We start from the raw sequence: 144,179 nt of genomic DNA on the forward strand, positions 1-144,179 counted from the left end.
GCTTGTGAGCTGTTAAGCAGTCACTTCATGGTGTGCTTTTGTGTCAGGGATTTTATTTTTCAATTGATGGTCATGTGTGGAAAGCTCTAGTCAGCAATCAAAAAGTTTTGTATACTTTTTTCCACAGTAATATTCTTTTTGATTATACCAGTTTCTGTGCTGTGTGTCAACATGCAGATTGCTCAGATAGTATTGTTCATTTCATTTAAACATTGGGCTCCCTGTGTTTTGGAGATCCTGTGCTCTGTAAAAAGGCCCAGTGCTTGGGCTGAACAGCTGGTTTGTGGAGCAGCTGTGCAGTCACCAAGAGGAAGATAAGGTTGAGCAAGTCATGCTGTAGACATTTTGAGGAGATTGTCAAATTCAAGATGGGATATATTAGTAAATAAAAATAGTTTCAGTTAACCTTTATTAAATGTTTCTCTATGTGGGCATTCCATCATTGGCAATAATTGCGGCTAACGAGAATGCTAGGGAACTATTCAACCCTTTGCTGCAATCAGAAGATGGCAAGAAAATACAATGACATCCTTCTGAGAGAAGAAAAAATCCTAAATCACATGAGAGGTCTGCTAATTAAGTAAGCATCACGGTGACAGTTCTTGATTTAGGATCAGCAGTATTCTTTTGAGGGTATGACTCAAAGAGTTACTCTATGTACAGCAAGTGGTGATGTCAAACAACTTTTCCACCCTAGAGTCTGTAATATGGTGACCACAACATCCCCAGGAACCCAGCTTCCAAAGGAACAGAACAGAAAAGACTAGAAAATGAAGCAGATAAATTGAATAAAAAGAAGACAGAGAAGACTTCAGATGCGTGAAGAACTGCAGAGACTGAATTAGGGGAGAAGAAATTTAGGAAAAGTTAAGGAACAATTGAATATGGACTTGGGCTGATGGAACAAGAGGTAGATTCCATCTAATCGGGATTCCAGATGGAGAAGTATCCCGAAAAACATCTCAAAGGGAGGAAGAAAAGTCAAGGAAATGCAGAAGGTACATAAAATAAGAAAATGAAAGTGAAACACACCGATAAAGAGATATAAGGAATGTTAAAATTGGATGAGTCTGCCTATATGCTCCTTTGAGAACTCACAGAAATAATTGGATGTGACTGTCTAGTTTTTACGTGGTTAAAAAGTAAAGTGAATCAACCATGAAGGAAATAGAGAACATGGATGGAAGAGTTGTTAAAGGAGTAAATCGGTAAGGAAAGTAAACTTATAAAAGGTGCTATGTGGTGATGCCATGGATAAGGTACTAGATTGGGAGTCAGTATGAACTGAGTACAAATTCTGCCCCAGGAAATGATTAGTGATGTGACCATGATCGAGTCACTTAAATTTCCATAGTCTCAGTTTCCTCATTTGAAAAACCAGAACATTGCCTTCCACCTTCCATAGATTTTCAAAGGATCAACAGTTTTTATATATGTAAAGTGTGTGCAGATATTAATTCTCTAAATATATGCTAGATGTAGTAGCAGTAGTAGTAATAGTAATAGTAGTTGTAGTAGTAGTGGCAGTAGTAGTAGTACCAATAGTAGTAGTAGTAGTAGTAGTAGTAGTAGTAGTAGTAGTAGTAGTAGTAGTAGTAATAAAGGGGACATGCATGTAAAAGATATATACCCATAAAGGAAGCAAAAACGTAAATCTTATTAATGTAGCAAAGTAGTAATAAAATCAAAAAGCATAGAATCTTACTTTGGTAACAAGGAAGATCAAAACATATAAGAAGAAGAAGACAAGAAAGTCAAAACTTCTACATCCAAATGTTGCAAGAAAAATATGAATTTGTCACATGCCCTGGAAGTCGTGAAACAGGATTTTGAAAATCAAGTAACAGAAGAAGAGGAAAAATTGGGAAGAGAAATGAGAACGATGGAACAAAATCATGTAGAATGAGCCAACGGCTTGAGAGACTCACCCCCCAAAAAATACTGAAGAAAATTACACCTTAAAATACCCAAATGGAAAAAGAGGTCCAAAAAGCAAATGAAGAGAGGACTGCTTTAAAAATCAGAATTGAGGAAATGGAAAAGGAGGTCCAAAAGCTCTCTGATGAAAATAATTACTTAAAAATTAGAATAAAGCAGATAGAAGCTAACGACTTTATGAAACATAGAGAAACTATGAAACAAAACTAAAAGAATAAAAACAATAGAAAACAATGTGAAATATCTCACTGGAATAACAAACAACCTGTAAAATAGTTCCAAGAGAGACAATTTAAAAAATTTTGGGCTACCTAAAAGCCATGATCAGAAAAAAACAAAAACCTAGGCATCATCGTTCAAGAAATTATCAAGGGGGACTGCCCTGATATTCTAGAATCAGAGGGTACAATAGACATTGAAAGAATCTTCACATCACCTTCTTAAGGAGATTTCATAAGAAAAACTTCTAGGAATATTGTAGTCAATTTCCCGCATTCCCAGGTCAAGGAAAAAATATTGCAAGCAGTCAAAAAGAAACAATTGGAGTATTGCTGGGGTTGGAAGCTCAATTCCAGGTGGACAGTCTCGGGCGGGTAAAGGTGGGAACTTCTAAATCTTAGAGTTCTCACGAGACCCCCCAGGAAACGACTGGGAATCGAGGTGAACCGAGCTATCTCGTGTATTTCCCCCTCTTCCCGTGAGAAACGTGATGGGAGAGAGCTCTCCCTGCCCTCGAGATTGTCCCGGATCTGGGCACACTATTGTTATCTAACAGCACGCTATTCAGATGCAAACTATGCTGCTGAAGAGTTTAAGTAGGATCAGGAAAGCCTGAAAGTTCTCTTGGGCGGAGGGGCGCGAAGCGGACAGGACAACTAGGCTCCGCTTTTCCTCTCTCCTCTCTCCCCTCCCCCTCTCTCCCCGCTTATACTTCTACTTCCAATCTCTTATTGTAAGATCTTTGCCTCCTTGGGAGATTCTTCGCTCCCTCCTAAGGAAGAATTCCCCTGCACTTGTAACTAGACCCTGAAATAAAGCTCAACCCTTGTTCGACTCTGGAACGTCCTTTCTCTCATACGAGCATCCGGTTTGGCCAACCGAAGACCTCGGGAGGTGAGGTAAGAAGACTCGGGTAGCCCTCAGGCCTCTAGGCCTGGCAGAGTATTGTGGAAATACAAGCAGGATAACACAAGATCTATCAGAGAGACTATAATGTACAAGCTGCCATATTTGTGTTGTCCTGATTTTATTTCCACAGTACTGGAATAGTATATTCCAGAGGTCAGAGGAACTCTAGACGTCAAACCAAGTAATACCTGGGGGGAAAATGTACATTCAATAGAACAGAGGCCTTTCACATCTTCTTGATGAAAAAACCAGAGCTGAATAGAAAATTTGACTTTCAAATACAAAAATCTACAGAAGAATGAAAAGGTAGAGAGGAAAGAGAAATGCTAAGAGGCTTATGAAAGTTGAACTGTTTATATTCCTAAATGGAAAGTTACTTGTAACCCTTGAGAATTTTCTCAGTATTAGGATAGTTGGAGGGAATATTGTATGATATTATGTATATGAACATACACACATCTATGTATGTATGTGTGTGTGTGGTGTGTGTATGTCCATGTGTATACACACATACACAAGTGTACGTATGTACACATGTATGTGTATATAGCCATCAGATCAAAACAAAAACTGAGAGCATATTAGCCATTACAAGACCAATGGAGAACCTGTGCAACAATGTATCCAACAGTGTATCCAATGTATCCCCATACCAAGCAGAAAACGTGCCGAATTAGAAGACATCAGTTATTCTGGAACAACACAAGTGTGAGCTGCCCCTGCACATGGAACCCAGACCATACTTTCCCTACAAGTTTGCCCTTTAGGTGGGATCCTTACGCATCCCTCCTATGCCCACGCATTCTGTGTCTATATATGAGAGTATATGCCCTGGGTTTCTTGGGAGTGGGGGGATTATGATTTGTCTTTCCATGTGATTTAATTTAATAACTTTCCCTCGAAATACTCCTGTCTTCAGGGAAGTCACAGAACCTGAACATTGCAGTCCTGCACTACCAGACACACGGAGTTCCATTTCTCCTTCCTCCTCCTTCCCCTGCCCTTCCTCCCTGCCCCTTCTCTTTCTGCACACTTTTCCCCACCCTGCCTTCTTTCAGTCTCCTCTGAGTTCCATTGAAGTCAGTCACCAGTTTTCTCATTAGAGACCAAGGAGACAGCGGTGCCATTGGTGGCTCCAGAGTGTCCAGTACCTTGATTTTCAGACAGGTGACCCTGTGCTGTAAAGACAGGAGATGGAGTCTGGAGTGAACTGGGCCACGTCACCCCCAGGAGAGGCTGTACAGGCATTGGCTGGTGAAAAGAGTCTTGACTTAAGCTCACTTCTGCCCTTAGATAGCAGATTCACAGTTACTATCCTGCCTGGGGGCTCATCAGGGAGTCAGTGTCCTAAACAGATAACCCTTAAGTTATGAAACACAGAGGCATCTCTCATTTGCTTGGAGCAAGATTCACTTTTGTCTTTCTTCCTAGTAACCTGGAAGAATTAGGATCTGATTTTGCCAAAGGTTGACAAATGTGCTGATTTAGGGGAACTGAGATTTCAGCCGTGTGACAGATATAGAGCCGTCAATGGCATTTTCAAAGAAAAAAGACTGAAAGAAAAAGTCTACTGTGTAATTGTGGCTTCAGCTCAGAAAACCTCTGAAAGAACCAAACCGCTGTGCCTTATAAAACCAGGGTATATTCTCTCACAGAGACATACCATGAATTGGAAGAGGACCTATGGGTAGGGATCCCACCTAAAGGGCAACATGTGGGGAACAACAGAGATCATTGTTGAGGTCTTCAGCCCATGATGGTGTTGTGTTAAGAAATCCTGGTGTGACAGGACCACACATGAAAACAGACCCATAGGAAGCCATCCAGTTACAAGAAGATGGAGATCTATGCAACTTGAGAGTCTACAAGATTACCCAGGATAACAGATAGATCCACACAAAGACAATAAATACCTTGGAACCACCTATTGCCTATTGAGGACATAGCAGACTTCTTTGTGGACAGAATCAAAGAAGGGGTGGAGAGTGGAGCAAGACAGCCTTGAAGTTAAGAGAATCCCCCATCAGTTGCAAAGAAATGGTCAGGGCAAGGCGATGGTTCAGAAGAGAAAGTCTCACATGAAGATGCAAGTAGGTATTGCTGCCCATTACCCAGGGTAGATGGGATAAAGTTAAAGGAAGGCAGAAAAAAAGACAGAGCTGCCAAATTATTACTCTCTTTCTTTTTTCTCTGCTTGTAAAACCTTTGAAGAAGAAAGGACAGAATGAAAATTGCAAATCAGCAAATTAGTACAAATTAGATCATATATAATATATATTCATAAATTTCTACAAATTTATTTCATTAGCGAATTAAGTAAAGAAATCAAAGATATCCTTGATAAATTCAGATCACGGAGCCTAAGAAAATTACCTCCCTGGGAAGTGACAGAATTGCTAGGTGAGATTTCTGGACCACTCTTGGTGATATTTGTAAGACTGTTAAGCATAGGAAGGCCTTGAGAAGAATAACTACTGTCTTGATTGTTTTTACAAAAGGATAAAAAAGAATGGAAAAGATCGTGATTGACCTCAAATATTGTGCTAAATTTAATAAGATTAATTTCAAGGTTTGAGAAACAAACTTCTGAGGTAGTATGTCATTAGCAGTTTGCCTGGAAAAAGATCTGAGAGTATTAGTGAACTTGTAATGTCAAGAGTGGTAAAGCTTCTGGAATAAGGAGGTGATGGTCCCCTGGTGAAAGCCCAAACAGAGTCTAGTGTTCATTCCTGAACCCCACATTTTCAGAAAGGCATGAATTAGCAGGACGGTATCCAGACATGTGCGGTTTCTATAATAAATAGCTTGGGGCACATGCTGCCTTGGGATTGGTTGAAAAATTGGTTGAATTGTTTATCCTGGCAAGATAAGAGGAGTAACAGAATAACTCTCTTTAAATACTTGAAAGGCCCAACAAACGAAAGAGAAATTTGATTTGTTCTGTTTGACCCTCAATGGCAGAGCTGGGAGCAATGTATACATGAAGCCTAAATTTCAATTTGTTCTAAAGAAAAATGCACACGCAGTTAGAGCTATCCAAAAGTGGGATGACTGCCATTGTGAGCGGTGGAAGGTTTTATGGGAAGTCTTGAAGCAGAGGCTGACAGTTAAGTTGCAATGATCACCCTTTATCAAGTATGTAGCTTGAATAAAGTGCTCACTGAGTTTCTTTTCAACTCTGATAGTCACCACTTCTCCTTTGACAATCACTGCTCATGACAACGAGCCTCTCAACACAATATTTTGAAAAGTTCATTAAGGGAAAAAATGGTCAGGTTCAGGGGTCAACCTGCCTTTTTCAAGGAAACTTTGAGTCTGTTAGTATATGTCGTTAAAGCAAAATCACATTGACGGAGAAGTGAACTGGAGGAACTTAGAAGGTTAATTTAAGTGCTCAGGTGAGTAGTTTTTGATCTTGTGTAATTCCTGTAAATGAAGCATCACAAAATTGTATTCTTGGAATACTTGCTGGAGTGAGATGGAGAATGTGAGGGTTTTTATGGAGAATATTGAAGAATCTCTGCTTAGTTCATCATTTCTTCTGCGCATGAGGGAGAAGGTACTTCTGACTGTGTTACGTGTGAAAAGGCTGTTTCAGAAGTTGGTAGTCAAAGATGAGTGACTGGTTAGGAGATAAATTTATTGCTCCAAAGAGTTGCCATTTCATTATCAATGGATGCTCTCACATAATAGAGGTGAAACTCACTAGTTTACTTAAAATAGGAAAACAGTTGAATTGGCATTCAGGGCCTTTTCCCCACTTATTACCAGCAAATGCTAAATAGGTGCCTCTTTTGATAAGTCAGAGGGGACTGCAAAGAAATGACAAAAGAAACCATACACAAATTGGACACATTTCAAGCAAACTTTTGTGGGATGTAATTTGACGATTAGCCCTTGGTCTCCTACAAGATAGGAATGGGGCTCTCAAAGTACTTTCAATTCAGGGTATGTGGCTCTAGATCTGAGAGGGTGTCTGGCATTAGACACACTGCTGATCCCTAGTGGTAAAAGTGCTAATGGCACACAGGAAAATCCCTGAAGCTTGCAACAGTCTAATGGTGGAGCCTGGTTCTTTTCCTATATGTAGAAATAATAACAATCCTGATGACGATAATAATAACCCACATTTCTGTAGAATTAACTATGTACCAGGCACAATGCTAAGCACTTCATGAGCAATTTACTGTTACTTCATTTGATTCTCACAACTGTGGGAGGTAGATGATATTAGGAAAAATTACTTGTGCAGGGTCACCACATCAGACAAGGACAAAACAGGATGGCCTTGGAAATATGTTAATGTTAAGTAGGAATGGTGACATTTAATTTTATAAGTGGTCAATTCATGAATATATACTCAGGTTACAATTTTGGATTCCCTCAGTAACTTCCAGGGGAGGCAGTATAACAGACTGGTCTCTGGAGAAAGAAAATCTGAGTTCAGATTCTGCCAGGAAAATGCACTAGACAGTTAACATAACTTTTCAGGCCTCTGAGCAATATTGTACGACCATATGTTGCAAGATAATTACTGATCCCCCGAATGGTAGAAGTTTTCTCACTGGGCATTCCCTAAACAGCTACCATGAAACAAATCCAGACTCAAATGAAAGGCAGCGTCATAACTTTGAGAACTCCCATAATAAACAGTTAAATAATGAGTAGCGTATCTTTATTTTTATTCATTCATATACATAAACCTCATTCAAATCCAAAATTTTTCCGACTAAAATAATAGAACTAACAAGGCATTGAAATATATGTATGAGTACATACACATGTATGAAATTCATTGGTTCAGTACTTGGCAATGAATTTATTTTCCTCTAGCTAATTCTAGTAAATGTTTGCGAGTGTGTTTATGAGAAATCACCAATTTTATTCCCCCACACTTCGGATTAAGCACCACTGTGTGCTAGATACTGTGTTAATCACTTAACTAATATTTCCTTTGGTCCTCACAACTGTAGGAGATAGGTATTATTATTTTCATTTTCCTGTGTCTTGCCCAGGACACACCAGTAAAGTGCCAGAGGCCTGGATTGAACTTAGATAGTCTTGACTTCAGACCAGCTATCACCTGGTTGCCCTCATTTAATAGAAAAGTAGTTTTGACAGATAAGAAGGAAAGATCTCTGTTACAAAGCAAACTAAAAAAGCACAGTGATGTGGGTTGTTGTTTTCTTCCCGTTTGGCCAGAAATGGGTGGGGAGAACTATTTCGCTATTATATTCATCAATAAATTTGGCAAAAGGGAAAAAAAAAAGTATTTAATGAGGGAACCTCTTTAATTAAAGATGCATACACAGGAGCCCAAACACTGCTTTATATAAGTTAGGATGATAAAATTCTATGTTTTAATCAATATCCCTTCTTGGCTCTTACTGACAAGGGAACTCCGATTTTGAAATCAAAGCAATCTCCCCCTACACTATTTTAGAAGTTTTCTTAGGAAAGAGAAGGGATCATTGCTGATTATCTCTCCTGCCAGAAGGCCCCCTTACACCGACAGAGTGAGCTGAGTTTAGCAACGGAAAATTTATATGAATGAGAGAAAAGAAACAGAATATAACATATGCTTTTCACTACTGCTTTGAAAAAGGCTAGGTGGGCCTAGAGAGGGAAGGGTAGGGGACATTATGACCAAATATCTATTTGAAGAATAACACATTAACTAGGGAAACTTTTGTCATTATTTCAGAATCTCTTGTCTTGTCCTTGAATTGGGGTTGAGAATTTAAATCTATGCACAGAAAATACGCATATACACAAACATGTAGGAGACATGTATATTTGTGTATCTGTGTATGTTTATGTGTAGACAGAGATAGATACAGATATAGGTACAGATTAGATATGGATATGGACATTAATATAGATAAAGATTTCAGGCACAGATTTTCTAAGGATGGGGATATGAATATATGAATATATCAATACACATAGAGATATCATATAGACAGATAAAGATATAAATATAGGTACAAACATGTATACAGATGTGATATCGATACGGACATGAATATAGATATAGATAAAGATAGGTATAGCTACAGATGCAGATTGGAGATATACATGGAAATAAGAACATACAGAGATGAGAGAGATATGGATATAAATATGAATATGAATATAGATACACTGATACAGATATGTAAATACAGATTAGACAGAGGAATGGATATGAATATAGATATAGACAAATATACCTACAGATAAAGATTGATATCGAAATAGAAACATAAGCAGATCAGACAGGGATATAGCTATAGATGCAGATACAGATATGTATATATATATATATATGTATATACATATTTATATATATGTACACTGTATAGATATGGAGATAGATATAGATACAGATACAAATTAGATATAGATAGGGATATGAATATATATATATATATCCATATGTATATAGATAGATAGATATACACATAATCTAAGTATTAAAAGAGCTAGGTAATAGGGTAAATAGAGGAAAAAACATTAACACCTAAGCCTTTCAATGCCAATGTCCCAAGAGAAAACACCAAACCTCCTCTCAGCGTGTAGGTACTGAAGGTTATGTGTCTAGCCCCTTCCCAAGCCTCAGCTTCAGGAGAACATGGAGTGTTAGAAACTTGTTCTTCTGCTGACCACTAAAGGTGGCTCACCTTGCTGACTGGCTCACTTTTGTTGATCACCGCAGATACACGGAGGGATTGGGGCTTCCCTCACCACTACCCCCAACTAGGATGGCGGGGTGTTCTTGGATGGAAGGAAGGTGATACAAGCACGTCTCAAGCCAGGGGAATCAGGAATTGGCGACCTCTGGGAACTGAGTCAGTCCCGCAGCCTGGGTGTTATTCTCCTGGCCTCAGCAAGAGGGGAGGAGGATTCTCAAAGGCCATAAAATCCTAAACTCCAAGAGGCCTCTGCTGGGATGCCAAAGGCCATGCCATTGTCTTCCCCTGCTTTAACCTCCTCCTTCAAGAATTCCTAGCATCCTTGTAAACCTCCTTCTTGATCATCTTGGAGATGGAGCACATCAAGGAGAGGATTGTGAGTGCAGGTCAGGGGCCAGGTAACCCAGGTTCTTTCCCTATCCCATTATCCCGAAGGCTCTAAAGGCAGAGGGCATCTTTTGATTTTGGGAGCAACCAATTGGGACTTAGTTTTCAGAAGGAAGTGACTACATAGCAAGCTGCTTACAGCAATCTGGGGCAGAACTTTTGGGACCCCACAGAAACGCCTGTCTCTCTCAGGTCTGGGTGTGGATGGTGGTCTCTGACCCCTGTGCTGCTCTAAGTCTCCTCTTCACCACAGAAGGGAAGTGTGGAGCTGGGATCACAATGAAAAGGGATAACTGGGACTGTGTGACAGCAAGAGAGTGGAAGCCCCAAAACTCATGGAGGTCCTCAGCAGGGAAGTGATCTTGTCTGCTGCTCTGGGAGGAACCACTCTCCATGTTTGACAGAAACTGGCTGTGTGTTTGCATTTGCAGAGAATAAGTTGGGGCAACTTGGCCTTGGCAACCAGACTAATGCCATCCCCAGTCCTGCACAGATAGGTTACAATGGCCAGCCAAATACCAAAATGTGGAGCTGAATTCAGCATGATAATGGATTGTAAACGAAACCTCTACTCCTTTGGGTGCCCTGAATATGGTCAGCTGGGACACAATTCTGATTGGAAATTCATTACCCAGCCTCAGAGAACAGAATATGAGTGTAAGCTGGTCCCCTGCTACTTCCCATCTTCACTGAGAAGACAAAAGATGGACAGATTTTTCCAGTCGCCAGTGTCGTTGTCTGAAATGTTGCCTGTGGCACCAATCACACTCTGGTTCTCGACTCTTAGAAATGTGTTTTTTCTTGGGTGTTTGAAGGGGATGGCTGACTGGGCCACGCAGAGTAGAAGGATAATATGATCCCTAGTCTGGTGAAGCTGTTCAATTTCCTGGGCCAGGAGGCCAGGAAAATCTTCACTGGCTACCCCTGTCCCTTCGAAATCAATGAAGTTGGTGGCCTGTTTTTCTGAGTTGCTACCAACACTTCTCTGGAGTTCACCATGTATCTCAAAGCTGTTCAGGGCCTCTGTGACGGGACAACGACAAGCTTAGCTTTTGGGAAGTGTAGTATTATCATGGCTGCAGATGAGAGCACCATCAGCTGAGGCCTGTCTCCAATCTTTGGTGAATTGGGCTACTGCTATCACAAGCCCAAGTCTTCCACAGCTGCCCAAGAAGTGAAAACCCTAGATGGCATTTACACAGAGCAGGTTGCCATAGGCTACTTACACTTCTTGGTGAAGGAGGGGGACCAGAGCAAGAATGAGTAAGAAAAGTAACAATGACTCCCTGAGTATACTCCCCATACCTACTCCTGATGCTGAGCTTCCAGCAGGCTCCCCAGGCCCCTCCAGACAGTCCACCTTGACAATTTTCCTTGGTACACAAAGAAGGGAAATGAGAAGAGATTACTCAGTGAAAAGGTCGTCTGAAGCTTCTATTTGTTAGTCTTCCTGAGGTTCTGTTTTATAAACATATTCAATGTTAACTACCTTTTTACTGTATGATCCTCAAAGTTTATCGCTCCCTTTCTCTCTTCTCTCCCTTCCTCGACCCTAAATGTTCAATTAAAATATTTGCTCTTCGTTGACGACTTAGCATTCCTAAAAAAACAAACAAAAAAAAGAAACCTAAACAAATCACAAACCCTATCCTTCCAAGAGCATCCTTGTAAAATTTCCACTTCCAACAACGTCATTGTAAAAAACAGCTCCCTCTTTGCAAATGCATCCTCTTGCTCCAAAAGGAAACAGATTCCAGAGAGGCTCTTTGCTGCTAAATACAGGTATTCATGCAAGATACGCTTTCCTATTGACTCCAACAATGACATTTTGCATGGCTAGCTGTTGTGCTAATAGCCTAACAACTGAATTTTTATCTAATTTTGTAAGTAGTAAGTTTTATCTAGAATAGGGATTTAACCATAAAAATGATATTAGCCTTTTCTAAAGCTTTAAAACCAAGAACTGACTTACGCCAAAATACATGGCTGCCAGTGTCCTGTGACGTTGAACAGATGCTGAAAGATGGCTCAGATCAAAATCCATGCTCCTGTCGACCAGCTAAACAATTTCAATCTTTTATGTTTCGAGAGTCTCAGAATCAATATTGGATGAAACACCCAAAGTTCCTCCGAAATGATTCATATAACTCATCAACAAAGAGACTCTTCAAGAATTCTCCCAATCGGCCAGAAACGCAGGGAAGGGGGAGTCGCTAAGGTGTCCTGCTTCATCGGTGCTTGTACGGAACCCGCTGCCCGGAATTCCTGGCCAGAGCTGCCCTCAGCCACATGTTCACCTTCACCTCCACCTCCACTAAGCAACACTTCTTCCATCCTCCTGTTACCGCTGCAGGCACCTGCTCAGCCTCCCCAGGCCCGCGTCCTCCCTTCCCTCCGCCGCCACCCAAGCCTCAGCCCGAGTCTCACCCCCAGCCCCTGCACAGCCTTTGCGGCCGCCATGACAACATGCTCCCCCTCTCAGGTGCTGCAGACTTACCACGAGGACTCGGAGGCCGCCATCAAGGGCCAGATCCACCTGTACCTCAACGCCTCCTATGTTTACCTCTCCGTGTCTTACTGCTTTTACTGAGATGATGTACTGTTGAAGAACTTTGCCAAGTACCTTCTCCACTAGTCCCGCTAGGAGAGGGAGCACGCTGAGGAGCTGATGAAACTTCGGAACCAGCGTGGTGGCCGCATCTTCCTACAAGACATCAAGAAGTAACACCGAGATGACTGCGAGAGTGGGCTGAATGCAGTGGAGTGTGTTCTGCCCCTGGAAAAAAGTCAGTCAGTCGTTACTGAAATTGCACATCCTGGCAAATGACAGAAATGACGCCCATTTAAATGGTTTCATCAAAACAAACTACCTGGACCAACAGGTAAAGTCCATAAAACACCTGAGTGATCACGTAACCAATCTGGGCAAAATGGGAGCCCTGGTTTCTGACATAGAGGAATATCTTTTTGGCAAGCACACCTTTGGAGACAGTAACAATGAGAGCTAAGCCACACCTGGCTTCCCTCACACCTGGGAACTGTGGGCTTGACTCCTACTGTCTTTCAGTGCATGCATATTTGGGTTATCTGACCATAATCTGTATCCAAAAACCGGCACCATTTACATCTGATGAAAAAAAACCAAAACAAACGAAACAAACCAATGCCCCCAAGGAAGGCTCATCTCAATCTTTTGAAGATCACCACTATAGTGAAGATCCCCCATGAGGACCTGAGGAATCCCATTCCATTTTGGACAGCCCTCAATATTAGAAAGTCTTTTCTTTCCATGGAGCTGAAACTCTCTACAATTTATTCCCTAAGGTAAGTGGATTTTGATTCTGGAAGATTCTGTTCATATGTAAACATGTCTGGGGAAGGGGTGAATACATTAACACTTGGAGCTTAATTGAGTTTTTCTGGTTTCTGCTTGTCCCTTAGGGGAATAGAGAAGGCTGTGAATGGGACGTAGACTTGGGACGTGTCAATGGGACGTGACAAGGCTAGGTGAGAGTAAGGGAGAAGGGGAAGAAAAAGAGAGGAAAGAGGATAAATAACATCTGAGGATATTGTGAAAATCCAGTGTTGCTCTTTTGGAAAAGAAGGCATGGTGGCCCAGCAGGTAAGGGTGCTGAGCCTAGAATCAGGAAGACCTGAGTTCCAATCCTGCTGGGTTACACTGGAAAAATCACTTACCTTCACTTTCCTTGTATGTCAAATTAGGCAAGAGTTGCACCTATCTCACGGGATCTTGTGAACATCAAATGAGATCACTTGTACAGTGTGCTTTGCGTTCCTTTAAGCCCTATATAAATGATAACTTATTTTTTTTTCTGTAGAAAAAGTGAATTTTCCTGTGTTAAATCCTCTTTTCTCATTTGTTTATTTGTCTTATTAACATCATTCAGGAATTCTTTTTCCTTGCTTGCAGTTCATGAAGAATTCTAAATTAATATTTTTTTGAGCAAACACGAGTGCACTAGGGAAGCCACCTGTCTGAAGACACCCTGCATTAGAAAGGAGGGAATTCCCACTAAATGGCTGGTTTGATAAGTTCTAGTTTCTTTTAGAGTTTAAAGAATCTTTAGGGGGCTTTTGTTAGGAAATTGGTGACTGAACATTGAGTCACCCTGCTCTCCAATCTTTCGCTGATGTCAACAGAGACTGGTACCTGAAGGTCATCCCTACTAAGTAAACAACTGGTATCAGATGCAGCCAGTTGTGGAAGAGGCAGGTGAAGGAAGAATGGGGTCATGTTGTGTGGCTTTCATCCTGCTTTCATCACCGTGCTTAACCTGAGTCCTTTCTCTAGGGTTCCAAGCCTTGAAAGAAGGTAGAGAAGAAGGAATCAATGGGTTTTCTAATTAGCTCCAGGGTATCTGAACAGGGATAATGCTGGCCAATGTCCTGTTCAGGTGAGCTTCTTAATATAGAGCCCTGAGTATTCCAGTCTGGATTACTCTGTCCCCTCCCTCTAGTTTTGTTTTGGATTTTATAAACTGGTTCACAAATGAGCAGAGCCTGTTGGCTACAAGGCAGTCGCTTATACTGGAGATAAGGGGTTTGTATATCACTTAGTCCTACCTTTATTCGAAGCCATTATCATCCATCCAACTGGATGGGAATAAGACTATTCAGGCAAGCAATTTTTATTCATGTGCCATACTTGAGTGTGGGTGTGATGGATAGGGTTGGGGGGGCAGTTGAGTGCCACTGATGGGGAATGGGGACATCTCAGTAGAGAGATGGATACAACACTTGCTAAATTCTGGTTGCTTGTGGTAGTCTCTATGCTATAACTCATCTTTAATAAGGTGGGGGCGGCTCCAAAGAATTGTAAGTAACTTATTCCACAGTAACTTGAGCCAACAGAAGCCAAACAATTCACTCTTTTAAATCTATCCATGATGTCCAAATGGATGAAAGGTTCCTGCAGTGTGTCTCTCTAACTTTGCATCTATATTTGTGTATCTGGGAAGAAAGGAAGTGCATTAATTCAGACATTCATATTATAAGCCCTTTAGGTAGATAGAAACAACTCTAGTTTCTGAGACTTTTAAAGTTTGGCAAGTACCATTCTTCCAGCATACCTCTGAGATGGGTAACCTAAGTTGGCTGTTTCCCTTCTTGTAGATGATGAAACAAGATCAGAGAAGTTAAGTCACTTACTCAAGGAGATATAGTTTGAGAGTATTAAAGTCAAGATCTGATGTCAGCCATCACTGGACTCCAAAGTAAGCATTCTTTTTGTTATGTCATCCTACCTTTGTACATAATGGTCGAAAAAGTCAGGTAATAACATTTATGTAGCATTCCCAATAACCCTGTGAGGTAAATAGAGTAAAAATCATCATCCGCATTTTACATATGGGGACACTGAGGCTTTAATAATTGAAGTGTCTGGTCCATGGTCGCTCAGTTATTGAGTATCTGAATTAGGAATCAAACTGAGCTGTCTGGAGTCCTAGTCTTACCACTATTCCATGTTGCCTAGACTAATTTATGCCTGATTTTACAAAGACAAGCCTTGAAAATGATTGCATTGTGACTTTAATATCGTAATTGCTCAAATTAAATATTTGAAAGCTTCCCTAAGGGACCTGTACATTATGGTTTTCAAATCTGGATCTGCTCAGATCTACACTTCTTTTTTGTCTTTCTTTGCTTCCCTATTGCCCGTCTCCATCACATACCTCAGAAATAACTTTGACAGGAAAGGAAGCGGGTATGTGTAAGAGTGAGGAAGAAGGAAGCAATATTCATTTGCCTTGGTGATGGTAGGATGGTGTGGCACTTTCATAGCTTGGTTCAATGGTATGAGCCTCAAAACCTTTTAAATAGTTGTATTGGAAAGAAATCTTCATGTTCCTCACATCCTCCTGGGGTGACATAAGTCAACAGCACAGCCTGCCGTGGAAAACGGAATGATAAGTAAAAGCAGGGGAGAAGAGCAGCTCAGGCTAATCAGACAGATATGAATAAGCTCAATGGTGATATATGACATGTAGAAAACCCGGGACTGCCAGAATCAATTAAACACTGAAATAAGAAAAGAATTGCAGGCTGGCAGAGTGTAACGGAGTGTGGAAATGATGAATTGTTTAGAATCCACTCAGTCAATAACCATAAGGAATATACTAGGCATTGTGCTAAGTGCAAGCTAGATATAGAAGCAAAAATGTGATCTCTTCTTTCATGTATCTCCCATTTGGATGGGGGAAGCCAACATGCATCTATCTGTGTATATACAAAGGTATATACAGAGGAGAAGGAAGGTCATCTGAGAAGGCAGGAGAAAAAGGGGGGCAGAAGAATGAAAAGCCTAAGAAGGTGGAGTTTGGCATGAGTCTTGAATCTAAGAAGCAGAGATAAGAGCATTAGACACATGGAGCAGAGTCCGTGAAAAAGGCATGGGGTTCAGAGATTGTCTTGTCTAAGGAGCAGCAAACTGCCTGTAGCTGGATTTTAGACTCTGAAGGGGAATAACATTTAAAGAGACTGAAAATAACGAAGAGGCTAAGCTGAAAAGACCATTAAGTGCAAGAGAGGATTTTTATTTCATTCTTCAGGTGAGAGGGAGGCCCAGTCCTCCTAAGTTTTAGAAAATTTAATTTGGCAACTAAATGGAGAATGAATTAGGGCAGGGAGAGACTAGAGGAAGAGAGAACAGTTAGAAGACTACTGTCAAAGTCCAAGCAATGAAGGCCTGTACAGTGGCCAAGTTATGTAAGAGATATTGTGAAGGTAAAATGGCAAGATTTGACAATGTTTATGTGAGGTGAGTGAAAGTGAAGGGTTAAGGATGACACCAAAGTTTCAACCTAAGTGACTGGAAGGATTATTGTGCCTTTTCACATAATAGGAAATAGAGAAACAGAGTTTTGGTGGAATTAGTTGTGTTTTAGAGTTTAAGATGTCTACTTGTAGCTACACAAGAGATGGAGAAGTGGGATGGAAGCTTGAGAGGAAAATTTCGCTAAATATATAGATCTGAAAATTGTCTACATTGAGATTGTAGTTGAACCCATGGGAGCTGATGAGATCGCCAATTGAGTGTCAAGAGGGAGAAGAGAAGACTAGAGAAGAGAGCCAAAGACAAAGCACGAGGGAATGCCTAGGGATAGTGACCTGGATGAAAATCCATCAGATCAGACTAACAAGATGGAATAGATAGGAGAGAAACAGGAGAGAGTAGTGTCATGAAAATCAAGGGAGGAAAGAGAAATTAGTGATTAACGGTGTCAAAAGTTGCAGATACATCAAGAAGGATAAGAAATGAGAAAAGGCTATTAGATTTGCAAATTAAGAGATATCTGATGACTTTGGAATGAATAATTTTATTCACTATAATCCTGAACACCTTGTTAGTATAATATATATATATATGTACTATACTGAGACATTATATATAATAATATAAAATCCTATAGATATTATTATAAATGGAGGAGGAGAGAAGAGGGAAGACTCAATGGTCTCATTAACTTAATCGTAACAAGATGTGTAGAGGTATAGGAGCTAGCTAGGTGGTATAATGGTAGAACACTGGGCCTGGAGTCAAAGAAGAGTCATATTCCTGAGTTCAAATCTGGCCTCAGACACTTACTGGCTTTGTGATCCTAGGCAAGTCACTTAACCCTGTTTGGCTCAGTTCCTCATCTGTAAAATGAGCTGGAGAAGGAAACGGCCAAGAAAAGCCCAAATGGGGTCTTAAAGTGTCAGACACTACTGAAAAAATGATTGAACAACAGATGGCTCAGTGGATAGAGTGCTGAGCCAGGGATCAGAAGACTTGAATGCAAATTGGCCTCAGACAGTATTGGTTGTACCACCCTGGGCAAGTCACTTAATCTCCATTTGCTTTAATCCACTGGGGTTTGGAAATAGCAAACCACTCCAGCATCTTTGCCAAGAAAATCCCATGAATTGTATGGTCCACAAGACCACAATTAGACACAAGTGAACAATAACTAGAAGAAGTCTCTCAGAGCACCCAATGAGTTGAGAAGCAGTGAGCCTGGACTCAGGTCTGGGATCTTACACTTACTAGCTGTGTGACCTTTCTGGCTCTTACATCTGTACTATCCCAAACTGGCAGGCTGAATAAGAGACCTTAAGGACTCTTTCACATACTACAATTCTAAAGTTTATTATAACTGAACATTCTACGATTTAAGTTTGACTTGGCTGAATTTATATAACTGAGCAATTACATATTTCAGTTCGGGTATTGCCAATTCTCTTGGCTTTAATTAGGTCTAACAACGGTAGGTGTCCTGTTTTGTCTTTAATAGAATATTTCCCATGCCACCTGTGTCTGCAGATTCCTTTGATTCCCTTTACTTAAGCTCCCTAAAGGAGGAGAGCATTCTTAGGGCATTAAGAATCCTATGCTTTGACCCGCTGAACTCACAGTAGTTTCTCCTTGGTGATGACGTGCTCAAAGTCTTAAAAAGTTCTTTTCTTTTCAGCCTCAAAAGAGCCTGGAGCCATGTCGTTATCGGGTCTGAATCTCTGCTGAATACATGAAAATTTTGCCTCTGAAAGTTTATCCACATTTTATGGCTATTGAGGTATTCTTGGTACGTTGTATCAGAGCAAAATATTTCCTGGTTCCTGCAATGGTTGATTTTAAAAACAAAAAATACTAGAAGCTAGAAGAGACCTTGAGTGATAGAATATATTACACTAGAAAGCAATTTAACACCATAATGTGGTCGAATGAATCTTAGGGCTTATCCAAACCAACCATTCTTTGAAAAATGAAGAAATATGCTATGAAAAATCATAAATTTCAATAGCAAATTAAGATTTGCAAACTTCTTTCCTCCCAACAGCCAGGTTGAGCTACAAATGTCATTGTCTCCATGTTGCAAATTAAGAAAATTAAACCTGGGTGTCTGAGCCCAAATCCAAGTTGTGCAATCTAGCTCCTAGGGAAGGATGTCTCCAACCCCCACAGTAGAGAAATGCCTCTCAGTGTCACATGGTGCTTCAATAGCAGGGAGCCAGAATTCAAGCACAGGCTTCTGATATGCAATCAAGTGTTCTCTACAGTGACCTGCACAACCTTCCATTGACAAAAACCTCCTGGCTGCATTTACTTTGCATGATTAATATTTGTTGAATTGAATTAAATTGAATTGAGTTAAGCAAATATTCTTCAGCATGTCTTGCTTCATTCAACAGGCCTCTGATCCACTTCCATTATTTAGAAGAAAACCATGCAGGCATTTGTCCTGAGGAGTATGTTGATGTATGACCTTTGTAGATCTGAGCACTGTTAGTTGTGAGGGCTTATGGAAAATTACGTCAAAATTTGGTGGCCAAAAAATTCATCAATATTGTACATCAATTTCATGATGGCAAGTTTGGCCCAGTTCTGCACAATGGACAATGCCCAGTAAGTAATGCAGTGAAACAGGGCTATGTGCTTGCTCCGATGTTTATAGCATGTTATTTTTCTCCAAAAAGACAAATGCTTTCAGTAAGGATAAACATAACATCAAGGTCGACTACCACACTGATGGCAAGTTCTTCAATTTGAAAAGGCTACAAGCCAAGACAAAAGTGGAGCTAGTGTTGGTGCATGATTTTCTGTTTGCAGATGATTCTGCATTGCACTCAATGCAGCCTCTGAAGCTGAGATGCAACGAAGTATGGATCAATTCTCTGTTGCATGTGCTAATTTTGGACTAATAATTAACACCGAGAAAACACAGGTACTCCATCAGCCATCACCACACCATCAGTTACAACAAATGGAGAAGTTTTGAAAACTGTGGATAAGTTCACTTACCTTGGTAGTGTACTTTCCAGGGATGTACACATTGACAATGAGGTGGATGCACACATTGCCAGAGCTAGCTCAGTGTTCGGGAGGCTCTGAAGAAAAATTTGGGAGAGGAGAGGTATGAGACTAACTACCAGACTGAAGGTCTACAGAGCTGTTGCACTGACATTATTGTTGTATGCCTGTGAAACATGGACGATCTACCAGAGCCTTGCCAGGAAACTGAATCGCTTCCATTTGAACTGTCTTAGGAAGATTCTGAGGATCACCTGGCAGGATAAGGCAGCAGACACTGAGGTCCTTGCTTGAGCTGAGCTGCCTGATATTCAAACTATGCTTCAGAGAGCTCGACTCTGATGTGCTGGCTGCATTGTTCAAATGCAAAATATATGCCTGCCAAAAAGACAATTTTATGGAGAACTTCCATTGGGGCAGGTGATCACCTAGTGGCCAGATGAAACGATATAAGGACACTCTCAAGGTCTCTCTCAAGGACCTTGGGTTTGACTGTGCAACACGGGAGACACTGGCACATGACTGCTCAGTATGGCATGCCCACATCAGAAAGGGTGCTCTGCTCTTTCAGCAAAATAGAAATGAGACAGCACAAAGTAAACGCAGGATGCCCAAATTTGGAATATCTCCCCCAAATATTCACACGCACTATATATGCCTAACCTGTGGTAGAGCATTGTGAGTTCATATTGGTCTGATCATTCACAGTCAGACACATTGAAATTTCACTTTATCATGATGATGTTATTTTGGTCCTATTTGAAGACAAAGGATAACAACCAATCAGCCAACCAACGTTGATGTTGCCAATTGCTGGTAAGTGAATACCCTTTTTTCAAATCCAATGTGGACTGAGAAATATCTAACTGGCTTAAAAGATGTCCTGTTGAATGAGGCCTTAGTTTTACTGGAAGGATGGAGGGAAGGGGAAAACTTGTGAGAAAAAGGTGATACTTCCCTCTAAGTTCCAATGAAGAAAGAATTTTCATATATATTGAAAGTCCATGATGGGCATAAATGACTTGAGCATTTGTGGCCTGTCTACTTTCCTGAAGTTCCCCACCCTCAGATCAACAGAAAAATTATACTGAGACCTCCCTCTATTCATGCATTATAATAAGAGTTCACGATTACATCCTTGAACACTTAGAGTATCTGAACTCATGGGTATGGGTTCTCCTCTCCTTCATACTTTAGCAGATGGTTTCATGTGACAGTTTACTATGAAAAACAGAAAAAGAAAGAAAAACTATTCTGGTAGCCAACCAACATCCTTCTAATGAACCTCCCCAAACATGGTTGGGCTGGTCCTCAAATAACAGAAATGCATCCTACTCAGAACTCAAGATTTTCCATTTTAGAAAGATGCCTGCCAGTATAGCCACAGGCTTTGGGGCCTCAGTTTCCTTCTCTGTAACCCAGAGACAATAATACTTATCTTGTTCACCATCAAAGTTGTGGTGAGGATTAAATGAGAGGAATGTTGTGAAAGAAGTCAATATAATACCATGGAAAGAGTATTCTCTCTAAAGTCAGGAGCCCAAATCTTGCCTTTCACATTGACTTGGAGAAATAATTTTCCTGGGCTCCAGTTCCCTCACCTGTGTAATATGGGAATTGGGGGTGAGGATTGAGTTTACCAGTTGGATTCTGGTTTTCCTTAGAACTCTAGAGCTATAAAAGAGCTTTGGAAAATGTGACAAGTTCTACATATATAAGGTCTTGTTATGTATTGTACCACTAACTTACAGAGTTTTTAAATTAATTTTTAACTCTACAAATTATCCATCTTATTTATTCATTCATCAGTTTATTCAAACTATCTTTTGCTCATCTTTCTCTGACCATATGACCACAACTGAACTTTACAACTTCCTTCTCAATGTGCTCTTCTTGATGAAAAAATATATTAGATCCAAACCCCTCCAGTATTCAATGACATACTGGCCATGCCTTCACATAGTATACTCCTTCCCACTTCCCTGCCTTCACTTGGGTTTTTTCTCTGTGTGTAGAAAGCCCTCTCTCTGCCTCTCTGCTTGTCTTAGTTTAACAAGGATCCTTCAAGTCTCACCAGCTCTGAGATTCAGTTTCTCCAATTCAATACTTACTAGCATAAGTGCCTACTGTTGAAGTATGAGAACCAGGCTAAGAGTCAGCAAGAACTTGGTTCACTTTCCATTTCTGAAATACAATGGTTGTATAAGCAATTCATTTAATCTGTCAATAACAGGCAGCCCTCTAAGTCTGCAAACTATGGATGAGCTGCTATCTATATGACTAAAGGGTATCTCCTTACTTGGAGGTCCCTATGCCACAAGTAAAATTACAGGTCCAGATCTTGCAAAAATATTCAAGCAATTATTCTTGGTGCTGAGTATGCAAAAACAAAATAAACAGTGCTTTCCCTGCAGGAACTTATATTCCAATGAGGACTGGGCAGAGATAATACATGCCGATATAAAGCCTGGTCCAAATATTCCAGACTGTACTGATCTCTCTTTCTCTGAACTAGAATCAGAGAAATTTCATATTGAGAAGAGTTCTTTGAGGTTCAAAGAAAATCATTTAACCAGCAAGAGATCTGAATAGCTTCTAACTACAAACTCTCCAAAACCAGAACATCAAAAGAAAGGAATTATGTTCCAAATAATAGAGCCATTAGAGCTGACTTGGTAAAATAAGAAAGTAGAACTCCTCTGCATAAGGTAAAAATTCCATGAGGAGAAGTGAGGGTCTTACCCAGTACCCTTATACGTGTGTTCACGTGCAGGCACACATTCACACACACACACACACACACACACACACACACACATACACACACACCTCCAATAAACTCCACATGCCCATAGAAGTGGCTACAAAGGAGTTCACAAGCTTAGAAGTCAGTGTGTTTCTTTAAGGATACCACACAGCAGGTACTCTGCCTAAAACCCTCCCTGATTCAACAAGAATCAGAAGACAGAGAATTTACCCAGTCACATAGGAAAGAAAAATGATGTCCGGTGAAAGTCTTGGGGGAGGGTAAGAGACTTGGCACATCTGGTGCTCTGAGTTACAGTAGGATAACATTGCATTGAACGAGAAAGAGGAGACTAGAAACCAGCAGAGTTTGACAACCAATGGTCATCAAGATTAGGTATCTCACAACCTAGTCTAATGCCTTTGCTAGGTTGATGATTAATACAGGTATTTAAGTCCATGCAGGGAGATATTCTCACCTAACAAGGATAGTTATTTTAAGGGAACAAGGGGATTATTGGTTGATTGAATGGACTGATCTACATTTTAATTCCAAGTCCAGTGTCCTACCCACACTGTACCATGTTGTCGAAGCCGATCAGTTCAAAACTGTTTTCAATCCCATGACTTTTTGCCTGTAGGACTTTCTTCCTTTGTGTCCTGCCTTTCCCTACATCTGATTCTTCTAAGTGAACTAACTCATTCATAGGATCTGATTGCTTTTTAGAGCTGCAAGGGACTTGAGAGGTGACCTTATCCAATGCCCTCATGTTACAGATGAGAAGACTGAGGCCCATGGCAGCCAAGTGACTTTCCTAAGTTCAAGTAGTCAGTAAGGATCAGGGGATGAACGTGAATCCAGATTCCCTCACTCCAAAGTCAGTAGTGCTCTTTGCACTCTACTTTGAGGTTGTCGTCCAAGTTCTGATGGGATGGAAGCATTTATAACCTAGAGTGAGAACACGTGAGAATTGTTCTACTGAAAATAATCAACAATGACAATAAAAAAATAGCTCATTAACACCTATTGGTAAAAATATCAACTAGTATTCTGGAATACAATTTAATTATTAGTTGCATGAACAAAATAAAAATGCATTATCAAACAGGAGAAAATAATTTACAATTGCTTCTTCAGTGGGGAGCAGTCATTCTTACATCAGTAGCTCTTATGGTAATTAAACAGATTGTGAGCAATTAGGTTGCATTTGAAGGATGCCAATGCTATTACAGGGCTTTTTTGTTACTGACTAGCACCTTAGTAGGTTCTTTCCTTTCAGAATCACAATGAAAACCTACTTTTTACTGAAAGGTTTATACTTTTTTCATAACATGGTGAATGAGCACTCCATGACGCTTTTGGCCTACAGGTAGAATTTCCCTAACTCTAAACAGTTTTGTACTCACTGATCATTGTAGAAGACTCCTATACAGTTTCTCCCATTTCTCATTTCCCATTATCTCATCTCTCAACCATCCTTCACATGGCAGCCTAATTCATCATCTTAAGGCATAGCTCTAATCATGTCACTCCTACTGTTCATAATTCTTTCATGGATCTCTTTTGCCTACCAACTCTCCACATATGACACTGTTGATCACCCTCTTCTCCTGGATACCCGCTTCTCTCTGGGTTTTCATGACACTACTCTCTCCTAGTTTTCTATCTAGCAGTCTGATAACTTCTTCACTGAATTACCGTCCATATCACACCCAAAATCATTATTGGGCGTATCCCAAAATGCTGCCCTGGGTCCTCTTCTCTGCACTCTCAGTGAAAATATCACCTCTCATGGGTTTCAATACCATCTCTCTGCAGATGACTTTCCCACTTCATGTCCAATCCCCAAGGCTGACATGATCTACAATCCCACATCACTAAGTACCTATTAGTCATTTCAACCTGGATACTCAGAGACATCTCAAACTGAATATATCTAGGCTCTAAAGAGACAGGTACGTAGGACAAGATGGCTTGGGTGGCCACTGTTTTACTTCCTAATATTAGGACAGTCTTCCCATCCATGACGTACATACAGATGTGTTTCCACTGCATTTGTTCTCTTATCCCTTACCTTGCTTGACCATCCCTACAAAGTAGGGTGATTTTCATTAACATTTCAAAACCTTTCCTTCCAATCTCTTTGTCCTAACAGGCACAGAAAATGAGGACACACCTGACCTTCCATTGGAAAGGACTCAAGGAAGATCACCACATTGGTGATGTACATATTAAGGAAACCTGATTAACAACACGTTTCACCTCAAAACTCTGAAGTTTAAGTGATCCAATAGCCTGAGCCTCCCTAAGAGCTGTGTGACTGCAACAAACATTTAAGGAGGGGGAAATCAGTGGGAAATTATAATAGTTGGGAAAGATTTTACAGTGGTGTTGGGAATTGAATTGAGGCTTGAAAGATGGATAGAACTTGAAGAGACAGGAAAAAAAGTGGGTAAAGATAATTCAGAATGAGAGGGCAGATGAATAATAATGCAAAAAACATTGACCAATATGACTTTTTTTTAAAAAAGAATGTTCATTAAACAGAGAGATGGGTCTGAAGAAGTATGTTCCATGAATGGATGATGAAGGAGCAAAAAAGAAGGAATGATAAAAATGTAGGAGGGAAAGTTAGCTTAATTTGGCTGGAATATAGTATATATGAAAGAAAGTAGTATGAGACAAAGCTTCACACGTAAGTTGGAGACTGATGTGGAAGACCAAAAAGAGTTAAAAGTATATTCTTTACTCTATTGTCAATGAGGAAGCTCAGAAAGTTTTTGAGTAGAAGAATAATCTTCTTAGAGTGTCATATTAGAAATTTTACTTGAATATGGTCATGGAGAGCTAATAGACTGGAGAAAGGAAGACTGGTTAGGAGGCTATAAATTTAAGTGAGAGATATAAGAAATGGAACTACAGTGGCTGCAGTGGTGATGAAAAGGAGAATGCACATTTCCAAAGTATTGTGGAAGGAGAATTAGTAACTCTTTGAGATTCCACAGTTATGAACTTGGTATCATTAACAAAAATAGAGACTTTTGGTGGGCATGTTTAGGGGAAAATATGATGGGTTTCATTTTAGAAATGTTGCATTTGAGATACCAATAGGACATACATGTAGAGGTTATCTGTCTATGGAACTATGGAACCAAAGTTTTGGAAATAGGCTCGGGGTAAAGATGTAGATTCAGGAGCTACAATGAATATAAAAAATAAATATGATAAAGCTAATATTTGAAGCCAGAGGAATGGATAGCATCAATAAGAGAGAGATAGTATAGGGAAAGAAAGAGATTTCAGAAAAAAAGAGAGCACAGAAACTATGAGAACAAGCACATGTAAAAGATAGGAGGAGAAAAAGCCAAGAAAAGAACATAAAGGAGAGCTATAGGAATTCAATGTCAGGAAAGGCAGGGGAGGATGTGTTATCAAGGAGACAGTAGTCCATTGTGTCATATGCCAAAGGGATGCTAAGGAGGATATAAAAAAAATTGGTGATTAGAATGTCACCTGTGACTTTGGTCAGAATTGTAGAGTATTGAGAAGTCAGAAAAAGAGTTCAGAAACGAGTGGCTGGTAGAAGAGAGCAGACTGTGTGTACATACACACAGAAGTGACTCCTATTGGTTTTGATTATTAAAATCTTCATCACACATAAGGAGAAGGAATTGAAGGGGGAAGGAGTGGACCACCTAAGACATAAAGCAATAGTTACATATCAATAGGATTAGATCTTTTATGACTTCAAGTTATCTCTTATTAAAGATCTCTGATAAGTTACATATCTCTCATTTGAAATAAATTTGGTTAGAAAAAAATGCTAGAAGCAGCATGGTGTATGGGATAGAGAGCAGACCTTGAAACCAGGAAGTCCTGGTTTCAAGTTCTGCCTGTGACATACTGGTTGTGTGACCTTGGACAAGTTACTTACCCTCTAAGTGCTCTAGAGAATTATTTAAGGTGGTAAATTCAGAGAAAGTGCCAACCTGAATTGGTAGAGGGGGAGTTTCCTCACCTGGCAATTCCCTACACCAATGAAATTACAAGTACAGTCTCTGTTCCAATCCCCTGTTCAAAAGAACTTAAAGGAATTTTTATCCTATAAAGGGTAAGATGGCAATTTTCTTTTCCAGAATTCTGAAATGTAATTCTGCTAGCCATTATGATCACCGAAAGAAAATGATAAAGGAAGATTTTGTTTTAGGAGCTAGAAATGTGGAGTCACAGAATCTCGGATGTGATAGAAATTCCTTTGATATATGTGAAGGCAGAGGAGAAATCATTGTATTAGAAACTTTTTTTTAAGCTTCTAAAATGTGTGCAAAAGCACTCCTTGTACCAAGACCACGTAAAAATTGAGACTGGCAACATATTTACTCATTTCTCATGAAAAGTTTTTGTTTTCTTAATTTCAAATTTTTGGATACGTTTTATTGTTCTTGCTGCAACATTGTTATCCCCCAATATTTCCTGCAATACCAACTTGTCTCGACAAGGAAAAAAAATAAGAAAAACAAACCAATAAAGTAACTTTATTGGTTTGTTTCTCTTATTTGACAAAATAATCTACCTTCTTGTGATCAGAAAGAGTCAAGTGTGTGTATTATCATCATTTCTTTGGAACTAAGCATTAGGTACAGTGGATAATCTGATTTTTTATGGTTTTTATTATTTTTTATGTTGTTCTTATTTAGATTATTGTAGTTATTATAGATATTGTTCTCTCATTACTGCTTATTTCATTCTGGAACTTCATAAAAATTTCTATATTTTTCAGAATTCCTCATATTTGTTTATTCTCATGGCATAATATTTACTACATGTATTTGCCACAATTTGTTCAGTCATTCCTTAATTAATGAAGGCCTCATATATTTGCAGGTTATTGTTTCTGCTTTTGTTGCTTTTTCTACTACAGTGAGTACAGTGTTATGGCATACATGGTCCCTTTTTCACCGAAAGTTTTTAGGTTAGCTTATGTATATATATATAGCCAAAAAACACACCTACATTTTGTAGTAAAAGATAATGAGAAAATCGGATTTATTTTACAGCTTTTTAAAAAGAAGAAGAATAATAGTTCACATTTAGAGTGTTCACTTTAAGGATTGAAATATGTTTTACATATAATCTGTTCTAAGAATCAATTCTATGTATAGAAAGAATAGGAGGACAATGGGAAATGGCCTTGACTCTAGATTCAGAGGACCTGGCTTCATATCTCACCTCTAATACTACCTGTGTAACCTGAGGTATTTATGACTTCATTTAACCTCAGTAGGCTTCAGCTTCTTTACTACTAAATGTAAAAAAAAATAATTAAAACAACTCTCCCCCCTGAAACCCCCTACAAAAAAACCTGAGGTCTCTTTGAACTCTATATCTAGAACTTTCTGAATAACTCATCCCAACAAACTTAATCGAGATGATAAAAATGTGAAACGTTTTTATAGTTTTGAGTAAAATTGCTCACAACTGCAATATTATATTTTATCATTGTGTTTACAATGTATATAAATTCTGATTAAAAACAATATGACTTCAGACTCCAAAACAGCTATCCTCTCTATACCTGGTCACATCTTTCTGAATTTACTTTCAATTTTAATCCTCTCCTTTCTGTGATACAGAGTATATTTCTGCTATTTACCTGAAAGAGAAAAGGGAATAATTTGGTAACCTATCCAAAATAAATGGATCCCCCCCCAAAAAAAAAGACGACTTGGGATAGACTATATTCTACTTTGTTAGACCAGGTCCCTTCAAACACATGTAACATTGGAAGGCTTTTCGATAATTTTTGGTCTGATTCCCAGAGTCCTTTCTTATCTTCACTTAAGCAACTATTACATATGATGCCTCGAAATAAGAGCAAAGCAAGTAAAAACAAGTTTTGTTTTGGTATCACCACCGTCTCTTGTGTGTTAAAGCTGGGAAAGAATCCAAGGATGTAAAATATCTTTTTGAGAGTGTCTAGAACTGTTATTCTCTTTTGAAAAGGTATACACTAAAATTTATTACTAGAACAATATGTTAAATGTGAATGTGACATTGAGTATAAATTAGGAACATATAAGCTGGTTTGGAAATTATACTCCTTCTCTCCGATCTCTCACCACCATGAACCTTCACCCATTTGAAGGTCTGAAATATTTGGATACATTTTTTCCCTCACTCATTTTCATGTGCCTTTGTACTTGGCTATGTGAACCAAGACTGAAAGCAGACACACTTACTGAAGCTCTTGCGAAAAATCTTGTTCCCACAAGATTTCTAGCCAAATTTTGCAGACTCAAGATGTTTGGAGAATCTGGATAAGCATCACAATTTTTTGGATGCTTATCTGAAGCACACACAAATGCCAAACCTTGAGGGTCTTATTATTAGGATAAGTGTGATTCAGTATGAAGTATTTCTGTTCTGGGCTAGTTGACATGTGATAATTATAGTGTCTCTTAAATGAAATTTAATTGGCGATACAAAATAGTGATTGTCAGTTTATGAAACATCACTGACTGCTAAGCAATTTGCTCTAATCCACCAGCCAAGCAGTAAACCAATGAACACATCTTGTGAATTATTGAGAAATAATTAAAAAGAATAATTGTTCCAAACATTTTAAAAGTTTTTATATTGATTGAGCCAACCAAAACCTTGCTTCTTCACAGAATTATCAGTTTAGGTGACAAATGAGCACATGGTTTTTATAATTTTTAACTCTCATTAAAATGAAAGTACTGTAGTTGTTTCTGTTTTTAAACTCCAGTTCATTGTGATATTTTGTGTAACTACAATTTCTTGTCTTAGAAAGAAAAATACAAAAAAAAAATGATAATACTTCATTGTAGCTGAGTGCATGTTTATGGCTGAGAAGGGAAAAGAAAAATAAAAGATGAAATGGAGGTCAGTAACTCTGAGGGAGTCATTCAATGAATGAGTAGTAGCCCTGTATTAAAAATGAATTGCTCAGTTCTTGCCATTGGCTTTAGTACAGGTTATTAAGGACCTTGTGATCTAACTACTATATAATTTTGTTTAAAAGACTGGGTGTGTTCTTTTCTATTTGCTTGAGTTTTAAAATATCTTCCAAATCCCTAAACACTCCACCCTAGGTATATTCCTTTAAGGAAAAGATCTCTGGCAAGAATCAGGTTATACATTCTGCAATCTAAAGATTAGCAAAGAAAACCTCTTGGAATACTAAAACAAGCATTGGCAAAGAAGGTGGGGAGGTAGATGAATGAATTCGTAACATCAATGCCAAAAGAACTGTACTCATTGGGGAGTAGGGGAAAGGGATTTAATGCAGGTTATGGGGAAAATGCGCCCCAACATTTCCTTTTTTAAAATTAGCTTTTGCTGAGTGGGAAAAGACCACATCAGAAAGCATGAAGGGGGTAAATTGTGAAACATGAGAGAACTAAGTTTTCTTTTGAAAAGCTCAATTTAGCAGATTACTTCTACAGAGAAGGACCTGATAAGTAAAATAAGAGGTAACAAATTAGTCTTGATGCCTGAAGCACAGAGTTGATGACAGCCTTAAGTTTTCATGTTTGTCCCAAAGCTCTGAAATAGCATTACAACAATGCTACAACTACAACAGTTGGTTTCATCTGGAAAGCCAAGATTTAGCTTGAATTCAATTTATCTCCGTTATTTTTCTTGCTAGGATGATGAACCAGTAACTGATAACCACTGAAGTGTATTAAGGTGTTTATGTTTCTTTAAATCTAGTCATGGTTTATCACTCAAATGGATCTGAGATAATAGACATGTGGCTTTTTCCTCTAGTGGTGCAGTTTGAAATCTTTTTGTTTGACTATCCTTTATGACTTTTGTCTATATTCCTTCACATAGGTGGGCTTAGAGCATGAGTCTAGTGTGTCCAGTGGTACTGGTCACACCAGGCTTGCTGGCATACCATGCACTGTGTCTGCCTATGACTACCCATAAATTTTGGGTGCCACTCTTTAGTTTTCCCTGACATCCTGCATACACCAATAGAGCATACAGGCTATTGAATGATACTGTTTTTGAAACAGATACTAGCAATTAATCACTAACTTCCCATTTTAAAATATAGATTAAATCTGATTTATGGAGCACTAATTACATGCCAGGCACTGGGAATAGAAAGACAAAACAAAATCATCCTTTTTCTAGAAGACAGAACATTCTACCAATGGAGAACAACACGTACACAGAGAAGCAAATACAAATAGATACCAAATCAATACAAAGTAATTGCAAGGGCAGAGGAAAGCATGAACAAGTGGTGGTGAATCAGGAAACACCTGCTGTGAATGGTGGTGTGTGACTGATGGCTTGAGATCCCAAGAGGTGGAGGTGAAGTATTTCAGGAACAGTCAACATCCCATGTAAATGTCGTGTTTATGAGGAGCCCCAAGTCATCCACTTCTATGGAAATGTAAAGTATGTGAGCAGGAGTAATGTGAAATCATCAGTTACTCTTTTTGGGAAAGAGATTAAAAAAAATAAAAGCTTGATTGCATGAAAAACCCTCATTCTCATTTATTTGCTAAAATAATTTTTTATGGCCACATATAATGCACATGTCAATTTTTGTTTTTTAAATCATTGCTTTCCCCTCCCCATCATTTAACTTCTCTCTCCTACCCTGTCTTCTGAGGATTTCATTCCCATCAAGGAGTGTGAAGATTCTTGGATAGTGTTTGAAGAGGGACTTTTCAATCTCTGGTTGGGACAGTATGAATGTGCTCAGTCCACTGAATTACTAGGGCTGCAAAAAACTAAGTGTGGTGGAAAGCACACTAGGCAAAGAATCTGGAAATCTGGATTCTGGTCTTGATTCTGCAACCTTGGCTAGGTCCACTATTTGAGCTTCAATTTATAAAATGGAGATAGTATTATATAGATAATAAATATTATTTTTACACTTTTGAGATACCCTGTAGTTATATGAGTCTTTTGTTCAAAGGATGAAATATATTAAAGGCTGTTAAGGGGTCCCTCAAACTTGTCTTTCTGAGTTGCCATAGTTTCCAGAATCACTGGACCTAGGGAATGCAGGAGGCCCTGAATGTGTCACAGACAAAGTTCCCTGAGTCAACATGATTTGTTGTTGCATCCCAAACTGGACTCCCTGTTTGTCCTTGGGAGGCAAGACAGGCACCAGCCAATCTGGGCCAGACTGGGATAATACTTGTGCAAATGGTGTCCTTTGCAGATAAGCAGACCCTCCTATCTTCTTAGTCTAGCAGTTTCCAAGGAAGAAGAATGAGGTTTTTGCTATCACCTTGCTTCTCCAGATGAGAAGTGGCCTTGTCTTTTTCCCCACTTTTGCTGCACAGTTCCCTGTTCTGTGTCACACTCCTTCCCTCTATCCCCTCCTCTCTTTGAACTACTGTTATAAAAATGTAAACCTCTGTAAAGACTGAGAACCCTTTCGGTTCCACATGCATGCATGTTCTTTGCTCTTGCAATAAACTTGGTTTTCACATAAGTCTTGTAACATGATTATTGACAAGTGTTAGAAAGTAAATATTATTTAAGAGATATTAAAGTTAAAACTGCCCTAAGACTTTTGGGATAACCTGTTTGATGGATCCCAAGAGGTGGGGATGAAGTATTCCAATAATCAATAGTAATTCACTGATTTTGTATCTATCACCTGTGGGATTGGTGTGGACAGCTGGTGGTTCAGGTTCCCCAGAAATTGGGGACCTGGAATCAGGAAGATCTGAGTTCAAATTCAACCTCAGTAACTTACTAGCTGTGTAACCATGGGCAACTCACTTACCCTTTTTCTCTCTCACTTTCCTCATCTGTAAAATGGGGATAATAACAGTATCTAGGTCACATGGTTGTTTTGAAGATCAAATGAGATATGTTTACAAAAAAAGCACTTAGCACAGTGCCTAGAACTTAGTAGGTGCTATATAAACATCCCCTCCCTCCCTTCTCAAAAGTCTAAGAAAACATCTTATTTGTCAGTTTGTTAATTTAATTAATTTAATTTATTAAATTAATTAATTTAATTTAATAATTTAATAAATTAAATTTAATTAATTTAATTAATACACTGAGATAGGCCCTATAGAGGAAGAAATATCATGCTATGGTTCTTTTTCTCAAAAAGGTCTGATCTCTCTCTTCCTTTTACCAGTCTTCACTCTGTAGTTAACTAGTTCAGCTACGCACTATGCTAAAATCTCTTGCCTCCTTATCTTACCACAGATTATCCCTTTACAAATGTTAGTCCTGATTATCCCTACCAACTGCTTTCTCTACACTTACTGGTGTGCAACTGAACTATGCTGCCTGGATCATCTACAAATTTATGCTACATAATCTCAATTCATCCCTCACTTCATCCAAGTCCATTCTTTTCTCTGCTCTGACATTTTATTCCAATCCTCTATAGCAGCTATTCCAATATTTTCTTGAAGTCACTTATACTTCCTTCTTCTTGGAATAGGACCTTACTTCATATATGACTTAGAAAATAGAGGTTATTTACCACGAACTCCCTAATTCTACATTTCAATCCTCTTCATCATAATTCCCTACTCTTTTCTCCTTTGCACTAATATCTGATGAAGCAGTTAGGGCAAGCTAGGTGGTACAGAGGATAGAGTGTTGGGCCTGAGTCAGGAAGTCTTCTTTAGTTCAAAACTGACTTCAGATATGTACTAGCTGGTTAACCTTAGACAAGTCACTTAATCCTGTTTGCCTTAGTTCCTCATCTATAAAATGAGTTGGAGAAGGAAATGGTAAACCACTCCAGTATCTTTGCTAAGAAATACCCAAATTGGGTCAGGAAGCATTGGACATGGCTGAAAAATGACCGATCAAAAATCAGACTAGCTGATGGAGAGGTGCCCCTTCTCTACAAGGCCAACTCCTCTATATATTATGCCTTTGATCCCTTCTGATCTAGTAGCTGGCTCAGTAATTTCTCCCCCTCCCCCCACCTCTGTATTGGTATTGTTCAATTGTTACCTATATACTAGCTCTTTTTGTACCACATATAAATAGACTCATGATTCCAAACTTAAAAAAAAAAATCTTTTCAATGCACCCTATAATCCCTTCTAGCCATTGTACTATATCACTTCTGTCTTCACTGGCAAACTTTATATTGTTTGTATTCCTTGCCTCAACTTTGTGTAGAGCAAAGTTATTGTGTATAGCCCTTAAGGTGATAATGACCATGTGTCATTATGTCTAAGGTTAAAAATGTTCTACCTCTAACAGACTTTTTCTAAACCCAGGAGAGCTTGAAAATTTTTTTGCACTACTTCTTTAAATTTCATGAGTTTCATAATAAATTTACAATTTCCTGACTGCTTTTCACAATTTCTTCTGGTTTTTTTCCACCCTCCCTCCTAAGCAAAGTATATTTGGGACCTGACACTCCTTATGGACAGCTGAAGCTTGTGCTTTCTACAAGAACGCTCACCATGGGTTAGAATGAAGTCATCACAAGGACCTTAGATATAGTAACTAGAAAATTTAGTCCAAAGAATTCTCCAGATGAAACATGCCAAGCTCCTTTAATTCATCCTCATATGTCATGATGTTAAAGTGATATCCAAGTTGTCCTCCTCTGGACACTGTCTGAATTATTATGTTTTTCTCTAAAATGTGGTGCCCAAAACTGAATAGAGTACTCCAGATATTTTCTGACTGGGGCATGGGGGGAAGGAATTCCAGTGGAACCATTGCTTCTTTCATTCTAGACACTTAATTAAACCTTACTGCAGTTTAAGATCACGTTATCTGTTTTGGTTGTCATATGTGGTTTGATGACAATACCAGCTTTGATAACTTAGAATCTCAGAGAGCTGCTTAAGTGATTTTTCTGTGGTCACTTTGGACCTAGGTCTTCTTAACCCCAAGTCTAGCCTTCTGTTCTTTGTGCCATAATGCCAGTAAAAAGTATGAACAACAAAAAACTTGAAAATATTATTTACGATAATTTCAGTGTTGATGTCTTTGAAATTAAAATGTTAGATTCCCTTCATCTCCTTTATCACAAATAATCCAGTTAGATAAAATGCTCCCTTTCTTATGAATCATATAGTTTGTCTATATTTAGGGTAACCCATTTTTAAGCATTTGTTCCAACTCTTGCCAATAACTAGTTATTCTCACTAAAAATACCAGTTGTATTATGAGGCAGTAAAATATTTGTTGTAGGATGGAACTGGATTGTATTTTTGTTTAGAATAGTGGGAAGCTCTAGTTGAGAAACCTGAAACTATGCATCACTCACCTATGTTAAACTTGTACAAATTATATGTAGGCTAGGAGTCATTACACACATACACACACACACACACACACACACAGATAAATATTGAAGCCCATCATTCAGGTGAATTGGAGTTAAATGCTTTGCTTTGTTTAGAGTGCTGGAGTCTTTAAAACTTCATATTCAATGATTTGACTTGGGCTTTATTAGAAACATTACATTTCAGTACTTCAGCAAATCACTGAGCCCACTGGTGTGTATGTCCTGCTAGTGGTATAAATAAAAACCCATGCAGACCTTTTCATATTATGTGACTGTTCTCCATGGCCTCCCATCAAAAATCCATTATGGGGGCAGAGCCAAGATGGCAGAGTAAAGGTAGGGACTTGCCTGAGCTATCTCCCAAACCCCTCCAAATACTTTTTAAAAATGACTGTAAATAAATTCTAGAGCAGCAGAACCCACAAAAAGACACAGTGAAACAAATTCCCAGCGTAAGACAACCTGGAAGGTCAACAGAAAAGGTCTCTTGCACCAGGGTAAGAGAGGTGTGCAGTCCAGTGCAGGCCCTAGCAAACCCAGAGCAGTCCTTACGATGATTGAATCACTGGCAGCAGTGGTGGTTTCCAGATCTCTCAGCTCAAAGAAGCCAGAGACAATGTAGAAGGTCAACAGAAAAAGTCCATTGGACCTTGGTGAGAGTGGAGTTCAGTCAAGTGTGGGCCACACCAGCAAACCAGAACAGGTCTTGAGAGTGACTAAATCAGCAGTAACAGTGGTTGCTTCCAGAGCTGCAGCCCATAGACAAAGTCAGAAGATTACAGGGTTCTCTTTGCTAGCACTGAGTCAGGAATCTGCCCATACTTAGATCTAGGTCGTAGTCCTGGGTGGCAGTCCCAGGGCAAGGAGGAGCACTAGCATAGCAGTGCTTATGGCAGCAGTGGATACAGGACACTCCTCACAGTGAAAGCTCAGAAAAGAGTGCTTGTGGTCACTCACACATCAGACCACAGGCTAGAAGAGGAGTAAACACCTCTCCTTTGATCAAACCACTTTGATAACCTATCCTGGTTAGAGTCCTGATCAGTGTAAATAATGAATTCCCCTGAAGAGGTTTCATATTTCTGTTAGGCTAAAAACAATGAGCATGTCTTATATAATTATAACTTCAAATAATACAAATTCAAATCCATGTGATCAGTTCAAGGGACTAATTATCTACAATAATTGGAACTTAGCTGCATTTATACCCACTTGGCTTTTCTTCATTGTCCTTTGGGTCACCCACAATTTTGATTCTTCAGAGGCTGCCACGATTTGTAGTAAGAAAAATGGATGTTCCTTTGCATGCAGTAATTTTACATTAAATTACTCTAGCTCCATCTCACAGTGTCTATTAAATCTGATCTTATCATGTTATGATCAAATGAGATTATATTTGTAAAAGTACTTAGTACAGTGCCCAGCATATAGGCCATATAAATGCATGTTCCCTTCCCTTCTCCCTACCCCTTTTTTCCACCCCCTGAAATCCAATACAAGAGAAGCTATAACTAGAACTTGATCATAGTTTCTCTAATTTAAATATTTCAATAAAAATTTGTATAGTAAATATTCATATGCCCTGAGTAGCTGGAGTAATCTTAGGTATTTGTGGCTAGGATATGCCAATATAATAAAAATGACAATGCTACCAAAATTGATTTATATTTTTAAAGCTATGCCAATCAAATTCCCACAGGATACTTTACAGAGCTTAACAGAATAATAACAAAATTCATTTAAAAATAAGAAGATATAGATTATCAAGAGAAATGATGAAACACATGACAATTGAGGAGGAAAAGGAATTCCAGGTCACAAACTGTATTATAAAGCAGGAGTCATCAAAACCATCTGATACTGACTAAAGAATAGAGAGATAGATCAATGAAACCAGATAAGAACTATTTACAAACAACAGAACTCAATAACCCAGTGTTTGATCAGGAGTAAAGTGTAAGGTACCTAGGGAAAAAAAAAAAAACTCCATATTTGATTTAAAAACAACTGCTAGGAAAACTTGAAAACAGTCTGACAGAAAATAGACTTAAATCAGCATTTTACACCACATTCCATAATACATTCTAAATAGATATCTGACTTTAATATTAAAAATCATACTATAAACATTTTTTTGGGAAGAGAAACAGATCATATGCCTCTCACAGCTATAGACAAGCAAATTTTCATAACTAAATAAGATTCCAAAAGATAAAATAGATAGTTTTGATTATATGAAACTGAAAAGTTTCTGCACAGAAAACTTAGGATAAAGAGAGTAGCCAAATAGAAAAAAAAAATCTCTGTATGAAATTTCTCTGATAAGAGTTTGATATCCGACACACACATACACATGTGTTATGTTGTACAGATACTGTATTGTGCTATATATTGTATACAATATATGATTTATATAACTAATGTATGTATATATAATTCTACATATAACTAACATTTGTAAGTATATATGTTATATATTGTATGTAGAGAATAAAATATATTCTCTATATAATATATGTATGTGTGTATATATGTATATAAACACACATATGTGTGTGTGTATGTAATATAGCAGTTAGGTGACACAGTGAATAGAAAAAATAAGGCCTCAGGTATTTACTAGCTGTGTGACCCTGGGTAAGTCCTTTAACATGAGTGAAACAACTGAACAACAACAAAATGTATATATAGTTACATATATATGTATATATATATGTGTAATAAAGTGTGTGCATAACTAATTTGTGTATGTATATATAGACATACATACATATGTGAAGATGTGAATATACGATATATATATATACATAAACACATATATTCATATATATATTCCTACACACACATATATATTCACATATATACATAACTGTACAAATTAATTGCCATCCCCCAATAGACAAATGGTCATGAACAAATAATTCTCAAAAGAATTACAAAGTATTCACAAATACATGGTAAAATGGTTCAGATCACTAATAAAAAGGACAATGTAAATCAAAACAACTTTGATGTTTCACCTCATGCCCTGAAAATGGGCAAAAATGACCCAAAATACGGCAACAGTCAGTGTTGGAGAGGTTGTGGAAAGAGGCATATTAAGAAATTTTTGGTGGAGTTGTGAAGTGGTAAAACCATTTTGGAGAACTATTTGGAATAATGTAAGTAAATTGACTAACATGTTCATATTCTTTGAATCAGACTTCATTCCTGAGTCTATATCCCAATGAAGTAATTGATGAGAAAAAAAGACCCTATATACTCCAAAATATTTATAGCAGAAATTTTTCTGACAGCTAACAATTAGAAACAAAGTAGTTCCACCAACTGCTGAATGGCTAAATAAATTATGGTACATTAATGTAATGGGATATTACTATGCCATAAGACATGATGTGTGAAGAATATAGTGAAATGTGAATAGATCCTTATGAACTGATCCAGATTGAAGTAAGCACAGCCAAGAAAGCAGTACACACAGTAACTACAACAATGTAAATGGAAGGAACAATGACAAACCAAAAAATTAAAGTAAATATAACAAAATTACAAAGGTGAAGTGAGACTTGCATGAAAAGTTAGGAAAACTCATTCCCAATCTATCCTTTTTAATGGAAGTAGTAGGTGCATAGATGCTATACATTGATCATGTTTTTATACTTTTTCAACATGTCTTTTGGTGGTGCTGACTTTTTTTTTCTTTCAAAAAAATGCTATTTGTCATATAGAATGACTCTCTGGGAAGGGAAAAATACAGAGGATACTACGATGACATAAGAAACAGAAAATATCAATAAAAACATACGAAAAATAAAGAAAAAATACCCTCAACAAATGATTATCCAGTTTCTATATAACAATTTCTGATGAGAGGAAACTGTTTTCCCAGGCAATCATTCTACCTCTGGACAGGAAGTTTTGTTAAGCACACAGGGGTGGAGGCTTATCCAGAGCCCACACATGTGCCCATGGCCCCAGCAACAGCAGCTGCTTTAGAAGCTCTCTGCTCAGATATGGTAAGGCAGTCAGACAAATGATCCAAAGGACATTTCAGAGGACCATTTGCTGGTGCTGGGTATAACTGGTGCTGATTAGCAATTCTGTTGCCCATACCCAGTTCTGGGTCACAGTTCCAAAGCAGAAAGGAGTGTTAGTGATCAGTCAAAAAGGAGTGGGGGCACTGGTCACAGTTCCTAGGCAAAGAGGTTTACTTGTATATGCAGGGGGCCAGGGGCCCTTCCTGGGTGAAGACCAGAGTACAGACCAGGAGAGTAAGGAGTAGATACTGAGCACAGCTCTCCTAGAATCCCACCATCTTGGAAGCACCAAAAACTTGCAGACACCCCCCCCCCCAAAAAAAAGGAAGTAGCTCTGAAGACAGCATGAAAAAGCTTGAATTTGTAACAGTGCTGCCCCACATCACGTGAGTACAACCCAACTTTAAAATAAAGTTCAAAGTAAATAAATAGGCTGGAAAAATGAGCAAACAACAATAAGAAAAAAGAATTTGACCATAAAAATCTACTATGGTAGCAGGGAAGACCAAAACAAATTCAGAAGATAACAATGTGAAAACAACTACAAACAAAAACTCAAAGAAATGCTGATTGAACTCAAGCTCAACAAAAATTCCTGGAAGAGTTAAAGAAAGACATGAGTGTGATAGAAGAAAAATTGGGAAAAGAAATGAGAGAAATGCAAGAAAACTGTGAAAAGAGAATTAACATCTTGGTAAAAAAAGCATAAAAATATTCTAGAACGTAACTTAAAAAACAGAATTGACCTAATGGGAGAAGAGTCACAAAAACTGACTGAAGAAAAGAACTCCTTAAAAAGCAGAAATGACCAATTGGAAAAAGAGGTACAAAATCTCGCTGAAGAAAATAATTCCATAAAATACTAGAACTGAGTAAAGGGAAGCTAATGACTCCCTGAGGTAACAAGAGGTAACAAACTCAAAAGAATGAAAAAAAATAGAAAATGTGAAATATCTCATCAGAGAAAAATCACTGATTTGAAGTGGAGATAACTTAAGAATTATTGGACTACCTGAAAGACATGATCAATGAAAGAGCTTAGACATCATATTTCAAGAACCTATCAAGGAAACTGTTTTGTTATTTTTAGATCCAGAGGATAAAATAGAAATGGAAAAAAAAATCCACTGATCACCTCCTGAAAAAGATACTAAAATGAAAACCCCTGGGAATATTGTAGCCAAATTCAAGAGCTCCCAGATCAAGGAGAAAATATTGGAAGTAGCCAGAAAGAAACAGTTCAAATATTGTGAAGCCACAGTCAGAATTGTGTAAGATTTAGTGGCTTCCATGTTAAAGGAACAGAGGGCTAAGCATATCATATTCTGGAAGGCAAAAGATCTAGGCTTACAACCAAGAATAACCTACTCAGCAAAACTGAGTATAATTCTTCAGTAGGCAAAAATGGATATGTAGCGAAAGAGAGGACATTCAAGTTATTCCTGATGAAAAAACAAGAGCTGAATAGAAAATGTGACATTTAAACACAAGACTCAAGAGAATGACAAAAAGTTAATATGGAAGAGTAATCATAAGGGACTAAGTAAAGTTAAAGTGTTTATATTTCTATATCAGAAGGTGATGCTTGTAACTCCTAAGAAGTCTGTCATAATTAGGGCAGTTAAAAGACATTTATATAGACAGAGGTCATTTGTCAATTATCTTGGAATGATTTTCCCAACACTCTCCAGAAAAAAAGTGATTGGGTGAGAAACAGCAATACAGTGGGAGAAGAGGGAAGGGAGAGGTAGAATGAGAAGCACCATAACGGAAGAAGCAGTGGAAAGCGTGCAGCTGGTGGGATTGCTTCCAGACTCTTAGTATTTTAGGCCCATAAACCAGGCAAGTCCCTGTTCTTGTTCTAAGAACCTGAGAAAAGGAAGTCACTGATAACAGGGCTTATAGAAAAGCTTAAGAAGTTATCAGGAGAAGCTATTTTTGTTGTTTTCTTTTGTTATCATTTCCAAAAGGCACCAAGGGATAATTTGCCAAAAGGAAAGGATAATTTTTTGGTTTTTGGAAATGAACTATTTCAGAATGGAATGAAGGCTATTATGTTATGTATTATTTAAGACCATATTCCCAAAGAGTTGCCATGTGTTTGGCCAATGAGATAAAGGTTTCTCACATTTGATGTTACTTAAACAGTTGGTAGTCTCTTGATTTTACCTTTCCCAGTTCCCTACTTTTCTATCTCCCATCTTCTTACCCTTTCCTTTACCTCTTTCTTCTTCCCCTTTTTTCTCTTTTTGTTTTTTCAAATATCAAGCATATATTTTTTTCTACCTTCTACCTGCATTCCCAGATGAAAAAGAAAAGAAATAATAAGCATAATAATTATACTTGGTCAAGCAAAGCAAATTCCCATATTCGCTATGTTAAAAAAAATGGATCTAGTTTGGTATGTTTAGTCTGTCATTTCTGCGTCAACTGGTAGATAGTATTTTTTTAAATCATCGTTCCTGTGGAATCATGGTCAATCATGGTGCTGATTAGAGTTTTTAAGCCTTTCAAAATTATTTTTTTGTTTGTGAGTCTGTCTTGAAGAATACTCAGATCTTTGCCCTTCTGCAAAGCTTCACTGGACTTGGTCACCCACTTCAATATATCTGGATAGGTAGAAATTAAAAAGACTTCTCCAAGCATGAAAATAACCTAGAGGAATTTTTGTGCCTGCCCCCACTACTATCATGTGGGCAGCAAACAACATTTCAAGATGATTACTACAGGAATATTGTTATGTCAGACCAGTCAACAGGATGCCCAAAAATGACCTAGAAGAGAGTTGGCACTGGTGGGCTCTCCAAAACTAATATGAGGAACAGGGTAATAATCTGATGCTAATTAGAGCTGAGTAATAGATGGAGAAGGAGGAGATGAGCTCAATTAAATATTTTTTTCTTTTTGGACTGAAACCTAATCTAATTTCAGGAGTGTTATTCCTTTCAACATTTAGATCACATCAAACTTTAGTGAACTCTAGAAGTTGACTAGCTTTTATAGCTCCTCCTACCCCTGTTGGTCCAAAAATCTAAATTCAAGTAAACTGCAAAAATGAGGGACAAAACTGTGACAGTTAAGATATGGAGAGAATAGGATAATATATATATATATATATATATATATATATATATATATATATATATATATATATATATATATATATATATATATATATATATATATATATATATTAAGATATAAGAATAACATAAGATCCAGCAGTCTGTTGAATTTTGGTTTTCGAAGGCTTTTGTGATTAGGGCACAGAGGACATTCTTGGACCTACAAATATTCCAAGAAAAGCAAAGTCCTCAAAACTCCTGTGGTGCAGTGGGTAGCTAAACTTGGTACTAGAAGCAATGAGGACTTTCCCCCTATAAGATATACCTTTAAATTAAAAATAAAAGTTAAAGCAATCTATGTAATCTTATGTTTTTTTAATTGAACAATGGATCTTTAAATGTAAAGACTTGGAGATTTCCAGATGAAAGAGAGTAGGTAAGTGTGAAACATCATTTTTGGCAGGAGGGCTATTGAAAGTGCATTGCCCTGGTTACTTTGATTTAGAGTAGGATAGACGCACCCTACTTATTTAATTGATTCTTCCTTATACCTGTTTTGACCTGTAAGATGTTGGAAAAACATCATCCAACTCATATACATCCACCTTTTTAATAAGGCGATTCTACTTATTAATTTTCAGAAGAGTATCAGGTGTTTAAAACTCCCTTTCCCTCTAGCTACCAAGAGTGATATCATCACTTTCAAAATTGATGGTTATACTTTGATATACTTTCACCAGCAATCAGGGAATCAGACATGGTCTTTAAAAGGAGTAACACAAAACTTTTCCATGATTAGAGTGCTTCTTTACAACATTTTCTAATAGATGTCAAGTAAGATTTTGTTGTTTGGGGCACAGTTTCTATGACAATGTATCACATATATCTGATAGGTACTATTGACCCACCCCTTGAGTCAGAGTGAATTTCTCATTTTCCTCAAACCTTGGCATCCTACTAGTCATCATGATGAGGTCAGGCTGCTTTGGGTCCAGGAGTACCTGCCATTTCTGTCTGAACACAGCTGAATTATCCCTCAATTAAGTTGGCCATAAAGCTCTATTGAAAAAGGATAGAGGCTGGCCCTATGGTGTCATTGGTATAAGGTAGGCCTGCACAATATACAGCCTGTAAGGACTTGTAGCCCACCAAAGGATTTTGGGCAGCCTGTGAAAAATGTAGATCGGGATGTAAAACATGTAATGAGTACTTTGTCTGTGCTCTGCTTACCCCATCTTCCACTAGTTACTATTGTGCCCATCATGTAAATCAGAGGGTGGGTTGCCTCTGTGCACTCTCTCCTGTTTTTCATGTGACCCATGGCAACCAACTATCATCAGTCTGCCTCTGGTCTGAGAGTAGTAAGAGTCCTACCTTTTCTCTGTGTTTTCAGCAATTACTGGTATTGAACAGGGACAAAGTGAGTGCAGCTATTCACCAATGCAGTTGATGTCTGCTATGTGATGAGTGGCAACAACGCTAGGGCTTTTTTACTCCCTTGCTGTTCGGCCACCCTCCAAGTTACATGAGTGCAAGAAGTTCTGTCCAAGGTCAGACACTCAGTTCATCATTTTTGTATATGTGAGCAGTTGCTGTGGATAATTTTTGGTTCTAATATTAAAGATTTTGGGGTGCTCTCTTTGGCTCTTTTGTCTTGAAAGGGGAAGTTGTGTCCGATTCCTTCATGGGGCACAACCCAACTTGACTCCTTTCTATGAGTGAGGGCCTTGATCCTTTCCCCTCACCTTAGCAGGGCAGAGTGGGCTATGATTTTTGAGACCAGCAGCCTAAATTGTTCATGTTTATTTTCTGCTGTAAGATTGCTTCATATCTCCTAGGTAGATGAAGCAAAATCTTCAACTGAAACCATTGCCTTTCACAGAAGTAATCCCCAAATTTACTCTAAGCAGAGTCTGGTAGATCCATGCCATAAACATTAACTTGGAAGCCTTATTCTACAGTCTAGTTATCCACATTCTTTCATATTGGGTCAAGGATAGAAAGAGTATATACTCTGAAGTTGGGTATTTATAACTCAGAGAACAATCTCAATTTTCAATGGCAATTAGCAATTTTTCTGCCATACATGGTCGTTATCTGGCTTATCCCTTAGTCCTCAGGTATTGGCAGTCCCTGCTGCAGCTACTTTTGTACACAACATTGTTTTTTAGTTCAAACAAAGGCCTTTGAAAAGAAAAGAGCTTCCACGAATTTTCCTGCCACAATAGTTTGGAAATAGCACACACCAAAGTTCAGAATTTTTAATTTTAGTCAACACAAGATGCTCTGAGCATCGAGTTTCAGACTTATAATTGCATTTGCAATAGTTGGATTTATAAAGCCATTCTTTCTAACCACGAATGCAATGTCCAAATGGGGGTGATTAAGTTGTTGTAATGGTGCCTAAGTAGATCCAGGGATGCCAGAGACAGCACTGCCCAAAGGCAAGTAAGCAAATATGGCATACACATAAACCTCTCCCCAGAAAGGCCTTGAAAAGCTTAGTGAATACCAGAAGGATGTTAATAATCAGTTACTCTACAGGTACCAGAGACATCACAGCCAAATTATGTTGAGAAGAAAGAATCTGACTTGCATCCCCTTATCCTGAATAAAGTCTTCCCATAGCCCTTCAACTGTATACTTGTGGAAGCAGCGTGATTCTGTAAAATCCTTTGTGGAAGAAAAGTGAGGGTTGAAAACATTGTGCTCAATGGGTGTGGGGGTGAGGAGAGGTTGGTGTGTAGTATATGTCAGAGTTTGTTACTCAATTTATTTGTTGAAGCTAAGTTGAAAATGTAATTGCTTTGTGTCCTTGCTAAACAATGTGAAAAGCTGCAAGGAGACAAGGGCCCAGGTGTTTTCAATGTGGAAGTCTTTCCAAGTGAACAATAATCTGCTTTCCTAGCAATTAAGGCTGACCTTAATAGCCCTGGGAATTAGGAAATGAGGTGGGGTAGGATAATTAGGTCTACCAGAGACAACATCACTCTACCTTGCTCAGGCCCTTGCGGGGGACAGGTGGGGAAAGGTGCCAAGTGAGGAAAAGGTTTCCTGGGGACCAAAGGAAAATGTCCCACCCACTCTAGGACTGCAGATATAGCAGCTGGGAACATCATCTGTTTACAAAGAGATCATCCAGTGCTCCCAGTCTACCAAGAGGTCAGAAATACTTAACAAGAAGAACTGTCCTAATCATCCTTAAAGCTTGGGGAACACAAAATGAAAATGAGCATTATATGGCATCTCTCTATAGGAGACCATTTGTAAATACTTGAACATACAAGAGACCATCTTAGAACTGAGAACTCAAAAGTATTCTTAGAGAGATGAATCAATGAGCAATCAATATAAACCCATTTAAAGCTGAATTCTATGTTTATATTAAAAAAAAAAAAGAACTGGAAAGCAAAAACAGTTATCCCACAAGTACAGTTGTTATTACAAAGCCTTCTGAGAGAGTTTATTTGTTTTGAACATAATTTAAAAAAATTGTAATGTCCTCTGAAATCTAAATGGAAAGCACAGTGTTGCTTCCTTTGAATGGCTCTAAGGTTCTACTTGGGCTGTTACTATACCACAGCTAGTGTCATCACAATATCTTTCATAGCTATCCCATTCTTTCCATGCAGCTGGAAACTTTTCTAATTCAGCCCTCATTACCTCATACCTGTATGATTTTAATAGCCTCCTTATTGGACTTCTTATATCTGGTGTCTCCATTCCTCAGTTCATCTTATACCCAAGTGCCAAAATAATCTTTCTTCTTCTTCTTCTCCTTCTTCTTTGGCAATCGACTCCAAAATGACTTCTCCAGGGTCACACAGTTAGCAAGTGTCTGAGACTGGATTTGAACTGAGGTTCTCCTGACTCCAGAGCTCTTTATCCACTATGCCACCTAGCTGTTCTTCCAAAATAATCATTCTAAAGCACAGGACTGACCCTCTAACTTACCTAAAGCCAATCAGTTGTCTGTCAACAGCCAAGAAGCATTTATTAGGCACTAACGTGTCAGTTCTTGTTTTTGCTGTTGAGTCATTTCCAACTTTTTTTGCCAAAGATACTAGAATGATTTGCCATTTCCTTCTCCAGTGGCAAACATTAGGTAAATGACTTGCCCACGGTCACATAGCTAGGAAGTTTCTGAGACTGGATTTTGCCTCAGGTCTTCCTGACTCCATGCCCAGTGTCCTATCCACTATGCCACCCATTATGTGCCAGGCACTGTGCTAAACTTTGGGAATTAAAAAAAAACAAGCAAAAACACAATCTCTACCCCAAGTGCTTAAACTGGAGCTGGGAACTGTCACCACTTGTCTTATAAAAAATCTGAATTTATGGATAATAATTTTTTCTTTTAAAGTGCTAAGAATATTTGATATTAAAATATGACCATTAGTGATTATGAATCCAAATTTGATTTGTTCATCCAGCCACATTAAGGTCACCTGACTGATGATTAGTTGGTTTTGTTTCAAATTTTAAATACATGATAAGTGCTTATGGTGTGGTTATATTTCTAAATTTTCCTATATTGTATAACGAATTGTATAATTTAAACAATTATACCACCTATATTGTTAGAAAAGCATTTTCTCTTACAATCAAGATGGTTTTATATTAAGAATTGTGCTGTCAGGTTACTTGTATGTTAATTTGGAGGTTTGTGAACTACCACATTTACTGTGAGATTACAGAATGTAATTATTTTTCTTAATTTCTTGTGATATATTTAAAGATAAAGCAAAGAAAAGATACTGAGTAAAATTTTGTTAAAGGCCTGGCAAACTTTGTTATTGTCATAAGGCTAATTTAATTGGGTTTGTTCTTGGCTTCTAAATACTGAATCTCTTCCCCAAGGTAAACACCTTTTGACTAGAGAAGGGTGATATTTAGTAATTTGTGATGATTGAGAATATTGGTTTTATGCCATTTGGGGATTTGTGATACTTAAAACATATATTATATCAACTTGGTTTTGATAAATTTCAATATTTAAGGTTTCCAACTAATTTACTTCATGAAAGTTTAGTGATTATTCCTTTTAACATCAGGATAAATTGTAAGCTTTTGTAAGAAAGGGAAATACTTTTTGCAAAGAAAGGTTTTGCAAAATATTTTGTGAGCTGAAAGGTTTAATACCCTACTCTTAGTTTTAAGGGGTGGATATAAAAGTGAAAAAGTTAGCACAGCTAAAACATCTTAGCAGATTCTAGAAGTTTTGAGATTGATCATTAAAGAGTTCTGAAACAACCTTTTTACAATCTCATCACTCCCTTTCCCCACTCCTTCCTCCTGAGTCAAGGGGGTACTTTAGTGCAGGGATTGCAAACAGCCCCATGTTTTCCTGTTAACCCTTTTCATCCAAGATCAGACTATGAGAAGAGAATTTCACCTTTCCCCTCAACCTGCAAATTCACCCTCCCCCACTTGGTGAAAAAGGAAGAGGGGCGGCAGTTACCCCCTAGGCCCCACTGATAATAGCCTTGTTCCCCAGGGTACCCTACAATTTTCCTGGAAAGCCTGGAAGTATCATCTAGGTTCAGCCCAAGCAGCTGTTTGCAGCCTCTGCAATGGGGAGAGAGGGAAAGGGAAATGTATTAAGGTAAAGAAGCCAGCCAGCCTTGGGTACTTGGTGTAAGCTCATCCTCCTGTCAATAATTTTTATATGATCTAGAAATGCAAATGATGTCATCTGAAGTTTATTGTTTGTGTTACAGCTAAAACAATTTGGTGATCACTTATTAAAATTGTAAGACTGTTGGTTATTGTTTTAATGGCAAAACCTAAAACCGGTAATTGATTACTGCGTGTGTGTGTGTGTGTGTGTGTGTTTGTATAAAGGAGGGAATGAGGTGAAACCTTGTCCTGACTGGTTCTGCTCTTTCAGAGCAGTCCTCAGGGCTAGTCAAAAGCGGAGCCAAAGCAAAGCTCTAAGGGTAGATGGGGTGGATAAGAAGCCCCTTCTCTGGGGTCCCCTTCAATTCTCCTTAATTTTGTAAGCTTGCCAAAGAGCTTGTTAGGGTTATGGAGTTCCTAAATAATGAACTTGGATTGCAGAGAACTGCAAGTATACAGAAATTATCTTAACAATTGGCTTTTGCTCAAGGACAAATTTAAATCTGAGATGTAAGTCCTGGTAAATTTTTGATTAGTGAAACTTGCCATCTGAGGTAAAAAGCCTCTTGGGGCTATAAAGATTGTGTTTTGAGAGGGGGCAGAGCCAAGACGGCAGAGTAAAAGCAGGGACTTACTTGAGCTCCTCCCCAAGCCCCTCCAAATACCTGTAAAAATGACTCTAAACAAATTCTAGAGCAACAGAACTCACAAAATGACAGAGTGAAACAAATTTCCAGCTCAAGACAACCTGGAAGGTTGACAGGAAAGGTCTCTCTGAGGGAGAAACACCATTCAGGGCAAAACATGCCAGCACAGACAGGGCCCCAGCAAACCTGGAGCATGCCTCAGGGGACTGAATCACTGGCAGCTGTGGCAGTTTCCAAACTTCTCAACCCACTAATGCCAAAGAAGACATAGAATGTCAGTAGGACAGGTCTGTCAGACCTGAGTGAAAGAGGACTGTGGTCCAGCCTCAGCCTGGGATGGCAATGGCAGCAAAATCAAAAGAACAAAAAAATTGAAGACAATGTGAAACATCTCACTGGAAAAACAACTGACCTGGAAAAGAGATTCAGGAGAGAGAACTAAAAAATCATTGGACTACTTGAAAGCCACAATAAAAAAAAAAGACATCATTTTTCAAGAAATTATCAAGGAAAACTGCCCTGATATTCTGGAACTAGAAAGGAACATAGAAATTGAAAGAATCCACTGATCACTTCCTGAAAGAGATCCCCAAAGGAAAACTCCTAAGAGTATCGCAGACAAATTCCAGAGTTCCCAGGTCAGGGAAAAAATATTGTAAGCAGCCAGAAAGAAAAACTTCAAATATTGTGGAAGCACAATCAGGATAACACAAGATTTGGTAGCTTTTACATTAACGCATTAGAGAGCTTGGAATATGATATTCCAGAGGTCAAAGGAGCTAGGGTTAAAACCAAGAATCACCTACCCAGCAAAACTGAGTATAATCCTTCAGGGGAAAAAATGGATATTCAATGTAGTAGAGGACTTTCAAGCATTCTTGATGAAAAGACCAGAGCTGAGTAGAAAATTTGACTTCCAAATATAAGGCTCTAGAAAAGTATGAAATGGTAAACAGGAAAGAAAAATCATAAGGGACATTTTAAAGTTGAATTGTTTACATTCCTACATGGAAAGATGATATTTTTAACTCATCAGACCTCTCTCAGTATTAGGGTAGTTGGAAGGAAAATATACATATATAGACAGAGGGCACAGGGTGAGTTGAATGTGAAGGGATAATATCTAAAAAAATAAAATTATGGGGTGAGAGAGAGGCATGGGCTGGGAGAAGGAGAAAGGGAAAGGTAGAATGGTATAAATTATCTCAAATAAAAGAGGAAAGTAAAAGCTTTTACAATGAAGGGGAAGAGGGGGAGGTGAGTGGGAGTTAATCTTATTTTCATTGGATTTGGTTTAAGGAGGGAATAACATACACACCCAACTGGGTATAGAAATCTATCTTACCTGATAAGAAATTAAGGGAGAAGTGGATAAGAGAGGGGGTGATGATAGAGAAGAGGGTAGATTGGGAGAGAGAGTAATTTTAAGCAAAACACTTTTGAAGAAGGACAGAGTGAAAAGAGAGAATAGATTAAATGCGGGGGGGGTCAGTATAGGATGGATGGAAATATAGTTAGTCTTTCACAACATGACTATTATGGAAGTATTTTGCAGGACTACCCATGCATAGCCTATATCAAATTGCTTGCTTTCTCAATGCGGGTGGGAGGTGAAGGAGGAACGAAGAGAATTTGTAACTCAAAGTTTTAAAAACAAATGTTAAAATAGTTTTTACATGAAATGAGAAATAAGATATATAGGCATTAGACAGAAATCTATCTTGCCCTACAGGAAAATAGAAGGGGAAGGCAATTAGAGAAGGAGGGGGGTTGATAAAAGGGAGGGACAGATTAGGGGAAGGGATAATCAGAACGCACACCATCTTGGTGTGGGTGGACAGGAGAGATAGAGAGAATATTAGGAACTCAAAAATCTTCTGGAAGTGAATGTTGAAAACTAAAAATAAATTAATAAAGAAAAAAGATTGTATTCTTTGTTGTTTGATGGAGAATTTCAATGCAATCAATTTTTCTTAGAGGGAGATAACTTATGGAATATTTTTTTGCATGATTGGAAAAGTCAGTTTCACTCAAAGTTTGTTACTATTGTGGAAATAATACCTATTTATATTGTATATCCTGTGGCACAAACATGTTTTATTATAAACAACTTATTGATATGCACTCTTTTGGAATTAATTATGTATTCTCCCAAGTCTTTTATGATAATTGGAATAAAGTCAGTCTCTTATAAGCAAATTCATTTGTATAACTATTGAACTCAAAGGTAGAAAGCTTCTGCAAAAGTGTTGTTACTTATATTTACATGTATAGGATTAGATCCTCAATAACATCTGATCTGCCTAAAGAAATTGGAATCAGAGTGGAAACTTTTGAGGAAATAACAAGATCAGATAATCCTGTTTGTCAAAAGTAGGAAATCACATTATAGGACTTTTCTGATGTGGATACAAATGGTACCTTAGGGGTGAAAAAGAATATTTAGGGCTGCTTTTTCCAGTACTTTGTGAAACCCCTCCTGAGGAGGTTGGGGCTTATTCTGTAGCTCATCCTATAACTTGAGGGTGTCCTAAAGTCCTTTCCCCCTTATCATGAAACTTCTTAACTTGCACCCAAAGAATTGCTCCTTATCCTGTGTCCCCTGCTCTCCTTATCCTGTCATCTATCTTCCTCATCCTGTGTCACAAAAAAATCATCCTTGTAAGTAACCTTATTTCCCATCCTGTTATTCTGTGTCTTTAACTCCTATAAGCCCCCTAAAATTACATCATTATTCTGAAACCTTTATATAAGCATAAGTCCCCCAAATATCAGGGTCTCAATTAGCTTTATTGATAAAAAAAAAAAAGACTGGTATGCTTCTTTATGTAAATAAAAGCAGCTCTGGTGGCTAAGAGAATGTGGTCTAAGTGAATTCTTTCACATTTGGACCATTCTTCTGACTCTGACCTCAACATAATTTAGTGTTAAAACCTGGGAGTCCAAATATTAATTTGACTCTGCTGATCTCCTAGTCCCCCCAGGATAAGAGGTAAGCAAGCTTTTCTTTGTTCTCTTTCCCAGATCTTTCTGCTCCTACTGTCTCCCTGGCTGCAAGACCCCTGGAATACCTAGACACTGCTAGAGGTATCTGAAGCTCCACTGACTCAGGGCAGTCAGTTGGACTGTTGACCCTTGTATAAAGTGACACCCTTGCACTGGGTCAGTCACATTTTTTTTTCTCCTTTCTGTCTTGGGATGCTGAGATGAGTGGTGTGAAACTGCTAGGAGACTAGTAGAATGTGACAGAACCAGTTAATGCCCTGTGATTTTGCACTAGGATGTCTATTACGACACTGGAAGAAATTTGGGGGAGGAGATCTTAAGAAAAAGCAGTTGGTGTTTTATTGTAACACAGCCTGGCCTCAGTATCAATTGGAAGATAAAGAAAAATGGCATTTGAATGGGTTCCTTAACTATAATTACATCTATTCCATAGGAAGGAAGGGAAGTGGACAGAAGTGCCCTATATCCAAAGTTTTATGTGTTTATTTCAAGATCCTAATCTTAGAGTAAAATGTAAAATGCTTTTGGACAGACCATCCTTTGGACCTGGCCCCAAGTCTTGTGAGAGAACTCTTGAATCCCTTAAGACTCAGGAGAAAATTCTTAAATCTCTCAGAACTCCTAAATCTCCTGATTCCCCAGATGTACTCAACCAGTGGCTTCACCACCCTCCCTTTTTCCTCCAAATTCCCCTTCTTCCCCTGTAGCTTCATCATCTGCCCTCTCTCCCCCTGCATCCCCTTCTATCTCTAATCTTTATCTTCAACTCCCACCCCCTTATCAAATCCCTCCCTCGCCCAAATCATCCTGCTCCTCAGTTCCTCTAATATCCATCAGGGAAGTCCCTTCCTTGCTCCCTCTTCTCCTTTGAAGCCCTCCTCAGCTTCTGATTGTCCCAGACTTACAAATCCAACTCCTATTTTCCCACTACTGGAGGTCTGACGCCTGGGGTGGGAACACTAAAGTCCATGTCCCCTTTTCTATGACAGACCTGGCCCAAATTAAAGAGAAGCTAAGGTGCTATTCAGAGGACCCTACTAAATTTTCAGATGGTTCCTTGTTGGGATTGGAAGCTCAATTCCGTGTGGACGGTCTCGGGCGGGTAAAAGTGGGGACTTCTAAATCTTAGAGTCTTACGAGGCCCTCCATGAACAGCGGGGGTTCGAGAAGGTCAGACTGAGCTAGCTCGGCTAGCTCGGGTATTTCCGCCTCTCCCCGGGAGATATGTGATGGGTGGAGTCTCCCTGCCCTCGAGGTCGTCCCGGATCTGGGCACACTATTGTTATCTAACAGCACGGTATTGAGATGCAAACTATGTGGCTGAAGGTTAAGTAGGATTGAGGAAGCCTGGAAGCGCTCTTAGCACGTGTGGAGCCAAAGAGGACAGTAGGCTCCACTTCTTTTCTTTCCTCTCTCCCCTCCCCCTCTCTCCCTGCTTGTACTTCTACTTCCAATCCCTTAAGCTTAGCCTCCTTAGGAAATCCCCCCCTCTTCCTCCTAAGGAGGACCCCCCTGCATTTGTAACTAGACCCCTGTAATAAAGCTCAACCCCTGTTTGACTCTGGAACGTCCTTTCTCTCATACGTGCATCCGGCGTGGCCAGCCGAAGACCTCGGAGGTGAGGTAGGAAAGACTCGGGTAGCCCAATACAGGCCTCTAGGCCTGGCAGTTCCTGACTCATGTTTCTCCAATTTAACCTCTCATGGGGAGACATCAATCTAATCCTCTCTACTGCCTGCACGGTGGATGAAAAAAGGATGATTTAGGATTATGCCCAGAAATGTGGGGATGATATGGGCCTGAAATTCTAATGGATCCTGCTATTTTCCTGGGGTCACAGTGGTCCCAAACTCTGATCCCTCATGGGGCTATGAGAATGACAGGGATAGCAGGGATCATATGATTAGCTGTCTATTGGAAAGGATGAAGGAAGGATTAAAAAAGCAGGTCTTTTTATGATGGCTTGAGAGATATTACCCAAGAATCAATGAGAATCCTTTCCTTTTTAAAAACAGACCAGGTGAAGTTCTGAGGAAATACAGTAACCCTGACCCCAACTCCCCTGCAGGAATGACAGTCCTGAGCATGCATTTTGTTTCCTAATGGGCCTCAGACATGTAGCACAAATTGCAAAAATTAGAATAGGGTCCTTAAAGCCTGTTTAAGAAGATAATGGAAATTGCATTTAAGGTCTTTAACAAGAGAGATAAGGTGGAGGCTGAGGAGAAAATCCACAGGCCTGAGATAAGGTATATCTCTTGGCAGATGTTATCTTGGAAACCAGGGCTCTAGGAGATGGAATAGTGGCAATTACTCTAGGTGTAAAAAGCCTGGCCCCCTGGTCCAGAGACTGTCCCCAAAAGGGATCAGACAAGGGATCAATCCACCTCCTGGGCCATGCCCTCTCCCTTGCCAGAAAAGCCATGGAAATGCAACTGTCCACTGTGACCCCATAACTGTCAGCATTCTGGACCCCTTCAGATTCAGAATGAAAAGTCCCTGGGGTCCGTCTGGCATGTTCCTTTCACATCACTATGATTAAGCCCAGGGTAAACAATTGACATGACGGGTGAGTCAGTTAATTTTTTAGTTGATTCTGGAGCCACCCACTCTCCCCTTGTGCATTATCCAGCCACACTTATCTTTCAACCTTAGCCTTAATGGGGATTGACAGAAAACCCAGGAAAGGTAGGGAAACAGAAGCCTTTCTCTCTGTGAGGGACAGGCTTTCATGCATGCTTTTCTTATCCTTCCCACTTGTCTCATTCTTCTACTGGGCCAGGATCTCATGTTAAAACTAGGATCCCACTTTTCCTTGATCCCGAACACCCTAACCCTATTAGTTATGACAGGCAAACCCCCCACATCCCACATGAGGTCTGGATCAAGGTTACCCTGGCGGCCTGGGACAATGGAGTCTTTGGGAGGGCTGTACATGCCATCCCTGTTCAGATCTGTCTGAGGGACCCAACCCCATAACTACCCCAGGGACAATAACCTATTAGGCCCAAAGCCCACTTGGGGTTACAGCCTCTCATTGCTAAGTTTTTACTTACTACTAGTTCCCCATCAGTCATCCTGTAATACTCCAATACTCCCTGTTCTTAGGCCAAATGGGAGATTTGCATGGTTCAGGATCCACAAAGCTGGTGTCCCCATTCATCTTATTATCCCAAATCCTTGTATGTTTTTAGTTCAGGTCCCAGGAGACACCCTCTGGTTTACTAGTTTAGATCTTAAGATGCCTTCTTTTGTATACCACTTCACAAAGGCTCCCAATATATCTTTACTTTTGAGTGGGTGGCACCTGGGGAATGAAATCCCTGTCAGCTTATCTGGACTGTCCTCCCACAGGGTTTCCGTGATAGCCCTCACCTTTTTGAGCAGGCATTGGGCAAAGACCTCAGGAATCTAGAGCTCCATTCCAGCACTATTATTCAATATGACGATATCTTTATCTGTAGCCCCTCTTGCAAAACAGTCATTGAGGCTGCTCTTTCCACTCTGAATTTTTCTAGGTCAGAGGGGATACAAGGTCTCCTTGCCAAAAGCCAATATTGAAGTACGATCTATAAAGTACTTGGGTCACCTCCTAACCCCCACCTTCTGTTCCCTAACAATAGAATGAAAACAAGCAGTTTTGGCCTATCCTACACCTGCCTCTAAATGCCAGCTCTGCACTTTTCTGGGTCTGGCAGGATTTTGTGGAATTTGGATTCCCAACTTTGGCCTCATTGCCAAACCCCTTTATGATTCCACACAAGGCCCCTATGCCTTACCCTTCAAATGGGGACCTGAACAAGATAAGGCATCTAACACTTTAAAAACCAAATTGACCATTGCTCTAACACTAGCCTTACAGGAATTAGGGAAACTTTTCACCCTGTACATAGATGAGAAACCTGGTCAGGTTGTAGATATACTTACTCAGACCATGGGGCCCTATCTATACCTGGTAGCATACTTCTCTAAATGGCTAGATACAACAGCCTCCAGCTGGTTTGCTTGTCTCTGCGCAGTAGCAACCACCACTGTCCTGGTAGAGGAAGCAGCTAAGATCACCCTAGGGTAGCCACTGACTGTCCTGACCCCCCAATATATCCAGAACATTCTGGAAATAAGAGGACACTAATGGCAAGCTAATGGCTGATCAAGTGTCAGGATCTCTTCTTTGATACCCCCGATTTCACCTTAGGAGTGTGCTCCACCCTGAACCCTGCTGCCCTGCCTCCTTCCACTGGGAATTCCAAGAATTCCTTGTATGACTGTGAGGAGGCATTTGAGGCAGTATGTCAGTTACCCTGATCTCGAAGATGTTCCCTTGGAAAACCCTGATGACATTTGGTACTAAGAAGGCTCTAGCTTTATGGAACAAGGGATTAGAAGAGCAGGATATGGAATAGTTAGGCTCCATAGCATAAATGAATAACACCCCTTGTCTTTGGGGACTTCAGCACAAAAGGATGAATTAAAAGCATTCACTAGAGCATTAGAACTGGGGAAAGATAAGCAAATCAACATCTACACTGACTTCAAATATGGCTTCCTTGTGCTTCATGCCCATGGGGCAATATGGAAGGAAAGATGGTCCCTAACCACAAAAAATTCCCTCATAAGACATGGTATCTTGAAATTTTGTGATCCCTCCAGTCTGTACACCCTTCAAAGAACTAGCAGTTGTGTACTGTAGGGAACATCAAAAGAGGGTCTCAACTTAGATCAGGCTATAGAAAACCAGCTGGCTGATATTGCTAGCAAAGCAGCAGCATGGACTCCGTCTTTAACTATACCCTTAATTCCCCAGGTCTCATCCTCCTTTGGCCCTCAATGTACCCCTGAGAAACAATAACAATATTTTTGTAGAATAAATGAACTCCTGTCTACAGGATGGTTTAAAATTCCCACAGGCAAACTGGTTATTCCTGAATCAGGGACATGGAAATTCCTTTAGGGGCTTCATCAGGCTACCCATTTGGGAAAACACACCCTTCATCACCTTCTGAAACCCCTTTTCTCAGGACCCAAACTGTTGGACACCATAGGCAAGTCTGTAGGACATGCCCCATCTCCTTAGAACCAATTCTGAGAGCCCTGTTAGACCCCCTCCTTTTCTCAATCCAGTGCAGCTTTGGGACACTTTTCCTGGGGAAGACTGACAGATAGACTTCACACACGTGCCATCTTATAGAGGACTCAAACTCCTCTTTAGTACTTCTTGACACTTTCAGTAATTGGGTGGAAGCCTTCCCTTGTCACTCTGAAAAAGCTGTGGAAGTGACTTAAGCATTTCTGAATGAAATTACTCCCAGATTCAGACTGTTGTACTCCTTGCAGAGCATTAATGGACTGGCTTTTACTTCACAAATTACCCAGAAGGCTGCTGAGGCCCTTGGTATAATCTACAACCTCCATTCTGCCTGTTATCCCATCTTTAGGAAAAGATGAAGCATACCCTGGAAAGAACCTTGACTAAATTGATTCAGGAGGTTTGCCAAGATTGGGTACAGCTCCCCACAGTGGCCCTCCTCTGGATCAGGATGGTTCCAATGAGTCTTTTCTGACTGCTGATGTCCATTTAGACACAGCACTAGCTCTTGATAAAATATTTCCTTCTTCTTCTTCCCCTTCTGCAAAACACATCATCTGACTATGCTAATTCACACCTCCCTATCTCCAACAAATCAGCCTTAGCTGGTCCCTAACAATGACCCCTTAGATGTGGTCTGTCTTAAATTGTGGAAATTACAAAGCACTGATTCTTTGGAAGAGAAATGGAAAGGGCTGTATAAGGTCCTCCCAGCTACTCCTGCTGCTGTTAAGTTTGAAGGCCTCCCTAGCTGGACCCATGATTATTGAATTAAACCTGTTCCACCTCCCACCACAAGTTCTTCTGAACATCACCCCAAATAATTGTGGGAGCTGGTGGAGGGCCTGAAATACCTCTTCAGAAACAACACAAGACATGAACTTATGAAAGTGGTGGAACAGCTCCTCTGCATTCTTCTTCTGTTTTCACTTTCCCTTGCTCTATTTTATTTTCTCCAGCTACGCTGTGTTCTGGTCCCTGCTTTGAACCACTTCCCCTGACCCTAGCCCATACATTCCTGATCCTCACCTGATGGCTGGGGTTAAGCCTGCTGTCCACTGCAAGTCTAATGCCTTATTTCAAATAGGGAACTCTGTAGGGTGGGGTGGAGTACATGATTGCTGGGTGTGTCACCATCATTTCCACAGCTCTCCCCTTTTCCCAGGAAAACTCTGCATGGAATCTATCCTTTGAACATTACTCTAAAAATCTCCCTGCCATAGTAATCCCTCACCTATTTTTAAACCTGACAGCCATGAGCCGGGGTTTCTGGGCTGGAGATGACCAAGGGATCACTATTACCAGAATTTCAACAAATATGAGTACAGGAGACAAGGACCCAGGCATCACAAAACCTTACTTGTCTGACAACTGGAGAAACCCTTGAAGGTTATATCCTTGTAATATTTTCTTTCTTTCTTTCTTTTTTATTTATTTAACTTTTAACATTCATTTTCACAAAATTTTGGGTTCCAAATTTTCTCTCCTTTTGTCCCCTCCCCCCACCCCAAAACTCTGAGCATTCTAATTGCCCTTGTCTGCCAATCTGCCCTCTCTTCTATCATCCCTCTCTGCCCTTGTCTCCATCCTATACCTCTTTACCTGTATTTCTTATTTCCTAGTGGCAAGAACAGTACTCGACAGTTGTTCCTAACACTTTGAGTTCCAACTTCTCTTCCTCCCTCCCTCCCCACCCCTTCCCTCTGGAGGGCAAGCAATTCAATATAGGCCAAATCTGTGTAGTTTTGCAAATGACTTCCATAATAGTAGCGTTGTGTAAGAACTAATTATATTTCCCTCCATCCTATCCTGTCCCCCATTACTTCTATTCTCTCTTTTGATCCTGTCCCTCCCCATGAGTGTTGACCTCAAATTGCCCCCTCCTCCCCGTGCTCTCCCTTCCATCATCCTCCCCACCCTGCTTATCCCCTTATCCCCCACTTTCCTGTATTGTAAGATAGGTTTTCATACCAAAATGAGTGTGCATTTTATTCCTTCCTTTAGTGGAATGTGATGAGAGTAAACTTCATGTTTTTCTCTCACCTCCCCTCTTTATCACTCCACTAATAAGTCTTTTGCTTGCCTCTTTTATGAGAGATAATTTGCCCCATTCCATTTCTCCCTTTCTCCTACCAATATATTTCTCTCTCACTGCTTGATTTCATTTTTTTAAGATATGATCCCATCCTCTTCAATTCATTCTGTGCACTCTGTCTCTATGTGTCTGTGCATGTGCATGTGCATGTGTGTGTGTGTAATCCCACCCAGTACCCAGATACTGAATAGTTTCAAGAGTTACAAATATTGTCTTTCCATGTAGGAATGTAAACAGTTCAACTTTAGTAAAGTCCCTTATGACTTCTCTTTGCTATTTACTTTTTCATGCTTCTCTTCATTCTTGTGTTTGAAAGTCAAATTTTTTTTTCATCTCTGGTCTTTTCATCAAGAATGCTTGAAAGTCCTCTATTTCACTGCAAGACCAATTTTTCCCCTGAAGTATTATACTCAGTTTTGCTGGGTAGGTGATTCTTGATTTTAGTCCTAGTTCCTTTGACTTCTGGAATATCCTGTTCCATGCCCTTCGATCCCTTAATGTAGAAGCTGCTAGATCTTGTGTTATCCTGATTGTATTTCCACAAAACTTGAATTGTTTCTTTCTAGCTGCTTGCAATATTTTCTCCTTGACCTGGGAACTCTAAAATTTGGCCACAATATTCCTAGGAGTTTTTCTTTTTGGATATCTTTCAGGCGGTGATCTATGGATTCCTTGAATACTTATTTTGCCCTCTGGTTCTAGGATCTCAGGGCAGTTTTCCTTGATAATTTCATGAAAGATGATGTCTAGCCTCTTTTTTTGATCATGGCTTTCAGGTAGTCCCATAATTTTTAAATTGTCTCTCCTAGATCTATTCTCCAGGTCAGTTGTTTTTCCAATGAGATATTTCACATTATTTTCCATTTTTTCATTCTTTTGGTTTTGTTTTGTGATTTCTTGGTTTCTCACAAAGTCATTAGCCTCCATCTGTTCCATTCTAATTTTGAAAGAACTGTTTTCTTCAGTGAGCTTTTGAATCTCCTTTTCCATTTGACCAATTCTGCTTTTGAAAGCATTCTTCTCCTCATTGGCTTTTTGAACCTCTTTTGCCAATTGAGTTAGCCTATTTTTCAAGGTGTTATTTTCTTCAGCATTTTTTTGGGTCTCCTTTAGCAGGGTGTTTACTTGTTTTTCATGCTTTGCTTGCATGTCACTCAATTCTCTTCCCAGTTTTTCCTTTACCTCTCTAACTTAATTTTCAAAATCCTTTTTGAGCTCTTCCATGGCCTGAGCCCGTTGAGTGGGCTGGGATACAGAAGCCTTGACTTCTGTGTCTTTGCCTGATGGTAAGCATTGTTCTTCCTCATCAGAAAGGAAGGGACGAAATGCCTGTTCACCAAGAAAGTAACCTTTTATAGTCTTATTTTTTTTCCCTTTTCTGGGCATTTTCCCAGCCAGTGACTTGACTTCTGAGTGTCCTCTCCACACCCACCTTGCCTCCAGATCCACCCAGCCAGCACTTGGGGTCTGAGATTCAAATGCTGCTCCCCAGCCTCAGGGCTTTGGGCAGGGGCAGGGCTGCTGTTCAGTGTGAGATTAAGTTCAGGTGCTCAAGTCAGGGCAGGGCCACCTCACGGGCTCTGTTCCCTCAGGGAGTTTATGCAGAGACCTTCAACAATGGATCCAGGCTCCTGCCTGCTTGGGGAGCCCTGGCCTGCTCCCGCCTCAGCTGCTGCCTCCCTAGGGGGCCTGAGTTATGGGGGCACTCCACTCCCCTCTCGACCTACCAAAGAGACCCTCTCACCGACCCTTGTCACCTGTGGGTGGAGGGACCCGCGCGGCTGCTGGAGATTCCGTCCCTGAAGCCTGGTCGGATCTGCTCCTTTCAGCGCTGCGCCGCCAAAGCAGGGTTGGGCTCTGCTCCTGGTCTGGGCGCGCGGGACCTTTTGCGAGAGTTTTTCAGGCTCTCAGGAGCAGAAATCTTGTCAGCTCCATTCTGTGGCTTCTGCTGCTCCAGAATTCGCCCGTGGTTCTTTTTGTTACAGGTATTTTATGGGCAGTGGGTTCAGAGGTAGCATATGTGCGTCTTTCTACTCCGCCATCTTCTGTCCTTATAATATTACCCGGCATTGGCCCAGGTATCTTCCTGATTCCTGCAACACATTGCTCATTCAGGAAATAAGATTGCAATCTAGTTTAAATAAAACCATAGGCTCCCTTTGTGCTGCCCCAGAAACAGTCTCTCTTTGTGGACTAACCATCTATGTTTCTCAGCCTCTTGATGTTGTCCTGACCTCCTGCTGTCTCTCCCTTTACCAACCATTTGGACAGTGTATGTTTGGCCTAGCAGTTCCCCTGATCCAAATCTACAGTCATACTCACTTGTATTCTCCTTGGGTCAAATGGAGTTTTTGGGAAAACAATCTCTGGTACCTATCCAAGGGAGGTGAGTATTTACTCTCTTGGTATTGTCACTGGAAACATGAAGCAATTCTCTCTACCCTATTAGCCACTGTCTCACTTCTAGCAAATGACACAGGTCATGGCTTATCTGAACTTTGGGAATCACTTGACTCCTTAGTTAATATGGTTCTAGACAACCACATTGTTCTTGACTATTATCTTCTTGCCTCCTCAGGTGATGTTTGTCCTTTGACCAACACCTCTTGCTGTATGTACCTTAATAATTCCCATAAGGTAGAACTTCTTACTCAAAGGATACTACAGGCAGCTTCTTGGATGCAAGACATCCATTCCAGCTTGATAGCTCCCTTTACCTCCTCCTGGGTGTCATGGTTCCTTTTCCTTTTTTCCCCCCTTCTGACTCTGTTATTAATCATTTTACTCACTCTTATATTTGGCCCATGCTTGTTTAACCTCTCGGTTTGCTTTGTGTCTTCTTGACTGCAAAAATTCCACCTTCAATTCTTAGGGTATCAACTCCTACCCTTGATGTCCCTGAGCAGTTTGCCTCTCTCCATTTTGGACTTATCGGGTACCACATTCTGCACTGACCATTCCTCCTCAACCTATTCTCAGCCCTTGAAATCAATTCAGCAGAAAGTAGCTATATACATTCATACATGCATACATATATACATATACATGCAACACACACATGTATATATACATGTGTATATACACATGTGTATGTACACATATATGCACATGTGTATATACACATGTATATATGCATATGCGTATATACATACATGTGTATATACACACATACATGCATACATATGTATGAAATGTATTTCCCTGAAAGATTTCTCCAGGTTGGGTGGGGAAATGATATGGATACAAACAGTATCCTAGGGGTTAAAATAATATTAGGGTTGCTTTTTCCAGTACTTTATGAAGCCCCTCCTGAGGGAGTTTGGGGCTTATTCTGTAGCTCATCCTGTAACTTGAGAGCATCCTAAAGTCCTTTCCCCCTTATCTTGAAATACCATAAAACTTCACCTTAACTTGTACCAAAAGAATTGTTTTTGTCTCCTTTATCCTGTGTCCCCTTGTTCTCACTATCTTGGTATCCATCTTCCTCATCCTATGTCATAAATAATTCTTCATCTTGTAAGCAACCTTCTTCCTCATTCTATTTGTCCTTATCTTTAACCTGCATAAAAACCCCTAAAATTACATCATTGTTCTCAAACCTCTATATAAGCATAACTCCTCCAAATACTGGGGTCTCAATTTGTTTTCTCAGTAAAAAAAAAAAAAAAAGACCTGTGTACTTCTTCACGTAAAGAAAAGCATCTCCTGAATGCTGCTAGAATCTTGTCTAAGTGAATTCTTTCACACTTGGACCACTCTCCCAACTCTGACCTCAGCACTAGGTTTCTTTTCTTTTCTCTAGTCTGACATCACATCTAATGTTCCTTATATTTGGGATATTGAATTTGCTTGTCAGATTTGTGTCTCCTAGACTATTGGCTGTCCACCTGCAGATGGCGTTGCATCAAGGACACCTGTTCGATGCTCTACTCATCCTCTAGATGTTGTTTTAGCCTCATTTTACCCCCCTTCTAGTCAGTCTACTGCTTCTGATTTTCATGGCATGTTTGTTTAATTTATTAGTACATTTTATGTCATCTCACATACAGAAATTCCATCTCCAGCTCCTAGGCTACCAACTACTGGCTACTGTGTTGGCTAGTAGTATAGAGCTCTCTGCCATGGACTCTGCTGGCAATAACTTCAGACTTCAATTTCCCCACCCTTCCATTCTCCTCCTCCTTAGGGATAGCTCTGTGCTCCTTGTCAGCAGGACGTAGTTGCCAAAGAAGAGATCACTGCCTGTCATCCTGAAAGATTTCTCTTACCAATAGTTTAGGAGTAATGATGAGGATGACTTTTGCTCAGCAATAACGGCAACCGTTGAGGCTAACTGCTCAGCAGTGAACAGGGCCTCACTTGAATCTGCCCAGTATCAGGAAGCTCTGCCAGATAAATAAAACCTTGCTTCCTTAGCCCATACTCTATGTGTGTGATTAGCCCCCATTCTGGACCAAATGTTGGAAGCTAAGTTGCTTGCTTTTTGATCACATCCTTGAATTGTACGCAGCATACCTGCTTCCCTTTCCTGATACCTTGTCCCCTGTGATTAGCTACTCACTAAGAACTCTTGGCTAAGTGTCCCAAAACTGTGTATAAAAATGAGCCCTTGTCCCTCTGCAAATTGCTAGTCCTTCTTCCAGGGCTAGCCTGATGTTTTTGCATCAATAAAGTTCTCTATTAGACTAGGAGGAAATCTGCTTCTTGAGTTCTTTCAGATGACCCAACTCTTGAACCTCATCATCCTCTTCATGTTTGTTAAAATACTTTTAAGAGGGGTGGAGCCAAGATGGCAGATAGAAACACACACAAATGCAGGCTTTCCCCACACAGCCCATAAAATACCTGTAGAGAGCAACTCTCAGCAAATTTTGGAGCAGCAGAAGTGGAGAACAACACAGAGTGGAGGAGATTTCCAGCCCAGGGTGACCTGAAAGGCCCATGGAAAAAGTCTGTTGCAACAAATGCAGAGCAGACCCCAGCCCAGCCTTGGCCACATGGTTTGGCATGGTTCTGGGAGGAGGGCACCTCAGGGGCAGAATCTCCAGTCACAGCAGCAGTGGGTTCACAGATCCCTCAACCCACAGGCTCCAAAGGTCAGTGATGTGTTTTTTTCAGCTGGCCAGGAAGGGAGAAGAGCCTTCCCATAGCTCTGGCCTTAGGCAGCCAACTTAGAGGCCACATCAGGCAGGTGGCAGCAGTTCCAACACATTCATTGTTGGATCGAAAAACCCCTGGGGGCACTGAGGAACTGACTTTTACTTCAGCTCTGTGTAGAGGCCCAGAGGGAGCTGATCTTTATCTCACACTGAATGGCTGTGGAACTGGAGGTCAGGTACCTATGGAGAGGAAACTGCTGAGATTCTGGGCACAAAAATCTCTACCTGCTCCCAGACCACTGTACACACTTGATTGTGCCACCTTGGAAGAACTGAGATCTCACAGATTCCCAGAGTATACCCTACTCTTGACAAAGGACCCAAAAGTCAAGTAACTGGTTGAGAAAATGCCCAAAAAAGGGGAAAAAAATAAGACTATAGAAGGTTACTCTCTTGGTGAACAGATATCTTCTCCCATCCTTTCTGAGGAGGAAGAACAATGCTTACCATCAGAGAAAGCATAAAAGTCAAGGCTTCTGCGTCCCAAACATCCAAAATAAATATTCAATGGTCTCAGGCCATGGAAGAGCTCAAAAAGGATTTTGAAAATCAAGTAAGAGAGGTGGAGGAAAAATTGGGAAGAGAAATGAGAGAGATGCAAGAAAAGGGTCAACACCTTGCTAAAGGAGACCCAAAAAAATGCTGAAGAAAATAACATGTTTAAAAATAGGCTAACTCAATTGGCAAAAGAGGTTCAAAAAGCCAATAAGGAGAAGAATGATTTAAAAAGAATTAGACAAATGGAAAAGGAGGTTCAAAAGCTCACTGAAGAAAATAGTTCTTTCAAAATTAGAATGCAACAGATGGAGGCTAATGACTTTATAAGAAACCAAGAAATCACAAAACAAAACCAAAAGAATGAAAAAATGGAAGATAATGTGAAATATCTCACTGGAAAAACAACTGACCTGGAAAATAGATCCAGGAGAGACAATTTAAAAATTATGGGAATACCTGAAAGCCATGACCAAAAAGAGAACGTAGACATCATCTTTCATGGAATTGTCAAAGAAAACTGGATAATTTTTCTAGAAGAAAGGATATTCTAGAATCAGGGGGCAAAATAAATATTGAAAGAATCCACTGATTACCTCTTAAAAGAGATCCAAAAAAAAGAAACTCCTAGGAACACTGTAACCAAATTCCAGAGTTCCCAGGTCAAGGAGAAAACATTGCAAGCAGCTAGAAAGAAACAATTCAAGTATTGTGGAAATACAATCAGGATAACACTAGATCTAGCAGCTTCTACATTAAGGGACTGAAGGGTGTGGAATATGATATTCCAGAAGTCAAAGGAATTAGGACTAAAACCAAGAATCATCTATCCAGCAAAACTGAGTATAATACTTCAGGGGAAAAAATGGTCTTTCAATGAAATAGAGGACTTTCAAGCATTCTTGATGAAAAGACCAGAGCTGAAAAGAAAATTTGACTTTCAAACATAAGAATCAAGAGAAGCATGAAAAGGTAAACAGCAAAAAGAAACCATAAGAGACTTACTAAAGTTGAACTATTCACATTCCTACGTGGAAAGACAATATTTGTAACTCTTGAAACTTTTTTCAGTATCTGGGTAATTGGTGGATTACACACACACACACACACACACACACACACACACACACAAACACATAGAGAGAGAGACAGAGAGCACAGAGTGAATTGAATATGACGGGTCATATCTTAAAATAATAAAATTAAGTGGTGAGAGAGAAATATATTGGGAGGAGAAAGGGAGAAATGGAATGGGGCAAATTATCTCTCATAAAAGAGGCAAGCAGAAGACTTTTTAGTGGAGGGAAAAAGGAGGGAGGTGAGAGAAAAAACATCAAGCTTACTCTCATCACATTCCACTAAAGGAAGGAATAAAATGCACACTCATTTTGGTATGAAAACCTATCTTACAATACAGGAAAGTTGGGGAGAAGGGGATAAGCAGGGTGGGAGGGATGATGGAAGGGAGGGCAGTGGAAGGAGGGAGCAATTAGAAGTCAACACTCTTGGGGAGGGATAGGATCAAAAGAGAGAATAGAAGAAATAGGGGGCAGGATAGGATGGAGGGAAATATAGTTAGTCTTACACAATATTACTATTATGGAAGTCATTTGCAAAACTACACAGATATGGCCTATATGGAATTGCTTGCCTTCCCAAAGGGAATGGGTGAGGAGGGAGGGATGAAGAGAAGTTGGAACTCTAACTTTTAGGAACAACTGTTGAGTATTGTTCTTGCATACAGCTAGGAAATAAGAAATACAGGTATTGGGGTATAGAAATTTATCTTGCCCTTCAGGACAAAAGAGAATATGGGGTTAAGGGAAGGGAGGGATGTTAGAAGGGAGGACAGATTGGTGATAGGGGTAATTAGAATGCTCTGCGTTTTGGGGTGGGGGAAGGGGAGAAATGGGGAGAAAATTTGGAACCCAAAATTTTGTGGAAATTAATGTTGAAAACTTAAATAAATAAATTTAAATACAAAAAAAATACTTTTAATAAAAAGTTTAAATGAAGCTTGTGTTTTTATTTTGCAGAAGAAAAAACTACCCAAGTTTGGGGAAACAGTAATCTCTAGCTAGCACAAATAATTGCTTACATAACTTTGGTTCATCTTCTTCCTCCTATTTGCCTTTTGTTGAAGATTCAAGTCTTGCTATTTTAACAAGTCTCAATTGTACAATCTTTAAATAAAAGGATATACTATTTTATCACTTTCAAGGGCATACAATAGCTGCAAAGAGGCTGGTCAAAGTATTGCCTACAAAGGAACTTGATTTGATGATTGAATGAGAAAAAATGGCAATTAGCATACAAAACCCCTACTCTAAGCCATTCTTTAAGGGATCCTGCTAGCACTGAAATTTCATTCTGCTTATAGTTTCTTCAATGTGTTTGAAAATAAGCCTTGTCCTTTACCAGGCACTACTTAATTAATATTAAGGCAAAAAAAACCAAACCCAATAACCAGGCTTAGACAGAAAATTGATCTATTTGATTAGGGAACAGATTAGCAAATTCATCAGTTTGAAATTTCTCTATAGTATACTTCCATAAAGGATAATTCGTGATTACATGAACAAAGGTAAACTAGCACTGCACACACACACACACACACACACACACACACACACACATGCACATGCTCTGTATGATGAAGAAAGCATCATAATTCTTGTGCTCATATAGACACTAATATGGGGAAGGCTTGGTGAGACCAAAAGGCTAACATTTCTTCAATTAATCAATCAACAAACATTTATTAAGCATCTACTTTGTGCCTGACACCATACTAAGCACTGAGGAAACAAAAAAACAAATGTGAAGCTGTCTCTGCCTTCAAGGACCTCACATTCTAATGGGTGAGAAAACATGTACATCCATAAGCACATACAAAATGAATACAAAGCAGCTTGGAGTTGGAGGGTACTAGTAGTGGGAAAAGGAAAGAGGAAAGATAAGGAAGTGGGGATGGGGAAAAAAAGGTTCATATAGAAGTTAACATTTGAGTGGAGTCATGAGAGAAATCAGGGATTCTAAAAGATGGAGGTGAGAAAGGAGTATATTCCAAGTGCTGTCCTTGGCTTTTTTCTTTAAAGTATCTCCTTTGCATATCTCATCTACTCTACTCTCTTCACCAGTCACCTGTATGGAAATATGTTCCAAATTTGCATACTCAGTCTTATCTCCTATGAGTTCCAGTTTCACATCTCCAGTTACCCACTGGACATCTCCACTTGGACATTGTAATGCTAATGAGATTAAAGATCTTTCCCACCCATTAATGGACCTGCCCATTATGGGAAGCTTGATTAGGGGAGGCCCACACCTTTTGTTAATTTCTAATGAGTACTAGTTCTCAAGGGTTATGATTCCCTATGACTCTGAAAAATGTATAAGTACTCTGAGGTGATGTTTTACTTTTGGGGCTTAGTTTTTAGAAGATTTGTATTCCAGATGAGACTGTGGGAAGCTGCTAAGGAGACCTCTGGCTTTGAAAACCCAGATGTCGGTGTTTCTCTCTCTGGTATCTATGTATGTATGGTCAGACAGCTGAGTTAGCCTGTTGGTCTGTGATGTATGTATTGCTTATAGTCAGGCAGCTGGAAGCACTGTCTGTCGATGTTTAGCTCCGTATTTCTCTGAAGTTCAGGGTGCTGACTTTTCCCCTTGAACTAAGTGAATGATATCTATGTGCTTGATTAAAGTGATTGTTGATGTCTCCAAAGTTGTTTTCCTTTTAGAAATTCAGATCTAAGAACCTTTGATAGCAGGCCTTCCTGTGTATGTCAGGTTGCTTGCTTTTACTTTATAGAGTAGTCGGTAGGATCTGCAAATTAAAAGGAAAGTATGGGGTTTTGTGGGACTGGAATAATTGCCTGTTGTTTCCCAGTTGTGGTGGCTATAGTTCTGCGGAGTCCCAGGAGGTGGGGGATGGCCAGAGCCAAGGCTTGAGTGGATTAGCCTGGCTCCTGACAGTGCTCCAGGGGTGAATGCCCTGAGACTGTATTTTATGCCAAGCTATGGAACAGGAGTGGAAAACGGCCTGCCAAACGACCCAGCTGAAGTGAAGAACTGCCTGTGTGCCAACCTTGGAGAGGTGAGCCCTGGAAGAAGAGTAGAGACCTGCCTGTGTGCAGACCCAGGTGGGAGCTGGGAGAGTCTGGGTTCAGCTGGAGGAGGTGGACCCCAGGAATTCAGAGTTCAACCCTGGGGCAAGATGGGGACTTCGAAGGCATTGAGTGGTTTTTTTTTTTTTTTTCCAGCATTCTCCTGGGACAGTTTGGGACCCAGGAGGTGGAGTTGCCTATGGTGGGTGGGAGGGACTCCACCCCGATAGCTTTGTTGCCCAGCCATCCCGCAGGACTTGGAAGTGGGGACTGAAGCATTGTTAAGACTGGGACTTGGCTCATTAGAGCTTGCACCTGAGAGTGCCTACAAGGGTAGTGTGGGGTGGATACACCCCTACGAGAACTTCATTTGGACATTTTGTTTTGGATTGAGGAAGGAGGAGCTGGTTGCTCACTTCCCAGAGACTGACCTCCAGAGAATGATGTTATGTTATGTATTCTGCAAATGTAAAGTCCATGATGTATTTATTTTGTGGGAACTATGTTGTATTTACTTAAGAAATGTTAATGTCTACATTAATGGATATGAAAGATCTTGGGGCCCAATGTAATGCTAATGAGATTAAAGATCTTCCCCACCCATTTATGGGCCTGCCCATTATGGGAAGCTTGATTAGGGGAGGCCCACACCTTTTGTTAATTTTCTAATGAGGTACTGGTTCTCAAGGGCTGTGAGGTCCTCTGGCCCTGAAAAATGTGCAAGTATTCTGAGGTGAGGTTTTACTTTTGGGGCTTAGTTTTTAGAAGAAGGTTTTTGTGCCAGACTCTGGAAAGTCACTAAGCAGTCCCTGGCTTTGAAAACCCATATGTTGATGCTTCTTTCTCTGGTAACTATGTATGTATGTAATGGTTAGACAGCTGGATCTGTGTGTGGATTGGTGATGTATGTATTGCTTGTAGTCAGACAGTTGAAAGCCCTGTCTGTTGATCTTTATTTCCTCTGTATTTTCTCTGAAGTTCAGGGTGCTGACTTTTTCCCCTGAACTAAGTGAATGATGTGTGTGTGTGTGTGTGTGTGTGTGTGTGTGTGTGTGTGTGTGTGTGTGTATATATGTATATACATATATATATATGTGCTTGATTAAAGTGATTGTTGACCCCTCAAAGGTTGCTTTCCTTTTAGAAATGCAGATCTAAGGACCTGCATAGCAGGCCTTCCTGTGTATGTTGGGGTGCATGCTTTTACAGATGTGCTATTGCCATTTCAAACTCAATGATTCTCCAACTGAAATGAATACAGATAGGTTTAGATATAGACAGATGAACTCTGCAGGTGCATCTGACCCTATTCTCTCCTCTGACATTGCCACCACTTTATTGCAGGCCCTCATCACCTCACAGCTGGACTATTATAATAGCTTGCTGGTCAATTTCTCTCCCCACTCTAATCCATTCTCCAATCAGCCCTTCATACTTTAGTCTTCTCCTACCTTTCCAGTCTTCTTACCTTTTACTCATATGTTCTTTGATCTAGTAACACTGGGTTCCTATCTGTTCTACAGCCAAGATATGCCATCTCTTGGCTCTGGGCATTTTCTCTGGCTGTTGCCCAAACCTGGAGGACTCTCTCTCCTCTACTGCACTTACTGACCTACCTGGCTTCCTTTAAGTTCCAACTAAAATTCCATCTTTTACTTTAAGTTTTCCTTAACCCCTCTTACTTTTAGTGCCTTCTCTCTGTTAATTATTTCCTATTTATTTTGTATATATTTGTTTGGATGTTTTCTATCCCATTATACCATAAGCTTCTTGAGGATAGAAACTGTCTTTTGCCCCTTTTTTGTATCCCCACAGCTTAGAACAATGCACATAGTAGGTACTTAATAAATGTTAATTTATTGATTGAAAGGACCCTGGAATTGGGGTTAGGGGACTTAGAATGCCAGCTCTACTACTTACAACCTTCAGCTTTGGGCCTCAGTGTTTTCATCTACAAAAAGTGAGATTGCATTGACAGTCACTCAGATCCCTTCAATCTCTAAATCTGTGAGTTTAGCAACTTAATATCATAATCTAGACAACAGATATTCTTCATTCACTTGGTTCTTACCATGTGCATTGTTAGGTCACAATTTGGGGTTTGGGAGCCTTTTTTAGAGTCTTTGAAAGATTAAAAATGATTATCCCTCAGAAGGCATCAAGAAGTACATGGAGGGTATGATCAGACTGCAGCACATAACACATAAGAAAGTATGAAGAAAGGATGCCATGAAAAATGATCAGTGATTGAAGAAAATAATAGGTTGATTATGCTGTGAGAACGTGGGTAATTGATGGGCAGCCTGTGTACTACACTGGTATCCTGAGACATCAGGAGAAAGCAAGAAAGGCCCCTGGTACCTTAATAGACTTCCTGTAGGGAACTTTTTTGTAGGAACATGGACAAGAGTTACCCAGATTGGGCAGATATGGATGGGATGCATTCTCTTTCAGTGGAGGAATTGTCTGCATTGATAAAATCACAGGTAACAATAACAGCAATAACAATTAACATTTATGTAGTTCTTACTGTGTATCAGGCACATTCTAAGTGTTTTGCTATTTTTATGTCATTTGATTCTCATCACAATCTGGTGAGGTAGAGGCTATTATGTTCCCAAGTTAGAGCTGAGGAAACTGAGGCAAACAGGGTTAAGTGACTTGTCCAGGGTCACACAGCTAGTAAATGTCTAAGGCTAGATACGAACTCATGAAAATGAGTCTTCCTGATTCCAAGCCCAGTGCTCTACCCACTGTGCAACCCCAGCTGCCCATTTTGAGTAAATATAATATATAACAAATAATACATAGCACATATTTATATATCCTTCATCTGTGATTTCATCATGAGGTGGGGGAGGTGCAACCTTCATGAAGGCAGGGCAATTTGCATCCACCATTGTCTTCCTCTTGTGCATCTCCAATCTTTTCTCCACTTTTCTGTGTCAGTGGACAAGCATTTATTAAGGGACTGCATTAAGAAGTGGAACTATAAAGACAAAAATGAAAAAGAATTCCTGTCTTCAAGGAGTTTACAACATATTAAAGGTATGTGAACAAATGACCTTTTATTTACTTTTTTTGGGGAAAGAATAGGGTGCAGAATGGCATTATTCCTCTAGGCCTAATAGGTGTTTAAGAGTTATCATTGCAATAAAAAATAAACAAACAATCAAATAAATAAATAATAAAATAAAGAAGACTTCAGGGTCAGATTGGTGATGAGTCTTTCAGAATTCAGCTTGGATTCAGTCCTTGGATTATAGTTATATATTTAATTGGCCAACATAACTTTTGGAAACCTAGGTCACCTCCAGACTTTACTGGTGAATGTATGTACTTATAATCTACATCTACATCTCTTTCTCTTGTCTGTCTCTCTCTCAACTGATGCCAGAAAGATTATATACAAGATGTGTGTATATATACTATCTATCTATCCATATACACTAGCATATGTATTCATATACTTTGATATGTTATATTCATATACATATATGCATTTAAAAAACTGTGATTATCATAAACATCTGTCCTGTTTTATATACTAGCATTATGGGATTTACTTATACAAGTTGACACAATCCATTTCTTGAATGCTCTTCCTCTTCATCTCCTCCTAAAATATCTAGCTTCCTTCAAAGAACAGTTTAGGGGCCCTCTTCTATATGATGCATTTCATGATTTCTCCTCCACCCCAGTTATTAGCGTTGCCACCATCTCAAATTACTTTGTTTTTTCAGATACTTTGTTTTTAACTTTCTTCCATATGAGCCTACTCCGTCCTCTTCCCCCACCTTAGAATGGAAGGCCTTTGAGGTTTGTTACAATTGTCTTTTTGTCTTTGTAGCTTCATTGTAGCACAATGTCCTCTATACTAGTAGACATTTGATACATATTTTGCTGCTAGGTGGAGCACTGCATAGAGTGCTGAGCTTGGAAGCAGCAAGATTCTGAGCTCAAATTCAGACTTAGACACTTATTTCCTGTGTGACCCTAGGCAAGTCACTTAACCATGTTTGCTTCAATTTTCTTATCTGTAAAATGAGCTGGGGAAGGAAATGGCAAACCATCCCAGTATCTTTGCCAAGAAAACACCAAATGGGATCATGGTTAGAGTCAGATAGTGATGAAAAACAACTAACCAAAAAAAACATCGTGTGTTTGTTGAATTAGATTATGGAAAACAAACTTTACTATATACAATCTTATAATATGGAGATGGCCCAGGGTTCTCGAAGACAATATCCATGTTGCATGAACACTGATAGGCCCTACCAAGCAAGAAAGACTCTGTAGAGACTATGCCTATAGAGAGAACATGAAATAGTGGGATGGACATTAGATTTAGAGAATACGGGTTGAAGTCTGAACTCTTCCATTTACTGTTGGTGTAATCTTGCATCTCTTTGACCTTCTTTCCTTATCTGTAAGATTAGATTGGACTAGGCCATTTCTAAGGTCTTTTCAAGCTCAAAATCCCTTGTCTGAGGCTTAGCTAAGTGTTTAGCTTACAGTAGAGAACCTCATCACTGAAAGTTGACTACCAGGTTTACTTAGGCACAGCAATTGATGAAGCTATCCACTAAGGAGTTGGATGGGATTGCTGTCTCTGATAGTGTAGCCACAATGATGAAATCATTCTTAAGATCCAAATTATCTCTAGAAAGCCTTTGGTAAAATGTGCATATGTAGCCTAGGTGTTGGAGGAAGAGCCTTTATAGCCTTCTCCCATTAGCACATTTGTACAATAAATTTGTTGGATTATATAATTATCACCCTGGAAGGAAATAAAAGTCTGGCCTTGTGGGGATAAGGTATGAGATCATAGAGAGAAGCATAGCATCTGTTGAGTAGGGCAACGAAGAAAAAGAGATGACCCAAGGGATCCCTTAGTAAGGACTGTGTGCTTTGTGCTGGGGAGAGAGGACAGCTTGACCTAATCTCCACAGCCTGCTAAGTTCACTATGCACCCAAGTCATCCTGATCAATATCTGGCCACTGGACCCAGATGGTTCCAGAGGAGAAAATGAGGTTGGTGACCTTGCATAGTCCTCCTTCACTCAAATCAAAGTCAATGCAAGTCATGCCATCATCTGCCTGATGTCATGGTCTTCTTCAAGAACAAACTATGAACACAACAACAACAATGAGGAGATGTCAGTCCATAGCTGCAAACTTAGGTTAGTTTTTTTTCCCCCTCAAAGAGTCATAGGTAGGTATTCAAAGAACTATTCTAATGAAAAAAGTAGATTTTTGATTCCATTTTTGCTACTAACATTGTAGTTTTGGGCAAGTAATTTAATTTCCCTTGGCCAGAAAAGTCTTCTCTATAACAATCACTTAATAAAAGCTTGTTGATCGATGCATCTTTGTAGGTTTTTCCTCATAATAATACTAAAAAAGAGACATTTGGAAAGGATGAAAAGAAAACATATAAGCAAGGAGTCTATGTAGTTGAGTCCAGTCAGCAAGTGGGTGCTAAATTAGCAAATAGCATGTAAAATCTAACCCTATTTTGTTTAATGACTCTGGAGTGAGACAATGGATTTGTAAGAGCCTTAAAGTACTACTTGAATGTAATCTTTTTCTGTCATCTCTATATCATTTAGCTACTGAATAAGTTTTATGAATATGCTTTCTGTAGGCCCTGAAGCTACTTTGAGGAAGTGGGAAAGGAGTGAGACTAAAGGAGGCAGACTGATTCCTTCATTGTACAGTTTGTTCTTAGAGTAAGGTTGGACCACATGCATGACTGACTGTTGTACTTTAGGTTTGGCCTAGTGTAGAATGCTGATACAGTTCTCTTTCCCATTTAAATCTTCCAAAGTAGTGCCTCTGGAAAGGTTTTTTGAGGTGGTGGTTTGTCTAAACCCTTAATTAGAAATTCTTTTATGTGGGACAAAAAACATTTAGGAGAGTCACAGGGGTGGTGGCACAGGATGCAGTAGTGTTCAGGTTAATCCATTCCCTAAAGAGCCCACTCCCTTGGGGTAGGAGGAAGGTTGGTCCTGGGAGAAGGGAGCCATCACAATGCTTCAGATATTACCCTGGGGTCTTGCACCTAGGTGTGGAGAGCCAGTGAAAAACTCTGAGGATCTCTCTGGGAAGGAAGTACATCATCTCCTTTTCTCCTCCACTGACCCCCCCCTGCCCCGGTCTTTTCTCGTCTTGGCTTTAGCACTAGCTGTGTGGGTGATTGAGGCAAGTCAATTAATCTTAACATAGCTCAGTTTTTGACAGGTGTCAGTCAGTCTTATTCACCTTTAGTAGCTGACTGCTTTGGAAGTTTGTCTAAGGTAAGGGTTCTTAACCTGTTTTTGTGTGTCTAAGATTGCTTTGGTAGTCTGATTAAGCCCAGGGATCCCTTCTCATAATAATGTTTTTAAACAGATAAAATGAAACACATAGCATATAAAGAAAAAAATTATATTGAAACAGATACACACACATGTGCATGTGTGTATACATGTATATATGTCAATTTATATACAACATATTCAAGTATACATATCTGTATGTGTATATATAGGCTAGGGACTTTACACAGCCCTCCTTTGTATATAATTATACTGAACTATAGATACACATATGCATATTTATTTTACCCTTAAGACTTCTTAGCTAACAATTACAAAAGCTCAAGATTCTGATCTAAGACCAGTGTTAATTCTAGTATACTTCAGCTACCTTTTAGTAATTGAATTATTGACCTAACAAAGTGCTAGAACCTGAGGAATCATTTGGGTTTCTTAAAGATCTAAAGCTGGAAGGGGAATTTAGAAGTCATTTGTCCAACCCCTTCATTTTATGAGAAAACATGTTCATTCAGGTAAAGGGTCAGATGAGTAGTAAATGGCAGAGTTGATTTTAACTGAGGTGCTGGGATTTCAGGTTTAGCACTCTTTCCACTGCACCATAGCATTGATAATCTGCTCATTTTAATAATTATTAAATATAAATATAGTAATTAATTATTCCTGTATTTTACAGGTAGTTTTTGTCTATTACAATTAACCAAGCTACAGCAATCCATCAAGAAGGGGCTAAATCTTAGTGGTAAATAGTGGTAACATAGGTTTCAAAGTTCTTAACGACTCTACTTATCAGTGAGTTTTATATAAATGCAGTCTCACATAAAATCAGTCATTTAGTCCAATCCACTTCATTTTACAAATGAGGAAACTGAGGCCCAGAGACTGTTTCCATGTTCACACAGGTTTTAAGTGGCAGAATTCATATTCAGACTTAACGCTCTTCCTTACCACCAGTGATATGTGTTTAGAGAGACTGAAACAAATGGGTTTAATTTGTTTTGTAATGTAAACAAACTTGAAAAACTTCCGCAGAAATAGATGTGAGACTGCTGCATGCATTAAAAAGCCTTCAACTGCCCTCTGGTGTCAGCTTCCTTAATAAGAAAGGCACAGGGTGGGAACAAGGGCCTTAACAATGAAGACAAAATGAGAAATTTATTCTAGCTAACAGGAATCTTCTTGACCTTTCTATGCAGAGAGTGAGAATCATATTTTCAATTCAAAAATCAATTTTTTCATAAAAATTACTAGACTACATAGGATCATAGACCTCAGAAGAGAAGAGACTCTAAAAGTCAATTAGTCCAGCCTCTTCATATTACAGATAAGGAAATTGGGGCTTAAAAAGGCTATTATTTATTCACACAGATAGTTAACTTCTGAAGTAGGATTTGAACCCAGGTCCTAAGACCAGTGCTTTTTCAATTGTGCTACACTGACTCATATATATTTCAATCATACTACAGAAAAATTGAAAGAGCCAAGTGTTAATTTTTCAGTGTATTTATATCTTGGGAATGAAGAAACATTACAAATCAGGCCTTGATTTAGTAGTTTTGGTTGTTGTCCAGACTTTAAAAAGTGATGGAGAAAATGTTAATAAGATAAAATTAAAAGCATATCATGTATACTTTTTCCCCTTCCAGAGAGCTGGTTGTTAAATATTTACCCACATAGCCTTCATTAAGAAAAACCAATTTACCATTATTCACAAATAAAATTAATATCTTTGTTATTTTGTCAGTAACGGGTTATTTGTGCCTTGCTTGGTTCTTCCAGCTTGCCAATACAATAAGAAACACTCACCAGAAAAATGTCACAATAGCAAAGGAAAACAATGCTTAAGCTAAATTTCAGAAGTAGCAGAAATTATTCTTCTATGCAGCATGACTAATGTGCAAATGTGTTTAATGGAAATGTATGTGTAGAACCCATATAAGATTGCATGTAGTCTTAGGGAGGAAGGGGAAGAAAATTTAAAATTTATAGATGTGAATGTTGAAAACTGAAAACAAATAAATTAAAAATTTAGAAAAAAAAGTAGTAGAGAAGTTCTACGACTTTAATCATTGTCAAACTCATTTTTTTATTCTTTGTTTTTGAACAGACAGAATTCTTCCACATTCCTTAGAGTCTTCCCAAAATAATCAAAGGAATTGATTATCAAGAACTAAAATTGTCATGATACAGAAAGATACTGAATAACTCTTTTTAAAAGAAGTGATTCATGGTAATTGTGTAAAGTTATAAATTCTGTGCTTGTATTATTGTTAAGCAATCATGTCATGGAGTAAGTAATGATGCAGTGCCTGCTTTCCAGAAACTCAAGCTGTTACTTCAGAGCTATAACAAGGGGAGAGTAACAAGGGTTTCATTTTCCATTAACAACATTTAGACTTGATGGTATGCCATTTAAGTTGATTGGGTATTTTGATCTTATTCTAGGCACAAAACTTGCTAGCTACAGCTCTGTGCTAAACTGACATCACACTCAAGGCCTATTTTAGGTCCTGCTATGAATCTGGTTTGGGTGGAGCTGGGCAAATCCCAATAAGTTATTTGTTTTCTAAGACAGATCAATCTGTTTAGACACAGTCTAGACTATACAATGAGAAGGGAAGAATTATTAACTAAGAGGTAATGATTGGTGGAGAGTTAAAATGAAATTATAAGGAGTTATAAGGAAACCCAAATATCAGAATTGAGACTTTCAAATTGTAGTGCTTCAGAAGAGTTTTAAGAGTCCCTTGGACAGCAAGGAGATCAAATCAGTCAATACTTGAAGAAATTAATTCAGGCTATTCATTGGAAGGTCAAATACTGAAGCTTCAGCTTAACTACTTTATTGACATAATGAGAAGTCAGGACTCATTGGAAAAGACCCTGATGTTGAGAAAGATTGCAAGCAAAAAGAAAAGGGGATGGCAGAGGATAAGATGGGTAGATAGTGTCATAGAAGCAACAAAAATGAGCTTGGCAAGGCTTTGAGAGATAGTGGATGATGGAAGGGTGCTATGAAAGAGTCGGATATGACTAAACAACAACAAAAATGATTGGTGAAGAGAAACTAGAATGATATACTTAGAAGGAAGAGATAAGTTGTGGTTAGAGTTTTGGATTTGGAATCAGAAGAACCTGATTTCAAATCTAGCCTCAGACACTTTCTAATTATGTGACCCTGGCAAGTCACTGAACTTTTCTCATCTCTCATTTTCTTTATCTGTAAAATGGGTATTATAATAGCACCCATCTCCCATAGTTGTTGTTGAGGATAAAACAAGATATTTGTAAAGCGCTTTGCAAACGTTAAAACACTGTGTAAATGTTAGTTATCATCTGTTATTATTATTGTTTGTTAAGTGATTTGCAAATATTAGCAGGGGTTTGCTGGAGCCAGCTCTAACAGACTTGGAAGAAGCAGTTGTTCAGTTTTCAGTGTGGGTATTTACCCTTGGAAATTGGCAAACACTACAAATCAGGGCTTAATTTAGTATTTTTGGTTATTTTCCAGACTTTGAAACGTGATGGAGAAAATAATAATATAGATTAAAGTTAAAAATGTCATATCTATCAATATCTATATCTAATCTCACAGGAGCTGGTTGTTAACCATTTACCAGCACAACCCTGCTTAGTGTTATATAAATATAAATTCTAGCTAGCTATTACATCTTTTTGAGTCACAGCTCAAATATTTCTTCCATTTCCTCACTTCACCCCATCCCATTCCTCAAGTTTCCATAGGGTTGCCTGGCATACCATAGGCACTTAATATGTATTAATCATATGCTTATTGACTTGACTTGTTCCTAAAACTTTGCTAAATCGAGGTATATATTACAAAACTGTACTATCTCATCTCCCCTGCTATGGGATTGAAGCACCATGAACTTCATTTAGCCTCTAGTTTTATGTGCCATCAACATGATAAAATAAGACTTGTGGTTAAACTGCTAGTTGCTTCATCACATTCTTGAGGCTAGTCTACTTCAGGCTGTTGGATCCAGGTTAGAGACAATTTGACTCAGCATCTCTTTGTTCTTATTTCTGGGGTTTTGTGAAGTTCCCACTGATTTCAGACACTCTCTAGTCTGAAAGGTCTTAAAAGAGTGAATTGAACTCAATCTTTGATGAGTCTAAAGGGGGATGACATGCAGAGGTTATGCAGAGGAGATCAAATGCCAACTCCTCAAATTTTAATTTTAATTGAGAAAAACATGATCAAAATTAGGAAAAATGAAGGACTTTCTGCTTCCTGATAAAAGTTCTGTTGATCTTGGATTATTAGTGAACATTATCTTTCAGATAAACAACAGACTACTGAAGCACCAAATGAACAAAATGCCATATTCTCATTAACATATTGACATAATATTGAACAATCATATAAATCAAGGATCATAAACATTTAGAACTAGAAGGTACCTCAGGGGCTATGTAGTCAAACCTTGTCATTTTAACTAATGTCTAAGGTGGCTAAGAGGCTTACCCATTGTCCCAGAATCATTGGAGGTAGGATTGAATCCAAGTACTCTGGCTCTAAACTTAGTACTCTTTCCATTTGACTCAATATTCACAGCAATTCGATAAAGTAGGTGTTTCTATTATCCTCATTTTATAAACGAAGAAACAGGCTCACTTGGGTTAAATAACATGTGTAGGATCACTCTTCTAATAAATGTCTAGGGGAAGATTTTATTCTATCCACTGTATCATGCTCTCTCTCTGTGGTATAAATCCAGCCTTGAGACAGGTCTGGCATTTGACAGTATAGTTTTCTGACTGAGAAGGCTTCCTCATGGTAGGGGTAAGAAAGATATGAGGAAGGCTTATGCTATGATTCTTATTCTATCTAGGTCCCTTCTAGGCTCAACTAAAGTGCCACCTCCTACAAGAGACTTTCCTAATGACCTCTGTTGTTAGTACCCCTTCTCCTTGAAATTACTTTGCACAAAAAAAAATATTTCTCTGCATATGTTATTTTCTCATGATGGAATGTAAGGTCTTATCCTCAACATGTAAACTAGTATCTAGTACTTCATCGATGTTTACTAAATGCATGTTGAATAAATTGAACTAGAACTCAGTATTTTTTTTTCTGTTGTGTGTGTGGAAGGGGGAGAGGAGAGCACATGATCTGTCTTTTTTTTTTGCTTTGCCTCTCTTCAGTGCTTCTCCTTCCCACTGAGACAGGAGTACAGAGAACTCTATGAATAAATATTCTTCCAAGAGGAGGGAGAAGTGTAAGTATAATAAAGTTACTATGGGAGACTGATCAACTAATTCCTTTTTCTTCATTGTCCTAGGCCCTCTAAGCCTTCTGTTTCTATGGTTAGATGACTAAAATGCCTTGTCTCACTCACATTTTAAAAGTTAAAATAAAATTAATCACATGAATCAAGCCAAGTCCTTACCTGACCCGAGGAGGAGGATTGCCCGTGACTCAGCATTCCAAATAAACTCTGCTCCCTTCAGCTACTTCTTGACTTCGCAATTTCTGGGTGAATCAAGGGGCAACTGGGAGGTTCACGGGATCACAGAGTGGTTCATGTTAGATGCTATGGCCAGACTGAGTAATGGCCTGGCTCTTCTGGCAGTAGTCATTGATGTGTTTAGCTGCAGGTAATTTGACTTCTGTCTCCATTTCTGAGTGGTCTTCAGTTGGGCTCTGACTGGCTGAAGTACTTAAGGCTGATGGCTGATTCTTTGGAGAGAGGTACCCACTATCTGGTGATGATGACTCTCCATTTATATTTAAATTTCTTGGCTTTGCTGCCTCTCTAAATATGGAAGAGAGCTCTTCAATCAGGTTAGCTGCCTTGTCCCGGAGTTGGCTCTGGGACCCAAGGGGCCCCTGATATACCAATTTGGACCTAGCACTTGAGTTTACTGCCTTTGGACCATGTCTCTCAGCATTCCGTAGGCTCCAAATGTAGCTGGGACTGGCAGTCAACAAGGGTGAGCCAGTGGGTTTTCTCCTAGATATAGGTGAAGAGATACTCCTGTTTTGGAGCACTGGGGATTTTTGTTCTGGAAAAGTCAGACTTTGAGTTGGTCTGTTTCCCTGAGGCATTGCTGAAGTCATATGCTCATTCAGTTTGGTCTCCTTGTGAGAAGTTTTTTCACAGAGGGATGGAGAGGTTTTAAAAATGTCAGTGATTTCCTTTTCTGAATCAAAATCTTCTGATTCAGAGTTGGCTATGGCTTCTCGAGCCAGGTCAAGACTCTTGTTTATTTCTTCCTGGCTGAGAAAGGCAGATAGTTCAGGGAAGAACTCAACATTCTTGGTGTCTTCCTGAACATCTGATAGGGAATCATAGAAAGATTCATGGGAAGATGTCTCTGACATTTTCAGAAAGTCTCTAGTGTACTCTGTTGTCAACAATGTAAACCCTTTCGTGAGGAGGAAGGGCAGATATGATGGCAATTCACAGCGTTGTTCTTGTAGGCTGGAAGATAACATAATCTTTGTTAAAAATGCTACAGTAAAGTAAGTATTTTTTTCATTTTATCATGGAATAATTGTTCTTCAACTACAGATTACTGGGCACTAGGTTGGGAAACACATCAGAATGAAATAAGATCTATTCAATGCCCATCACTTTTTAAAAAAGTGTTTTTATTTTTCTCAATTACACGTAAAAACAATTTTGACATTTGACATTCACTTTTTATAATTTGTGAGTTCCAAATTTCCTCCCACCCTCCCTTCTGTCCCTCTTGAGAAGGCAAGCACTCTGGTGTAAATTATACATGTTCAGTCTTAATGCTCACCACTTCTTTGATTTAGGATGTGTGGGGCTGATGGTAATCCAAGAGTCAAACCTAGCTGGTTCTGAAGAAATTTGAAAGAAGGTTTCTATAAAGGGAATAGTCAAGTATAGTAGAACATTCATTGTTTCGTTTTCTTTGTTCATTAACAAGTACTACTCCTTAAAATACTACCTAGCTTCTAAATAAAGAGCACCCTGTCTAATGTTAAATGGCCAGATTTCTATTGATTGATTTAGTGGTGGTACATTCCTCATCTGAGTCCAAATAATAAACTGTATTACAGTCATTCCAATTCTCACCTTCTTTTGGGGTCCTATATAATTTTTCTATCTTTAAGCACCTGAAATTTCTCTTTTGCACTACATTTTGATGACCAGCAAACAGAGCTTCCATTTCATAATAATCACCACCATCAAAAAAATGGAATGGATGTGTTGAGAGACAATGATCTCTCTCTTACTAGAAATCAGATGCTCATTTGTCAGGAATGTTGGAGAGTGAATCCTTGTTCAGATTTAGGTAAGATAGGTTTTCATACCAAAATGAGTGTGCATTTTATTCCTTCCTTTAGTGGAATGTGATGAGAGAAAACTTCATGTTTATCTCTCACCTCCCCTCTTTTTCCCTCCACTGAAAAGTCTTTTACCTGCCTCTTTTATGAGAGATAATTTGCCCCATTCCATTTCTCCTTTTCTCCTCCCAATATATTTCTCTCTCACCCTTTAATTTCATTTTTTAAAGATATGATCCCATCCTATTCCATTCACTCAGTCCTCTGTGTGTGTGTGTGTGTGTGTATGCAATCCCACCAACTACCCAGATACTTAAAAGTTTCAAGAGTTACAAATATTGTCTTTCCATGTAGGAATGTAAACAGTTCATCTTTAGTAAAGTCCCTTATGACTTTTACCTTTACATGCTTCTCTTCATTCTTGTGTTTGAAAGTCAAATTTTCTTTTCAGCTCTGGTCTTTTCATCAAGAATGCTTGAAAGTCCTCTATTTCATTGAAAAACCATTTTTACCCCTGAAGTATTATACTCAGTTTTGCTGGGTAGGTGATTCTTGGTTTTAGTCCTAGTTCCTTTGACTTCTGGAATATCCAATTCCATGCCCTTCGATCCCTTAATGTAGAAGCTGCTAGATCTTGTGTTATCCTGATTGTATTTCCACAATACTTGAATTGTTTCTTTCTAGCTGCTTGCAATATTTTCTCCTTGACCAGGGAACTCTGGAATTTGACCACAATGTTCCTAGGAGTTTCTCTTTTTGGATCTCTTTCAGGAGGTGATCAGTGGATTCCTTGAATACTTATTTTGCCCTCTGGTTCTAGAATATCAGGGCAGTTTTCCTTGATAATTTCATGGAAGATGATGTCTAGGCTCTTTTTTTGATCATGGCTTTCAGATAGTCCCATAATTTTTAAATTGTCTCTCCGGGACCTATTTTCCAGGTTAGTTGTTTTTCCAATGAGATATTTCACATTATCTTCTATTTTTTCATTCTTCTGGTTTTGTTTTGTAATTTCTCAGTTTCTCATAAAGTCATTAGCCTCCATCTGTTCCATTCTAATTTTGAAAGAACTATTTTCTTCAGTGAGCTTTTGAACCTCCTTTTCCATTTGGCTAATTCTGCTTTTTAAAGCATTCTTCTCCCCATTGGCTTTTTGAACCTGTTTTGCCAATTGAGTTAGCCTATTTTCAAGGTGTTATTTTCTTCAGCATTTTTTTGGGTCTCCTTTAGGAAGGTGTTGACCTGCTTTTCATGCTTTTCTTGCATCTCTCTCATTTCTCTTCCTAGTTTTTCCTCCACCTCTCTAACTTGATTTTCAAAATCCTTTTTGAGCTCTTCTATGGCCTGAGTCCATTGAATATTTCTTTTGGATGTTTGGGATACAGAAGCCTTGACTTTTATGCTTTCCCTGATGGTAAGCATTGTTCTTCCTCCTCGGAAAGGATGGGAGGAGACACCTATTCACCAAGAAAGTAGCCTTCTATGGTCTTATATTTTTTCCCTTTTCTGGGTATTTTCCCAGGCAGTTACTTGACTTCTGAGTGTCCTCTCCACACCCACCACGCCTCCAGATCCACCCAGCCAGCGCTTGGGGTCTGAGATTCAAATGCTGCTTCTCAGTCTCAGGGCTTTTGGCAGGGGCGGGACTGTGATTCAGTGTGGGATTAAGTTCAGCTGCTCTGGTGGGGGCAGGGCCACTACAAGGGGCTCAGTTCCCCCAGGGGGCTTATGTGGAGACCTTCAACAATATATCTGAGCCTGCTTTGGGAGCCCTTGTCTGCTGCTGCCTCCACTGCTGCCTCCCGAGTGGGCCTGAGTTATGGGGACACCCCACTCCCCTCTCAGCCAGCCAAAGAGACTCTCTCACTGACCTTTAGCACCTGTGGGTGGAGGGACCTGTGTGGCTGCTGGAGATTGCGTCCCTGGAGCCTGCTCGGATCTGTTCCTCCTGGTGCCATGCCGTCAAGGCAGGGCTGGGCTCTGCTCTGGGTCTGGAGCACGACGGGCCTTTCCTGTAGGTTTTTCAGGTCTCTCTGGAACAGATATCTCCTCCACTCTGTGTTCTGTGGCTTCTGCTGGTCCAGAATTTGTTGGGAGTTCTTCTTTACAGGTATTTTATGGGCTGTGGGTTGGGAGCTAGCATATGTGTATCTTTCTACTCTGCCATCTTGGCTCCTCCCCCCCCCCCCCCAGAATTGTTATTTTTAAAAAAGATTATTCTGGAGGTAAAATGAAGAGTGAATTAGAGTAAACTGGGGTTGAAGATGTTAAGGAAAACTAGTGCAATAGTCCAGGCAGGTGAACGATATTAGAGGTTTCATGATATAGTAGTTGGAGCTTTGACTTAGGAGTCAGGAAGATCTAATTCTGCTTCATTAACTACATAACTTTGGATAATTCCTTTAACCTGTAGTACTTATCTTGCAGGTAGGATAAAATAAAACAAGATTAAAATGAAAAAGGATAAAATAAAATAGTTTAAAGTATTATATTAATATGAGTTATTACTAGGGTGGTACTAGTTGGAATAGAAAGAAAGGTATGGCCATAGAGGCTATTTCAGAGAAGTAGTTTGACAGGAACTGGTGACGTGTAAGAGAGATGAGAGAGAGGGAAGGGTCAAATATAACCCTAAGGGAAGGAACATGAGCAACATAGGTGAGTGTTTATTTAGGAAAAGAAAGAATGTGAGGACATGTATTAATTATGAAAATGAAGTCACAGATAAAGTACTAGGTGAGGTCTGTAGGGGGCAAGCTAATTCCAGTTGAGAAAATTTCAAACAGTACCAAGCAAACCAACCCATCAAGAGGGTGTCTTTGGTGATTATGTGCACAGGAGTGAACTCCATCCCAAGAAGATGGTCATGTGTCAGTTAGCAAAGGGCAAATGAGTTGGGGCTGAGAACTACCCTAGTCATTGATTCTCTTCACACCTATTTTTCCTTGGGTCCTATAGAAGTAATTGGAAAGAGTGCATGGCTAGTATTCAGCCATGTCTGATAGCAGGTTTATGGTGACTGTGATATTTGAGCCATTGTATGAGTAAAATCAGTTATAAATACCTAGGACCATACCTAGTTCAGGATCATATCAATCCATTTGCAATTTCCAAGGGACGTCTTGATAGAAGCAGCTGCCTTAGTGAGCCTATACCTAAGTGATCTTTTCTCTGGACTTTTTGCTTTGATTTGGACCAACTCAGGCCTCTTGCACTCATTCCTCTGACCACTTGAGTACAGAACCTTATAAGAAGACATGTTGTCCCAGAACACACACTACTATTGCAACAGAAAGTAGAGAAGAAAAACAGTGTTAGCTCTTGTATCTAATGTGCAATTTGGATCATCTACTTGGGAGATTGAGATAGAAAAGTAGTTGAGTGAAGCTCTTCTCTACATAGGTTTATAGATAGTTTGAGGCAACCATGAAATCTGCGTTTATGGGAGATTAGATTAAGAGTGAATGTGCTTGTAGTGTTGCTTCATGAACAAAGAGCTGGCAGAGGGTCAGCTCAAGCAATGAAAGTGACTTGGCAAGGAGGGAGGAGAGTTGGATAGGTCCCATGTCCAAGAGATGCCCTAGAACAGTAAAGTCTCTTTTCAGACTCATCTCCTTCTTATTATCTTAGTGAAAGTGCAATCATGTCAAATAAAGGAAAGAGAAGATAACAAAAGATTTTGATTTGAACAATTTTGATTATACAAACTGAAAAAGGTTTTGACACACATGAATCCAATGTAGTTAAAATTAGAAGGGAAACAGGTAACTGAGAAAAAAAAATTTGTATTGTTTCACTGCTAAAGGCCTTATGTTCAAGACATGTAAAGAGCTGATCCAAATTTATTAGACTAAGAACTATTCCACAACTGATGAATGGGCAAAGGATGAAAAGAAGAAATCTAAACTATTAACAATCATGTGATAATTTACTCCAAATCACAAATAATGAGAGAAATGAATAATAAGGCAACTTTGAGATTCCTCTTCATATCCACAGGATTGGCAAAGCTGACAAAAGAGGAAATTACAAATGTTGGAGGCAATGCAGGAAAACAGACACACTAGTGCATTGTTAGTGAAGATATGAATTTGTTCCATTATTTTGAAAAGCTATTTGGAAATATGCCCCATGAGTCACTAAAGTGTGTACAGGTACACCTTTTGCCCAGCAATAACAAAATTAGGTCTATACTTAAAAAAAAAATTAAAAGAGAGGAATAGGACTCAAGTGTAAAAAAAAAATACAAGCACACATATATAATGTATAAATGTGTGTACATATAATATATAAATATATCTGTATATATATAAATACATATATAAATATATATACATAAATATATATACATACACATATATCTTTCCATTATAGCCAAAAACTTTGAACCAAGGGAATATCCAACTATTAATGGAATGGCTAAACAAATTATGATATATTATTTTAATAAGATATTATTCCACCCTAAGAAATGAAGAAATTGATACTTTGAGAGCAAAATGAGAAAACCCTCTGAATGAATGCAGAACTAAGAAAACAATATGTAGTGACACTCTTATTAAGAAAAAACAAACTTGCACTCCATTGGCATAGCCTTCAAGAACACAGGGTCGTCTTTATGCTATATAGGATCAGAGTAAGACATTAATGAAGGCTAGCAAATGGTAGAGCTTGGTCTAGAATGCTCTTTTTACAACATTTTATTGTTTCCCTGCATTGTCATTGTTGAAGTCTCACATTCATTGCTTTTGCTGATGAAGTCTGAGGCATAATGAAATATATTCAGGAATTCTGGTTTACAATCCTAGTCCTTCTTGCTGAGATAAAGACATAGATGGCATGGTTATCAAATTTGCATATAATAAAATTTGAAGAGATCATTTTCCCATTCTGTGAAACAGTCCATAGCCAAAAAGATCTCAACATTATTGGCTATTGGGCTGAAATGTACATGGTAACATTTGCTAGGGATGTATACGTCAGGTTAACTACACAATACAGCCTAGGGAGAAGTGTGGATAGGCAACAGAACTATGAAAAAGATCTAGACGTCAAGTGGACTCAGTATGATTAAACAACATGGGCAAAAAGGCTAAGGCTCCCCTAGGCTACATCAAGAGAGGGAGAACAATAGTTCCACCACACACTTTCTTGGACAAAGCACATCTAAGTTAATGTGTTCAGCTCTTGGCATTGAATGTTAGGAAATACTACTACTACTCCTGCTGCTTCTACATGGTATGCATATAGCACTTTAAGGTTTGCAAAGCACTTTACAATTGCCATCTCATTTTATCCTCACAACAATCCTGGTAGATAGGTGCTATTATTATCCCCATTTTACAACTGAGGAAACTGAGGTATATAAAGATTAAGCAGCTTGCCCAGTTAGTGGTTTCTGAGGCTGTATTGGAAATCAGTTCTTCCTGACTCTGGGACCCCTCACACTGTTTACTCAATTACTTAGCTGCCTGTAAAGATAAGCTGCAGTATACCATCAGGATGTCAAAAGACTAGAGAATATGCTGTACAAGAACCTGAGGAAGAAAATACTTAGTGGAGAGGGTGATGGGCATGAGGCATAATAGGTATTCTCAGCCACATAAAAATTTCCCTTGGGAAATGATCTAGATTTCCTCTGTTTGGGGTCAGGAGGTGAAAACTTCAAAGGAGAGATTTTGTCTTGATGTCAGGAAAACCATCAGAACAATCAGACCTGTTCAAAAGTGAAATGATCTGCCCCAGGAGACAGTGAGTTAGCAATCCCTTCCAAATTGACCCCTATTATTGCACTTTTTAAAGGACAACCATTTATAAAGTCTGAAGGGATGGATTCTTGGTCAGGCAAAGATTGAACTACATAGTTTCTGAGGTCTCTTCCAGCTCTAAGATTCCACGGTTCTATAATTATGTTTGTGGACACACATTACTGAACCGTGAAAAAATGAATTAATAATAAAGTGAATAATAATAAAATGAATACATGTCCATCAGAAGCCTATCGCATCAGTTCGACACACCCTAGATGGCCTGCTGAACAGGCAGAAGTCTTCAGTTTTGAACCTTGACTACCCAGAAACAATGGATCAACATATCTACGAAGCCAATACGTATTTAGACAGATCAAGGACTTTGTGAGTTAATGGAAAGGAAAGCTGTGATTCTTAAGAAAGTAATCCCTCACGAGTGAAAAAAATTCATAATGATGATTCCCTGCAATCTGAGATGGTTTGCAACATGGTCCAGGCCTAGGACATGTGTACAGGACAGAGGAGAAGCTCCTGGAAAACTGGTGACCAGAAGAAGCAATTAAGTGGTGCTTCAGTCTTGGATAACTATCGGGGATATTTTGATAGGGGATATATAGAAAGCTAATTGCCTTTATTTGGGGATAGGGATAAGGACTAGCCCAGTGATGTCATTGGTGCAGGTAATTTCTCAATAAGAAAATTGCCAATGTAGACTGAAATTTCTTTGTAGTCTTAGAGAGCTGCTTAGGTTACTGAAAGGTTAAATGATCTTAGTGTCACCTCTGTCAGCGTGTGTCAGACATTTCTAGGCTCCAGTTTTCTTATATCTGACTCCTCTCTGTGATCCAGCAGAGACATTGGTCTCTTTGCTGTTCCTTTCACAAGATGCTCCATCTCCTAACTCTGGGCTCTCCTCCATTCCTGAAATTCTTTTCTGTGTCTCCTGGTCTCTCTGGCTTTCTTTAATTATTAGCCAAATTCCATCTTCTAGAGGAAGTCTTTCCTGATCCCGTATGATGTTTGTGTCTTCCCTCTGAGATTATCTCTAATTTATCTTGTATATATCTTGTTTGTACATAGTTGCTTTTATGTTGTCTCTTACATTAGATCAGGAACTCCTTGAGAGCAGGAACTGTTGTTTTGCCTGTCTTTGTTTCCCTAGTGCTTATCACAGTGCCTGAAACTTTAGCAGGCACTATAGAAATGCTTGTTGACTTTCCAAGAGAATGTGGCACCAGCTCTGAAGGTAATTTCAAAGGAGGGCCCCACAGATATTTGGAGCAAAATAAGTGGGTATGTATCCTTCCAAAAGCACTTTTTGGAAGAGAACTCATTGTTTTGGAAAATACCTGGTATTTAAAAAAAATTCAGGTTTTATATTTTGATTAAACTCATTAATCTCTAGTTTGAAAGATGAAGTGAAAATAGAGAAGGAGAAGAGTTAGCAGGATGCAGTGGAGTGAGTTTGGAGTCCAGAATCCTGGGTTTGAATTCTGTCTATGCTACTGTCTACCTACCTGACTTAGGGGCAAATCACTTCACCTGTTTGAGTTTCTCCATTTGTAAAATATATTTGTATTTGCTTGTATTTGATAATCTTCACTTCACTTTAGCTTTAAATCCTATGTAGGGAAGAAAGGAAGGGAATAAACATTTATTAAGCACCTTCTGTGTACCAGGCACTATGATAAACATTTTACAAATATCTCATTTGATCCTCACTATAATTTGGGAGGTAAGGGCTATTATTATTCTTATTTTACAATTGAGGGAGCTGAGGCAGACAGAGGTTAAGTGATTTGTGGATAAGCATACCTCTAGTAATTGCTCAAGGGTGGCTTTGAACTTGTCCTTTTTGACTCCAGGAGGAATGTCATATTCATTTTACAACCTAGCTTGCCTTCAGAAGGATGTATTTCCTAATTACTTAGGTGATAGGTAGGGGCAAAGCCGGAGATTTTTAAAAAAAATGTGATGAACAAAGGGAGTTTCTATGTTTTTTTCTCTTGTGTAGTCTTCGTTTTTCACAATACGTTATATTGATCTCTCTTTCCTTGGTTTATTTCCTCTTGGCTTGAATCTAGGATGTTTCCCAGCATCGCTATGGTATTTCAGAGTTCCAGTGACTAGAATATGAAGTTTGTTGTGTGTCTACGGCTGTGACTTCACTATTCAAAGTAACTGAGACAATGAGGGCAAATGAAATAGTATTTGTAACACATTTAGCATAGTACTTGGCACATAGTTGGTATAGTAGGTGGTAATAAATGCTTATTCCTTCCCCATTTATGACCAGATAATTTCTCCTAGCTTTTATAGAAGGTGTTAATTTTTCTTTTCATCTAATTCCATAAAAATGAGAAAGAATTACAAACCTGGTTGGTCCAGTCATCAAAGATAAGAATTAAAAAAAAAAATTCAAAGTGCTTTGTTTTTAGGCATGTCTTTTTTTCCTGCTGCTTTTCAGAATATATGGACTATAGGACTAGGTTTTTGTTAAAATCAATATAATAATAGTTCACATTTATCTTAACCTGTACGCCAGATGTAATGTGTGCATTGGAAGGTAATCTCCTTCAGAGAAGGAATCTTTTCATTCTTTGCACTGGCATCCCCTGTACTTAGTATATGGGATCTTAGGATCATAGATTAAGAGTCAGAAGGGAACTTTGAGGCCACAAAGTCTAATGCCTTTCTTTTACAGATCAGGAAATTGAGGCTAAAACTACTTAGGTGACTTGCTTAGGGTCATACAGCTAGTAAGCATGTAAGGCATGATTTGAATCCAGGTCATTCTGACTTCTAGTGTAATAGCTTCTTCTTTATCCCATATTAAAATGATGAATGATATTTATTGATGAAATACATAGTTTTACCTATGGATACCAAAGAAGTAGTAAATACAAATGAACAAAGTTAATATTTGTATAGGGCTTGAAATATTGATGCTAAAATATTTTAGCACCAATGGTATAGCTATCACATATATACTTTGTGCAGTAGGTGCTATTATTATCCTGTGTTAGGGTAGGATTCGAGTTTAGAACTCAGAACTCCAATTCAGCATTTTAGTCATTCCTGCACCTGGCTGTTGGTCATTAAAAGTATCATCTCTGCATAATTTAAATTGAGTACTACCCATAAGGCAGGTGAGGTAGCTGCATGGTGGGCTTGACCAAACTCCAAAATATTACAAATTGGCAATAATACAGATGAACTCAGTATAAGAGATGTCACCAGAGAAATGCAGGGATGAAGACAGATGAATCCTATAGTGAGATTGAAGAATAAATAATTGATAACACATGACCAATTCACTGGTATCTGTATAATGTCAGGAGAAAACAATAAAGACCCATTTGTTGGATAAACATTCTATGAAGAACTTACAGGAATATGGGCAAAAATATGTGGCAGCTAGATGGTACAGTGGATAGAGTGCTGGACCTGGAGTTAGGAAGACTTATTTTCCTGAACTCAAATATGGTCTCAGATACGTATTAGCTGTGTGACCTGAGGCAAGTCACTTAACAATGTTTCCCTCAGTTTCCTTATCTATAAAATGAACTGGAGAAAGAAATGGTAAACTACTTCAGTATCCTTGCCAAGAAAACCCCACAGGGAGTCACAAAGAGTTGGACGTGACTGAACAACAACAAAAATGAGCAAAAATTGCACAGGATGGTTAGACATGCATGAGCTGCACTCCACAACCTTTGGAGGGATTGCACACATCAATGAAATCACGGATCCATTAAATCAGTGGCCTATAAGCCATTATTTCAGGTGCTGATCCATTGATCAATGATCACCTTTGATCACAGTGACATGGAGCAGATCAACATCCCTTGCCAAGTTCAGCAGAAAAACTCCTAATCAATATGCTTTGGCATGCTGCTTTGTTAGCAAAACTTGGATTGTAGAGCAGAATTCCTTATTGTATACCATTATGCCTCTGAGTTCATCAGTAATGGCTGTAAGAGTTCAACAAAGACAATTCAGGAAAAGAACTTAATGTGGTGGAGAAAGCACTGGACTAAAAGTAGTTAGGAGACCTGAGTTCTAGAGCAGGCTCTACCAGGCACTAGTGGTATGACCCTAGGCCTACGTCAAAGACTTTCTCTGATGTAATATTGCATAAAGGTGAACCTGTGTTCTTGAAAGTTATGCCAATGGGTATAAACTTTGGTTGGGCTTATACACATAGGAAAAGCTTGAAATAGAGACTTAGTATGAGTTGTCCAAGGATCAATCTATTTAATCTGTGTCCAGAAAGCCATATCACTGAAAGCAATCAATTTTTTTGACTACAGTAACTCAGAAGCAATGGATTGGGAGTCAGAGGACCTTGCTTTGGATCCCTGCTCTCTGATCTCTCTAAGTCTCACCTACAAAATGAAGGGATTGTCATAAATGGTATCCAAGGTCCCTTTTAGCTCTAAGTTCTAATAACTTAAGAACTCACAATATTCTTGTACTAAGGCCATGATCTTCAGATATAATTCAATTTAATTCCAGCCAAGAAGCATTTATCAAATGCCATACACTCACACTCACACACACATATATATTTAGTGGCTGCTAGGAAGTTTTAGATAACAGATACAGTGTTAGACTTGAACTCAGAAAGACTTGATTTTGTCTTAGATCTTCTTAGACACTTAATAAAGTATGACCCTAGGTACAGTCACTTAATATCTCTGTTTTTCAGTTTCTTCATTTGTAAATGGGTGAATAGGTCATATCTCACAGGGATGTTGTGAAGATTGAATGATACGCTTTTTTGTTTTGTAAAATTTAAAGTACTATATAAATGCTAGCTAGACTTGTTATTATTTGATACTAAAGATACAAAGACAAAAAAGGAAATATTTGTGGTCTTAAGCAGCTTTCCTTTTATTGGAAGTAAAAAATCCATAGATAAATCAATACAAATTTATATACCAAGTAAATGTAAAGTAATTGTAGAGAGGAAAGGAATGACAAGAGAAAAAGGACTCAGTACCAGGGAATAGTTGTATGAGTGAAATCATAGATCTTTTTAAGTATTCAAGTTTCTGTGGGCAAATCACTTAACTCATCTGGCCTTTGATTTTCCCAGCTAGATGAGATGATCTTCAAGGTTCCTCTAAGCTCTAACACTTCATGATTCCAGGGACCTTAAAGTTGACTTTTGGGAGGCAAATATTTTCAAACTTTTTTTTAATGTGAGAGGTAATAGCCAGTAGTTTATTAAATTATACTTTGTGTTTTGAGAGGGGCCTTATAGAATCCAGTTGTAAGGATTAAATGCCATTTATAACTTCTTTTGCAGCAAAAAAATAAATCACAGTTCTAGAATTTGTAACGTACAGGTTCAATTCACAGTCCAGTCATTGTTGCTGAAACTTGTACTTGTTTTAGTGGGGAAAGCTCATTTCATTGCATGGAGTAGGCATGTTTCCCAGGTGTGTCCAGCATCACTGGAAAATTGCTTTGTGGATTTCCATGTCACTCAACACTAAAACCTAAAAGACAGTCATCATAGAAGTACCACTGGAAAAGTTTCAATTATTTCCTTGAGGTATAATACTGAAATGACTATAGAGCTTTTGGTGAGTCTGTGGTGGTGCAGGAGAATGGGAAAATTAAATGTACAAGGAGACCAAGCTGGAATCTCTCAAGTGAGTGTGGAGTAGGTAATACAAACTGTAAAAACATTAGGCAGTTTTAAGTAAGTACCATTATAATATAATATAATATTCTTAATATGGGTAGCGTACCTCAGGGGTTATATACTCCAATTTGTACCTGAATTGGAATCCTCCCTCCAAAATCCTTGACAAGGGGCCATTTAACTATCACTGGAGGGGAACCCACTAATTCCAGATGCAGCTTATTTCACTTCAGGATGAGTGGAACAGATATATTTAGTGAATACCCCTCAGGGAGTAGAACTGGTACAGGTGAAGACCCCTCAGGGGCCCCTTGTGTCAGCCTGTTTGTCTCACCAGGCCCTGAGAATCTAAACAATAGAGATTCTGTTTTTCTTAAAATTCTTTTTGTGATATGAGACTTGACAGAGGCTGTTTTTTGCTTACTCCCAGACTGTCTTTACTCACTCCTTTATCTCCTTCCCTAGACAATTATTCCATGTCATGTGACAGTCCTTGAACAGGAGTTGCTCACTCCCATAACCCCCCATTTTTCTAAAAATTACTCTTGTATGCTTATTCTTTGTTGCTGGGGTAGATTTTCGAGGATAGATTGTACCCTCAAGGCCCAGCCAATGGGCTAAGAGGAAGGGGGCTAGGGTGGGGGTATTGTGGTCAGGGTCTATAAAAATTGCTGTGCAGGGCACACCCTCACTCTCCTCAGCCATCACCATCTTGAGCGTAGGTGGGAATGCCCTTTCTCAAGAAAGCTGAATAGATATCTTCCTTTTTACTTCTTTGATCAAGACTCTAATTTTATTAAGAGGGTCATCCCACACAAGGACAATCTTAATTGCTGACTGTTTTTCGCCCTGATACCAAGCCTAACTCATTCTCTTTGCAATGTATAGGATCATGGGATCATAGATTTAAACTGGGAGACACTTTAGAGGCCATTGAGTCAACTTTTTTATTTTACAGATGAGGAAACTGAGGCTCAAAAGATTGAGTGACTTGCTCATGATAGCACAGCCTACTGATCCTAATGCTGTCCTCTGTGGCCAAGCAAAACAGTTGACTCCTTCCATATGATAAGCCTTTAAAATACATAGACCTTGCCTTAAGTGTTTTCTTCTCCAAATTAAACATGCCCAGTTCCTTCAGCTAACTTTCATATAAGAGAGCAACCAGGCCCCTCACCAACCTGGCCACTCTTCTCTCTGGATGCATTCCAGCTTCTTAATATTTTTCCTAAAATGTGATTAGAACGCAGTATTCCAAATGTCTTCAAGGAGGGTTGAGATGAAGCTACCTAGACTGACTTGCGTGATAAGGGAAATTTTTCTTTTCAGCATTCCCCTTTCTGTGCTTTCCCCCTACACTTTTCATCTCAATAGAGCTTTTGGTGACCACACACATGTACACAGCACACAAACCTTTTCTTTGTTGATTTAAGTCATTTTTTCTTCTCTATAAGGGTGAGGATAGGAGACTCCTCAAAGAAGGCACTCGCAAACCTTTCCTTTCCCCCCATCACTGAAAGTTTGTTACCTTTTGTGTGTGTGTATGTGTGTGTGTGTGATGGGTCCCTTTTCAAGTCTTAGTGAAGCCTTTGGACTCCCCAGAATAATGCTTTTAAATGCACAAAAGAAAAAATGTAATCACAAAGGAAATTAATTATACTGAAATGCCATTATTAAAATCAACAAGAACAACAAATTCATGGATCTCAGCTTAAGGACCCCCAGAAGCAGGAATGAACCTAGTTCAGCTGTCGCATTTTGCAGATAAGGAAATCAAGGCTAAGAGAGGAGAATTTAATTCAGGAAGGTCCCACAGCTAGACTAGAACCTAGGACTTCTTGATTCTCAAGTTCAATTCTCGAGTTCAAGTTCAGGTTCAATTCTCAACCCTTTTCATTTCCCTTACACTAATTTTTTTTGTGCTTTGTTTTTTCCTCCAGTGCTTTTCTCTGATAGGGATGTGATAAGATAATTGGTACTAATGTGTTAACGGCACATGTCTTTGCACCTTAATTGGTAACTTTTGCTACACAAGATTTAATCCCGAGGAATTAGACTAAGTGGGAACAGATCTCTAAGGGAGAAATATTTCATCAAGTCCTTCTCAGATTCACAGAATCTAAGATTTGGGAATGACCACTTTGGCATCATCCAGACCAAACACTTACTGAAAAATGATCCCCTCTAACAATATTGGGTTGGTACTGGTGGAGGCATTGGGTTGCTAGCAGATATCCCCCAGTCTCTGTTAGCAATCATTTGTGATTGAATTCTGTCAATTAAACACTTTCACTCAAATTCAGCATCCCTTTTGGCAATAATATAGGTATTTTTTTCCTTTTATTGTTTATTCGTTTCCTTCTTTTAAAAAAAGGTTAAATTATTTTAGTATACAACTTTCACTTCCATAAGTTTTAAATTTTTTATCCCTCCCTTTCTTCCCCTCTCCCCAAGATGTCATGCAATCTGATATAGGCTCTACATATACATTCTTATTAACATACTTTCACATTAGTCATATTGTATAGAAAAATTGGAATGAATGGGAGGAGCCATGAGAATGAAAAAAAAAACAAAACAACAACAAAAAGAAAATAGTCTGCTTTGCTCTGTATTCAGACTCCATAGTTTTTTCTCTGGATGTGGATGGCATTTTCCATCATGACTCCTTTGGAATTGTTTTAGGTCCTTGAATTGCTAGGAAGGGCTAAGACCATCAAAATTAATCATTGCACACTGTGGCTGTTACTGTGTACAATGTTCTCCTAGTTCTGCTCACTTCATTTAGCATCAGTTCATATAAGTCTTTCCAGGTTTTTCTGAAGTCTACCTGCTCATCATTTCTTATAGCACAATAATATTCCATTACATTCATATGCCATAATTTGTTCAGTCATTCCCCAGTTGATGGGCATCCCCTCAATTTCCAGTTCTTGGCCACTACAAAAAGTGGCACAGAACTGCTATAAATATTTTTGTACATGTGGGACCTTTTTCCAGTTTTATGATCTCTTTGGGATATAGTCCTAGAAGTGGTATTGTTGTACCAAAGGGTATGCACATTTTTGTAGCCTTTTTGTAGCCCTTTGGGCGTAATTCCAAATTGCTCTCCAGAATGTTTGAATCAGTACACAACTCCATCAACAATGATTTAGTGTTCCAACTCTCCCAACATTTAGTGTGGTACAATGCTGTCTTTCAGAGATGCTGAGGTTGAAGTGTCTATTTGCCACTCATCTCCAACATTTATCATCTTCCTGTTTTGTCAGGTTAGCCAATCTGATAGGTGTGAGTTGTTTTGATTTGCCTTTCTCTAATCAATAGTAATAATAGCTATTATTTATCACCCTGAGAGCCCTTTTTCTTAGGTGGCTTGCTCCCTTAAATTTATTTTTAGAACAACATAGATGAGTGCTCTTTTTTTAGATTTTGCAGTTTGCTTATCTCTTTTAGGTGGTGCACTCAGTATAGTGTTGGGCCTGGAGGCAGGAGCACTTAAGCTCAAATCCAGCCTCAGACACTACCTATGTGACTCTGGGCAAATCATTTAACCTCTATTAGTTTCTTTGCCTATAAAATGGGAATAATAACTGCCTTCCTCTCGATGTTGTTGTGAACATCAAATGAATTACAATTTCCAGTGCCTGGCACATATAGCAAGCATTGTACAATGTTAGCTGTTATTAATGTTATTATTATGATTAGAGAACTTTGATCAGTTTTCTAATTTCTTTTGTTGAGATATCACAGAGTAGTAGAGCACTGGATTTGAGGTTACCATATTGGAGTTCAAATCCTGCTTCCAATACTTGCTCACTGTGTGACTCTGCTCAAGACACTTAAACTTGCTTCTTTATCTAAAATGGGGAAAAAAGAAACCTGCTACCTCATAAGAGTGTTTGAGGCTCAAATTAGATAATGTGTGTAAAGTGTCATATAAATCTCAGCTCTTATGGCTTATATCCTTTCTAAAAATGTATATCGTACTGGTATAAAATTCTTCACATAGCTGTTGTATGACAGTGAAGGTCTCTATTATCTATGATTCACTCAAAACCCAAATGTTTTCTGTCCTTCAATGAACTTGCAAGATTCTGTTTTAGTTGTTTTTTTGCTTTTCCCTGGGAAGTTCTAGATTCAGACTTATCTTTTAAAGTCCAATTCAAATGTTCTCTCTTCTGTGAAGCCTCCATGGATTGTTTTGACTAGTGACCATCTTCCCCCTCAGAACTCATCTGGCACTTTGTTTTGTATCTGTCTTATGTACTTATCAGTGCGTAGAGTGCTGGAACTGGAGTCAGGAAAATCTGAGTCCAAAATCAGCCACTTATTAGTTGTGCCATCCTGGGCAACCTCCACCTGCCTCTATCTACTACTCTGTGCTAACTGTAAAATATTAGCACCTATCTCTTAGGGTTGTAAGGATCTGATGAGATGGCATTTGCAAAACTCTCAGCATGGTGTTTGGCACATAACAGTCACTTAATAAATATATATTCCCTTCCTTTCTTTTGTCACATAATAGTTATCTGCCTTTGGGTCTTAGCCCCATTCTAGACGCCTAGTTCCATGAGGTCAGGGATTGTTTTTTGTGTAAACTTTGAACCCAAACCTCCACCCCTTTAGCACCTACCATAATGTTCTGCATAGGGTAAGCACTTAATACAATATTAATTGAACTGAATTAATTTGATATGTCATGTAATGATTCATTTTATCATTGTCGTAATCATACTCTAAAGTAAAGACTTTACTATGTGACAGTGATTAAATACTTCCTCTCTCTCCCAAACATCTAGCCAAGGCTTTCCTTTTCATCTTATTAAACTGTCATTAGGAGGAAAAGATAAACCAGAGTAATGTAAAATGAGTTGCATATGTCAAGAGTCTGAAATGTTTGGAAAGTACTCTGAGATATTAGTCTTGCAGTTAATTTTCAGTTACATGCAGGGAGATTATATGCATTTTGGTTTACCCAGAGCTAAAAATGGTTTCCAATTTTAATGTACATTGCCACTCCCTTTATTCAGTTCTCTTGCTTACTATATCCTCCTTGCTTACTAATTTTAATACTGTTTCTTCAACTCATCTAGCAACTTGGATTTAGTGCTTAGCCTGCAGTTCAGAAGACCTGAATAAAAACCTTACCTCACACACTCTGTCACTTTGGCAAGTCACTTAATCTATTTGCTTCAGTTTCCTCAACTGTAAAATGGGAATAAAATAGTGCCTACCTCACAGAGTTGTGAAGATCAACTGGGATAATATTTGTAAAGTGTTTAGGTCTGTACCTGGCACACAGTAGGTGCTTAATAGATGCCTGTTTGCTGTCTTCCCCAATTTGTTATTTGCCAACTCTTGAATTCCCTTTCTACTAAACAATATTGTCAAAGACAATTTGGCTATAGAATTTGCTACAAATTCTGACATATCTACAGTGTTCCCAAAATCTTGGTGTCATTTTAAATGTTAATAATGACATTAATGCTTAAAATGGCACTAAGACTTTGGGGTACCCCAGATAATAATAAAGGAAATGCATTTTTTTCTAACTCTCATTCATATTTTGTAATTAGTAGATTCCTCCTTTCAGATTATTTTGCTATGAGCATGTTATTGGGAAAGCTCTTTATTTTTGAGTAAAAAGGGTCAAAGACAAAAATAAGGAAAAATTAATTTTGCCTAAAATGATCTAACAAATCATGAAACATGCATGGTGATGGAGAACCATAAAATTTAGAGACTAGAAGTAACTTAAAAGATTTTTCCAACTCCCTTATTTTACAGAGGTTAGGGTCAAGGCCCAGGTAGAATAAGTGAATGATGATAACAAGATATTAAGAGATACACGTGAGACTAAAACCAGGTCTTCAAACATTTGATCCAATGTTCTTTTCACTTCACCATATTACTTCCTCTACCCTCCCCTTTTTTTTATTGCTGCTACCATTTTAGAGAAAATTCTATTAAATGTGCGTAAAAGGGAGTCTTTCTTGTCCTTCCACTTAGACCTAGGATTATATGGAAGGAACTTTAGAGGTCATCATGTCTAATCTTTTCATTTACAGGTGATGAAACCATAGAATGTAATCTCCTGGAGGGAAGAAATGATGTTATCTTAAGGAGAGTTAAGGAGGGCCCACATCCTTATCATTTAGAAATGGTCTGATGTAGTACAGAGAGCTGGTCTATGGGTTACTATCACCTGCCTTCAAGTCCCTATCTTCACTTTGTGAATCTGAACAAGTCATTTAAATTTTCAATAATCTAGTTAATTCTTAAGAGATCTTAAACTACAAATAGTTGCCCATCTACACTGATAGAGGGAACATTCTCACTAGAGAGTTGCTTACACAGATTAAAACACAGATCTGAACAAAAAAACTTTCCCAATACATTGCAAATATGAGATACTTCATAAATGTGTGTTATGTTGGACTGGAGCTTAGGTTTCAACCCAGGTTCTCCAAATTCAAACCTTGCCATCTTTATACTGCACTATGGGAAAAAACAGATAATATATTTAGTAGCTGGAAGGTCTATTAAAGGTCATCTAGTATAACCCTTTCATTTTATTGATGAGGAAACTAAAGGACATCTCTCCCTCTGCCTGTTTCTCTGACTCTGTCTGTCTGTCTCTAGGCAGCTGGGTAAAACTGTGATTTGTAGTCAGGGAGATTTGAGATCAAATATGACCTCAGGTTCTGACTCTGTGATGCTGGGCAAGTCACTTCTCTTTGTTGCAGTTTCCTCAACTACAGTAGAGGTAAAATGGTAACTATTTCTCAGGGTTGTGAGGATCAGTTGAAATAATATGTGTAAAGTGATTAGCACAGTGCCTGGCACCTGCTGGGTGTTAAATAAATGCCATCAATATGCTCTATAAGCAAAGCAGAATTGAAATAGCTCAAAAGAAATGTGAGATGAATAAATTTAGAGAATCCACCCCAAATGTTCACATGGACTACTTGGCCCACCCAACAGGTGGTCAACCTGTGTGCTAGGGCATTCCAAGTTTATATATCTGGACACACTGTGACTTGATTCTAACATAGTGATGCCATTTTAGTCCTCTTCGAGAATGAAGGACAAAACCAATAGGTTCTAAGCACCTATTAGGTGGTGTGTACTAGGCACATTGTTGGAGATACAAAAGAAGTAGAAGATTTGGTCCTTGCAGTTTGGATGCTTGTGATCTCATTGGGTAGAACAAGATGAAACAAGGAGAGAGTACCTGGCAGAGGACAACCAAGTACTGGGTCCCATAGTACAGTAAAATACAGTATAGCTAGAGGATTCAGAAGAAGGAAAGAACTGGGTAAAAGGGAAAAGCTTCCTGGAGGAGGTGAGACTTGACTTAGGCATGTCCAGTTATCTTCATTCCAACAGAGCCAGAAGACACAGATGGCTTATGATGTCAGTAGGGATTTCCTACTGTCAGCACATTGGATGTGCCAGACAGCCTGGAAAACTCTGAGCATATGGTAGTATTTATTTCTCACTTTGAGCATTACCTAAATATAGGATGGCCTGTTGCCAAGTGGCCTGGACCTAGAGAATGGGGGGCTACCCCAATTCACCCCAAACATTCTTATAGCATCATAAAATTTAGAGATGTAAGTGAGCTTACAGCTCATCTAATATAACCAGTTCTTTTATTTTTCCTTTTTATTGGATATGAGGAAATTGAGGCCCCATGACCATAGGCTCATAGATGTAGAGTCAGAAGTCCTGTAGCCTAAACTCCTCTGCCAAGCCTAGAGGCCTGTATTGGGCTACCCGAGTCTTTCCTACCTCACCTCCGAGGTCTTCGGCTGGCCACGCCGGATGCACGTATGAGAGAAAGGACATTCCAGAGTCGAACAGGGGTTGAGCTTTATTTCAGGGTCTGGGTTACAAATGCACGGGGGTCTTCCTTAGGAGGAAGAGGGGGAGATTTCCTAAGGAGGCTAAGCTTAAGGGATTGGAAGTAGAAGTACAAGCGGGGAGAGAGGGGGAGGGGAGAGAGGAAAGAAAAGAAGCAGAGCCCTACTATCCTCTTTGGCTCCACACGTGCTAAGAGAGCTTTCCAGCTTCCTCAATCCTACTCAACCTTCAGCAGCATAGTTTGCATCTCAATACCGTGCTGTTAGGTAACTAGGTGTGCTCCAATCCGGGACGACCTCGAGGGCAGGGAGACTCCACCCATCATGTATCTCCCAGGGAGAGGCAGAAATACCCGATTTAGCCGAGCTAGCTCAGTCTGACCTTCTCGAACCCCCGCTGTTCATGGAGGGCCTCGTAAGACTCTAAGATTTAGAAGTCCCACTTTTACCCGCCCGAGACTGTCCACACGGAATTGAACTTCCAATCCCAACACTCCTCATTTTACAAGACCTAAAGTGAGTTGCCCACAGTCACACAGATAATAAGCATGGGATCTAGGACTCAAATCCAGGTTCTCTGTCTTCAAATCAAGTGGCTGTTTCAAATCACCCCTTCCTTCCTGAACCTCTTCTCTTCCAAAGCAACTAGCACACACCCCTGCTGGATAGTGTCATCTACTAGGTTTTCACTGCCAACTCTTTCCCTAGGTAAGAGGAGTCCCCTATTACCAAGGACCCATTCAGGAGAACATCATAGGGTTTCCTCCCTTCTATTACTCCTCCCCTCATAATGGAGGTCCTAAGCTCCTTCTATAGGATTTTAGTTCTCCCCTTCTTATACTCTTAGCTTTGTTCTCAGTCTTGAGTCACTTAGATCAAATAGTCATACTGTTGTTCTCAATTGCCTTGCTTCTGGGTCTCAGCCCTACATAATTTGCTTCTCTGGCTCTCAGCTGTAGATTGAAAAGTCTGGGTTTAGGCAAACAATTCTCTTCCTACAACCCTTCCCCTCCTTTCCCCACTAGATCAGGCATTATTAGGACATTTCATTCTAGACCCTCTGGTCAAGGCATGAGAGAGTGGCTCTTGATCCTTTGACTCCAGAAATTGATCCCAAATCTACCTCTCTCTCAGGTTCTAGGTTGTAATTCCTCCTTCATCATTTCTTTACTGGAAGATATCCATGCTCAAGTCCCTGAAATCAGCTTTCTTTCTATTTCTCAGTCACTGTCTCTGTTTCTCTCTCTGTTTCTCTATTTTTAGGTGACCCTGTGATCGGGAATCAGCGAAATCTGAGATCAAATATGGGCTCAGATACCATCTACGTGATGTTGGACAAGTTGCTTAACTTCTCTTTGTCTCAATTTTCTCTTCTGCAAGGTAGGGGTAATAATGGTAACCTTTTCTCAAGGATGTGAAGATCAGATGAAATAATATATGTAAAGTGATTAGCACAGTGCCTGGAACCTTGTGGGTGCTAAATAAATGCTTGTTTTCTCTTTTCCTCTCTTCTCCTCTCCTCTCCTTTCCTGCCTTTCTTCCTTCTTTCCTTTTTTTTCTTTCCATCTCTGCCTTTTCTCACAGTATCTTCATTTTAGCTGGTCTATCAGAAGTGAAATTCTAACTAGTAAGATCCATTTGGCAGATTTGACCTTTGATCTTTCACCTGTTCCCTACTTTAATCTCTGGCTCTGTGGCATGGGCCCATATGCTTTGGTTTTTTTTTGGGTTTTTTTTGCCTCTCTTAGTTTGCTTTCTTGAATGTTGCTCCCCAAAAGGCCCTTTGTCCCAAGCTAACCTGTTTTCCACTTCTGACAATGTGCACTGACTGAGTTGAGTTGTTAGACACATCCCAGAGCAGAGGTTTTGAACCATTTTTGTGCCATGGACTCCTTTGGCAACCTGGGGAAACCTATGGAATCCTAAAAATAGTGTTTTTTTAATCATGAAAGACATAGGATTACAAAGGGAACCAATTATATTTAAATATAATAATCAAAACTTTTAAAAAATCATAAGCCCCAGGTTAAGAACATCTGTTTAGATAATGGATACTTTTCATTGCTTGAAGTTATGAGATCCAGCTTCTTTTATAATTTGTGAAGGCTTGTGCCTCTTCTCCTGGAAGTGTGTATGTATATGTATGTAGGTGTTTGCAAGTGTGTGTATGCAGGTATGTGTGTGTAGGTGTGTGTGTAGGTGTGTGTATCTGTATTTACAATGATTACAAACAAAATTCATGGACCTACAGCAATGTTAACATTATTTAACTCCCACCCTTTTCCAAGCTTATTTTAGCCACGTGGACAATTTCTGAATTTTATGGTCAAGGTTTTGAATATTTTTAATGTGCTTTGGGAACTCACCATGATGACACTTTGTTCAGCTGGGGGCCATGAGATGTAGACCTTGTTGGAGAACAAGGGAATGGGGTATGAATGGCATGAGGCTGCATGCCAATTTACTCTGTAGGTGCTGATTAGGCTAGGGCATCCTTGGGAAGGCTGTAGACCTCCCAGTTTAGCCCACTGTCTCCTCATCCAATTTTTACCTCTCCCACACTGAAAGTTTGGGAAAGGGAAAAAAGAAGTCATTGATACTCAGGGATTGAGAAGACAAAAGTGGAAAGATGACGAAGGGGAGAAGGTAGAGAAAAAAGTGAGAACATAGATCTGTATCTCTTACCACATTTTACTCTCTTTTTTCTATTGTTAAAAATGACTGGATGAGGAAGTGAAAAAGTCCATGTAAAAGAGAATATTAGCTGAGAATTTATTTATTTATTTGGTATAATGGAAAGAATACTGACTTTGGACTCAAAGGACCAGGGTTCTAATGTCACCTCTGACATTACCTGTTTAATCTTCGGCAACTAATTTAACTACCCTGGATCTCATTTCCTCCAACTATAAAATAAGGGGATGGTCCAGATAACCCCTGAGTTTCCTCCACTGCTACACCAATTGCCCTATGGTCTCTGAGATGAATTCCCCGTAAATAGAGAGGGCTATCTCAATCAACCACCAAAATGGTCAGTAGACAGTTCAAACATCAGTTACACTGGCACTGGGCTATCTATGGTCCTATATTTGTCAGATGTTCTGAGAATTCACTATACAAATTTAACTGGATAATGAAACAAGCCTTAAAATTGGTTCCGCATCCTGTTCCATTCCTTAATATCTATCTCCTTGTTCTTCACTGGAAGATGGCCATAGATGGCATCACTTCTCAGACTAATGCAAAGTACCAACCCAATTTGCCTCTTTATATATGTTATTTTGTGTCCCTTCTCTGTCTCTTTACCCATCCCGGAAGTAAAGGATTTAACCAAGTCATAACTGGATTCACCTAAACTAAGATCCTAAATGTGTAAGTGGAAGAATTAAGCAAAGTAGCTGACCATATTAAAAAAAAAAACACAAAACAAAAAAGGAAAATAATATTTCTAAAAAGCCAAAATACAGATAATTAACCTGCTGCTATTGGAGGAATCACTGTAAGACCAGAGTCAATATCTTACAATATTTACTGCATTCTTCAGTGCCTTTATGTCCTTACTACACTCACTAGGAAAATATTTGCTACATTCCTTATTCTGACCTTTAAAAAGTCCCACATTGTAATCAGAGCAACTTTAACCTGTGTGTTAATTACTTTTATTTTCTTTACTGGCCTGTGTCCAGCATAAGACTGTTAAGTGGAGAGAGATAGCTTGAATTCCTTACTGGAACTCAGTTATCTCAATATCCTTTGATATTCTCCCCAAACCCATAAAAAGAAAGTTAGGGGGCATCCAAACAGATTGTCTTAACCTCTAAGATTTTCTTTGATACCTCTTAAGAGAATCTGACAGATTTATTATTTGGTAAGAGCACCATTTTCCTCCTTTTCCTCTATTTTATGTGGTAACAAATCATGGCATCCATGAGAGTCCACTATAATCCCAATCTACAAAGGAACAGAATAGATTGTGTATCTGGCTTCAACATTACACTTTCAGTAATAAAGCTGAGCCACAAAGAGAATGCTGCTAGAAAATCATAGATTATACATCTGGATGGCAGAGGCTCATTGATTTGTTTTTATTTTGTGTCCTAGGAAAGCAAAATCATATTTTTTATAGCACTTGTCAGACTTGTTAATCATCTTGGTTAATCATCTCTTTTTTACAATCAGATCTATAGTCCCAGATAAGATTCATAAACCCTCTGAACTCATGGAATTCACCAGTCTGGGTCATTCAGGGTAATACTTTTGCCTTTACTTCACTTACCTGATGAGTGTTTTATTGATTTCAATGATCTGAGTGGTTGTAGTTATGTAAATCAGGTCCCAGAATTTCACGGGAAGTTAGAAACTCAGAGTAAGGAGGATATAATTTTAACGTACATTTTATGCAGTGTACTAGTAAATGTTTACTGGTATATGGATTATATGCCAGTAAAAGTTAACAACTGGTTATCTGGAAAGAGAATGTATACATAACACAAATGTAAATTAAACTTGCATTATTACTTTTTTCCTCCATCACTTTCTTAAGTCTGGACTATCTACAAAACAATAAATCAAGCTCTGATTTGCAGCATTTGCTGATTTCTGAGGTTTAAGTGCTCACACTGAAAATTTCACAATTGGCTCTTGAGAATATCACAGTAAAAGTTGACTTGAGCACCCCCTACTTTTGTCCTATTACCAATATTCAGGTTTGATTTTATGATGATTATGTGAGGAGTACTACTTTTATATTAGGATAGTAGAAGTATATATTTTTAAGCTTAATGGGACTTCAGAGGACATCTAGTTCAAACTCCTCATTTTACAGATGAAGGTCACACAGTCAAAAGTATTCACGTTTTAAATACAGGTTCTCTGATTCCAGATCTTGTGGTTTTTCTACTAGCACAATATATGATAAAGGTTTTCAGAAAATATTAAAACATCACTTGAACCTGAAATCAAAGGAGGCATATTTAGAACTAGAAGAGGTTTTAGAGATAATATAATATCACCCCCATTTTACAGATGGGAAAACTGAGGCCCAGAGAGGTTAAATGGTGTGCCCAAAGTTACACAAATAATAAGTGAAAGAAGTGGGATTTGAACTCAGTTTCTTTGACCTTTCCATTATATGTTGCTGCTTCTACTCTGTACTGACCTCATTTGCAGGATATAAAGCACTAATTTAATATCTAGCCTAAAAAAAACTCATTACAGAATTGTGCTGTAATGCTCTAACACAAATGGAATCTAGAGAATATACAGGAGCCTTCCTGTAGTAAGGCATTTTTTAAAACTGCGTGTAAGCACAGGTCACATAAGTACATATTTAGAAATATGGCACAGAGATTCCCAGTTTAGCTGATTAAATGATCTCTAGTGAGGTGTCTGTATCATTTACTTAAACATCTAACCAATGACTTGAAATGACACTGAAAATATCCCAGTATCATTTATATGCCATTTGTTTTTTAACTTATTGAATAAAGTTTGTGGAATAACTAGTATTTCCATTTTTTTAAAAGACAGACCACAGACAGTCTGAACTAAAGAGAGAATCATTAAGGTGTTTGCTATGGAAAGTCTTTTAAGGCTTAAAGCAGCAGTATGGAAAATTTTGAAAACTATGAAATTATTGAATAGGATAGTCAAAATTAACAGAAAATAGTATTACAGACCTCAGAAAGCATAGATGGGAAAAGAAAAAGAGTGTATAGGTTTCATGTCTTAAGAAAATTGCAAAAAACCCCCACAAAAAACCAAACAAAAAAACCCAACCCTCTTTGCCCCTTTCCCATGCCAGCCAAAACAAAAGCAAGAATGTTATAAAATACCATAGCTTGTGGAAACCTGTGGTATTGAATTATCAGCTCCTCAAGATGAGCCTTGAAATGTTATCTTATTGTTTAACACGTTTGTAGATATATACATTTACATATACATATATAGGTTACAGACCTTATCAATAGTTGGTCAATTTGAAGTCTCCAAAATTACGATAAACTTCAGATGAGCTTTTTCCTCTTCTTTCTAGGAGAGCAGAAATTTGCCTTGTCTATTTATTAAAATTTGCTTGGTCCGCAGTGAGTTTTGAGCAACTGTGGCCTCAGAGTTGCAAGTGTCCTCTCTGGATATGTCGTTCTTACCTCTCCCCTCCCCATCTATATTTGGTAACTGAACTCATGTTTCATCAGAGGGCCACTATCTGGCATTCCAGTAGCAGAGCCCTTAGGCTTGTAACTCTGAGTAACTGAGGTCTCAGAGTGTGTGGTTCTTAGAAACTAAGGGCAATTAGTGGAAGAAGAAAAGGTCTCTGCTGCAATCAAGATAGTATTTAAACATATGCTCTTACATTCTAAACTTGAAGGTCACCTCCATCACATTTTTTATGTAGTTCCTAATCAATGCAAGACATTGCAATCAATTGGTTAATGGGGGAAAATGGACTCCTTATAAGGAATTCTCATCTTAGCATTTGAGCCCTCAGCTTTCTTCTGTTACCTCAGAAAGGAAAAAATTGATTTTTTTTTTATTTACGTGATAATCTATCATAGACTTGTAAATCAGATTTCCTTTAAAAACACTGACCTCTTATCAAACTAAAGCTTAGAAATCTGACATAGCCTCTTCCTATAAAGAATGACTGTATTTGTAACTATAAGACAACAAACACTGAGGAAAATATGAAAAAGTGAGCATTTTTATAGTGCTTTAAGATTACAGGAGCACTTTATATATCTTATCTCATTTAATGCTTAAGAAAACCTCAGAGCCAGCTAGATTTGAGCTTCAAAATGGTCATGAGCAGATGATGGATATTTCTGGGAGAGTGAGGGGAATTATTATCCATATTTTCCAGGTGAACAAACCAAAGACTTTGGGATCTTGAGTGACTTCCCTTAAGCCACAATATAAGAAAGAGTTAGAAAAAGATTTAAAACTGAGGTCTCTTCTGACTCCAAGTTGAAGTCTCTTTCTGAGTGTTGAGAGTAAGAGATGCATTTTTTTAAAGGTCCAGATAAGTAGTCAACAAACCCACTGAACAGTATTTTATAAGAAATCTCATTACCTTTTTATCAGATACTTGAACTTAGTTATTTTCTACATAGTTAAACAGCTGAGGCAGTTATTCAGATGAATGAATTTAATTTATAATTTTCCATCTCATTTTATTTTTGCACACAGAAACTAAAATTAAGTTGTTATGGATACTATGACTAACAGTACGAGCTTGACCCATGTGGGTGGGGATTTTTTTTTATATGCCACAGAACTAGACTGTACATGAAGAAGAGCTGCCACATTGCTATAAAGAGAAAGGCTATTCAGAGGTGATTTGTGCATTCATCTCCACAGATGCAAACTATTTTACAATTATTCTGTTAGTAACTTTGTAAAGGCATTTTAGTGTATAAGAGCTAGCAGACAGGAGATATGTTAGTGGAATTATCTCTCCATGTTTACATATTGGACTTGGGAGTAAAGAAGTCTTAGGTTTGAATTCTGCCTCAGACCTGACAGTATGATAGTAGGAAAGCCCAACTTTTCTGGGCTTCAGTTCCCTATTCTGTGAAAAAAAGGATTGGATTTCTGATTTCCAAGGTTCCTATGAGCTCTTAATATATATTTTATTTTTTGTAATTACATGTAAAAGCAATTCTTAATATTAATTTAAAATTTTGAGTTACTAATTCTCTTCCTTCCTTCCTCCCTCTCTCCCTTCCGTCTTCCTTAAGAAGGAAAATAATTTAATAAAGGTTATACATGACCAGTCATAAAAAAAATATTTCCATAGTAGTTATGTTATGAAAGAGAACACAGACCAAAAAGAAAAAAAAGAAAAAATAAAGAAAGTAAAAAACAGTATGCTTTGATGTGCACTCAGACTTCGTAAATTTTTTCTCTGGGGATAGATAGCATTTTTCATTATAAGTCCTTCAGAATTGTCTTAGATCTCTGTATTGCTGAGCATAGCTAAGTCATTTACAGTTGATCATCATACAGTATTGTTGTTACTGTGTACAATGTTCTCCTGATTCTGCTCATTTTACTTTGCATCAGTTCATGTAAGTTTCCCCAGGTTTTTCCGAAAGCATTCTGCTTGTCATTTATTATAACACAACAGTATTCTATCACAATCATGTACCACCACTTGTTCATTCATTCCTCAATTGATGAGCATCCCCTCAATTTCCAATTCACCAGAAAAAGAATTGCTATAAATATTTTTGTACATATTGGTCCTTTACTTTTATTTTAAATCTCTTTAGGATATAGACTGAATAGTGGTATCACTATGTCAAAGGGTATACACAAGGATGAAATGAGATAGCATTATGAAATGTAAAGTAGATAATTTTGATTATATTAAATTAAAAAGGTTTTACACAAACAAAAGCAGCATAGTCAAGATTAGAAGGAAAGCAGAAAACTGGGAAAAATTTTTATGTATCTCTGATTTCTCATTTCTCAAATATATAGAGAACTGATTTAAATTTATAAGAATACAAGTCATTCCCCAATTTATAAATGGTCAAAGGGTATGAACAGGCAGTTTTCAGAAAATTAAATCAAAGCTATCTGGAGTCATATGAAGAAATGTTCTAAATCACTATTGATTACAGGAATGTGAATTAAAATAACTCTGAGGTACCACCTCATACTTATAAGACTGGCTAATAGAAAAAGAGAATGACAAATATTGGAATGGATATGGGAAAACTGGACATTGTAGGTGGAGTTGTGAATTGATTCAACCATTCTGAAAAGCAGTTTGGAATTATACCCAAAAGGATTATAAAATGGTGTCTTCCTTTTGATCCAGCAATACCACTACTAGTCCAATATCCCAGAAAGATTAAAAAATGGGAAAAGGACCTATTTGCACAAGGGTGTTTATAGTAACTCTTTTTGTGGTGGCAAAGAATTGAAAATTGGGGTGATATCCATCAGTTAGGGAATGGCTGAACTAATTGTATATGTTCATAATGTGTTACTGTTATTATTATTGTAATGTGTTACAAGAAATAGAGAGCACAAATGCTTTCAGAAAACCTGAAAGACTTACCTTAACTGATACAGAATGAAGCAAGCAAAATGACAACATTATACAAAATAATAGCAATATTGTATGATGAACAACTGTGAACGATTTAGCTATTCTAAGCAATACAATGATCCAAGACAATCCCATGATGAAAAATGGTATCTGCTTCCAGAGAAAGAACTGATGGAATCTGAATACAGACTGAAGAATAAAATACATATCTTTATTTCCTTTTCCTTTCCTTCTCTTTCTCCTTCCTTCTTTCCTTCCTTCCTTCTTTCCTTTCTTCCTTCCTCTCTTTCTTTCTCTCTCTTTTTTTTTTTGTTTTCTTCCACAAATGTATAATATCCCTCATAATGCTTGCCTTCTCAGAATGAGGTTAGGGCAAGGAAGGAGAAAGAAAGAATTTGGAATTCAAAATAAAAAAGTTAATTATTTTACATGCAATTGGAGAAAATGAAATATTTTAAAAGTTTTATATAAAAAAGTTTTTTATAAAAAGAACAGTTTTATGGCTTTTCAGGAATAGTTCCAAATTGTTCTCCACAATGGTTGGATCACTTCACAACTGCACTAGTATCATAATTGGCCCCCTCCCCTTCGACATTTGTCATTTTCCTTTTCTGTCACATTAGCTAATCATATAGGTATGAAGTAGCACCTCAGAGTTATTTTAGCTTGTACTTCTCTAATTAATAGTGATTTAGAGCATTTCTTCCTATGACTATAGATCACTTTGATTTTTTCCTCTGAAAATTGCCTGTTCACATCCTTTGACCGTCTGTCATTTGGAGAATTACTTGTATTCTTATAATTTGACTCAGAAACGTGTCCTTTGCCTCCAGAGGAATTTGTGGTAACACCCTCTCTCCAACTAAGTTTTATGCTTTCCTTCTAATTTTGGCTGCATTGATTTTGTTTGTGGAAAAACTTTCCCTTCTTTTCTTCTATCACCCCACCCAATCCCCTCCATCCTAATTGTAGCCAGTATCCCCTTCCTCCCAGTCTCTGTAGGGTAAGATAAATTTCTATACTCAACTGAGTATGTATGTTGACTTTTTGAGGCAATTCAGATGATAATAATGTTGAAGCGTTGCTCACCACAACCCTCCTTCTTTCCCTTCACTGTAAAATCTCTTTTGCACCTCTTTTATGTGAGATAATTTACCCCATTCTACCTTTTCCTTTCTACTTCTCCCAATGCATCAACTTTTAAAGATTAATAAAAAGAAAATAGAGGAATGGGTGGAGGGGAGAGGGGAAATCCCCTCTCTTGTCCTCTGACAGTCTTTGGAAGAGGCCTAAAAGAAATGACAAAGGTCAATTTCTCTCCCCAGCTGGGCTCTTACTCCAAAGCTGACTTTCTTTTCTCACATCTCAGAGTTTGCTCTGTGTTTTTAAAGGTCATTGGGGCATGACTGATATTCTGAAGAAGTCAAGACATATTAACACTTCTTTATACCTCTTTTGCACTCATTCATCAAAGTCAAAAAGGAGGCAAGCCTTTTACAATGTGTAAATGGACCAGTCTAGGTCCATTGGATTTGAATTTCTTTACAGTCTAGGAATAGGGCAGCTGGAATATGAGCCACTCAAGATTTCATGCCCTTTACGAACTGTGAATGAAATTTCTCAAAGCCTGAAAGGGGGAAATCCTTAACAACTCATTGTCTTGGTTACCCACCCCTTACTCCTGTAATTTTGTCAAATAAGTTGAAAAACTTAATTGATCAGAAATCACCTGCTGATTCTTCCATTCCCTACATAAATCAAATGCTCAGGTAATCAAGTGATGCTAAAATATTGCATTTTACTGTATCTTACAATTATTGGTACATTGGATTGGGAAGAGTGATATCTTGTCTGAGAGTCAGGTAGTGGGGATTAGAACACATCTCTTAATATTGTGTTTAGTTATGGCTAATACTTTGCAATAACTCGCATTTTTATAACTTTCCTCATTTAATTTTGTGAGGCAGTTGTGCAAGTAATATTTTATAGATAAGGAATCTATGGCTCTAGGAGACCAAGTGGCTTATTGCTAGTCACATAGCCCATCAGTGCTAGGGCTAGTACTTGAACCCATGTCTCCTTTACTCTGAGTCCTATAGTCTTACAAGATGGTAATGAAGTGTGTACAGAAGAGGATAATTTAATTGGCAAGGAGACGAGAGGGGAAGGGAGGCAATAAACATTTATGTAGTACCTTCTATGTGTCAGGAACTGTGCTAAATGCTTTAAAAATATCTCATTTGATCCTCAACAACTCTGGTAAGTAGATACTTTCATTATCACTGCTTTAAAGTTGAAGAAACTGAAGCAAATAGAGATTGAGTGACTAGCCCAGGATTTACACAGATAGTAAATGTCTGAGGCTGAATTTGAACTCAGGTCTTCCTGATTCCAAACCACTGCACTACCTGGCTATCTCCAGGATATATGCCATGAGGATCAAGAGAAGGAAGTAGGGCATTTAACCTAAAGAAGCCATAGGATGTAAACAATTGCTACCTTAAAATATTTTTCAAAATAGCAAATTTTATTAATCAGCAAGTCTTTATTAAATCCCTATTATGTGTAAGTCATAATTCTAACCACTGAGGATTCAATGTCAAGAGTTAATAGGCCCTCTTTGATAATTGTATTGCTATGGATACTTTCTCCACTCATTTTGTTCCCAGCTCTTCCATCTTTTCTCATCTTTTTGGGGCAGTTAGGTGATCCAGTGGGCCTGGGGTTGGGAAGACCTGAGTTCAAATCTGAACTCAGAGACATACTAACTGTATGACCCTGGGCAAGTTTCTTAAACCTCTGCCTGCCTCAGTTTCCACATCCGTAAAACAGGGGCAATGACAGCACCTACATCCCAGGGTTGTTGTGAGGATCAATTGAGACAATATTTATAAACCACTTAGTACAGTTTATGGTATGTAGTAGGCACGAAATAAATTCCTTCTTTTCCTTTCTCTTCTCTGTTTGATTCTTATGTATATTTTATTATAAAGTCTCTTTAGGGAATCTACCCAAAGGTTACCCAAACCTTGTCTAGTTGGAAATATTAACTAGTGGCTTTTTTGTGGCAGTTGGGGTTAAGTGACTTGTCCAGAGTCACATATCTAATAAGTGTCTGCTGACAGATTAGAACTTAAGTCTTCCTGAATTCCAGGGCTGGTATGCTACCCAGTGAAACATCTAGCTGCCCCTGAAATTATTGACTTTAAAGCTATTTAAAACTCTTTCCTCACTGCAGCTCTATGAAGTACATAAGATAAATATGACTATCTTTGTTTTATAAACAAGGAAAATGAGGCCCAAATTCATGCAGATAGGTTGACAGTTTGGTGCGCATGAGAGCCATTTTCTGAGCACTTCTTTCCAATGATCAGTTTGGGGCTTACATTCATATCATTGCTTCAGATCCTACCCAGAAGAAACTCCTTTTCTTTGGAGTCAAGCATTAAAAATCACTTATAACATACTCTTGTATTGGAAAAGATACCAGTTCTTAGAGGACTTGCAAGATGCTTGCATGACTCCAATCTACATGAAGGCATGGTGCAACTGCTTCTGTGTTTGCAAAATAGAGAGGTTCTGCCCCCTACTTTGGGGCGTACACAAGTATCGCCTGACAGTTTTCTGTTGGCTTATTACATATGGACAAAAAGCCTTATAATTGGTTGCTGAGCCAGAACTGAATGTGCATACTAAAGTTTCAAGGTGACAATCTCTGGCCTTCTTTTCTGGCAGCTTTCAAGGGAGGAGAAAGAGCTATGAGTCTCCAGGTGGGGAGAGTGGAGCAGTAGTTGCCACAGTTACCTTATCATCCCCCATGGCTGTCATGTAACTATCAGCACATGATGCCTCTTTTTCTTTTGTCGCTTGTGTGTTTCTTCTTTCCTGATTGTAAGGGACTGAGTACTCATATATGGAACTTACTAGGTTGCATACAACCTTGAAAGTTCCTAAAGATCAGAAGAAGCTTCAGAGGTCTAGCACCTGGAGGCGATAACAAAGTCTGTTGGTGGTCATAGAACCTGAGTCTAGTGAGCAGCCCATTGAGGAGATTCTGCAACAGCAGAGATTTAGGACACACATAATGGCTGCTTGACTAATCCCAGCAAGGATCAAGTCTAGCTGATCTTGGAAATGACCCATCTACCAGCAACATCACATTCAGAAAACAGACTTAGTGGGGATTTTACAAAAGGAAAAACAAAAGACACTGCCTCACAAAGGTACTTTAGTTACTATGAGTTTCAAGTTTGAGTTCACTCTCCCCAGGAGAATATTTACTCCTCAGAATTTTTTTTTCAAGGGGGGAGGGTGAAGGGAACAAACATTTATTAAGCACTTACTATGTGCCAGGCACTGTGCTAAGTGCTCTACAAATATTATCTTATTTGATTAAGCTCTTTATGGTGCACACCTTTTTTAGATGGAATCAAGGGAACAACTTCAATGAACCAATGGTGCTTTAAAATAGATAAACCATAGGTATAATAGTTAAGTTCTGAGGTAGTATCAAGATGGGAGAATACACTGACTGAGGAAGCCTATTCTAGCAATTGTGGTTAGTGGAAAAAATGCTACTTACAGTTTAGTCTTTGGGGATGCATAAGTCCTCTCCTTGTTTCTGTTTTATGATTATAAATAAAGATTATATGTAGACAATGATTTTCAGTCTTCAAGTGTCATATGTTATTTGTTGTTGTTATTATTGCTTGTAACAACATCTCTAAAGTACTGAGAATTCAACCAAAATCCGCTGCCTAATGAGCAGTAACTCAGGGAGGGATCTAGTGGGGGGAAAAGAGATGGTTTGGCCAACTGATGGTGTATCAGACCTGAGACTCCTGCACATATATGTTAATCAGTTCATAAATGTCACCCATCCCTCTTCACTGTCCTCATAAGGTTGTGGAAAGACCCTTGGATATGGAGTCAAAAGAGGAATGGGTTTGAATTCTGCCTCTTTCCTTTACTAGCTGTGTGACCATGGGCCAGATTTAATTTTAATGAACTTCAGTTTCCCTCATTTGTAGAATGGAAATGATAATAGCATCTATCTCACAGGGGTACTATAAGGATCGTCTGATGTTTGTAAATATTTGTAAAATTATTTGCAAGCTTTAAAGAACTATAAAGACCTTTAAAGAGCCACACCTCTTATACTAGAACCAATAATATTCCAACAGTTTCTTCATATTAACAGTTATCCAGTAGAGAGAAATAACTCTTAGTAAAGAAATTTATTGCAATGGCATAGTAAAAACAGCTACAAACTGCAACAACTGCTTGTTAGTTATTATTATTGAAAAGCATTTACAGTATAATTAATCTTAGTCATTATTTGACCGTAGATATCTTCATTTCTGGTCTTTTTTTTTTCTAGGTAAGGCCTCTGTGGTAAACCAATTAACCTTTGTAGGAATGCATGTCATTTTAATATCTCGAGCCATTAGGAGTTAATTACTCTTAATGTCATTGATTTGGCATCAAAAAACTGGTACACTAATCATCCTGTAACTCAAATAATGTAATGTATTACTATGTAAAAGAGTTAAGCAAATTACCTTGATTTTCAAGTAAAAGTGACACTGATATTCATTCAAAGTTAAATCAATAATTATTTTGTACTTCTAGTCAACTAGTTTTTAACTTTGACCTGCATCTTGCCATCATCTGAACAAAACAAAACAAAAAAAAAACATTCTCTTGAGAGCAGAGGGATTGGTGTGAAACAACTGTAGACAGCTGTCTAATAATTCCATAAACTTCCAGCTAAACAAAGAGTATTGAGAAAGGATGTGACATTCCCTCCTTGGAAAAGCAAAGAGGAAGGAAGAATATGCCAAAGAAGAAAATCAGCTGTCCGATCAAAGTAGAGTTTAGTAATTTAAAAAATGTTAGCTATTGTAAGACAGTTGGTGTGCCCAGTCAAAAATGCTAAAGACTGCCAATCATTTACTTCTTTTCAGCAAGTGATCAGCTTGGGACTATTTTTGGAAAGAGTTTCCACAGAGTTGGAGTGTCTTCAGCCCCCATGATTTCCCCTGATTGACCGATAAGCAGGTGCTGAAAAAGGTTGTGACAGAAATATCACAGACCCAGCTTCTTCCTTGGAATTCTGTCACCAGTATCTGCAGCTTTGTTTGGCTGCATTGTGTCTGGAGCAAGTGGTTCTGGGGTTTTCTTTGAATTTGTAGGAGAAAAGAAAAATTGGATCATTTGTGACATTTAATTTCTCTTCTGTGGAAATAACTTGTGTGTTTACACACATCAGTTACATCAGTAACTGAATTAGGATTACTAAATTCTAAATTTTGGATTTACAAAATTGTATAATTTATAAGTGTAAAGTGATGGGTCATATGAAGACAGAAAAATATAATGTGTGATAAGGTGTCTTATTTTTATTTTTCTATTTTTATTTATTTTATTTAATTTTTAAAATTAATTTATTTAACTTTTAACATTCATTTTCACAAAATTTTGTGTTCCAAATTTTCTCCCCATTTGTCCCCTCCCCCTGCCCCCAAATACCGAGCATTCTAATTGCCCCTATCACCAATCTGCCCTCTCTTCTATCATCCCTCCCTTCCCTTGTCCCCATCTTCTCTTTTGCCCTGTAAGGCCAGATAACTTTCTATACCCCTTTACCTGTATTTCTTATTTCCTAGTAGCGAAAATAGTACTCGACAGTTGATCCTAAAACTTTGAGTTCCAACTTCTCTTCATCCCTCCCTCCCCACCCATTCCTTTTGGAAGGCAAGCAATTCAATATAGGCCATATCTGTGTAGTTTTGCAAATGACTTCCATAATAGTCATGTTGTGTAAGACTAACTATATTTCCCTCCATCCTATCCTGCCCCCCCCTTGCTTCTGTTCTCTCTTTTGATCCTGTTCCTCCCCAAGAGTGTTGACTTCTAATTGCTCCCTCCTCCCACTGCCCTCCCTTCCATCATCCCCCCTATGCTGCTTATCCCCTTCTCCCCCACTTTCCTCTTTTGTAAGGTAGGATTTCATACCAAAATGAGTGTGCATTTTATTCCTTCCTTTAGTCGAATGTGATGAGAGTAAACTTCATGTTTTTCTCTCACCTCCCTTCTTTTTCCCTCCACTAAAAAGTCTTTTACCTGCCTCTTTTATGAGAGATAATTTTCCCCATTCCATTTCTCCCTTTCTCCTCCCAATATATTTCTTTCGCACCACTTAATTTCATTTTTTAAAAATATGATCCCATCCTATTCAGTTTACTCTGTGTTCTCTGTCTCCATGTGTGTGTGTGCGTGTGTGTGTGTGTGTGTGTGTGTGTGTATGTGTGTAATCCCACCAACTACCCAGATACTGAAAAGTTTCAAGAGTTACAAATATTTTCTTTCCATGTAGGAATGTAAACAGTTCAATTTTAGTAAGTCCCTTATGACTTCTCTTTGCTGTTTACCTTTTCATGCTTCTCTTCATTCTTGTGTTTGAAAGTCAAATTTTTTCTTCAACTCTGGTCTTTTCATCAAGAATGCTTGAAAGTCCTCTATTTCATTGAAAGACTATTTTTTCCCCTGAAGTATTATACTCAGTTTTGCTGGGTAGGTGATTCTTGGTTTTAGTCCTAGTTCCTTTGACTTCTGGAATATCATATTTCACACGCTTCGATCCCTTAATGTAGAAGCTGCTAGATCTTGTGTTATGCTGATTGTATTTCCACAATACTTAAATTGTTTCTTTCTAGCTGCTTGAAATATTTTCTCCTTGACCTGGGAACTCTGGAATTTGGCTACGATGTTCCTAAGAGTTTCTCTTTTTGGATATCTTTCAGGAGGTGACTGGTGGATTCCTTGAATACTTATTTTGCCCTCTGGTTCTAGAATCTCAGGGCAGTTTTCCTTGATAATTTCATGAAAGATGATGTCTAGGCTCTTCTTTTGATCATGGCTTTCAGGTAGTCCCATAATTTTTAAATTGTCTCTCCTGGATCTATTTTCAAGGTCAGTTGTTTTTCCAATGAGATATTTCACATTATCTTCCATTTTTCCATTCCTCTGGCTTTGTTCTGTGATTTCTTGCTTTCTCATAAAGTCCTTAGCCTCCATCTGTGCCATTCTAATTTTGAAAGAACTATTTTCTTCAGTGAGCTTTTGAACCTCCTTTTCCATTTGGCCAATTCTGCTTTTGAAAGCATTCTTCTCCTCATTGGCTTTTTGAACCTCTTTTGCCAATTGAGTTAGCCTATTTTTCAAGGTGTTATTTTCTTCAGCATTCTTTTGGGTCTCCTTTAGCAAGGTGTTGACCTGCTGTTCATGCTTTTCTTTCATCTCTCTCATTTCTCTTCCCAGTTTTTCCTCCACCTCTCTTACTTGATTTTCAAAATCCTTTTTGACCTCTTCCTTGACCTGAGCCAATGGTATATTTATTCTGGGTGTTTGGGATACAGAAGCCTTGAATTCTTTGTCTTTCCCTGTTTGTAAGCATTGTTCTTCCTCATCAGAAAGGATGAGAGGAGATATCTGTTCACCAAGAAAGTAACCTTCTATGGTCTTATTTTTTTCCCCCTTTTCTGGTTATTTTCCCAGCCAGTGATTTGACTTCTGAGTTTCCTGTCCAGCCCAGCTAGCCACCAGATCCACCCAGCTAGTGCTTGAGGGCTGAGAATCAAATGATGCTCCCCAGCCTCAGGGATTTTGGTGGGGGTGGGGGCTGCTCTTCAGTGTGAGATTAAGTTCAGCTGCTCGGGTGAGGGCAGGGCCACCACACAGGGTTTAGTTCCCTCAGGGGGTTTATGTAGAGACCTTCAACAATGGATCCAAGCTCCTGCCTGCTCTGGGAGCCCCTGTCCACTGCTGCCTCCCAAGGGGGCCTGAGTTATGCGGGCACCCCACTCCCCTCTCGTTGAGCCAAAGAGACTTTCTCACTGACCTTTGGCGCCTGTGGGTGGAGGGACCTGCACTGCTGCTGGAGATTCCGTCCCTGAAGCCTGCTCGAATCTGCTCCTCTCAATGCCGTGCAGCCAAGGCAGGGCTGAGCTCTGCTCCCGGTCTGGTGCGCGACGGACCTTTCAGGTCAATTTTTCAGGTCTCTCTGGAACAGAAATCCCCTCCACTCCATGTTCTGTGGCTTCTGCTGCTCCAGAATTTGTTGGGAGTTCTTCTTTACAGGTATTTTATGGGTTGTGGGTTCGGAGCTATCATATGTATATCTTTCTACTCTGCCATCTTGGCTCCTCCCCCCTCTTCTCTTGTTTCTAAAGTTAATATTTCTAGCACCATATTGAATAACAGTGGTGGTAATGGACATCCTTGTTTCACCCCCAATCTTATTGGAAATGCTTCTAGCTTATCCCCATTATATATAATACTTGCTGATAGATTTTAGATAGATGCTACTTATCATTTTAAGGAAGACTCCATTGATTCCTATGCTCTCAAGTGTTTTTTAACAGGAATGGGTATCAAAACAGGAATGATGTCAAAAGTTTTTCTGCATTTGTTGAAGTAATCATATGATTTGTGTTGGTTTTGTTATTGACATGATCAATTATGTGGATAGTTTTCCTAATATTGAACAGCCCTGCATTCCTGGTATAAATCCTACCTTGTCATAACATATTATCCTTGTGATAAATTGCTGTAAACTTTTTGGTAATATTTTATTTGAAATTTTTGCATCTATATTTGTTAGGGAAATTAGTCTATAATTTTCTTGCTCTATTTTGGCTCTTTTCAGTTTAGATATCAGCACCATATTTGCGTCATAAAAGGAATTTGGTAGGACTCCTTCTTTCCCTATTTTCCCAAATAGTTCATATAGTATTGAAATTAACTGTTCTTTAAATGTTTGATAGAATTCACTTGTAAATCTACATAACCCTGGAGATTTTTTTCTTGGGAAGTTCACTGATGGCTTGTTCAATTTCTTTTTTTGAAATGGGGTTAAGTATTTTATTTCCTCTTCTGTTAATCTGGGAATTTTATATTTTTGCAAATATTCATCCATTTCACTAAGATTGTCACCTTTGTTGGCATACATTTTGGCAAAATAGCTCCTAATTATTGCTTTAATTTCTTCTTCACTGGTGGTGAATTCATCCTTTTCATTTTTGATATTGGTAATTTGGATTTCTTCTTTCTTTTTTTAAATCAAATTAATCAAAGGTTTATATGTTTTATTATTTTTTTTCACAAAACCAGCTCTTAGTTTTATTAGTTCAATAGTTGGTTACTTAGTTAATGGTTACTTAGTTCAATAGTTCTCTTGATTTGAATTTTATTAATCTCTCCTTTCATTTCATGAATTTATGATTTGGTATTTGATTGAGAATTTTTAATGTGTTCTTTTTCTAGCTATTTTAGTTGAATGCCCAATTCATTGATTTTCTCTTTCTCTATTTTTTTCATGTAAACATTTGGAAATATAAAATTTCTCCAAAGAATTGCTTTGGCTATATCCCATAAGTTTTGATAAATTGTCTCATTATTGTTATTCTCTTGGATGAAATTATTTATTATTTCCCTGATTTGTTTTTCAACCCACTCATTCTTTATCATTAGATTATTTAGTTTCCTATAATTTCTTTGGTCTATTCTCCCATAGTCCTTTATTAAAAGTAATTTTTATTGCATCATGATCTGAAAGGGATATATTTAATATTTCTGCCTTTCTGCAATTCTTTGAGAGGTTTTTGCACCCTAGTGCATGGTCAGTTTCTGTGTAGGTGCAATTTGCTATTGAGAAAAAAAAGTATGTTCCTTTCTATTTGCATTTAATTTTCTCCAGAGGATGACCACATCTAACTTTTCTAAAATTCTATTCACATCCTTCTTTCTTGTTTATTTTGTGGTTAGATTTATCTAGCTCACAAAGGGTGGGGTTGAAGTCCCCCACTAGTATAGTGTTGCTGCCTATTTCTTTCTGCACCTCCTTTAACTTTCTTCTCTATTTGTATGCTATGACACTTGATGCATATATGTTTAGTAATGATATTACTTCATTGTCTATGGTACCTATTAACAAGATATTTTCTTCCTTACGTCTTCTATTTAGATCTATTTTTGCTTTTACTTTGTCTGTGATCAGGATTTCTATCCCTGATTCTTTGTTCTTCAGCCGAATCATAATATATTCTACTCCAGCATTTTATCTTTACTTAGTGTGTATCTCTCTGTTTCATGTGTGTTTCTTGTAAACAAAATGTTGTAAGATTCTGGTTTTTAATTGATTCTGCTATCTGCCTCCATTTTAAGGGAAGCTCATCTCATTCACATTCACAGTTATTTTTACTGACTGTCTTTCTCTCAATCCAATTTTCCCCTCTTTATACTTTTCTCTCTCCTTTCACCGTATCCCTCCTTTATAGTGTTTTGACACCTCCTTCAATCTACCTTCCCTTTTCTCAGTACCCTCCTTTTTCTTTTTTCTTTTCCCTGCTACTTCCCTATAAGGTAATATAGATTTCTATAACCAACTGCATGTATATGTTATTCCCTCATTGAGCTAAATCTGTTGAGAGTAAGGTTCAGAGAATGCTGGCCTCCCTTCCTTCTTTCCCTCTACTGTGATAGTACTTTGTTCCTCTTTATGTGATGTAATTTACCCTTTTCTATATCCTACTTTTCTCTTCTCCCAGTATAATCCTTTTTTCACATGGTAATTTTTTCATCATCACATCAAAGTCAAAGGGAGATGGACTTTTCTTGTTGATTCTTCATATTTTCTAGGCTAAAAGGCTACTTTACACCATCTTTCTGCTGGCTCCACTGTTAAAGGATTTGTTCTGGGATGCTATCTTATGAGTTTTTTTTGGAGGTGAATATGGGAGAGTGACAGTGTCCTGCTGGTGAAACAGTGAATTAGTTCAGCCATTGGGGAAAGCAATTTGGAACTATGAGCATCTATGAATCTGTCTAGAGTGTGCAAAAGCATACCCTTTGACCCAGCAACATTGCTACTATATATACATTCCAAAGAAATCAAAGAAAGGGGTAAATTATGTACAATAAAATTTATAGCAGCTCTTTTGGGGTTGGCAATGAATTGGAAACTGAGGATGTACCCATCTATTAGAGAATGGCTGAGCAAGTTATTAAGCTATGGTTTATGAGTATAGAGAAATACTATTGTGCTGTAAGAAAAAATGAAGGGCATGGTTTCAGAGAAACCAGAGAAGGCTTACTGACACAAAGTAAAGTGAACAGAGCTAGGATAGCAATTTATACAGTAACAACAGTATTATAAAGGCGAACAACCTTGAAAGACTTAGGAACTCTGATTCATCCAATGACCAACCACAATTCCAGAGGAATCATAATGAAACATGCTGCCCACCTGTAGATAAAGAAGTGATGAACTCAGAGTGCAGACTCAAGTATACACACATAGATACATACATAACACTTAGGCATGTACATATATGTATGTTTGTATTTGGACATGGTCAATTTATAAATTTTTTTTGCTTGATGTTTGTAATGTGTTTTATTTTCCTTGTTTTCTCAATGAGAAGTGAAGGGGAGATGAGAAAGCAGAGCTCAAAATTTAAAAAAAATCTTTAGAAAACTGATAAATAGAAGTATTTATAGAATAATTTTACACATACATAAATATATATACATATACACATATGCAAATGCACACATACATACACATATACACCTATTTTTGTCTAATGGTAGCCACTTCTAGGGTACGGGGCAAAAAGATGAAGAAAAAAAGAAATTTCCATGATAATTTTGTTGTATATTTGAAAGGAATAGCAATTCTTCCATAGCAGATTTGCAGTTTCATGCGCAGCCAACATTTTTTTTATTGAATTGTGTTATAGAAATGCTTGTTTTATTCCATAAATTTTAAAAAATAAAATAGAAAAAGACAACTATAAATTTTTCCGAAGGATAGCTACTATAAGTAAAAGAAAGAAGGGAATAAAAAGTGTTGTTTATTTTTCATTTTATTGTCTGCACTTTTGAATAAGGTAGAACCGTTTTAACTTCACCTCTGACACATGCTGGCTGTATAATCTTGGGCAAATCACTTAAGTTCTTGGTAACCCAGGCAATTCTCTAAGACTATAAATTGAAATTGAGTCACTTATCTGCATTAATAGAGGGAGTTTCCACACTAAGCATTCCTACACTGATAATAATGATCATGATAGCTGGCATTTATATAGTACTTTTCATGTTCATAAAGTACTTTACATATTTTCTCATTTGTCTCTCATAACAACCTTGTAAAGTATGTGCTATTGTTATTATCATATTATAGATGAGGAAACTGAGGCACAAGTTAAATTTTTTGCCCAAGGTCACACAACTAGTGTCTGAATCAGAATTTGAACTCAGGTCTAGCATTTTGTTATCGGTGCCACCTAGCTGCTAGGTGATTGCATCCTAGAACTGAATGTCCCCTTTTAAAAAAATCCCCAAACAATTAACATTACTGTTACATACAACATCTTTCAGTGGCATCAGGAAGGGGTGTGAGTCATTAATCATTTAACTAAAACCAGACTGTAATTTTCCTTTATAATGCTTGTTGTACCCACTTGGCAGACTTCTACATCACTGTGAGAAAGAGACACCCTACACAACATACATGAAGGATGTGAAAATTTGAGAGTATTAGAACCATTTTTCCTCACTCCCTTCTTTGCCCCCTGTGTTCTCTGCCTCTGAATTTGTCACCTTCTTCTTGCACCCTGAACCAATACCACTGTCTCCATATCATACAATTTCTTGAATCAGAGCAAATAATAGATGAATCTCTGTGATAATAGAGTTTTGGGCTTAACTTTCTTATGACCATTTACTTAAGATGAGCACATCAGGTAACATGCAGCTTCTGCAAAATCAGACTTGAGATATCAACTACAGCTAGTGCTAGTGTTTACTAGCTACTTTCCACTTCTAGATCTTTCCCTTCTATATCTTTTTTTTTTTTGATGTGCAAAACATCATTTTCCCCTACTGCTCTTTGAAATTAAATTGTACCAGTCCTGCATATGTAGCTGAAACCTATATAATGTAGCTTAAAACTGATACTTAGGGCTCATTGACTGTTTGGAGGTGCTCAGTACAGCCTGTACTTTGAGCGCAAAAACCTACAATTTTCCTCCATCTCTGTGACATTAATTGGTGACTGGCAGCAGAATCTCATCAGCAGACTCATAAATAAATTTATCACACCTCTCTTATCTTTAGGTGTTCCTTGAAAACCTCCCTACAGATTTTGATGCTGCCTTATTTGAGTATAACGCAAAAGAGAGAAGAGACTTTAGCCACTTTCTACTTATTGCTTCTAAATTTGCTGACATGAAAAAAGAACATCAGCTCCCCTTATCAAAAATTGGTAAGTGAATATTACTACCATTTTCTCTCATAATGCAAATGCTATTATGCATATTTCCTATGAAATGATCTCTATATAAAAGATAGTTCAAAACTAGTTGAATGGTTAGGATGGAGCCAAGCAGTAGTACAGAACTCATTCCTTGTATTCTGCAAGATGGGCTGGTAGTAGTTGATAGAATTTGGGACTTAGCCCAAAGTGAAGGAATGCCCCTTCTATTCCAATGAAATTTTCTAAATAGGATTCTTGGGAATTATAATACCCAGACCAGCTTGATACTATGGAGATAGTTATAGAATTGAGCATATAAAATGGGGGCAGGAACATGAGGAGACAGGGAAACTTCCTAGGGAGTATTTCTGTGACTTTCTTAAGACGATAGGGAGACATGAAAGAAGGGTGAGATATGGAGACAGAAAGTAGCTGCAGGGAACTCTTGCTATTGATAAGTAGTATACTCAATCCAGGAACAAAAGATAAAGGAGAGTCACTTAAGAAGACCTCATGTGATTCTGTTGATGTCATTCATTGGAGCAAATGTATCCAGGGGGTAATGGATGACAGGATGGTAGGAGAAAAGCCTATTCATTAATTAGCTAGGCAGATATGTTTATAAGACTAATGAGAAATGTCCTCGAGTAGGGGCTATGTCATGGTCCTCTTTGGCAGTCTGGTGAAGACTATGGACCTCTTCTCAATGTTTTTAATATTAGAAAGACCAAACATGTCAGTTAATAAATTTTATTATAATTTTATTTTGACATAAACATTGTCATATTAGCTCCATATGTTTTGACCTTATGGATTAAAAACAAAACATAATATGACTCTGGGCAAGTCACTTAACCCCTATTGACTCACCAAAAAAAAAATAAGATTGCATCAATTGACAGACCTTTGTCCTTAGAGATATTCTTAAATTCTCATCCTTCTGATAGGATTACAAAGGAAGCCTATTAGACTGAAATAGTTTTATATATCTACATCATTATATCTATATACCATTACCTCTATCTTTCTTTTAAAATTTTTTATTATTATTATTTAGTGTGTTATTTTTCCCCAGTTACATGTAATAACAAATTTTAACATTTTTTTTTAAAACTTTGAGTTCCAAATTCTCTCTCTCCCTCCCTCCCCGTTCCCCTCGTTGACAAAGCAGGTAATTCAATTTAGGTCATACATGTGTAATCATGCAAAACATTTTCAAAATAGTCATTTGTAAAAGAAAACATAGACCAAAACAAAAAACAAGACAAAAAATTCCAGAAAAATAAAAAAGTAAAGAATATATGCCTTCAATCTATATTCAGACACCATCAGTTCTTTGGGCATGGATAGCATTTTTCATTAATCTTTCAGAGTTGTTTTGGATCATTATATTGCTGAAAATAACTAAGTTATTCAAGGCTGTACACAATGTATTTCATTTTGCATCAGTTTATGTAAGTCTTTCTAGGATTTTCTGAGAGCATCCTGCTCATCATTTCCTATAGCGCAATAGTACTCCATTATAGTCACATACTACAATTTATTCACCCATTCCCCAATTGATGGGCATTCCATCATTCATCTGTCTATTCATCTATATAATCTATCTCTATTTATTACTATTTATCTGAATCTATAGCTATATCTACATTATCTATGTCTATATCTCAATCTATCTCTTTCTCTTATGTGTCTCTATTTCTCTTCTCTATCACTATCATCTTTATTTCTAACGGTTACTGTCTATCTGGCTATATCTTTGTCTTTCTCTCTCCTTTACTTCTATCTATACATATATCATTTATATTCTCTCTCTCCATCTCATTTCTGTCTCTAATCTATAAATGCACAGACTCTGAACTCCTCAAAATCTACCTGAATCTAAAAGGTTAAAATTATCTGCCCTAGAGCAAGTGTCAAGCATCTTCCTTGATCCTAAGAACTAACTCTTTCCAATCTGAACCCTTTCAGAATTCACAGGTAAAGAATGTGACACTTCCAAACTTGCATCTCACCTGATGGGCTGCAAGAAGGACAGATCTGCTATTTCACCCTTTGTTTCTCTTTCTGGAGTTACAGATCAAGATTTGCTTCAAGTACAAGATGAGAACAGTGTAAGTAGAAGAAGGAAGAGAAGGAAGTAGGGTGAAAAGGGAAGATAAGCATGATACTATTGGTGAAGTCCCTGAACTGACAAAAATTGAGCCTCAGCTCAAATGCTTGAGAAAACAAGCCCTACATGGCTCTAGAAACCTGTTTATTCTCTGCTCTAACATCTCAGTATCCCAGGCAATTAGTTAAGACTATCAGTTGCCAATGAGGTGTCAATTTGTATATCAAGAAGCAGCAACATCTTATGCTACCCTATTGCAACCTTTTATAGATATTATACAGTTGGTATCTTCAAGTTGTGTTATTTCTACCTTCTTATGGGTCAGCTAACTCAGATCTTTCAAAGAGAAACATTATCTAACCAGGAGATTAATTTTAATTCCAAGAATATGAATGGAAAAAAGTGAAGAAACTTAGTGCAAAGAAAGTAAGAAACTTAGCTATTATAAGTGAAAATTGTACAGAAAAAAATGTTTGAGTATGTTCTCTTGTATTCCTGTTAACAATCAACAGGTTGATGTACCCAAAGGTACATCTGATTGTGGCCAGAACATGTCCAAAAAAAGTTTCATCTTCTGAACAAGACAAGTGTAATAGAGAACCAAGTAAGGGGAAAGCTGGTTCAGCAGAGACTGACTGAGAGCAACATAGAAGTTATAGGAGGAAGCATGAAAGGGAGGTGAGAAAAAAGGATAAAAGACAAAGAAGAGAAAGATGACTCCATAGAATATGCTTACAAAAATTATATTCCATGACTATAGTCACCCAAGAAGTGCAAGCCTTGATAGATCTTGGCACCAGGGGTCCTACAGCAGAGACAGATAGAGTAGAAGGGATCAAAGCTGGGATAGAAGGAATGCAGGTAGGCAGCACAGTTGACAAGAGAGATCTTGATTCCTCAGAAAGCAGAGAAGTATTTGGAGCAGATAGTATGTGGTCAGCTTTTGTGTAAGGGCCATGTACTGCTAAGAAAAACATATATTCCTTTCTATCCCTGATCAGTTTTCTCCAGAGGTCTACCATATCTAACTTTTCTTAAATTCTATTTACCTCCTTAACTTATTTCTTATTTAATTTGTGGTTAGATTTATCTAGTTTTGAAACACATGTGAAGCAGAGAGATAAACACAGAGTAAAGATAAAATGCTGGAGGAGAATATATTATGCTTCAATTGAAGAAAAAAAAGAGCAGGGGTAGCAATCCTAATCTCAAACAAAACAAAAGCAAAAATAGATCTAATTAAAAGAAATAAGGAAGGAAACTATATTCTGCTGAAATGTATCATAGTCAATGAAGTAATATCAATAGTAAAGAAATGTGCACCAAATGGTATAGCATACAATTCTTAGGAGAAAAGTTAAATGAGTTACAGAAAGAAATAGACAGCAAAACTGTATTAGTGGGGGACTTCAACCTTCCTCTCAAAACTGGATAAGGAATGTACTTTTTTCTGCTTCTCTTAAGTCTTGTATTTGAAGTTTGAATTTTCTGTTCAGTTCTGGTTTTTTCATCAGGAAAGTTTGGAAGTCCCTTATTTCATTGAATGCCAATTTCCTCCCCTGAAATGTTACATTCAGATTGCTGGGCAGTTGATTCTTGGTTGTCATCCAAGCTATGGAATATCATGCTACAAGCCCCCTGTTCCTTTAATGTAGAAGCTGCTATGTCCTGTGTAATCTGATTGTGGTTCCATGATATTTAAATCATTTCTTTTAGGCTGCTTGCAGTATTTCCTCAGTATCAACCTGATAATTCTTGAATTTGGCTACAATATTCCTTGGAGTTTTCTTATTTTAGGAGGTGATCAATGGCTTCTTTCAGTGACTACTTTACTCTCTGATTCTAGAATGTCATGGCAATTTTCCTTGATAATTTCTTGAAAGATGCCATCCAGGCTCTTTTTTTGCTCATGGCTTTCAGGTAGATCAATAATTCTTAAATTATCTCTTCTGGACCTATTTTCCAGGTCCGTTGTTTTTCCAGTGAAGTATTTTACGTTTTCTTCCATTTATTTATTGTTTTGATTTTATTTAACTGATTCTTGATGTCTCATATAGTTGTTAGCTTTCACTTGCCCAATTCTAATTTTTAAGGAATTGTTTTCTTCAGTTAGCTTTTGCACCTCCTTTTCCATTTGACCAATTCTGCTTTTTAAGGAGATTTTTTTCTTCAGTGGAATTTTTTCCCCATTGTGCCAACTGTATATTTTAGAGAATTATTTTCTCCAGTCATTTTTCCTCCTTCCTTTTTCAGGCTTTTGAATCTCTCTTGCATAACTCTCATTTTCCCCCAAGTTTTATTCAACCTCTCTTAATTGACTTTTAAAATCCTTTTTGAGCTCTTTCAAGAAGGCCTTTGGACTTGAGACCAATTTATATTCCCCTTTGAGGTGCTGGATGTAGGTATATTGAATTGTCCTCTTCTGAATTTGTGTTTTGATCTTCCCTGTCCTCATAGAAACTATGATCAGTGTTTGTTTTTGCTTTTGATCATCTTGTTTGCCTATTTCATGGCTTTTAAAATTGAGCTCTACTTACGTGGCACAGGGGGCATTGACCTAAGCTTCTTGTGCTAGGGTCCAGGAACCTGGTCACTGGTGTACTGGGGCCTCAGGTGCTGGCATTTGGAGACTGTAGGGGTCTGGCAGCTTACCTGATGATGAGTTGGGGTCCTAGTGCTGGTGCCTGGCATATACTGAGGCCAGCTGATTTTCTTCTGGCTTTCCCAAGACTGCACTGAAGAAAGTTGGGTCTTGGATGCTGGAGGACTCTTGCCTGCTCTGGGCTGTGCTGAAGTATATGGAGGTCTGGCTGCTGGAAGATGCCAGCCTGCCCAGAGCTGCACCAGAACACAGGGAGGTTCTCTGTGCTGGAATCTGCTTGGTCCCCTGTCTATGCTAAGGTATATGGTGAATCCTGGTGTTGGTGCTTGCCTGTTCCACCACTCTGGGGCTCAGGATCTCCCACTGGTTGACTGAGGTGGGGCTTGTTGCTGACTTATTGGGATGTTTCCTCTCCTGGAATTCACTCCCCCATTACCAGAGTGAGATGGGTCTTTTTTTTAATCTTCCAAGTCTCCTGGTTCAACCTATCTTTCTGCTGACTCTGCTGTTCTAGAATTTTTCCTAGGGTACTATTTACTATTTATTCAGAAGTCAGTAAGTGACAGAGACAGAGATTTACTGCTTACTCCTTGGTTCCTAGAAGCCCCCTAGTTTTACTTAATAAGAACAATAGAAAGAACTGAATGAAAAATAAAGTTTATTAAAAATCACAAGGTAACACAAAGAACTCAATTTGTGGACTCTTAGAAAAATCATTACAAAATTCAACTGTTTGAAAACATCTGTGGAAATATCCACAAAACAAAAGTATATTAAAAACTGAACTTGAGGACAGTCTAATGGTAATAATACTGGAAACAGAAAAAAGTCTGGGAAAATTACTCAACTGGAGACAATTTTGGAAGCAATGTAGAAAAAAGCAATAGATCTGGAAAGCAGCATGATGATTAAGAATGGTGAGGCTTGCTAAAAACTGAAAAAAATGGACTTGTCCATTAAGTTTTAGAAAAAAAATAAAAGAAAGCTTCTATTAAATTTTGAATGTAGGGAACAGTTTGCTAATCAATAAGTTTCGCAGGATGTTAGCAGAGGGGTGATCTCCAAATTTAATTTACTCAATCCAAACTTTAGAAGCATAATGATTATCTATCACATATCTAATCAAGACTTGTCTTATTGATTTTACCTTGATGGTATCTTTCACATCCATTCTCTTCTTACCACTCACATGATCCCCTACCCTAGTTGAGGTAATCATTTCCTCTTTCCTGATAGATTGCAATTTAAGTGTCTCCCTTCACCCATAAAGCTTCTGCATAGTACCTAACGTGGCATTCCTAAAGTGTGAGTCTGTTCACCTTATTTAGTAAACTCCAGAGTCTCCCTATTATCTCTTGGATAAAATGCACTCTCCTCTTTGGCATTTAAAAGCATCAGTGAACTCTCTCCAAGTTACCTCTCCAGGCTTATTATGTATACTTCCCTTCTCACATTCTTCCATGTAGCCAAATTGACCTTACTGGACTTTAAACAACATTCCATCTCCAATCTCTATAACTTCCTTTATCCAGGTTATTTTCTGTACCTGATATGTACTCACCTTATTTTTAGGATGCCCAGTTTCTTTAAAAATCACTTGATGCTTGAAGCCCTTTCCTATGTTCCCAGTTACTAATGCCTTCCCTCCACCCCAAGTTACCCTGTATTTGTATTTATTTTGTATATGATTATATATGTTCATATTGTCTCCTCTTTAAAAAATGTAAGTTCCTTGAGGGCAGGGACTATTTCATTTTTATTTTTGCATATGCAGGGCCTCTCTGAAGTTGCATTGATGATATCAGGCAAATTTAGATTAAAATTATAAAGTAATAATAAAAACTAACAAGGATATTTTATTATTCTTAAAGTCACTATTGCCAATGATAAATAGAAATAAAAACCATTTACTTCATGGTATAGCAACTAAGTGTATGAAAGAAAAGTTATAAAAAGAATTAGAAAATCAATAATATTCAGATGTTTTAACATCTCGCTAATACATTATGATCAATCAAAGAATAGTAGCAAAGGAGTTAGTTTTGAATGTACTGCTGTTAAAACCAGATCTGACAGCTTGACAGAGAAACAACTTAATCAGTGTATGTGTATGTATGTGTATATATATATATATATGTATATATGTCTGTATGCGTATGTGTGTGTATATTTATATGTAGGTACGTACATATGCTTCCCTCTCTCCTCCCAAATAAATGGTACATTCACAATGGAATGTAGTCTTAGGCCATAAAAAATTTGTAAATAAATTCAGAAAGGAATGTTTTAAAAACTATCTTTGTGATTCATAATCTAATAAAATAGTAATCAAGAAAGAAAACATTACCAAAAGATATTGGCCTATAAGAAAACTAAAAATATGTAGATTAAAGAACACATTCTAGAAATTGTAAATTATATTAAAGACAAAAATATGCACAATGTATCAAAATTTATGGAAGCAAGATAAATGATCATTCTGTGAAAAATAAAAAGAGAAAATTGAATTGATTTTGTTTTTAAAAATAAAAAAGAATGAATATATTCCAAATAAGCAAAAATCAAGATATCATCAAAATAAAAGGAGAAATCATATAATCTTAATCTTTGTTCTACTTTCCATGGCCTTCATTTCTGTCTTCTGTTCCAAAATTGTCCCCAGACGAGTGAATTTTCTGTTTTGTTTTTCTGTATTCTTTATTATTTCCACCTAATTGTCTTCAAATTCTGTCTTCTGGGTATGTATGTGTATAGATATGTAGATATGCGCACACAACACAAATATATACACATGTGGATTGTTGATATACATATAATACATACACATATCATACGTACACATATATGAATGGAAACACATGTTTATATCAAGATATATCTATAGATCTAGCTATGTGTGTTATTCCTACTTTTGCAATGTGGCAAAAGAAATCTTTTGCTTAATTATATAATTCCTGAATAATATGTTTATATCATTTTTGGCATACAGATCACTGTTAATAACATCGTGCTACCTACTTATGTTCATTATGCATCTCTCCATTACCATTTGAGTGACATGTAGTTTTGATTATCCATAGATTGTGACATTCCTTATTTCCATCCATAAACATCCTTAGAAGAGTATTGACATTGAAAGCTTTGATTCTCTGTCAGAAAGTGTCATGATATGTTGAAAGCATTGTATAGTTTCCCAAATTCAATCCAGCCTGTGTACTTTCTTCTAGTCAGTTCTGGGTTGAGCTCATTGTCCATCTGCAATGCTTGTTCAAGATATATATAATGATGGACTGTCTCAGTGAGTTACTTGTTCATTCAAATGCATAATTATGGTCTGACCAATAGGTATCATTCTATTCTTTCATCATTGAGTTTGTCCTAAATGTATTGCTAGATGTATCTCTCTTGAGTGGTCGTGGATCTCACTAAAGCATCTCTATAGTGTTCATGATTACTGCAATAATCATAATGTTATCTACAGTAAGGAACATCTGGAAGACTTCATTATCAATCATTGTGCTCTGCATTTGGTCTAATGCAGAGCATTCTCCATAAGGTGAGGTAATGTGGGGAGGCTGGGATAGAAAGGGGATAAGCATTTATATAGCATTCATTTTGTGCCAGGAACTGTGCTATGTGCTTCACAAATCTCATTGATCCTCAAAACAATCCTATGAGATAGGTGCTATTATTAATCCCATTCTATCACTGAGGAAATTGAGACAGAGGTTCATCTACTTACCTAGAGTCACACAGCCGGTATGTGTCTGAGGCTAGATTTGTATTCAGTTTTTCAGACTCCATGTCCAGTAGGAGGAAGCTAATTGCCTCAAATGAGAAAATGAATCCCTTTGGCAAGCATCCTTCATTCAATACATCTCTGCAACTGCAACTGCCAGGATAGCTGTTATGATCTCAAGATATTCAAAGAAGAAAGTCTTTATGGTTATCCTTTGCTTTTTTTGATTCAAAATTTTAAATAATAAATAAAATAATAAACACATAAATGTTAGTGTGTTCTTTACATAATTTTTAATTGTCTGACTGTGAATATGGTAGACTGATACAGAAAATGAGCTGTAAAAGCCTTTTTTCTTCTCATATTTTCCTTAAGGATCTTCTCATTATGTATGCAGATATTTGTAGGGATGTAATAGTTTCTTAGTAGTTTAAAGACCTTTGGTTACATTTATTTCTTCAGCTTAAACAATAATTTCAAAGGCTTGTTGTTATTATTTGTCATTCTTCCTTATTATCTGCTTCTGCATCTGAGTCACTGACTATGCAGGCATGTGCTGATTCATTTGTGGAATTTTGTGCAGTTCACTGTAGGATTTCTAAGGTATGTTAAATCCTTTATATACAGATACATACCCATACAAGGAGCCTAGACTTGAAAAGAAAAAATAGCTTTAATTATTTTTTCTTTTTTATATCATAGTCATCAGCCCTCTTCTTCCTTCTTCCACCATGGGACTTTTCCTTATAACAAAAACAAGCAAAAAATTAAGCAGAATTAAGTAACCCAGCAACTGCACTTCCCAGTGCCAGGAGAAGGGAAATGAGTTTCATTGTTTTCTATGTATAAGATTGTCAATGGCCAGTTGAATCTGAGTTAAGCTGTTGTTTAATAATGTCTTTGTTCACATTGTGGTTTGTTCTCCTAATCCTGCTTTCTTCATTCTATATCAATTCATACAAGGTCATACTTTTTAAAAAAAACAGATTTAGGTAGGGATTGTTAAGCTAAAGTTTCCTCTTTGGGCTCACTTGATAGTAATTTATTTGGTAGACGCTAGTTGTGGTTCCTGGTTGTGTGTCTTGCATACTCTAATTTTCTAATTAGAAATGTGAAATGAAAATTATCTTCCATGTTAGCATGGTTTGAGTATAAAATGAACAGCAGTTAGATGGCTAGATTTCCATAGCTATGTTGTGGTAGTTCCCTCTGTCCTGGCCATTTTACTTTTCAAAATTGAAATGTATTGAAACAGAATTCAGCCTCTTGCCATTGTGAGATACAGTCTCTTTATTATCAAGACATACACATTTGCCTCCAAATAGTCTTATCATTTTCTATGACCCACTTCTACTTCAGGTGAGTACTATAATGATGACTTCCTTCTTTTTTGATGGGGGAGGTCCAGACCTATGATTTCATCTGTTTCCCAGAGGGAAAGCTCCTTTTACTCCTTTGTATCAGCAACTTCTCAGGAATTTATATCCTTGAGAGAGCGACGCTGAGAGGTCCCATACCTAGTAGGTGTCAGTGAAAGAATTTGAATTTGGCTCCTTTTGATTCCTTGTTGGCCCTTTATCTACCATACTCTGCTATATCTCAATAATGATAGAAAGAGAGGCTGCACCTGTGCTTTCTCTGATATAGGGAATTTTCAGATGACAAATTTTTTTCTAACAGTGTAGGTTGACACCTTTTTCTAAAAAAACCCCTATACACCCATATACATACATACATATATATACACACACACACACACACACACACATATATATACATATACACACATATATTCATATACTTACGTACAGATACATATATATGTATATAGTCTTAGAGAGTTGCCTAGTGAACTGAGAGGTTAAGTGTCTTGTCCCAGGGTCACATTGACATGATTTATCAGAGACAGACCTTGAAAAGGAATCTTCTTTCCTCCAGACCAACTTTCGGTCAATTAAAATATGCTATCTACAACTTTAGATTTTCCACAGGTATTCCATATGTATTTTTATATGCATGGGCTATTCATGTGGGTATTCCAATATCCATAGATATTCCATAATAACAATAATACAAATGACTGTGTTTTTTAGAAACTGAGTTCAGCTTACATAATTAAAAATTCTCTAGTATACCAATGGATCTATGATCCTATTCATTTCAGAGTTCCCTCTGAATTACAATTCATACATGCCTGTCCATCCTTTTACCCATGAATTTTCCTCATATTTTCCCATAAGTTCACTACAAGGACTCCACCCAATGTAATGGAGGCCTCCCTTCTTTTCTTTCGACTTCATGAGAGTACTGAGAGAATACTCTGGTTGACCTCTTGTCCTTTGAGTGACAAGCCTTTCTCTTTCTTTTATTATATATTTCCTTGATGGTGTTTTTTGCTCCTTTTTTAGGTAACACATGAAATAAAAATATAATTCAAAAAATAAATTTTAAGATGCCACTTATCACTTATATATGCTTACATATAAAAGGTGAACTGAAGAAAACTTTTGTTTTTCAGATCATTCTACATACAGTTGGTGTTACTTCCTCTCAGGCTCCTGTACTTTATTTGAAGAAAATTGATAGGCTAGGGAGAAGAATGCCACTCAATGCCTATGCCCTTGATTTCTATAAACATGGCTCTCTGAAAGGATTAGAACAAGATAACAGGTAGGTAGTGGTTTTTGTAGTTAAGAATTCAAATTAATCATATTATATATAATGGATCTCCCTTTGCAGAGATATGTCAAAGAAAATTAAATTAAGAACTTTATGACCTTTTTCCTGGTGGTGCACTCTTGCTGAAAGTCATATATACATATGTACATACATACATATATATACATTTGTATGTGCATATATATATGTGTGTATATACATATATGCACACACACACACACTTTGAAATAAGACCAGGACTATTGAGTTAAGCATAAAATTTATGTATTTGTATGATTTCTCCAGGGTTTGAAACTCTTCACACTAATCTCCTGTGACTTAGTGACTAAATCCCTGAGAGTCCTAGAGAAATAAAGAACTTGCCTAGGGCCATATAGTTAATAAATATTATGGGCACGATTTGAACCCATGTTTCCTGACTCTGAGTGCAGCCTGCTACTGAGAAGGTTGAATTGATCTTGTACATTATAATTGTTTTTGTCCTTTAACGACTTAATTCATGGTTCTCTGTCTCTGAACTTGGTTCAGAATTCAGCAGGCTTGTCATGGATGAAGTTTAAAAATCCAGATCTCCTGCTAATCTATTCTTACCTCAAGGTATTTAACAGTTCTTGTATGTATGTGAACACAAGGGAGTTGGATGCAACCTTTACACCACCAAGTTATCCTTTTAAGGATGTCTTGCTTGCTGTCTAAAAGTGTGGCCTACTATCTTGTACTTTGTACTCTCAGGAGGGAATGAGAGTGTCATTGCCAAATTTCCAACCAATCATATACTCTATGTCTCAGGCCTGTAACCAGTCATGCTGTCTTCAGTCCCATCACATCTACCCTGTCCTATTCTTTGTTCTGTACTCCTTAAAACCTATAAAAGGGAGCTTGGGGTCTTTGGCATAAATGGAGGCAAACCATTGACCCACTTATTGACAGGCAGCATGCTCCTGTTAATAAATGTTATCTTTCTTGGAGAAATATGTCTCAGTTTACCTTTTTGTTAAATTTTGACCACACACTACTGCTGCATGCTACTGTTTCTGACATAGACACTTAAAATGAATTACAAAGATTTTAAATAATTGTTTCATTTTTTAAAATAGATAATGATGAGTAATAGTTAATACAATTTACATTCTCAATTTCCTGTTACAGTGAAGGTAGTCGAGCTTTTTTTGAAGATGAGCTATCCAGATTCTTGTCTTCTTCCCCTTTGCTCAATTCTTTAGTGTGGGTGGGAATGCAGAATCTCTAGAACTGATTAGCTAAGTAATTAGCTTCAGAGTGTTTTGGAGTTAAGGAAGTTAGCCCTCTTCCAGTTTTGTGGAAGGTAAACCATCCAGGAATATTGTGAGCAGATGTTGACTTATGAAAGTAGACAACTATACTATCTCACTTGGTGGTATCAGCTTCCATGGGTCCATTTTCATCTTTATGCAGAAGATTTCCAAATTTATATGTCCAGCCTTTGTATTTCACATGATTATATTCATCTTCAATTACCTCTTGGACACCTAAATTTAATATCCCATAAACATTCCAAATTAAACATGCCCAAAAGAATTGTTCCCCTTCAAACACTCCTCACTCTTCTCTGATCTCCCCTGTTATCGCAGAGGGCATCACCATCCTCCTAGTCATCTTGACTCAAGCCTTGGTGTTGTTCTCAACTTCTCACTCTCACTCACACTAGATATCTACTCCATTGGTATGTAGCATCTCTTATGTATATCCCATTCTCTCCACTCAATAGTCCACTTACCTGGACTATTGCAATATTCCTCTAACTTGTCTCCCTGTCTCAAGTCTCTCCCCGTTCCAGTCCATCCTATACTTGACTGTCAAAGTGATTTTTCTAAAGCATAGCTCTGACTATGCCATCTCCCTACTCAATGGTATCATGAAAACTTAGAATAGGAGAGAGGATAGTCAACAGTATCAAATGCTGCAAAGAGGCTAAGACAAGGATTGAGGAAAGGTTTTATAATTAAGAGATCATTGATAAATGTTGGAGACAACAATTTATTTATTTGAATGATTAAGTTAAAAATGACTTCTAAGGGATGAGAAGTGAGTGAGAATAGAAGTGGAGGTAAAGACTGTAGACAGATTTTTCAAAGAAAAGGAGAGATTTAGGATGATAATTGGAGGGGTATATGATCTAATGAGATTTTTAAGCATGATAAGACTTGGATAAGTTTGTAGGTTAATAGAGTTTGGAAATGAGAAAAAGGGATGATTGAAGATAAGTGTGGATATGACGGTCATGGATGACAAAGATAGAAAAGATCTACTTCAACCCTGTAATTCCATGTATGAAAAACAAAATAAAATGCAAGCAATTGGACATCCAGAGATATACAATGACATGCCCAAAGTCCTGCACATAGTAATGTGACAGAGCCAGATTTCTAACTCAGATTCTTGCATTCCATCTGATGTCAACTGACTGGGAGATTATGGAAAGTTTGAATTGAACTTTAAAGGATCAGTAGCATTACTACATACTAGGGGTATGTAGAGTATTAAAGATGAGTCCTGAAGTGTTTTCAGACACTGGGAACAATTTGAATAGTAATAGAGAGGCTAAAGCGTGTGGGACCTATATAGGAATGAGAAGGTGTCTAATTTGTGTAGAATATAGTATAAGGAGATTCTAGACTTGATTTTTTGTTTTTTTGGTTGAGGGAATTTTTAGGTAAGGGAACTCCCTCTATCAGGACAAGCCAGCACTTTCAGTGCAACTTTCTGGAGTTGCCTAAAGTACTGAGAGGCTAAGAAAGTTGTTCAGGGTCTCACAACCAATGTGTGTCATTTATGATTTGATCTCAAGTCTCTCTGGCCTCAAGGCTGGCTCTCCATGCATTACACTAAGGCAGCAGAATCTTGGAGCAGAGCATGCATATAGGAAAGTAACATTCCTTTTGAAATCGCTTTACATTTATACATACACATACACAGGTATGTAAGCATGTCTTGTTTTTACTTGTGAATATACTGCATTCCTCAGGGGAATGTAAACACCTCAAGGTCATAGACTGGTTTCCTTTTGTCTGTATATTTAGGAAAATCTTACTATTACTTTGCCCTTATGAAAATCCTTTGTACAGAAGGGTGGGTCTCATGATTCCCTAAGCCTTTTTCCAGAGCAATACTCAATCCCAGAGTACCTGTCCTAACTCCAAAACTCTGAAGCTGGTCTATGGCATGAAACTAATTAGTTTTTATATTAGGACTCTGTTCAGTGCCCCATTGGAAAAAAAAAAAACATTCCTCTATCCTCAGTGCTTTGCATAAAAGACAATTAATAAAAGAATTGAATTGAGCCAAGTCATTGAAAGCAATAATGTCACCAAATCTAGGAGGAGAGAAAAGAATGTGAATACCATTTGGCAGGCAGTCAGGAACTATGAAAGGTTCTTGATCAGAGGTGACACATATCCAGACCTGTGAATATGCAAGATTAATCTGACAGCAGGATTTGTGATATCTCATAACGGAGAGAATAGACATAGGATAATTTTTTAGTAGGTTATTGAATTAGTATAGGCAGATGGTAAAGGGGAGTCAGTATTAGTCTGCTCTCAGTAGAAATGGAAAGGAGGTAATTGATTTGAGATGGATTGTGCAGGTAGAATGAACAGAGCCTGGTGACTGGTTTGAGTGTGAAGGTTGAGGGAGAGTGAGAGAGTTAGAGAGTTAGAGTTCACTAATTCAGTAGTCAGCAGCCAAATGATTAAAATCAGAGAAGGGTGGGAGGCAATGTGGAAGACAGTCAGTGGGAGGCAGTGGGAGATGTTAACGAGTTTGAGAACCAATTCTAGGTAGAACATTTGGTGGAAAGTAGTATGCCAACTACACCTCCAACTAAAGGGGAAGGAGTTGTGGTCTCAGACAATGGAAACCTTTCATGACCATGACTTTGGACCTGGACCTGGAGCTTAGGAAGTCTCTATTATATTCACTTTACCAGGGTAGGTAAAACTAAAAAGCATATTGCAGAGATGAACAGCTATAGTTGTAAGTTAACTTGGTAACAGTAAAGAAATTATTTTTACATGTTTATTAATTTAGATATTTTTTTTTGTTTAGGATAACTGAAGGTGAAGCTTACAATTTGCTGAGAAACTTTTCCCTCATCCTTCAATCTATCAGGTGTCATCATTTCTCTGATGTCATGGTCTTTGAAAAGCAAGAACAAAGACAACTCTAAAAAAATTCAAGCTTATTTTCCAATAAGATCACTTCTATCTTTGCTAGAATTGCCTTTGCTGTTGGATCCTTTCTAGTGGGCTGATATTTCCCTCCCCTCCTCCCCCTCCCTCATGAAGCTTGAATTGGAACCCTTTTAGAGTCTCTCTACAAAGATTGGAATCCTCAGGAGAATCTCACTACTGCTTAGCCTTTATACAGATTTCTTGATGACATAATTCCTTACTCCCTCATTCAGAGTAGTGGCAAGAGGCCCAGTTTAAGACACTGAAGATGATCTAGGGCCTGAGTTCTCTCTTACAGGTTCCTTCTTCACATTGATATTGCTACCATTCTAGTATAGGCCCTCCTCACCTGCCTATGACAATAATTTTCTGGTTGTTTTCCATGTCCCAAATTTCTCCTTGACCAAATCTATCTGCCAAAGTTCTGCCAAAGTCATTTTCATTTCAATGAGATAGGTTCTATAAGCCAAATGAGATAATCCCTAGCTTGCAAAAGCATACTAATAGGGCAGAGCATATAGGGTGATGGTGGTTGCAAGGGTTGTTTTGGTCAGGGAAATAACAGAGATTTGCAATTAAAGTTGTAAAGCCATTTTCTGACTCATTCCCCCCATCCCCATGCCAGCAGTTTTTTAGTACGGACCCAAATCTTCCTGACCCCCAAAGCCAGCCTCCTAACCAATCTACCAGATGGTCTCTGTATTATCTTTAAGTGTATATTAAGTACGTATATGCACACACATATGCATATATATATGTATATATACAGTTCACACAAAGATATATACATATATACACATATATAAACAATATATAGCTTTTGCATTTTATATATATATGCAAACACACATGCATGTGTATAAATGTATATAATACACCCATGCATAATGAATGCAAGATAAGGTGTGTGTGTATACACACATACATGTATATGGTTTTCATTATATTCAGCACATAGTGGGTACTTAATAAATAGTTAAATGAATTCCAGGAATAGTATTGTTTACTTGATAATTCTTTCTAGAGTTAGAGATAGAAAGTGAAAGGAGGGATGAGGATGCATTTATCATGTCAGACAACAAGATAAATCTGTGTCCCATGGCAGACATGCAGCATTGCTGCTGGCCCTTCATTTTCAAAGATGACCAGTGACACCCCATTGCTGGGGAACAGCATGGTGGGTTTGAGTTCAGCTAGTTAGAGTAAAAGGCTCAGCAATGAGCGCTCAAGGGTCCTAGGGCAGGAGCTAGAGTACTGGAGAGGTAGAGGCAGACAGGGATCTATTTTTTTTCACCTTATATTTCTACATTTACAAAATGAGCTGGTTTGACTAGGCTACTTCTAAAGTATCTTCCAGATCTAATGATCCATGATCCTATGACTAGTATCTTATTAACATGCATTTTATAGATGAAGAAATTGAGATCCATTTGACTTGTTTACCTAACATAGAAAATGAGTCATAGTCAGGACTTGAGCCCAGATCTGACTCTCCTTCCAATGCCTTTTCTAACAGGTTATTGTTAGGAATGGTTTTTTTTTTTTTTTCAACCTTGACACAGACTGAGGCATTAAAGACAATCTGAGAAAAATCTGGTCACAAGATTTTGGGGTTATTAATTAGAAATCCTATATCTAGTAATACCTTAGGGAAATTAGAAGTTCCTGAAATTCTGGTTTGTATTTCATTTATTGATATTGTGTCTATCTGAATTTGTCCTACTATGTGTAGGACATATGAGCCAAGCAGTATAGTTCTCCTCTAGGGAAATATATTTCAGACAGGGAAGGTATCCAGACTTTCAAGCAACCCTGCAGGCTAGAAGCATAGTTTCTTGTACATGTCTCTTAAAATCTTTGAATCCAAATGCTATTTCTACTTGCAGCTTCCTGTTTAATGTCTTTGAGAAGGCCCTCACAGGACCCTTCCCATATTTCCAAAGATAATCATCCTGAGTATTAATTCATAGAGACTGATCATGACAGGAATGATTCTAATTTCCATAGTGTCCCCATTACCTAGTAATGTGTCCCTATAATTGCAGTCCCAAGTTTTACTTCACCGGCTATGCCTCTGCTTCATCTGATGAAGCTTTGAATGAAGCTTTCTGAAGACTGATTCTAGTCATCAAACACTATCTAGTATTCCCTTATTTGAGACATTAAAAGAATTTCTTGAATGCTTACTGTCTGCAAGGAACTGTATGAGGCATTTAAGGGCATAACAAAATATCAGGAAAGTCTAAAAATGTCTTTTCAGAGTACAGGCAATGAAAAGGAAGCTTAATATTCTTGTTGGGGCGGAAGGTGGGAGAGATAGAATCTAACTACCAAGAGTTTGTGAAACTTAGAGCACATTAATCATGGGGAGGAAATTGAATTTTTCAATAGAACTCTCCTATTCCAAGAAGGTAGTTCTCCTAATATCCTCTAAAAATCTGTGGTCTTTTGGCAGTGTCACTGTGTACAGGGTAACTGTCTTTTTAGGATTGCTCACATTTGTTTTAGGATTGCTCACATTTTTCATAAAATTTCATCCAAAAATTGGGTAAAAATCCAAGGCTTCTGGAGAAACATAAAGATGGGGAAGAGTGTTTCTTGTAACCTAAAATCTTGTCTAACCAGACAGCTAAGAAGATAATTTTTCAAGATGTATGCAAATGAATAACCTTTGCCCTCTTCTTTCTACAGTGTTTCTTTAAGGGAACTATGTGGTGATGAGGCTGACAATGTGGTGCTAGCATTTGAACAACTTAGTGAGAGCTTCAGAGAAAAACTGGACAAAGTCTAAGAATTTCTTGCCTGGTACCTGCCATCTGAAGCTTTCCTTAAATCTCATCTCATTTTTGTATACATCCTCATGCTTTGATGATAAGCAATTTTAACAGTTTGTTAGCTCAAGTTTGAAGTCAGTTGCATAACATTGTAAAAACATTCAGGTTTTTAAGATAGATTCTATCCTAGAACCTAAGTTATTTAATTCTTATTTTTTTTTTAATGAGCGTGGGGTAAGGGGAAAGTAGGACCTCTATCTGTGATGTCGTTAGCATAGGGAACTCCAGTGTAGATAAACTTGTCTCTGACTTATAGACTTAAAGCATTGCCTGGGACACAAAGAGGTCACTTGACTTCTTCCACGCAGCTAGTTTGTTTTAGAGGCAAGGCTTAAACACAAGTTGACTCCAAGATTGACACTTTAACCACTGTACTATGTTGACTCTCAACTTTTACTCATACTATCAAGGAATAATTCAGGGATACTCCTGTAAATGCTTTGAAGAATTAAGATATTGATTGGCTTTTGAATAGTTTGCTTATGAAAGGCTTGCTCCAAATATCCTAAATTTTCTGCCATGTTTTCCATTCTATTAATTTTCAAAGTGGTTGATTAAGGGCAATGGATCAGCTTTAATATATGCACTAAATAGCTATGCAATCTTGATCTCCTTAGTGCTGTGCTAACGAATTTAAGTAATCTATTTGAGAACATAATTTTAATATTCTCTGAAAAAAACTAATGGGGCGTGAGTATTTAGGAATTGAGGTAGAACAATACTCAATGCTTTATATACCTAGGAGATCTTAATTTTTATACCTTTTTTTATTTTTAGGACAACTATTATAGAATTGTCAAAAGCATTCAGTGCATGCCCTTTAGTGATGATGAAGGAATAACATTAATTTAGTGCTTATAAGGTTTGTAAAGCATTTTCCTTAAGACAAAATCCCATATAAACCAATACAGAATGATTATATTTTGAGGATGAGGAACTTGAAGGAAAATAATGACCACAGGACAGGCCACATTACACTTACATGAAATAATGCTTTCCTGATGATATGACAAATTAAAATGTTGGTGTTGTTGCATAGAACAGTGTTTTCAAAATAGATTAGTTTCTGTATTTTAATTACATATATTTAATATATGCCTTGAAGGCTTAGATCAACATTTTATCTTGATCCTAATCTATGATTTCATTAGCTCTGGAGATGTCTCAGTGTAGAATCTCCTTCTAGTGGTTTGGCAACTCATTTGTAACATTTAGTTTTTGAGAGATGTCTTGATTTAATGCTAGGTTTAACGACTTGCTATGTGACCATGGGGCCACATAACTGAGCAGGTATCAAACCCAGGACTAGAAACCTCTTGGCTCTACTGCCTGTCTATAAGCAACATAAAATAACATTTAAAGTTGTCTCACTTAGCTAAGTTTTCATGGTAAGAGATGTTTTGGGTAATCTTTTCTGGGTGAGGGATTGAATTTTCTTAAATAATTACACTTTATTGAAGAAGTGATT

General features: G+C 38.2%; 2 long non-coding RNA genes across 2 annotated transcripts; one reads left to right on the forward strand and one right to left on the reverse strand.

Moving 5' to 3' along the window:
* Nucleotides 1–11,430: 11,430 nt before the first annotated feature.
* On the reverse strand, nucleotides 11,431–107,376 carry LOC140506080 (uncharacterized). The gene is made up of 5 exons (XR_011967763.1): nucleotides 107,114–107,376; nucleotides 80,014–81,048; nucleotides 19,927–20,012; nucleotides 11,617–12,831; nucleotides 11,431–11,500 (listed from the first exon to the last, which is right to left on the reverse strand). It is a non-coding gene; the product is annotated as an uncharacterized lncRNA (long non-coding RNA).
* A 17,085-nt stretch (nucleotides 107,377–124,461) lies between these two features.
* On the forward strand, nucleotides 124,462–142,591 carry LOC140524032 (uncharacterized). Its single transcript, XR_011973544.1, has 4 exons — nucleotides 124,462–124,542; nucleotides 135,506–135,657; nucleotides 139,753–139,815; nucleotides 142,569–142,591. It is a non-coding gene; the product is annotated as an uncharacterized lncRNA (long non-coding RNA).
* The last annotated feature ends 1,588 nt before the right edge of the window (nucleotides 142,592–144,179 follow it).

This window comes from Notamacropus eugenii, chromosome 1, assembly GCF_028372415.1.
Source record: "Notamacropus eugenii isolate mMacEug1 chromosome 1, mMacEug1.pri_v2, whole genome shotgun sequence".
NCBI classification, from domain to species: Eukaryota; Metazoa; Chordata; class Mammalia; order Diprotodontia; family Macropodidae; genus Notamacropus; species Notamacropus eugenii.